This window comes from Solanum pennellii, chromosome 8, assembly GCF_001406875.1.
Source record: "Solanum pennellii chromosome 8, SPENNV200".
NCBI lineage: Eukaryota > Viridiplantae > Streptophyta > Magnoliopsida > Solanales > Solanaceae > Solanum > Solanum pennellii.
Window position 1 is genome coordinate 3,410,864 of NC_028644.1, and position 138,808 is coordinate 3,549,671.

General features: G+C 34.2%; 13 protein-coding genes, 2 long non-coding RNA genes and 2 pseudogenes across 19 annotated transcripts in view; 7 read left to right on the top strand and 10 right to left on the bottom strand.

Moving 5' to 3' along the window:
• LOC107028127 (putative late blight resistance protein homolog R1B-17) overlaps positions 1-1,291 on the top strand; it is a 6,086-nt gene extending 4,795 nt beyond the window's left edge. Inside the window, exons 2-3 of the mRNA XM_027918997.1 lie at positions 1-588; positions 928-1,291. The exon at positions 1-588 is cut by the window's left edge and continues 1,580 nt beyond it. Of these exons, the coding sequence (XP_027774798.1) occupies positions 1-583 (583 nt within the window). The 3' untranslated portion in view covers positions 584-588; positions 928-1,291. The remainder of the gene's footprint in view (positions 589-927) is intronic.
• An 851-nt stretch (positions 1,292-2,142) lies between these two features.
• On the top strand, positions 2,143-3,194 carry LOC114078263. Its single transcript, XR_003579802.1, has 2 exons — positions 2,143-2,247; positions 2,937-3,194. It is a non-coding gene; the product is annotated as an uncharacterized LOC114078263 (long non-coding RNA).
• Positions 3,195-19,765: 16,571 nt separating this feature from the next.
• Positions 19,766-21,745, bottom strand: LOC107027420 (annotated as a pseudogene).
• On the bottom strand, positions 21,688-22,554 carry LOC107028318 (putative F-box/LRR-repeat protein 23). Its single transcript, XM_027919054.1, has 2 exons — positions 22,417-22,554; positions 21,688-22,324 (listed from the first exon to the last, which is right to left on the bottom strand). The coding sequence occupies exons 1-2, from the start codon at positions 22,552-22,554 to the stop codon at positions 21,803-21,805; spliced, it is 660 nt and encodes a 219-aa protein (XP_027774855.1). The 3' UTR covers positions 21,688-21,802.
• Positions 22,555-24,502: 1,948 nt separating this feature from the next.
• On the bottom strand, positions 24,503-25,676 carry LOC107028279 (putative F-box/LRR-repeat protein 23). The gene is made up of 2 exons (XM_015229307.2): positions 25,322-25,676; positions 24,503-25,214 (listed from the first exon to the last, which is right to left on the bottom strand). The coding sequence occupies exons 1-2, from the start codon at positions 25,645-25,647 to the stop codon at positions 24,647-24,649; spliced, it is 894 nt and encodes a 297-aa protein (XP_015084793.1). The 5' UTR covers positions 25,648-25,676; the 3' UTR covers positions 24,503-24,646.
• A 9,186-nt stretch (positions 25,677-34,862) lies between these two features.
• Positions 34,863-35,971, bottom strand: LOC107027422 (putative F-box/LRR-repeat protein 23). The gene is made up of 2 exons (XM_015228591.2): positions 35,772-35,971; positions 34,863-35,634 (listed from the first exon to the last, which is right to left on the bottom strand). Exons 1-2 carry the CDS (start codon positions 35,969-35,971, stop codon positions 35,118-35,120), a joined length of 717 nt encoding a protein of 238 aa, XP_015084077.1. The 3' UTR covers positions 34,863-35,117.
• Positions 35,972-37,658: 1,687 nt separating this feature from the next.
• LOC107027423 (putative F-box/LRR-repeat protein 23) lies at positions 37,659-39,036 on the bottom strand. Its single transcript, XM_015228592.2, has 2 exons — positions 38,653-39,036; positions 37,659-38,545 (listed from the first exon to the last, which is right to left on the bottom strand). Exons 1-2 carry the CDS (start codon positions 38,976-38,978, stop codon positions 37,978-37,980), a joined length of 894 nt encoding a protein of 297 aa, XP_015084078.1. The 5' UTR covers positions 38,979-39,036; the 3' UTR covers positions 37,659-37,977.
• Positions 39,037-43,698: 4,662 nt separating this feature from the next.
• Positions 43,699-46,481, top strand: LOC107027047 (putative F-box/LRR-repeat protein 23). Its single transcript, XM_015228208.2, has 3 exons — positions 43,699-44,085; positions 44,193-44,338; positions 45,983-46,481. The coding sequence occupies exons 1-3, from the start codon at positions 43,760-43,762 to the stop codon at positions 46,363-46,365; spliced, it is 855 nt and encodes a 284-aa protein (XP_015083694.1). The 5' UTR covers positions 43,699-43,759; the 3' UTR covers positions 46,366-46,481.
• A 1,873-nt stretch (positions 46,482-48,354) lies between these two features.
• LOC107027046 (putative F-box/LRR-repeat protein 23) lies at positions 48,355-49,323 on the top strand. The gene is made up of 2 exons (XM_027919171.1): positions 48,355-48,608; positions 48,750-49,323. Exons 1-2 carry the CDS (start codon positions 48,355-48,357, stop codon positions 49,321-49,323), a joined length of 828 nt encoding a protein of 275 aa, XP_027774972.1.
• Positions 49,324-55,172: 5,849 nt separating this feature from the next.
• Positions 55,173-55,862, bottom strand: LOC114078358 (annotated as a pseudogene).
• Positions 55,863-72,371: 16,509 nt separating this feature from the next.
• LOC107027227 (putative F-box/LRR-repeat protein 9) lies at positions 72,372-76,316 on the bottom strand. Of its 3 annotated transcripts, none has more exons than XR_001457735.2 (3): positions 75,859-76,316; positions 72,936-73,898; positions 72,372-72,814 (listed from the first exon to the last, which is right to left on the bottom strand). XR_001457735.2 is itself a non-coding variant. In XM_015228408.2 (2 exons), exons 1-2 carry the CDS (start codon positions 76,203-76,205, stop codon positions 73,325-73,327), a joined length of 921 nt encoding a protein of 306 aa, XP_015083894.1. In that variant the 5' UTR covers positions 76,206-76,316; the 3' UTR covers positions 72,372-73,324. The 3 variants fall into 3 exon arrangements, 1 of the variants encoding a protein (XP_015083894.1); XR_001457736.2 differs by having other exon boundaries at positions 72,372-72,817; XM_015228408.2 differs by having other exon boundaries at positions 72,372-73,898.
• Positions 76,317-78,828: 2,512 nt separating this feature from the next.
• On the top strand, positions 78,829-80,231 carry LOC107028290 (fatty alcohol:caffeoyl-CoA acyltransferase). The gene has a single exon (XM_015229319.2). It carries the CDS (start codon positions 78,835-78,837, stop codon positions 80,182-80,184), a length of 1,350 nt encoding a protein of 449 aa, XP_015084805.2. The 5' UTR covers positions 78,829-78,834; the 3' UTR covers positions 80,185-80,231.
• Positions 80,232-81,973: 1,742 nt separating this feature from the next.
• Positions 81,974-85,225, top strand: LOC107026630 (haloacid dehalogenase-like hydrolase domain-containing protein Sgpp). Its single transcript, XM_015227671.2, has 5 exons — positions 81,974-82,315; positions 83,601-83,715; positions 83,816-83,970; positions 84,417-84,678; positions 84,787-85,225. Exons 1-5 carry the CDS (start codon positions 82,176-82,178, stop codon positions 84,943-84,945), a joined length of 831 nt encoding a protein of 276 aa, XP_015083157.1. The 5' UTR covers positions 81,974-82,175; the 3' UTR covers positions 84,946-85,225.
• Positions 85,226-87,757: 2,532 nt separating this feature from the next.
• Positions 87,758-89,251, top strand: LOC107026612 (beta-D-glucosyl crocetin beta-1,6-glucosyltransferase-like). Its single transcript, XM_015227652.2, has one exon. It carries the CDS (start codon positions 87,851-87,853, stop codon positions 89,171-89,173), a length of 1,323 nt encoding a protein of 440 aa, XP_015083138.1. The 5' UTR covers positions 87,758-87,850; the 3' UTR covers positions 89,174-89,251.
• LOC107026611 (pentatricopeptide repeat-containing protein At5g55740, chloroplastic) lies at positions 88,215-93,558 on the bottom strand. 3 transcript variants are annotated; one of them, XM_015227651.2, is made up of 4 exons: positions 90,481-93,558; positions 90,328-90,377; positions 90,000-90,189; positions 88,215-88,351 (listed from the first exon to the last, which is right to left on the bottom strand). In XM_015227651.2, the coding sequence occupies exon 1, from the start codon at positions 93,479-93,481 to the stop codon at positions 90,962-90,964; it is 2,520 nt and encodes an 839-aa protein (XP_015083137.1). In that variant the 5' UTR covers positions 93,482-93,558; the 3' UTR covers positions 88,215-88,351; positions 90,000-90,189; positions 90,328-90,377; positions 90,481-90,961. The 3 variants fall into 3 exon arrangements, with proteins under 3 accessions (XP_015083137.1, XP_027775035.1, XP_015083136.1); XM_027919234.1 differs by having other exon boundaries at positions 90,328-93,062; positions 93,193-93,307; XM_015227650.2 differs by having other exon boundaries at positions 90,328-93,558.
• A 3,356-nt stretch (positions 93,559-96,914) lies between these two features.
• LOC107028553 (NAD-dependent malic enzyme 62 kDa isoform, mitochondrial) lies at positions 96,915-120,855 on the bottom strand. Its single transcript, XM_015229658.2, has 19 exons — positions 120,421-120,855; positions 117,627-117,723; positions 117,004-117,122; positions 113,521-113,688; positions 111,942-112,070; positions 111,230-111,290; positions 110,148-110,251; positions 109,980-110,063; positions 109,190-109,296; positions 106,915-107,026; positions 105,109-105,222; positions 104,240-104,305; positions 103,263-103,335; positions 103,102-103,188; positions 102,080-102,134; positions 101,901-101,972; positions 101,732-101,794; positions 100,658-100,772; positions 96,915-97,460 (listed from the first exon to the last, which is right to left on the bottom strand). Exons 1-19 carry the CDS (start codon positions 120,598-120,600, stop codon positions 97,386-97,388), a joined length of 1,881 nt encoding a protein of 626 aa, XP_015085144.1. The 5' UTR covers positions 120,601-120,855; the 3' UTR covers positions 96,915-97,385.
• A 10,293-nt stretch (positions 120,856-131,148) lies between these two features.
• On the bottom strand, positions 131,149-135,586 carry LOC114078340. Its single transcript, XR_003579951.1, has 2 exons — positions 134,419-135,586; positions 131,149-131,517 (listed from the first exon to the last, which is right to left on the bottom strand). It is a non-coding gene; the product is annotated as an uncharacterized LOC114078340 (long non-coding RNA).
• Between the last annotated feature and the right edge of the window lie 3,222 nt (positions 135,587-138,808).

Genomic DNA, 138,808 nt, shown 5'->3' on the forward strand with positions numbered 1-138,808 from the left:
GACTCTTGGAATGTGTTGTATGACCGTGGCTGACATGACTCGAAAGTTTTGGGACAAGCTTCCAAATCTTGAAGAACTCAGGCTCCACATTAATGAATTTGGAGATAATGTTTCTGATTATTCAAACTCCGAATTGATGAATTTGGATATTATTTTCCCCTGGCGTCTCAAGTGTTTGTCCCTCAGTGAAATTTTCCTAACAGATGAATTAGTTTCAAGTATTGCAGAGTTGGAACACCTTGAAACTCTTAAATTGTCTGAGATATACTTTGCAGGGGAAAAACATTGGGATCTCAGCGATAACACATTTGTACAACTCAAGTTTTTGAAATTACATCGTGTTTTTATGACCAAATGGAGTTGCTCAGAGGAATCATTTCCTTGCCTTGAATATCTTGTTATAAAAAGTTGTCCCAAGCTTGAAGAGATCCCCAATACCTTTGCGGAAATTATGTCATTGCGATTGATAAAAGTTACTGATTGTAGCTATTTTGTTGGCAATTCAGCTGTGAAGATTAATGAAGTAAGAGAAGACTGTGGTCTGGAGCCGATCCAAGTTCATATCTTGAAGAAAGACAAATGATGATGGTAAGTGATTTCATTCATTATTGTCATGTTTTTGCATATTAAAAAACATTTCTTCCTTGCATATTAAAATCCAGGTGTGTCTGGAAAGGATAGGATGTACGCCTACTTTTCTGGGGGGATATTGATCGATAACATAACTTCAAGTTATGCCAATTTTGCTACATATTGCATCGACATACTTGTCAAGAAATAATTTAACCAACAATGTCATTTTGATGTAACGTTATGACTTTTGAGTTCTCTCTAGCTATTTCCTTTTGCGATGTACTTCATTTATTTTCCTGACATTCTTCGTCTTTTTCATATTTTTAACTGCATCTTTATATACCATCCACCTAGATGTGATCTCCATGCAACAGAATCATCCATCAGACTTCTAGTTAGAAGAGACATCAGTTGAAGCTAAACCATTGTATTGAGATGAAAGGTTCTGCTTTGTAGATGGATTGATTTGCATATCAACAAGCTGCTATTGTCTGGAGAGGATATCAATGTCTATTTAGTTTTGTGCTTTGTAACGCTACGTTCTGATATGTAATTTCGGGGACGTAGCCAGAATTCGAAGCTTATTATGGATTCTGAATTTTTATCACTGCGATCTAAACTACTAATTGTCATGTTCATTGTTGTTATTTGTTGATGGAAACTATATGTGTGTATTTATATATATGAAAGTATCTCCGGTAATTCTTATCACAATTTACTATCTCCGTCTCAATTCAAGTGTCTTAGTTTGATTGGACACAGGTATAAGAAATAGAGTGAGATTTTTTCGAATCGTATGTTCTTAAATTAAAGATGTATGTTATCTTTTCAATCTTATGTGGTCTTAAACTAGTCATGTAGATTGTTGGTATTGAAAATTTTAGTATATATAAAAAGAGATTTTTTTGGAATAGACAAAAAAAGAGAAAGTAAGACGCTTAAATTGAAACGGAGGAAATAAGTCTCAAGAATATTGAAGAATTTTATCAAGTGTTATATGGTTAAGGTTCTAAGTGCAGTATTAAACATATAACTCCAAATGTTAGACTCTCAAGGCGAGTTCGATCTCAAAACAGACACTTTTTGGACTCAAAAGGGACTCTTCCTAAAAACACAGATGAAAACAGGCACTTCACCCAAACGGGTATTATTAAATAGGTGAAGTATCCATTGTGGTTCTTGTTTTTAGGGAGGGTCTTTTAGTTTGTAACATCCAAAAAAATGTACTTTATGGGGCGAAACTCCTCCCAAGGAGATTAAGTTTAGTTGGGAAATAAGTTATTTTGAGATTAATTATTTCAAATTAGTTATTACAGGATTATTGTTTCACCTTTAATGTGAGAGAAAAATAATCTACAACATTCTCAAAATAACTAATCCAGCAAGTTATCTCATAATTTAACTTCATCGCAATGATTTGGTGTAAATGCTATAAATTTGGGTTGGATCTAATTAAAAATAATCTTTTAACATGGTTCAGTAAAAGAGTGCCACATATAATTTTGTAAAGTCAACCTTGTCAATTACTAGATCTATCTTTCTCATATACCATCAGTTTCCATTCTTCAAGTATTCAAAGTCCACAAAACTTGTATTCCAATTCTTCCTAAGAGGGAAACAATAGAGTTAACACAATCATATAGCAATTATCAATCTCTCTATTCGCACTCTAAGGTGAGATTCCTTATTAGCTTTTCTATTTTTTTTCCTTTTATCAAATTTATGTGACACTTCGTTGTTATTTTTTTGGATTAATTAGACTAATTTTTAAAATAAATTAGATTAGATCAACTCTATGCGAAAAGTAACATTAAAATGACCATAGAAAACACTTAACTCCAGAAATCAAACTCTAAGCTTGACACTTTCTTCTGGAACAAGAGCAACAATGGTTATTTTAACACTCAAAGTGCCTATTTATTGTTTCTCAAAGCAAACTACGAAACTTCAATAAACACTAATTGCAATTATACTTGGATATGGACGATAAATGCTATTAACAAAATAATTTTTTCATGTGGCTGCTCATAACCCAAAAACTTCCGACTTCCGTAGCCCTCTACAGTAGAAATATTACTAGATTCAAAAATTGTGCAACATGCCACGACATGGAGGAGGTTACTAACCATATATTTTTGAACTGTCCGGATGTTGAGCACATCTGAAAAAACTATAGCATTAGTTTCGCCTCCCAAAACCTCCAAACTATAATATTCATTAACTTTGTACCTCTAAAAGCTACATAATCATGAACAATCACCACCGGGTGCCAACCGTTATTCGAACTCCAATTATTCTTTGGAATATTTGAAAAAATAGAGTGGCAAGTATTACTTACCACTCTACATATTCGCTGATTGCAGGTCACTACTCCAACTGAAAGGATCATCCCTGGAACACATTCCGAGGGAGGCTAATGCAATAGCAGACTTACTAGCAAAACATGGAAGAGAAATGAGAGAGCGACATATGATCAACAATCAAACTTGATTTTTTTTGAAGCATCTCCTTCTCTAGTAATAGATGCATTAGAAAGCGATGTGATTGGAACTATATCGTATGGACTAGTTCCACCTTTGTATGGTTGGACATATTATTATCTAAATAAAATCCTTCTATTATTTAGCAAAAAAAAAAAAAGAAGAAGAAGAAGCAGTATAAGTAGTTGCGATTCTTCTTATATCAATATAATCCTTAAAATTTTGGTTTGGGTCAATCAAATAATTAATAAAAGATATAGTGCCTTGGTCAGAGAGAATGCACGAGTTAGACTAGAGTTCTGATCTGGGGAAATTAGTTTGAATCTCGAAAAACGAAAAATGCCACTAACATTGGGACAAGAGTGAATTTAGGTATTAGTACTTTTGATTAACAATTACAATTTTTTTCATAATGTTTCGAGTGTTGTTAATCTTATTTTAAATTTTATATGTAGTATTTTATAACTTCCATAGATGTATATTCCCTCTTTTCATAAAATATCTCGTGTTAGCAAGGTCTGAGATGTTGACCATATCTGATATGATTTCAAATCATATCTGTTATGATTTCAAATCATATCTGTTATGATTTCAAATATCTGATATGATTCTACAACATCATGGACAATATTCTAATTTAACTAAGCATAATCATACTATTGATATTGTGCAAGATATGGTATGATATTGTGCTAAAATTAAGCTTATAGCTTTGTGTATAAATAGTAGATAGTTTATCAATTGTAAAACACATAAATACATAATAGTTTTTGTTGAAGTCTTGTTGTTTTGAAGTATGACAAAGTTAAGGAGTTATAGCAGTAACATGGCAAAAAGGGGAAGAACATACATAATAGTTATCTTCCTTTATTCTAACTCTCATGGATAATATTCAAGAGTGGAATGACAATATAGATCAGTTATTGACTTCCTTGACCAGTTTAAAATTTGAATATATTGATCTTGAAAAAATTAACTCTCATCTCAAGAAAGAAAATCAAGTCCTAAAGGAACAGGTACAACAACTTGATTCCTGCACTTTGGCTCTCAAATTTGAAATTTTGAAATAAAGTGTTACTGGTAATGGAAAAGAAAAAATTAGTGGTGACCAAATCAGATGTGACCAAGATCTAATGAGATTAAACAATGAACTATCTTCTGAAATGGGAAAATCTAAAAAAATAAATCTTGACCTATGAGCTTGAGAAGGCAAACAAATGGACTCAATCCTCAACGATTGTGGCTCAACTCAGCAATAGAACACATAACACTGAAGGTGGAATAGGTTTTGTTAAAGAAGTCCCTAAGAAAATCTCTTATTTGTGTACACATTGTGGTAGTAGTGGTCACTCAAGGGGTACCTGCCCAATAGTTATAGCTCACATGGATAGGAACTTCAAAACTGCCTCAAATAGAAAAACCAACCATGTTAAATGAAAGGAATAACATCAAAGGATTAAGTTGGGACAAAAGATAAAATCTAAAAATGTTTTACCAATATGGATTAATAGATTCATCCTTTTTATCAATACAAAGGACCCAAGCTAATCTGGGTTCCTCAATCTAACCTTTGAATTTGCTAAAAAGTGAGAGCAAGAAGACAACATTCACTAAAGAACATGTTGCTCCAGATGCATGATTGAAACTAGAAGAAATTCCTCACTTGGAAAAACAAGAATGGATGAATAACATTAACTGTGAAAAAGAAAGGTTTAAAAAAAAAAAGAGAAAAAAAAGACTGAAGAAGCATGTGAAAGAAACAGGTTCAACCTAAGCAGTATCTAACAATTATGCACATTCAGATGATCAATCAATCAAAAATATGATCAGCCAAGGAAAACACTTTCAAAAGGAACAATTTGAAACTTGGGGACGATTTAGGTCACATGAGTATCCCTCAATGGCTAATGAACATTGCGCATACTGCCTCTAATTTTGAATTCTATGCTCAGTTTTGTACATTAAGTTGTATGTCTCTATACGACTTTTAAATCATGCTACTCATGCACTATAACATTGTATTTTCATCTGGCACATGAGAGATGCTTAGTAAAAGTGAATCAAAATTCAACATTATCCAGAGATCTAAGGTATGTGCACTACAATTATTCATGATGAAATATAAAGTCAATGCACTTGAACCTATTTCTTTCACTTGTCCCAAAAGATATTCATGCTCTAAATACTACCAAAACAAATATCTTCTTAAAAAGTCTTATCCCAATGTGATGGTCTATGGTTGAGATGAATTTGGTGGAGGACACGTCTACTTTGGTGTCTTATAAAATATAGATTGAGAAAATAGAGTGTGCTGGTTCTTAGAGGGAATCATTTGTATTGGGTAAAGTCTTGGAGGATTTACCTTGTGAGGGGGAATACTTTGGGGACCCTACACTTGAACAAAGTTCACTTGTTAGGCTCAACTTGGGTGCGGTGCATTTAGTGATGGGGAATCGATGGGAGACCCATCTGTCGAACCTAGTTCTTCTATTGGGAATAAGGCTGACAAACGGACCGATATTGACCGGGTCCGATTCGTTTCCTGTCCGGATCCCGTACCAGTCCGTCCGGTATCGGTTGAACCGGTAAGGAACCAATCTGCTAGTATACAGGACCGGCTACCGAATCAGTTCCTGGTTTTTTATCAAGTTGAACCGGTTCCGTACTGGTCCGATCCAGTAAGAATCGGTTCATCCGGTTTTTTAATTTTTTTTTAAGTAGCCATTATTTTCGACCGTTGGGCTGGGGCCCAAAACGGTCAAATAACACCCCACCCCTTTCTAACCGATTTACACTATAAATATACCCTGTTTTTCCATTTTAAATCACAAATTCACTACTTATACATCTTATACAATCTTATACAATCTCTCAAATCTCAATTTTAAATCTCTCATAAATTATTAATTATTATATTGTGATATTGAGTTGGAGTTTGAATTTCGGAAGCTATAATAGGCATCTCTCAAATCCAGCTTGGTTATACGTCTACTTTTACGTAGACGTTTGGTACATTCGTTCCAACTTTCAACTTTAATTTTTAATTGTCATCAAAAAAATGGCGCACTTACATAAAGAGAAGATCAAAACAAGATCAAGAGGTTTGAGAGAGTTTGGGAGTAACTTTTGAGTGTTGCCAATTTGTGAGAAAAAAGTTGTAAGATTTTAATTAAGAGTGTTGATTACAATCGAGTGTGTGTGTAAGATTCGTCTAACAAGTTTGAGAAACTTGACGGACGGTAGAAGACTTAAAACTGGGTTTTTTTTTTGTCTTGGGTAGCTAGGAATTAAAGTTTATAATTCTTAACTAGGAATTTGAGTTTATAAATCATGTAGGATTTAGAGTTTATAATTCCTTAAGTTACATAGGCTTGTAATCTTTTGTTGAGATTTGAATTTTAATAAAATGGAGTTAAATCCTATAGAGGTGTAGGTCATGATTTTTACCCTTTATGAGTTGGGGTTTTCCACGATAAAATATTGTGTCATTAATTTACTTGCATCACAAAACGTAACTGCTGTAATCTGCAAAGGAACATATAGAATATACTTGTTCCTTAGGCAAATTTGAGGGTCAGAATTCCAACAATTTTCAACTCTTTTTGGTCTCTAATTTATCAATTGTTATCATGGTATCAAGGGCCTATTTTTCTCTCTCCAGAAGCTAGTTTAATTTGCACCTTATTGTTGTTTGATTTCTATCATCGGATATCTCTTGTATTTCCAATAGAGTCATATTCTCATGACATTTTGTCAACCAAATTTGATTGAAAAAATTATCTTATGTGGGAATTTCATTTCCGCATATTTGTTCAAGGGAAAAGCTTGTTTGGAATCTTAGATGGATCAATAACTGAGCCAAATGAAGACAAGGAAAAACAAGTTTCTCATGCTAACCATGCTCGTGTAAATTTGTGCATCCTCCATTCTATACATGCAGATGTTGCACTCAGTCTGCGTCCGTTCAACTTGGCAGCAGAGATGTGAAAGCATCTCAAAAAGGTATATTCTCAACATAATCATGCTCGAGATTTTGAGTTGGAACATACTTTTTTGAAATACAAACAGGGAGATAAAGACATTCGAAGTTATTATTCGGGACTTATGACAATCTGGTCAGAACAAGACCAAAGCTTTTGAGGAAACCTTTCTTCCACGGACTTCAAGGAAGTTATGTTGGAGAGGAAGAAGACTCGAGTTGTCCAATTTCTCATGAAATTGAGGCCTGACTTTGAGTCAATTAGAGCTAATTACATTCTGAACAAAGAAACTCTTCCGGACATCGATATAGTTCTTGGAGAACTCATTCGTGAGGAGACACGCATCAATACTCTTGCATCCATGGATTTTCCCTACACAATTGACGCAACTATCTATACATCAAAAGGTACCCATAAATCATATACTCAAAGCTCATTTCAAAAGTCTGGACGCAGCTATGTATACATCAAAAGGTACCCATAAATCATATACTCAAAGCTCATTCCAAAAGTCAGGACCACAATCCTTTGAGTGCAAATAGTATGGCCATATTGCGTCACATTGCAAGAAAAGAAACATATGCAATTATTATAAGGAGCTTGACCATATAATTCTGGAGTGCAATCGACACCCAAACACTAAAATTTGAGCTTCAATAAACCATATAATAGTATTAACATAATACATTATGTTGACTTTATGTGTTATTGGAGATATATAGTAGGGAACGAAAAAAATTGTAATTTAAGCCTATAGTCATCTTAATTATTAACAAAAACTTTGGTGAACATAGAAAGAACCTTTATTTTTTAAAAATATAAAAAACTCTAGTAATAATATTCATCATTTTTAAAACTTATATTTTTAAAAAAATATTATTTAAATATATTCTTAATAAAATTTATTTGACGTTCATAATTTAGTACTCATTAATTGATAAAAATAAACGTGCAACATATCAAAAGATTAATAATTAGTGCAAGAGAAAGTAAAAAAAAAATGAAAAATTAATCATCAAAAGAAGTCAATTTGAATTAATAAAGAAATAGTAAATAAAGAAGAATTAATGGAGAAAAAAGTAAAAGTCAATCATGAAAAAAAAGAGTCAATTCGAATTAATAAAGAATAATAAATAAATAAGAAATAGAGAAGAAAAATTAACCAATGAAAAAGACAAAAAAGGAAAGAAAAAAAAAAAGAAAAGGAAGCAAAAAAGAAGTGTTTGCGTTGGCAGTGAGAATCGAACCTAGGTTGTTTTTGTGACAGACATACTCCTTCGCCATTTGAGTTGTTCGACATTTTAGTCACTGAGTGTCAATTGTAATATATATATAATTATTATGCATATATACATATATAAACAACATTTTTTTCCGAGATCATTGGGTGTCGTGGCACCCCCACCTGTCCACGTAGATCCGCCCCTGGTCATCTTATATTATATTTAGTGGTAATAATAAATATGGTATTTACAACCAACACTCTATATAAATGTCGCTAAAAACTTTAACTAATCTAAATCTAATAACATTACCTCAATTGCCGCTAAAAGAAAAATCCTTGGCACTATATGTCTCTTTTGTTGTAGTGATATTCTTCCCTCTCTAAATCTCACTTGTGAAATTAGACTTGTTATTGTTAAATTCATAAGTACTCGACCTTAGCTATCCACATCTACACTCACATAGAGAAATGATCTTGTACGCCTTGAATATTATTGAAAAGAGTAATTTGTTTATACAAAAATATTACAAATCTCATTTTGAATGAAACATAAGTTGTGATGCAAATATTTTCTCTAGTGGCTATAAAATCTTCTTCTTCTTTTTGCGAAAATGCAGCCTAAAAAAAGAAGATGACAACATCAATAAGTTAAATTGGGAACATTGCAAATAGTGAGTTTTATAGGTTGACTGATGATGAGATCATCTCTATTTTTGTTAGATGTCATGTGAAGACATTATCCATGTTAAGGTGTGTATCCAAGCCATGGAATGACCTTATTATTAATCCTTCCTTCTATTCTCACCACCTCAAACAATCAATGGAAAATGCTCCCCAACTTCTTATTGTGGATAGAAGTTTATTAAAGGAAAGGAGTATAGTAGGATTTGTTTCAGTACACACCGAAGTAGAGGATGGAGAAAGAAATGAATTATACAATGACACATTCCCTGAGCTCTATTGGTGCTGTCAGATTCTGATCTGCTATGGGTTGGTTTGCATTTTAACAGAGATTGTCGTGTCTTTTTGTGTAATCCTGCCATGCAACAACTGCGTGAATTGCCAAAATGTACACCTACTCGTGTCTTTTTACATTGTCAAAGTGGATATTTTGGGTTTGGATATCTACATTCAAAGAAGGAATACAAAGTGGTTCATTTTTTCTATAGGAATCCTCACTTTCCACAACTAAGATGTGAGGTACTTACGATAAATGATGTTGGTAATGGTAGATGGAAAGAAATTATTGAGTTTCCTTATTCATATCATGCTAACTTGAGAGTGTTGTTTGTCAATGAATGTGCGTATTGGTTGGCTGGACTACGTCTTGATGCCAAACCTGGTAGAATTTTTCCGATTGACTTTGAAAAAGACAAGTTTCTTACTGTTGGGAAGTAGGAGAACATATAAAGTAGTTTTGATGATTGATAAAGTGAAGGCATGGTTCACTACTTGGTATCGTATGTGTACTCTATAAGAGATTGCGGCAAAGAAGAAAAAGTATTGCGGCAAAGAAGAAAAAATGCAGAAATTGTGAGAAAGAAGGATACAATATGGAAAGAAATAAATAAGTAGCAATTCAAGTCAAATAAGGAAAGAAATAAAGAAGTAGCAATTCAATTCAAATAAGGAAAGAAATAAAGATGTAGCAATTCAAGTCAAATAAGGAAAGAAGTAAATATAGACAAGTTCCAGAAGAAAAAGGATTTGTAATTCCTTTCCTTGTAGAAGTTGAAGGGAATCAAATCTATAAAAGGATCAAGAAGTTGAAGAAAAAAAATATCTTTGCGTAAACACAAATCGAGAGAATTTATCAGCAAAGTCAGAACAATAGCCATTGCATTTTCACGAAATATATCATCTTGAGAGCAGTATTTAATGGAGAAAAAATGCAGGCCTTTGTCACAACAACGTAAGGACCAGGTTCACCTTCATCACAGCAACGAAAGGACCAGGTCCACGTATCTGTTCCACTCTGAACTATTGAATGTTGAAGTCTGATCAATTAAAGTCTAGGGTTATTAGTCTTTGTTGATTTGTTCTAGGTTTATTATTGAGTTGTAATAATTCCTAAATTGTGTAACAAGAAGTGGGTTTGACTTCTTAGGAGTTGAGTCTTGAGAGAATCGTAACAAGAATTGGGTTTGACTTCTTGGAAGAGAGGTTGTGAGAATTGTAAACAAGAAGTGGGTTTGACTTCTTGGGTGGTTAGAGTTAAGAAGAGTTTAGAGTCCTTGTAGACAAGAAGCGAGTTTGACTTCTTGTTGAGTGGAGAGTTTTCGATTATAGTTAATCGAAAAGGCTAGAAGTTTAGAGTTAGATTCATTGATTAACTGAGCTGTAAATCTTGAATTAATATAAAACTTCGGTGTGGTTTTTCCCTTCCTTAAGTTAGGAAGGTTTCCACGATAAATCTTTGTTTTATTGTGTTGCGACAAAATTACAAGAATCTGGTTCTTGTATCAGAGTAAGGTTTTCTTCAATTGGTATCAGAGCAGGTCTTTTCATTAAAAGACTAACATCTTGAAAAGGATCAATGGTTGCACCACCTACACCACAAGAAGGAGCTTCTCAAACTCGACCACCACTGTTTAATGGAAAGTATTATGGATGGTGGAAGAATCGCATGATGGATCACTTACTAGGAGAAAATTCAGACCTATGGAGAGTCGTATTGGACGGTTCAACCATACCCATGAAGAATGGAACTGATGGAACCACTCAAGTACCAAATGATAGGAAAGAATGGAATGTTGCGGATAAACTTGCAATTCAAAACAATGCTAAAGCAAAAAAGATCTTGATATGCGGAATAGGTCCAGATGAATACAATCGAATCTGATCATGTCAAGATGCAAAAGCAATATGGGAAACATTGCAAACTACGCATGAAGGAACAACTCAGGTAAAGAAGTCTAAAATAGATAGCTTGAACAGACAATACGAACTGTTTCGAATGACAGAAGGTGAAACAATCCAAGAGATGCACACCAGGTTCACTGCTATAATTAATGAAATCTACTCACTAGGTGAAATAATTCCCAATGGGAAGGCAGTCTATAAAACTTTTGAGTGTTCTTCCAAAATCTTGGGAAAGCAAAGTAGAAGCCATTACAGAAGCAAGTCATCTAAATAAGTTAGCTATGCTTTACACTACAATAAGTAGGAACTTTGCTTTACACTACAATAAGTAGGAACTTTAGCCACATATCCTATATTAGAAATGCTCAAATTTAATATAGGATAACAACATGTACACCTCAATCTCAAACAAGCAGGAGACAACTATAAGAATCCTCAAGCAGTGGTTATAATAAGATATTCTCTGTTGACAAGTTAGTTAAGGGGTGTACATTTACAAAAGATCAGTATGATCATATTATCAAAGGCTACCAACAAAAGACAGATCCTACTACTACTGACTGCAGTGCTATACATGCTGCTCACACTGCATGTAAAGCACTCTTCGTGTCTAATAGTAAAATATGGATTGTAGATACAGGTGCTACCAATCACATGGTCTCTAACTTGGATATGTTTATTTAAGGGTCAGTAATAAAGCTAGAGGTCGCTAAGCTTGTATACTTACCTAATGGAGACACTACTCAAGTAACTCATGTGGCATATTCATCATATTGATGTGTTCAATGCTTTTCTATAGGGTGATCTAGAAGATGAGACTTTGTTAGTCAAGCGAAGAAGGTGTGTAGACTAACAAACTCATTATATGGGCTTAAGCAAGCTCCAAGACAATGTTATCATAAGCTAACTGAAGCTCTTACTAATCTCCAGTTTAAGCAAAGTCAGTATGATTACTCTTTGTTCATTCAAAACTCAGAAGCTGGAGTGTGTATTGTACTTGCATATGTAGATGATATGCTAATCAATCTTCAGTTGATAGAAAAAACAAAACAGTCACTTCAAAGGACTTTCAATATGAAGGACTTAGGTGATCTAAAATACTTTCTAGGTATTGAGTTCACTAGGTCTCAAAAGGTATGCTGATGAATCAAAGGAAATATGCTCTTGAACTTAAAACATAAGTTGGTATGTCAGCAGCCAAACCTGCAGGAACTCCTATGGATGTCAATGTCAAACTAACTTCAAGGCAATATGATGAGCAAGTAGAAGATAAAAGGTCTTTGAGGATCCTTTGATAGACCAGGCAGCATATCGGAAGTTGATAGGAAAGTTGTTGTATCTCAACATAACCAGACCAAATAAATCATTTAGCAGTCAAACACTAAGTCAGTTTCTACAGCACCCTAAGAATTCACACATGGAAGCTGCATTAAGGGTAGTCAAATACTTAAAAGGGAGCCTCTAAAGGGTCAATTATTAGCCAGTTCTTCTAATGAAACAATGACAACATTTTCTGATGCAGGCTGGGCTTCTTGTCCACTCACCAGAAGGTTTGTTACATGTTACATGGTCAAGATAGGTGATTCTTTGGTGTCTTGGAAATCCAAGAAGCAGAACACAATCTCCAGAAGTTCACCAAAAGCTCTCTATTGTTTCAGAGTTAGTGTGGTTACTTGGAATGATGAAAGAAGTGGGAGTTGAAGTTCAATTGCCAGTGCATGTCTACAGTGATAGCAAGGTTGCTATACAAATTGTTGTAAACCCAGTCTACCATGAAAGGACAAAACATATAAAGATTGACTGTCACTTTATAAGGGAAAGGATACAACAAGGTCTGATCAAAGTTGATTACATTCCTACACAAGAACAGCCTGCAGATGTGTTGACAAAAGGACTGTCCAAATTACAACATGAATATCTGTTATCCAAGCTAGGAGTGTTGAACAACTCTGTCCCTCCTAGCTTGGAGGGGGAGTAATGAGATACTCTCTGTTGACAAGTTAGTTAAAAGTAGTTAATGACAGTTAGGGGTAGAAGTGTCTTTGTAATGAGTTTGTTATAACAAACTCACATGCAGTTAGTTATAGTTCAGATTCTTATCCATTCAAAGTATGATCTATATATACTAGCTTCAGTATTCTAATACACAGTTTTTTGCATAATCAATGAGAGTCTCTCTTTTCTTCCTTCTGAAATAACTCCTTGTGAGTTCATGTGTTCTAGGTGTCTTTCAATTACATTCAGGTTACAAAGGAAACCTTGTCCATCAGTGCAGCTAGATTACATGAACTAGCACTGATAGATCACCAAAGGGATACAATGCATCTCTTCTTAATGAAAACACAAATAATTTACTAGCTATATTACTTGGAAGTTGGAAGAAAGTTAGAGCAATTTTAAGTGAAACGATCCTAGTTAAGTGTGTTTACACACACTTGAATTTCATAAAATTGGATACATCCAAAATTGACTAGAGATTATAAAGAACAAAGAGTAGACAATACAAATAGGTACAAGGTTTCAATTCTCAAACAATCATGTCTAATTAGTAGTTGCTCTATATTTGTCAAACAAATACTTGCCAAAAAACCAATGCAACCACCACGTATATTCTGAAACAAAAGTCATTTTGTTATCTTCCCCATTACCAGCAATAAAGTCAACAAAGATGCAACAGCAGTGGTCTAAAATATTAATCTTTTACATTAAGTCAAATTCGTTGATCATGGCAACATCACTATAATTTACCAGTTTTCATCTTCACTATCATCTGTACTATCGTAGTTATCAGAAGACCCATAATTGAAATACAACCAAACTTCAAAATCAAATTCATAATCTTGAGAGGAAGCATGAGGTTGCTTTAGACCTACAATATGTTGTCTGCATCTTATTCCTAAATCCCTCTAAAGATCAATATAACATTGAATTTTCAACGATGCATTTCGATTTCTTAAACAGAAGATTTGGAATTTTTTTTTGAAAATTTTATATTAGAAGTTTATATGTACATATGTATTTCTCCTCCTTCTCATAATGATCCACTAATAGAAAAATCAAATTTAATTTTTCCATGTGCATGTATTTCAAGTTATATACAAATTATGTTTTCTTTTAGAATTATCTAATTTTCTTTTAAATGTAGTGAGAATTTTGCTATCTTATCAAAATTCTATATTAAAATCAAAGGATCACCAATGTATTATAGTGGTACTTTTTTAACTCTTTGGTTATGCTGCCTCCAAAAAATCCTTTATTTAAATTGCTTCTTCCACTCTGCCCCAAAAAAAAAATATCGTAAATGTGTTGTTCAATTTTATCTCATTTTACATTTATATTCTTCAATAATAAATTGTCATGTACGATGTCACGTATGATGAAAATTGTCACAGAGGACGCATGCGATTATCTGTACAGTTTTATACAAATTTAAGTATAACACACCCAAAATTAAAGGACATAAATATGAAATAAAATCAAGTTAAATGTAATATTTATGAATTAATAAGAAAGCACCCAAAAATTGCTATAGAACTAGATAGAGTGAACCATATAGACAAGTATTTGATCATACCTAAGGTGGGTGAGATTGTAACACAACATATGAATAGAACTTCTTCATCTTCCTTCAAAATCTCTTTCCATTAGTTATTCTGTCGATTTTCTTGAAATAGTTTTCATCTTCCTCGAAGCAATTCCTGGATTAACTACTTCCAATACAACATTTACCTATAAATTGTGTATCATCGTTTTAAGAGGCGGGGTGTGAAGCGAGGCATTTACAACAGTACAGGGCGGGACTTAAGTCCCGAGACACAAGGCCTAAGTCCTACAGATTTAGGGTGCGTAGTCTCATATATATTCAATTTTATAGTGTTAATTATCTATGATTTTTATTTGAGATAAGCATTAATAATCAATAATGAAGAAAAAAAGTTATAATTACTATTTGAATATCATTACACCAATGATAAAAATATGATTTAAAATAAAAAAGAATTTAGAAAAAAAGAACAAATTAAATACGCTCGGGCATACGTTTTTACGCAAGGACTTGCCTTTTTATATTAGGGACTTACACCTCAAATTTTAGGACTTACGCCTTATGAATCTACGTCTTTAATTACGCCCCTGAGCGCATTTGGTACATTCCGCCCCGAGACTCACCCTGGAACTCGCCCTAAAAACGTTTTTGAAAACACTATTGTGTATCAAGAATAATCTCTTAACTACGACTCAAACTTAGATTACATTCGTGTGTTATAATAGTGAATAAAAAAATATCTTTTTAATATCTAAAACATTGCAAGAATCACCATTCTGCCAATTCATGTTGAAAACTAACGTGGGAGTCGGTAAATCTACTATAAATGTAATTTTTTTCCACATATTCAGATTCTCTGATTTTGTCCCTTTTAATAAAATATTTCTAATTTGTTGTTTCTCAAACTAAACATCCTCTTTCATTCTTAAAAATAGGGGGAAAGAGAGTAAGCTACATTTTTGGCACATGTCTCAACTCAAGGTGTTGATTTTTCTCAGAAATTGACATTTTCTCTTAGTTTATATATATGAATACTTTTCTGATTTTCTCTTCCTCATCACTCAATTACCCTAAGAATCCAATATTGTAATTGAAAAGTTACTCCAACCAAAATTAAGAGGTAACTCACTCTTTCAATACATATTTGAAGTATTTTTGTAGTATTTCGATTTTTGACTTGATTCCCGAGAGAAATGTTTTTGCTATTTTAGTTTGAGTGTGTTTGTTGAATCATGTTATTACTTTTGATTTAATTCTTGTAAAGTTGTGTTTTGAGAATAGTTTTGGGTAATAATATTAAGATTTTTGTTTTAAAGAATATATATTTGTGTTAGTTACTATTAATGGAGAAAATGAAATGAAAGATACCTAGACATTATTTATCCATAATCTAAAAAGAAACTTTCACATATAGCCACTCAAAAATAGTCTAATTACTCTTCATAGTTATAGTTTGAAAATTACAATTCGTAGCTACATGTTAAAGAAAGGAGAGAGGCGAGCGAGACTGGAAGAAAGAGGGCAAAGAGTGGGAGAGAGGTGAATTGTATGTGTATATTGGTTAAATTATTGAATATTACACATATGTATTTGTATGAGGGATTGAGAGAGGGAGGAAAGAAGCGAACGAGATTGGGAAAGGGAGGAGAGAGGCGAGTGAGGGAGGGAAGAAAGTGGGAGAGAGGTAAACTGTATAAGTATATAGTTAGATAAATATTATACATATGCACTTGTATATATGGAAAGCGAGATTGGGAGAGAGAGGCGAGAGAGATTGGGAGAGAGAGGAGAAAGGCGAGCGATGGAGGCAAAGAGTGGGAGTGAAGTGAATTGTATATGTATATCGGTTAGATAATTGTATATTATGCATATGTATTTGTATATTCTGGCGAATTATACATATCCAAACTCGAAGTCAACCCACATAATTAATGTATAATGTTAGTCGCGAGTGGTAATTATACAAACTATAGTTATGATGCATACTTAAGTAGTATAAGTTTGCTTAACCGCATAATTTTCCCAACTCTAAAGCACATCATCATTTGGGTCTATATGTAATGAAACATCGATCAACGCTAAAGCATGAACTACGTACAAAGCATTACTATAAACAACAAAATATTCAAATTTAAATTTCGGGACAAGACTTTTTTGGAATTCTTAAAGATAAGAAACTAGCATTCATAGAGTATTTCTAAAACTAACCGATTTATGTGGCATTTTATGTTACGAGCTAACGGAGCAAAACATTGTATGTGTTAGTAAGAACAACTTTGGGCCTAATGAACCATACATGTATTAGCTAAGGCCAAAGTAAGAAAGCCCAACAATAAATTTAACCCTACGCCCTAATATTGTCTATATAAACACCATTACGGGTATTGGAAAACATACTTTAAACTGCCTAGAGAACGGCTAGGGTTAGGGAAATTCGCTACATATATTGATAGTTGAATAATTAAGTCGTGGAACTACGGCATCCATCCCCGTGTGAGAGTTTCTGAATTAGTAATTTGAGTCGTGGTTACTGCAGATGATCTGCTTCCGAAAAGAGAAAACTTGTAAGTCTCTAATCTAGTGAATTATGATAGTATGTTTTTTTTAACATTAAAATGGTATTGGCGAGGTTTGAACCCATAGTATGTTTTATATTCGTAATGGAATCAGAGTTGGTGTATAATTTTGATTTCTCTACTAAATTCCCTCTTGATGACATTACACCTTATCATTAAAGGAATGGTATCCAAACATATGCCTCAAATTTAATTAGTTTCTTCCCATCTTGTTGTCATATTATTCTTACAATCATGTTCTTTGAGCTAAGGGTCTATCAGAAGCAACACGTATACCCCAGAAAGTTGTTGGGGGTGAGATATCTATATATACTATAACAAATAAAGATTTGGCAACAATAATCTAATTGATGCTATATTATATTTAGTGGTAATAATAGATATGCATTTATAACAAACACTCTATAAATGTCGCTAAAAATTTTAACTACTCTGAATGTAATAACATTAACTCAATTGCCGCTAAAAGAAAAATCCTAGGCACTATATGTCTTTTTTGTTGTAGCGATATTCTTCCCTCTCTAAATCTCACTTGTGAAATTAGACTTGTTATTGTTAAATTCATATGTACTCAACCTTAGTTGTCCACATCTACACTCACATAAAGAAATGATCTTGTACGCCTTGAATATTATTGAAAAGAGTAATTTGTTTATACAAAAATATTACAAATCTCATTTTGTATGAAACATAAGTTGTGATGCAAATATTTTCTCTAGTGGCTATAACTTCTTCTTCTTCTTTTTGCGAAAATGCATCCTAAAAATAGAAGATGACAACATCAATAAGTTGCAATTGGAACATTGCAAATAGTGAGTTTGATAGGTTGACTGATGATGAGATCATCTCTATTTTTGTTAGATGTCCTGTGAAGACATTATCCATGTTAAGGTGTGTATCCAAGCCATGGAATGACCTTATTATTAATCCTTCCTTCTATTCTCACCACCTCAAACAATCAATGGAAAATGCTCCCCAACTTCTTATTGTGGATAGAAGTTTATTAAAGGAAAGGAGTATAGTACGATTTGTTTCAGTACACACCAAAGTAGAGGATGGAGAAAGAAATGAATTATACAATGACACATTCCCTGAGCTCTATTGGTGCTGTCAGATTCTGATCTGCTATGGGTTGGTTTGCATTTTAACAGGAGATTGTCGTGTTTTTTTGTGTAATCCTGCCATGCAACAACTGCGTGAATTGCCAAAATGTACACCTACTCGTGTCTTTTTACATTGTCAAAGTGGAGATTTGGGGTTTGGATATCTACATTCAAAGAAGGAATACAAAGTGGTTCATTTTTTCTATAGGAATCCTCACTTTCCACAACTAAGATGTGAGGTACTTATGATAAATGATGTTGGTAATGGTAGATGGAAAGAAATTGTTGAGTTTCCTTATTCATATCATGCGAACTTGAGAGTGTTGTTTGTCAATGAATGTGCGTATTGGTTGGCTGGACTATGTCTTGATGCCAAACCTGGTAGAATTTTTTCGATTGACTTTGAAAATGACAAGTTCCTTACTATATCTCATCCATCATCATTTAAGACTTTTTCTAGCCTGAAAATGTTGGATCTAAATGGGATGTTTTGCCTCGCAGACCAAGATCACTTTTACGAGAATTTTATGCTAGACCTATGGATACTCAAGGATAAAATCAATTGTATTTGGGTGAAGGAGTATAGCATCGATTTGGTTAACTTTAGGTGTGGGAAACGTATGTCTATCTTTGATTCATGGAATGAAGAAATAATTTTGATATTTGGGGATGAGGTCGTCTTCTACAACTTCAAAAGAAACAACTTTAGAAGAGTGAAAAATATTCCAACACTAGATGATTTTGGAGTTTACCATGAAAGCTTGTTCGCTTTGGGAAGCAATAGATCTTCTCCTCTTTAAGTATTTTTATCCTTTCTATGTTAAGGACTCTTTGTGTTGGAAGATATTAAACATTATCTTATTTTATGTGAAGCATCCTTAGTAAACTTTGTAATGATATTTTTGATGATCGAAAAATGATCTACACCATATCCCTTTCCCCTTTTTCTGCATAATGTAGAAAGCAAGAATACTTCTTGTTACCCTCAAAGGGATCATGGGAGAACGTTCTACTCGGATCAATGATTTCCCTGTTTTTTTTCTTCCTATCTTTTCACTTTCCTGGTTAGTTGTCCTCACAACCTCTGGATTGGAAGATGTATTTTCAACTAATTAGTGCATTTTATACCTATATATATAAAAAGTTATTCTGTCTTTGTTGCAACTTATCAGTACTAGTACTTGTCTCTTTTTCTCTTCTGCATCAAAGAAACACCAAATTATAAATATGTGTGTTCTTGAAGATCATTTTCTGGTACAATTGATTTTTGTTTTGACTTCTTCATTCAATTTCTTTTAATTTTTCCACTAGGCTAGGATTTCAAACTTAGTTTCACGAACAGAAATGGAAAAAATGTTACTTCTCATTTTAATGATGCAATAATAGTGGGCTTTTACCACAAGTAAATTTCTTTTCTGTAAGTTACCAGTAGTTATTTTCACTATCAATATAAACATGACCAATATCCATAAGATAGTTTTCGTATTTGTATGCATTAGAGGACCAGCAATCATTACTAATAACATATTTTAGAATCAAATTCACAATCATGAGTGGAAGCACGAGATTGCTTTAGATCTACAATCTGTTGCCTGCATCTTATTCTTAAATCCACTTCAAGATCAACATTAGAGCGACACAAGTCGAGGGATACAATGTGTGCACAGCCATCAAGAATGACTTGAAGTCCTACATTTGTTAAGGGATTCAAAGGGTAAATTATTTCTTAATTTTTCAAACTAGACAAATATTGCTGATAACTATTTTTAGTATAGTCAAAAAATGAACAGGAGGAAGTATAAAAAAAACAAAAGACATTGTCTTCTTCCACATCCTCAGCAATAAACACAAAAAGGAAAGAACGATGAAAGAATTCTGCAACTAGAATGCTTGGATTTTACAACAAGTAAATTTCAGTTTGACCATGAAATTTACTCATTGCGTCATATGTTAGCAGAGTCATCAATGTCAAAGTAATCATCTTCATCACCACAGTCATCATAGTTTCCGCAGCCTAAGATGTTATTGAGGCCAAATGTTTTAACTATATAGGAGAACTCTAGGTGATGATAATTATTAGAGAGCCAGTACTGATAAACTTCAGAATGAAATTCATAATCATGAGGTTGCCTTAGATCTACAATCTGTTCTCTGCATCTTCTACCTAAATCCCCTTCAAGATCAATACTATTACAGCAGCGCAAGTCAAGTGATAAAAGGTGTGGACAGCCACCGAATTCGCGAGAAGCGCAAGGTGCCGTAGTTCAGGCATACTTCTACCAATAGCTAGAGCTTGATCATCATCATGAGATGGTGAAAATGCAAGTTTATCACATCCACCGACATTTAATGTAAATGACTTGGCAATGGGCAATGACGACCAACACTTTCTAAATCCTCTTTGGTAATAATGGAAAGTTCTTGGCTATTACAACAAAACCTCTAGCAAGGTCACCAAAACATTTGACAAGTTGAAGATGTCTGAGCTGATTTGATCTGTTGAAAAGAGTAACCAAGTTTATTATATTAAGAATAAAGAATTATTAACATTTTTCATGAGATAACAAGAAAATAGTTTCTCAACTCAAACCACATTTGTACAGCCAATTTTAAAAGAAAAGAGTACCTCTCAGCAACATAGTTGAGCAAGTCTTTGCTACCAAACTTGTGGATGCTAATTTTGAGTAACTGGCCCTGGCTACGATACACCCCAATCCGACATATCTTCTCAAGCACCCCAGGCATTGTGTTTCAAGTCAACAACATGTCACATAGCAGGGTCATGACACGCCTTCCACCAGGCGCTACAAACCCTCTGTGCACTCTCCACTATCTCTATCGTTACCAGCCGCTGCAAAATGTCAACCGTGATTTCTGCCGGAAGCTCAGTACACAGCGGCAATGGCAGTTGTGCAATTGATGATGACGCTTTCAATTTTTATGAACGTTCGACATTGTGCTTTACTAATGAAAAATTGTGCTTAGGATTTTGAGTTTTATAGAGAGCATAAAAGGGAACTGGAGAAGTGGAATCAGACACAAACTCTTCATACTCATAAACTCTTCATAGAAAAATAAAATCATGCTTATGTCACTAATAACTCCAATTACTATTCTTTTTTAACAATTACTTGTATCAATTGAATAGCAAAAATTGACCAAGAAATGGGTTGGACTCAACATGAATTGCGTATGTATAATAGATTTATGTAATGCAACAAGCCATAATCACAAATATAATGTCTTATATAACAAAAGCTAAGATCGATTTATCACAGCATCACAAAAACAAATGCAACCACCACTTTTGTTCTGAAACAAACACAAAAAGAAAGGAAGATGAAAAACCACTGCTACTAAAATCCCTTTGTCTTCTTCCACATTCCCATCAAACTGCCACATTAGTTTCTCAAGATATATAGTCTCTGAAGCGGAGGAAGTTATCATAATTAGGAGACCCTAGTCCCTAAATGTAGAGTCATCATTAGAGAAACAGTAATGTGAAAATTCAGAATAAAACTCATAATCTTGACAGGAAGCACAAGGTTGCTTAACATCTACAATCTGTTCTCTGCATCTTTTACCTAAATCTCCTTCAAGATCAATATTATAACAGCAGCGCAAGTCAAGTGATACAAGGTGTGGACAGCCATCAAGAATAGCTTCAAGTCCAACATTTGTCAACGTATTTGCAATAAGTGCAAGGTGCCGCAATTCAGGCATACTTTTGGAAATGGCTAGAGCTTGACCATCATCTGCAGATATTAAATTTACAGGAGTATCATATTCACTGGCATTCAATGTGAATGAGTTAAGCAGAGGACAATAACGACCAACACTTTCTATATCCTCTTCGCTAATAAAGGTCAAGTGAATGTGCAACTCCTCAAACAACGGCAAGTTCTTGGCGGCTACAGCCAAACCTCCAGCAATGTTAAAACACTTGACAAGTTTAAGATATCTGAGCTGACTTGATCTGTTGGGAAAGGTTTATAAATTGATTAATTTAATTATAACAAGTAAGATTTTTTAAATTTTAGCATTAGAGAAAACATTAACATTAGTAAGCAAACATCCAAAATTCTCTGTCTACGATCCTTAGCAATAGAGTACCTCTTAGCAATGTAATTGAGCAACTCTCTGCTACCAAAATTTTGGATGCTAATTATGAGTAATTTGCCCTGGCTACGATCCACTGCTATGCGATACATCCTATCCAGCAACATATCCAGCACCAGAGGATTCATACTTCAAGTCAATAATACGCCACATAGCGGGATCATGGCACACCTTCCACCATGTACTACAAACCCTCTGTACACTCTCCAGTATCTCTATCGTTCCCACACGCCGCAGAATGCCCATTGTGATTTCGGCTGGAAGCTCAACCCACGGTGGCGAGGGTGAAGGTGGTGCAGTTGAAGATGCATTCAACATTTTACTTTACTGCAGAAAAAATCTCTTGTGATTTGATTTTATAGACAGCAAAAAAGGAAGCTGAAGAAGTGAAAGCGTCACATGAACTCTTCAAATTCCATTAGGTTGGTTATATTAATTTACTCTTTATTTTTCCCGCCAATATAATTAAGTAAAAGATGATTCATCGATTTTATAAAATGGACAATATTAATGAAGATTTCAAAATAGTATAGTGAAACAATTATTGTCGGACGAATTGAATATTTATTATGCATTTTAAAAATAAGGTACAATTTCCTTTGAGGTACTCATTCATTTTTTTTTAATGAGGATTGGGAAGGTGAAAAGACTCGTTAATAAAAACTTAAGAAACTTTGCTCCTCTGTCCAACTTAATGGAAAACTGATACAGAAAATGAATGAATAATTAAGAACAAAGAGAGTAAATAAGAAAATGTGAAAACTAAGAGATGGAATTAATAGTTGATAAACTCAAGGAATATAGCTTCTGCCTATCTCTTTCTTTCATTTATTGAATTATTTCTTTGATGGAATTAATAGTTGATATAAGGTTTTCTTCTTTTTTGTAGTTATTGAAACATGACTCATTTCGATACACTAGATCTGGTGGTTATTTTTTTAGTATTTGTCGACTAAATTAATTGAGTGATGCACACCAAAGTTACCAGAAGAATCAGAGTAAAATTATCACCTCTAGTAAGAGAAGTTGTATTGGCAATTCTTTTTAACTTTGAAAATCAAAATTCTGTTAAATTGAACAAATGTATACTTCAAATCGATATTTTTTTCAAAGATTTAAAGCTTGTGCACTCTACGGGTATAGTAACCGAAATGGGTAACAATCACATAGGGCCATACGGAAATCAACACTAATGCAAGCAGCAGCTGTGCAAATCAAGAGAAAAACCAACATAACCTTTGTTGAGATTTGCGTAAATAAATACAAGCTATGAAGTAACAACAACATAGAGTTTTACGTGGAAACCTTATTTATTTAAGGGAGAAAAAAACTACCAGTTGCCACACAAGATTCTCAATTGTTTAGTGAATAGAGACTGGAAATATACATTAGGAGATTAACCTTTTAATTTCACACGCAAGAGTTCAATGATACATGTAGCGACCTTCTCCTCAATCAGATCATACTTTCTTAAAGATTAAAACAGAGTTCTTTGATATGTAACACTACTGCGAATGAGCCATACTTACTTTACATCTTCAAACATCTCCACCACTTGCATCCTTCGCAAATTCCCTTGACACTTTGATTTGTTGGTACCTTTTAAGAAGGGACATAAAACTCTTGTACCTGCTATATTTCTATTATCATACTTCTTCAAACACCAAGACTTTGGGTGGTGAATACAAAAGGTAATATCTCATGAAAGTATAATCTGTCAAAAGAATCTACAATCTGCATTTTGCTATACAACTAAAAAAATTGTCTTATGATTTGACAACTCAAAATCCTGCAACAACCTATCAAATCCGGAAGCACAGATTAAACAACACTTGATTTCCATAAAATTGATTACATCCAAAATCAATAAGAGATTATAAAGAAAAATGAGTAGACAATACAGAGAGGTACAAGGTTTTAATTCTCAAGAAATCATGTAAAATTAGTAGTCGCTCTATATTTGTCTAAATAATCCTTTCACAAGTATCATTTAAACTTTACTTGGAGTAGTAAATACACCACATGTTCTACCAAGCAAATTCTAGCAAAGAAACCAATGCAACCACCAGATATGTTCTGAAACAAAATACATTTAGTCATCTCCAATGTCATTGTAAAGAGAAAAAATGGAAGAAAGATGAAATAATGGTGGGTAAATTTCTTTCTTCATGACATTTCTGTAAGTTACCAGTTTTCATTTTCACTATCAATGTAACGACCAATATTGCTAAGATAGTCTTGGTATTCGTATTCATCATCGGACCAGCATCCATAGTAATAATGTATTTTTGAATCAAATTCATAATCTTGAGTGGAATCATGAGGTTGCTTTAGATCAACAATTTGTTGCCTGCATCTTCTTCCTAAATCCCCCTCAAGATCAACATTAGAGTGACGCAAGTCAAGCGATACAAGGTGTGGACAGCCATCAAGAATGGCTTGAAGTCCTACATTTGTCAATGGATTCAAAAGTAGAGCAAGGTGTCGCAATTCAGGCATACTTGTAGCAACAGCTAGCGCTTGACCATCATCTGTAGACAGTGAATATCCAATTGTAGAGCATCTACTGGCATTCAATGTAAATGACTTAAGCAGAGGGCAATAACGCCCAACACTTTCTATATCCTCTGCAGTAATAAAGGTCAAGTGAGCGTGCAACTCCTCCAATAACGGGAAATTCTTGGCAGCTGAAACCAAACCTCCAGCAACGTTACCACAGTTGACAAGTCGGAGATGTCTGCGCTGACTTGATCTGTAGGAAATATTTAACTAATTGACAACTCCTATTTCAGGAAAAAGACAGACATTGCACCACAAATATAACATTAAATTTGATTTTTAAACATGAAAGAGAAGTACCTGTCAGCAATGTAATTGAGCAGGTCTTTGCTACCAATGCTAATTTTGAGTAACTGGCCCTGGCTACGATCCACAGCAATCCGACATATCTTATTCAACACACCACGCATGTGACTATTAGGGTCATATTTCAAGTCAATAACACGCCACATAGCGGGATCATGGCAAACCTTCCACCACGTACTACAAACCCTCTGAGCACTCTCCAGTATCTCTGTCGTTCCCAAACGCTGCAGAATGTCCATTGTAATTTCCACCGGAAGCTCAGCCCACGGCGCCGATTGCAGCACTGGTTCAATTGAGGATGCTTTATGAACAGTCGGCATTTTGCTATACAACTATAAAAAATTCTTTGATTTGTTTAGGTTTTTACGAGAAGTGAAAGAAGCGTCACAAAAAATCTTCAAATTCCATCTAGGTTTTTTATTAGGGAATTATGTCAGTTTTTTTGCCAAAATTGTCCTTAAATTATATTCCATATTTAAATTATTTCCTTAAAGTATTATTCTTAACAGAAAACATTTCTCAAGTATTTAAAAATAAACAATTTTAATCCTTCTATTTGAATTTATTAGAAAATCAACACATCTCACAAAAATCAAGTCATCTCTTTATAATTATTATTTTTTGAAATGTCAAAACTACTATTTTTGAACTTTTTTGGTAATTGAAACATTTAATTTCACAGTTTTTCAATTGAATATGCTAGAAGCGACGTTTATTGATGAATTACATTTCTACTAATGTAAAATGAAACTTAAATGCGAGACATGATCAATATTTTGATCACTTCAATATCATATTGGCCTAAAAATTTATTGATTTAAATACAAATTTACTTTGAAAAAGGTAAAGATAATTAAGCATCAACTTATTTCATTTACTAAATAAGAAAAAAGACACATGTATGCTTGGCCCTTCCAAACATCTTTTGTTATAGTATGTAATGGTAAGTAAGAACGTCTAAGATTTTTAATATTTATTTCAGGAACTTCTTATAATAGGTAATGAAATTATACAAAAAATAAAAGTTTATAATCAAGTGAACTGCTTATATTTTTTGTTTGATCCCATAATTTTTTGGTAATATCTAACATATGGATGAAAACTGTCAACTTCCAAATACTTAAGAGGATATTTTTTTTGCCGAAAAAGACATTTTAAGGATGTGCTTCAAATTTGGGTATAATTAAGATTGTAATTAGCCAAGAACTCGAATTATGTTATATGTCTTTATATGTCCTCTTTCTCGTCTCTCTCCTCTCGTATACAATTACAATTATTCATATGCACATATAATTACATTAAAGATATACAAATACAATTCGCCTCTTTCTACTCTATGTTCTCTCTTGTTCGCCTCTCTCCTTCCTCTCTCAATCTAGCTCGCCAAATATGCAAATTATCTGACGTATAAACCTATACAATTCAACAATTATACAAATACAACCTTTGTCCACTCTCTGTCCTCTTTCGCTCGCCTCCCTCCTCCCTCCTCCCTCTAACATGTAACTACTTATTGTAATTGGCAAACCATATTTATGGAGCCTAATTAAGTTATTTTTAGTGTCTATTTGATAAATTTCCCCTGATCTAATTTCCACAAAAAACATAGGCTTGGCCTTTTTTGATCTCATATAAAATATAAAAATAGGAGAAATTACAGAAATACAACCCTTTGTTTCGCTTATTTCCATCATCCCCTATTACTTTTGAAAATTTCCAAAATTTCTTATATTTTTTAATGTATTCGAGACAGTATTTAATGTATCTGAGCTACGTATTATGTATCTAAGCTAATTTTTAATGTTCCGAACTACATATTAATGTATTCGACACAATATTTGATGTATATCCGAACTTCATTATTGTATCCGAATTTTTTAATTTTTAAGGAATCAATATAATTAGAAACTTATTAGGAATAGTTTGTAATTTCATAGTAAAAGTATGAGATTTATGTAATTTACCCTATAAAATAATAATATTATTGATTAGTGCATACAGAATTGATGAGACATTTTTGGAAAAATAAATAGGGATATTACATTTAAAAAACTCTATAAATCGAGATAAATAAAGAATTAAAATATTTTTAAAAACATATAATTTTTTAATGGGCAACTTTCACACATAGTAAACATAAAATTCATATTTGTATGTTATAACAAAGTTTGCATAATTGCATTCCATAGCAAACATATAGATGTATAATTCGCTATACATATACAATTGAAGCGAATTGTATAAAATGAAATGTATGAAACGAGAAAAAGAAAGAGACTCGGCAGAAAATTGTATAAAAAGACGAATTGTATAATTATAAGTGTATAGAACGATTATATACAATTTGATTTTGTACAAAATAAAAAAGAGAGAAAGGCAAAAGAGACTTGGACAGAGAATATACAATTCAATCGAATTGAATAAAACGAGAAAGAGAGAAATTGTATACAATTTTAATTTGTATAAAACGAGAAAAGAGAATGGCAAAAGAAACTGGGCAGGGGAGTATTTTTATTGTATAATTATAAGTGTATAGGACAAAAATATATGTATTTTGTATGTGTATATACAATTTTCTCTCGCTTTATACAAACAGAAACGCAGAGGCGAGGGTGGCGAGCGAAATTAGGGAGAGTGGCGAGCGAGATCTGGGAGAGGGAGAGAGGGGATCAAAAATATATGTATTTATACAATTTTTCTACTTTATACAAATAGAAACAGATTTTATACACTTGTGTTTTATACACCTGAGCTAGTCGTTTCTCATTCACGCGTGGAGAAGATGAAGAAGGAAAGGGGCGGGTCGGATTAAAAGAGTGTGGGCCGGGTAAATTGTTTGAAGTTTGGGGTTGAGGTGCTGGGGTGGAAAAATTTTCGGGAATTGAGAAAGGGTCCAAATTCATCTTAAAATTCCAGCAAAAGGGATGGAAGCTGGGTTTAATTGTGAATAAAATTTGGGCTGGGGATATTCAAAGTGCTAGAAAATCGTGACATTTCTATAAGTGACCAGTTTTCATTTTCACTATCAATGTAAACATGACCAATATCCCTAAGATAGTCTTTGTATTCGTATTCATAAGAGGATCAGCATTCATAGTAATAATATATTTTAGAATCATATTCATAATCTTGAGTGGAATCATGAAGCTGCTCAAGCCTGAAATTGTGCTAGATAAGTTTGACATTGAATCAGCTGATTAAACTTGAGTGATGCACAGCCATATTACATAAACTTTTCAGTAGAAAAAGCCGCATAAAAATGTCAGCCTTCCTATTTCAGATGTCAAAATTCTGTTAAATTGTTCAACTTTTACTTCAAATCAGTATTTGTTTTCAAAAATCTTATTTCCTCACACACTTGGAAAGAGGAATTCTATCCATTAAACAAAACCAAAATTCCTTCACAAATATTCCGGTCAACTTGTGGCTTATGCACGTCTCAACTATTTTGTGGCAACGAGGCACCGAAAAAAAACAGAGTATAAGTTATCTATAAGTCACCTCAAATGCTTAAGGAAGCGGATTATTTTGGCCATTATGATTGCAATTTGTGCTATATTTCTATTATCATACTTCTTCAAACACCAAGACTTTGGGTGGTGAATACAAAAGGTAATCCGTCACAAGAATCTACAATCTGCATTTTGCTATACAACTAAAAAAATTGTCTTATGATTTGACAACTCAAATTCCTGCAACAACCTATCCAATCCGGAAGCACAGATTAAACAACACTCGATTTCCATAAAATTGATTACATCCAAAATTAATAAGAGATTATAAAGAAAAATGAGTAGACAATACAGAGAGGTACAAGGTTTTAATTCTCAAGAAATCATGTAAAATTAGTAGTCGCTCTATATTTGTCTAAATATAGGGAAAAGGGTCTGATATACCCCTCAACTTTGTCATTTAGAGCTGATATACCCCTCGTTATAAAAGTAGCTCATATATGCCCTTACCGTTATACAAACGGCTCACATATACCCCTGCCGTTACAAAATGACTCACATATACCCTTCATTTAAAGGAAGTTAAAAAATTAGTTTTAAATTTATATTTGTTACTTCTAATTTTTTTTAAAAAATTATTTAGGGGATATATGATTCTTCTATCAAAGTTCAAGGTATATTTTAATTTTTTTCATACAAAAATTATTTTTTTACTTCTTTTATTATAATAATTTGAGTTTCTTATTCTTATTTTGTTTTTTTCTTTCATTCCTTAGTTTAAATAAAAAAATTTAAACTATTTTTTTGTGTGTATTGTAATTTAATTTCGTATTCGAAGAAAAAATTTGGTGATCTACAATAAGTTTTACAAGAATATTAGTGAAACATAAATAAATTTGATTATCAAAATAATAATTATAAGTTAGTCATTGAAACAAAAAGAAAGTAAAAAAAATATGTTGACGAGAATTAAATTACTCATATGGGATTATACTTTTTATAAAAAAATAATAAAAATTTAGATTAAAATTATTTTTTTTTTCATTTCCGTTAGAGGAAAAGGGTATATGTGAGCCATTTGTTTACAAGTAGGGGTATATATGAGCCACTTTTATAACGAGGGGTATATCAGCTCTAAATGACAAAGTTGAGGGGTATATCAGACCCTTTTCCCATAATCCTTTCACAAATATCATTTAAACTTTAGTAGGAGTAGTAAATACACCAAGCAAATTCTAGCAAAGAAACCAATGCAATCACCAGATATGTTCTGAAACAAAATACATTTAGTCATCTCCAATGTCAATGAAAAGACAAAAAATGGAAGAAAGATGAAATAATGGTGGGTAAATTTCTTTCATCATGACATTTCTGTAAGTTACCAGTTTTCATGTACACAGTTTTCATTTACACTATCAATGTAACCATGACCAATATTGTTAAGATAGTCTTGGAATATGTATTCATCATAGGACCAGCATCCATAATAATAATGTATTTTTGAATCAAATTCATAATCTTGAGTGGAATCATGAGGTTGCTTTAGATCAACAATTTGTTGCCTGCATCTTCTTCCTAAATCCCCTTCAAGATTAATGTTGGAATGTGTGCGACCACTACCAGTCAACGGACCAGGTCCCTTGACACAACAAGAACAGTGCGGAAGATTAAACAATATAAAGAACACAACACAAGCAGTTTACGTGGAAACCTCCTTGCTCAAGGGAGTAAAACCACGACCTGTTGCACAGGATTTACAATCGTCTTCACTAATCTTCTCAAGCAAAAGCGAAACCCGGTTACAAACAATGTGAGAAAAAGTTATTAATCTCACGATCAAGTAATCTACCTATTACTTGAAGAGCCTAAGCGGATACAACACCGCCCACTAAACCACCTAACTCTAGATGACTTAGAATTTGACTAAGCAACAAACCAATGTTGCCCACTAAATCAGTCAGCCTTAACTGATTTAGACTTTTATTAACCCAAAATAAATATCTGAATCCTTTATAGATTAGGAACAGATTTACAATGTAAGTACATAGACACAAAGCTCTAAATACAACAAAGATTCTTCTTTACTCTATCAGGTCCTTCTGTTGAGTTGAGCAATGTTCTTCCTTGAAGATGGCCTTCTGTTCAAGCTTGTGAATTTTCAGAGAAAATCCAAGTTTAATTTGCCAAGTCTTGAATTTGTGTTTGTTGGAAAGAGATAATATGAATTTCCACAAATTCGTTGAAGTCATCCGATTGGCTGAAGGCCTGCTGTTGGAAAAGTTGTGCACCTACCGCATCAGAGATGACAGCTTTTCTGACAGTTGTCTTGTCGTCCTTTTCACGTCACAGTCTTGCTGGTACCAGGTCCCTTGCTTGCAGGAACCAGGTCCCTTGCAAACTTCTATATGAGTTCTTGAAAAGGCTTGCTGGCTGACTTCCTTCTTTGGATGAATGAATATAATATGGTGTTTGTCATGCTAAAAGTATCAAACATAAAGAGTTATTATCCGTTGGACAAACACCCTCCTCCATTCTGATTGGTGTAGTACACTGACGCCTTACCAACCTCTGACGTGACAGCTTTACAGCTGTAACCAATTATGTATCTGATGGAGGAAACTCTGTCTGGTACCAGGTCCCTGCATTTGCGAGATACTGAAACATACAATCTCGTCCGCTCTTCTTATTGGTGTAGGATACTGCACTTTTCACCTACCACCTGACATGACAGCTTTTATGACTGTACCCCATTTGTATCTGAACGAGAGCACTCTGCCAGGAACCAGGTCCCTGCATTTGTGAGGATCATCAAAACACCTAGAATATAACATTTTCCCCCTTTTTGATGATAGCACACAAATATACCTCACACTGAGTTTATCATTCATCTTATTGTCAGCAGTTCCAATAACAAGGATTTGGTTCCTTGTTAGATCGATAAGTTTGTTAAATCATCAAAACTTCATATCAAGTTCGAGCTATCATCTTAACTCAGCTTCGAACTAACATTTTCCCCCTTTTTGATGATAACATACTTATTCACCAGTTCCCCCTATCAAAAAGAATTCTTAGGGTAACTTGAGTTTCATCATCTCGAAGTTTGTCAACTCATCAAAATATCAACATAGCATTTTCCTCCTTTTTGATGATGACATACTTATTCATCAGTTCCCCCTATCAAAAAGAATTCTTGGGGTAACTGCAGTTTAATCATCCCTAAAGTTTGTCAAATCATCAAAACATCAACATATCATCTTCCCCCTTTTTGATGATGACAAACATCTTCTTCCCCCTATCGACAGGACCAGGTCCTCGTCAGGTAGCAAGCATTTATTCCCCCTATCAGCATGACCATATCTCTTCAAGTAGCTACCATTGATTCCTCCTATCGATGTGACCATGTCTTCTTCAAGCAGTTATAACACTATTGATCTCATACCTTACCTTAACAACTTTCCCCCTTTTGACATCATAAAAAGGGGTTAAAACAGTAAACCAAGTTGACAGAAATATAGTTCTTGCAAATACATGGCCACTTGGGCAACACAGAGCATGAGCAAAAAGGCATAAAGTAATGAGATAAGTCAGTAGAAACAAGACATTTAACATCCATAAACAAAAGATCAGTCATCAAAGCATTGCATGTATGATTATAGATGAAAACCAGAACAATGCCCAAGAGATAAATGAGGACTGACATAGAGAGGTAGGAAGAGAAGGGATGATTTAGAGGCAAGGGATTGAAAGAATAGAATTAGTAGAGCATATCCCTAGCATAAGATTTCAAGAATCTTCTCTTAGCGTACAACATGATGTGCAACCCAACCTGTATGTTTAACCTTCAGGGCTGCCAATTTTTTTTTGTTGGCACCTGGTCCCTCTGATAGTGTTGTTTCAGAAGCTGGACTTTTAAACAACCCATTTCAGTATTCCAGTTAACACGAGCAACTGTCATAGCTTCCAACACCAGCCTGAGTTTTTCATAACAGAAAGATTGGTAACACAAACAACTCAAGGCCTCCGAGATGAATTGATCAACAATTGAGGAACCAAAAAGATTTTCTTTCCTTTTTTTTTTTTTTTACACCTTCCTCTTCAGAAAACTTTGAGTTCTCAGAATATCAACTTCTCCCTTTTTGAGCATCATCTTTTCCACTTCTTCATTTTTCATGGAGGACCAGATCCCTCTTCACACNTCACACTTAAAATATTTTCATCAAAAAATTCTCCAGCAAGAATCAAGGGGTTAACAATTTGAAGTGTGTTTGAAAAGAAGAGAAAAGAAAATTTCGAAGCACCTAGATATTGGAAGGCTACTCGATTTTTCTGGGGAAATAGAAAGAAATATGGAATATAAAGAAAGAGAAAATAAGGTATCATTTTGGCACTCACAAGATGAGACAACATTCAAATTCCTGAAGGACAGACATGTGGCAATTTCAATGGCTCTCATGCATAATTCAAACTGCAATGTTAAGATTGCTAACCTTCGAGAAAGGACCAGGTCCCTCTCTGTAGTTTGAATGTCATTGCCTAGATCTATCCTNTTTTTTCCAAAATTGTTCTTAAATTATACTCCACATTTAAATTACATACTTAAAGTATTATTCTTAACAGAAAAAACATCTCTCAAGTATTTAAAAGTGAACAATTTTCATTCTTCTATTTGAATTTATTAGAAAATCAACACATCTAACAAAAATCAAGTCATCTCTTCATAATTATTATTTTTTGAAATGTCAAAACTACTAATTTGAACTTTTTTGGTAATTGAAACATTTGATTTCACAATTTTTCTTTTATTTTTCATGTTATTTGATATTAAAAATATTATCAATTGAAATATTTTCTTCTCAATTGAATATGCTAAAAGCGACGTTTATTGGTGAATTACACTTCTAATAATGTAGAATGAAACTTAAATGCGAGACATGATCTGATCACTTCAATATCATAGTTAAGGAATATCTATGAGATTTTGGTCATAGTCTAGGGGGATACTAATGCGTTTTCCCTTAAGAAAACAATGATTGACATAGTGAGTATATCACTTATCCCTATTAATTATGAAGAGGATGAATTAAAAACTTAAGAGTTTCAAGAAGTTCTATATTTTTCAAAATAATCAACTGAGGATAGAATAGGTAAAAAGAAATTGTCCTCACTTGATTTGTCAAAATAAACTAGTAATCAAGGACAACTAAAAAAAGTGAACAAGTGATTAGAAATAGAGTAGTGCACCCGTATTATTGGACTGAGAAAGTAATTTGTTGATTCACTGTCTCTAGGAAAAATTATCATTCATTTATTTTTTTTCTCGAGAAATGTATGGCAATATTCACTAAACACGTAAAAATAGATCAGGGTCGAGTATACCTTTCATGGAAAAGACTATTTTATTATTGTTAATTATATTTTTACTTTGCACTTGCATTAAAAAAATGATGTAACTTTACATTTATACCCTTATTAAATTTTTTTTAGAACTAACGTTTTCAATCAATGAATATGAATTAATTTATTTTGATTAATTAATTTAACCAACGAACATGAATCATTTACCTAACTTTTCTAAATTGGTCAAATGTATGTTTTCAATGCTAATAACTCACAAGGATAAAAAAGGACTATATGCTAATTTATGCATTGATTTTATGAAATGAAAAGTATTATGAAGTAACTATATATAGAAAAGGATGAAATATAAAATGGAACAGAGGGAGTATTTTGTTTTAATTCCCCTAGAAAAGACTATTAACACTCTCTCTGTCCTTAATTACTTATTCTCCTCCTAAATTTAATACTAACTTCCTAAATAGATTGATTTTTTTCTAAATAAATTTCTTACTCTTTGAAATACTAATCAATCTTCCTATAAAATTCTCAATCAATATATTTTTTTTCTTTCAAAATACATGAAGGAATCAATATTCTTTCAACTCCAATTACTATTCCTTTTTGACAATTACTTGTATCAATTGAATAGTAAAAATTGACCAAAAAAATGGGATGGACTCAAATGAATTGCGTATGTATAATAGATTTATGTAATGCAACAAGCCATAATTAAAAGTTGTTTGACATAGAAATCAAACTACCACATTCCTCACAAATATAATGTCTTATATAACAAAAGCTAAGATCGATTTATCACAGCATCACAAAAACAAATGCAACCACCACTTTTGTTCTGAAACAAACACAAAAAAGAAAGGAAGATGAAAAACCACTGCTACTAAAATCCCTTTGTCTTCTTCCACATTCCCATCAAACTGCCACATTAGTTTCTCAAGATATATAGTCTCTGAAGCGGAGGAAGTTATCATAATTAGGAGACCCTAGTCCCTAAATGTAGAGTCATCATTAGAGAAACAGTAATGTGAAAATTCAGAATAAAACTCATAATCTTGACAGGAAGCACAAGGTTGCTTACGATCTACAATCTGTTCTCTGCATCTTTTACCTAAATCTCCTTCAAGATCAATATTATAACAGCAGCGCAAGTCAAGTGATAAAAGGTGTGGACAGCCATCAAGAATAGCTTCAAGTCCAACATTTGTCAGCGTATTTGCAATAAGTGCAAGGTGCCGCAATTCAGGCATACTTTTGGCAATGTCTAGAGCTTGACCATCATCTGCAGATATTAAATTTACAGGAGTATCATATTCACTGGCATTCAATGTGAATGAGTTAAGCAGAGGACAATAACGACCAACACTTTCTATATCCTCTTCGCTAATAAAGGTCAAGTGAATGTGCAACTCCTCCAACAACGGCAAGTTCTTGGCGGCTACAGCCAAACCTCCAGCAATGTTAAAACACTTGACAAGTTTTAGATATCTGAGCTGACTTGATCTGTTGGGAAAGGTTTATAAATTGATTAATTTAATTATAACAAGTAAGATTTTTTAAATTTTAGCATTAGAGAAAACATTAACATTAGTAAGCAAACATCCAAAATTCTCTGTCTACGATCCTTAGCAATAGAGTACCTCTTAGCAATGTAATTGAGCAACTCTCTGCTACCAAAATTTTGGATGCTAATTATGAGTAATTTGCCCTGGCTACGATCCACTGCTATGCGATACATCCTATCCAGCAACATATACAGCACCAGAGACATTCTACTAAAATGAGATTCATACTTCAAGTCAATAACACGCCACATAGCGGGACCATGGCACACCTTCATTAAGCATTCTACTAAGTTGTTGATTTTTGTGATTATATTGTTTTTTAAATAATAATTTAATTATTTTTTGAAAAACTTCATTTATTGCTTATACATAACAACTTAACGTGTTATATGTCTAATTATTCATAAATACCGAGAATAATAATAGAAGAACTTATTTATATTTTCAAAAGAATAATTTTAAGGGTAAAATGAGGAAAAATACTTATTTTATCTAAATAATAACTCTATTCACCACTAAATTAAACTACAAATCTAACTCAAGTCGATCTAGACTTTGAGAACCCAATATAATTAAGTAAAAGATTATTTATCGATTTTATAAGATAATCAATAATGATGAAGATTTCAAAATAGTATAGTGAAACAATTATTGTCGGACGAATTGAATATTTATTATGCATTTTAAAAATAAGGTACAATTTCCTTTGGGGTACCCATTTCTTTTCTTTTTTTTAATGAAGATTGGGAAGGTGAAAAGACTCGTTAATTAAAACTTAAGAAACTTTGCTCCTCTGTCCAATTTAATGGAAAACTGATACAGAAAATGAATGAATAATTAAGAACAAAGGAAGTAAATAAGAACGAAAAGAATAAATACAGAAAATGTGAAAACTAAGAGATGGAATTAATAGTTGATAAACCCAAGGAATATAGCTTCTGCCTATCTCTTTCTTTCATGTAATGAATTATTTCTTTGATGGAATTAATAGTTGATATAAGGTTTACTTCTTTTTTGTAGTTGTTGAAACATGACTCTTTTCGATACACTAGATCTGGTGGTTATTTTTTTAGTATTTGTCGATTAAATTAATTGAGTGATGCACAACAAAGTTACCAGAAGAATCAGAGTAAAAATTTCACTTAAGTAAGAGAAGTTGTATTGGTAGTTCTTTTTAACTTTGAAAATCAAAATTCTATTAAATTGAATAAATGTATACTTCAAATCGATATTTTTTTCAAAGATTTAAAGCTTGTGCACTCTACGGGTATAGTAACCGAATGGGTAACAATCACATAGGGCCATACGGAAATCAACACTAATGCAAGCAGCAGCTGTGCAAATCAAGAGAAAAACCAACATAACCTTTGTTGAGATTTGCATAAATAAATACAAGCTATGAAGTAACAACAACATAGAGTTTTACGTGGAAACCTTATTTATTTAAGGGAGAAAAAAACTACCAGTTGCCACACAAGATTCTCAATTGTTTAGTGAATAGAGACTGGAAATATACATTAGGAGATTAACCTTTTAATTTCACACGCAAGAGTTCAATGATACATGTAGCGACCTTCTCCTCAATCAGATCATACTTTCTTAAAGATTAAAACAGAGTTCTTTGATATGTAACACTACTGCGAATGAGCCATACTTACTTTACATCTTCAAACATCTCCACCACTTGCATCCTTCGCAAATTCCCTTGACACTTTGATTTGTTGGTACCTTTTAAGAAGGGACATAAAACTCATGTACCTGCTATATTTCTATTATCATACTTCTTCAAACACCAAGACTTTGGGTGGTGAATACAAAAGGTAATCCGTCACAAGAATCTACAATCTGCATTTTGCTATACAACTAAAAAAATTGTCTTATGATTTGACAACTCAAATTCCTGCAACAACCTATCCAATCTGGAAGCACAGATTAAACAACACTTGATTTCCATAAAATTGATTACATCCAAAATTAATAAGAGATTATAAAGAAAAATGAGTAGACAATACAGAGAGGTACAAGGTTTTAATTCTCAAGAAATCATGTAAAATTAGTAGTCGCTCTATATTTGTCTAAATAATCCTTTCAAAAGTATCATTTAAACTTTAGTAGGAGTACTAATTACATCACATGTTCTACCAAGCAAATTCTAGCAAAGAAACCAATGCAATCACCAGATATGTTCTGAAACAATCTCCAATGTCATTGTAAAGACAAAAAATGAAAGAAAGATGAAATAATGGTGGGAAAATTTCTTTCTTCATGACATTTCTGTAAGTTACCCGTTTTCATTTTCACTATCAATGTAACGACCAATATTGCTAAGATAGTCTTGGTATTCGTATTCATCATAGGACCAGCATCCATAGTAATAATGTATTTTTGAATCAAATTCATAATCTTGAGTGGAATCATGAGGTTGCTTTAGATCAACAATTTGTTGCCTGCATCTTCTTCCTAAATCCCCTTCAAGATCAACATTAGAGTGACGCAAGTCAAGCGATACAAGGTGTGGACAGCCATCAAGAATGGCTTGAAGTCCTACATTTGTCAATGGATTCAAAAGTAGAGCAAGGTGTCGCAATTCAGGCATACTTGTAGCAATAGCTAGCGCTTGACCATCATCTGTAGACAGTGAATATCCAATTGTAGAGCATCTACTGGCATTCAATGTAAATGACTTAAGCAGAGGGCAATAACGACCAACACTTTCTATATCCTCTGCAGTAATAAAGGTCAAGTGAGCGTGCAACTCCTCCAACAAAGGGAAATTCTTGGCAGCTGAAACCAAACCTCCAGCAACGTTACCACAGTTGACAAGTCGGAGATGTCTGCGCTGACTTGATCTGTAGGAAATATTTAACTAATTCACAACTCCTATTTCAGGAAAAAGACAGACATTGCACCACAAATATAACATTAAATTTGATTTTTAAACATGAAAGAGAAGTACCTGTCAGCAATGTAATTGAGCAGGTCTTTGCTACCAATGCTAATTTTGAGTAACTGGCCCTGGCTACGATCCACAGCAATCCGACATATCTTATTCAACACACCACGCATGTCACTATTAGGGTCATATTTCAAGTCAATAACACGCCACATAGCGGGATCATGGCAAACCTTCCACCACGTACTACAAACCCTCTGCGCACTATCCACTATCTCTATCGTTCCCAAACGCTGCAGAATGTCCATAGTAATTTCCACCGGAAGCTCAGCCCACGGCGCCGATTGCAGCGGTGGTTCAATTGTGGATGATTTATGAACAATCGGCATTTTGCTATACAACTAAAAAAAATTCTTTGATTTGTTTAGGTTTTTACCAGAAGTGAAAGAAGCGTCACAAAAAATCTTCAAATTCCATCTAGGTTTTTTATTAGGGAATTATGTCAGTTTTTTCCCAAAATTGTCCTTAAATTATACTCCACAGTTAAATTACATACTAAAGTATTATTCTTAACAAAAAACATCTCTCAAGTATTTAAAAGTGAACAATTTTTCATCCTTCTATTTGAATTTATTAGAAAATCAACACATCTCATAAAAATCAAGTCATCTCTTTATAATTATTATTTTTTGGAATGTCAAAACTACTATTTTTGAACTTTTTTGGTAATTGAAACATTTAATTTCACAGTTTTTCTTTTATTTTTCATGTTATTTGATATTAAAAATATTATCAGTTGAAATATGTTTCTTCTCAATAGAGCTGTCAATATGGGCTAGCCCACCCCATCCAGGCTAACCTATACAGGCTTTGACATTTTACGGATCAGGCCGGGCTAGCCCATTTTTGGTGTGGGCCAGAAAACGGCCGGCCCAATCCACAAGTACGCGGGCTACAGGCTTGCCGGGCCAGCCCACTTTTTAAAAAAATATATTTTTTTAAATAATTATTAATTAAGTTATAAATTATAATTTTAAAATATTATCATAAATATCGACAAAACAAAATTATTTGATGCTAATGTTACTACTTGTTAATCAAATCCAAAAATAAAATCAGGGATAATTTCTTTTATTTTTCATGTTATTTGATATTAAAAATATTATCAGTTGAAATATGTATCTTCTCAATTGAATATGCTAGAAGCGACGTTTATTGGTGAATTACATTTCTACTAATGTAAAATGAAACGTAAATGCGAGACATGATCAATATTTTGATCACTTCAATATCATATTGGCCTAAAAATTTATTGATTTAAATACAAATTTACTTTGAAAAAGGTAAAGATAATTAAGCATCAACTTCTTTCATTTACTAAATAAGAAAAAAGACACATGTATGCTTGGCCCTTCCAAACATCTTTTGTTATAGTATGTAATGGTAAGTAACAATGTCTAAGATTTTTAATATTTATTTCAGGAACTTCTTATAATAGGTAATGAAATTATACAAAAAATAAAAGTTTATAATCAAGTGAACTGCTTATATTTTTTGTTTGATCCCATAATTTTTTGGTAATATCTAACATATGGATGAAAACTGTCAACTTCCAAATACTTAAGAGGATATTTTTTTTTTGCCGAAAAAGACATTTTAAGGATGTACTTCAAATTTGGGTATAATTAAGATTGTAATTAGCCAAGAACTCGAATTATGTTATATGTCTTTTATATGTCCTCTTTCTCGTCTCTCTCCTCTCTTATACAATTACAATTATACATATGCACATATAATTACATTAAAGATATACAAATACAACTCGCCTCTTTCTACTTTATGTTCTCTCTTGTTCGCCTCTCTCCTTCCTCTCTCAATCTAGCTCGCCAGATATGCAAATTATCTGACGTATAAACCTATACAATTCAACAATTATACAAATACAACCTTTGTCCACTCTCTGTCCTCTTTCGCTCGCCTCCCTCCTCCCTCCTCCCTCTAACATGTAACTACTGATTGTAATTGGCAAACCATATTAATAGAGCCTGATTAAGTTATTTTTAGTATCTATTTGCTAAATTTCCCCTGATCTAATTTCAACAAAAAAACATAGGCTTGGCCTTTTTTGATCTCATATAAAATATAAAATAGGAGAAATTACAGAAATACAACCCTTTGTTTCGCTTATTTCCATCATCCCCTATTACTTTTGAAAATTTCCAAAATTTCTTATTTTTTTAAATGTATTCGAGACAGTATTTAATGTATCTGAGCTACGTATTATGTATCTAAGCTAATTTTTAATATTCCGAACTACATATTAATGTATTCGACACAATATTTGATGTATATCCGAACTTCAATTATTGTATCCGAATTTTTTAATTTTTAAGGAATCAATATAATTAGAAACTTATTAGGAATAGTTTGTAATTTCATAGTAAAAGTATGAGATTTATGTAATTTACCCTATAAAATAATAATATTATTGATTAGTGCATACAGAATTGATGAGACATTTTTGGAAAAATAAATAGGGATATTACATTTAAAAAACTCTGTAAATCGAGATAAATAAAGAATTAAAATATTTTTAAAAACATATAATTTTTTATGGGCAACTTTCACACATAGTAAACATAAAATTCATATTTGTATGTTATAACAAAGTTTGCATAATTGCATTCCATAGCAAACATATAAATGTATAATTCGTTATACATATACGATTGAAGCGAATTGTATAAAATGAAGTGTATGAAACGAGAAAAAGAAAGAAACTCGGCAGAAAATTGTATAAAAAGATGAATTGTATAATTATAAGTGTATAGAACAATTATATACAATTTGATTTTGTATAAAATGAGAAAGAGAAAAAGGCAAAAGAGACTTGGACAGAGAGTATACAATTCAATCAAATTGTATAAAACGAGAAAGATAGAAATTATATACAATTTTAATTTGTATAAAACGAGAAAAGAGAACGGCAAAAGAAACTGGGCAGGGGAGTATTTTTATTGTATAATTATAAGTGTATAGGACAAAAATATATGTATTTTGTATGTGTATATACAATTTTCTCTCGCTTTATACAAACAGAAACGCAGAGGCGAGGGTGGCGAGCGAAATTAGGGAGAGTGGCGAGTGAGATCTGGGAGAGGGAGAGAGGGGATCAAAAATATATGTATTTATACAATTTTTCTACTTTATACAAATAGAAACAGATTTTATACACTTGTGTTTGTACACCTGAGCTAGTCGTTTCTCATTCACGCGTGGAGAAGATGAAGAAGGAAAGGGGCGGGTCGGATTAAAAGAGTGTGGGCCGGGTAAATTGTTTGAAGTTTGGGGTTGAGGTGCTGGGGTGGAAAAATTTTCGGGAATTGAGAAAGGGTCCAAATTCATCTTAAAATTCCAGCAAAAGGGATGGAAGCTGGGTTTAATTGTGAATAAAATTTGGGCTGGGGATATTCAAAGTGCTAGAAAATGGGCCCGATTTTGGTCCCTTTTAAAATGGACTTAAAAGGAAGGATTTATATATTTAGACAAGGCCAAATGGGTTACAAATTTGACCAAATCGCTTACTAAATTGAAGCTAAAACTTGTGAGTTGGGTTTAAATTTAAACAAGACAAACTAAATAATCGATGGACGAGCCTCTTGATTTTTTAAGAAGATAAAATAATTATCTTAATACTAACAAATTGGACAAACTCAATTTAATAAAGCATTAGGTGAAACTACATCCTTTTGAAGTGATTTTTGAATATTCATAAAATAACTAATTACATATAAAATTATCTAAAATAAAATATATTACTTAAACTATAACGAGACGAACAAATGAATTAACTATAAACTAGGGATCAAAACCACAAACTACTAAACTAGTTTAAAGGCATTAAGTAGAATTAAAATCTTTTGATACTATTCTGGATATTTTGTAAGATAAATTAAGCGTATTAAATATATATATATATATAGGTATGTGTATATCACTTTAAAGATTATAAAACGGCTAACACAACTTTAACAAATGACTAAAAGAAAGCTTTGAATTTTAAAACTTCAATTATTTCAATTCGCTTGGAAATCAAGAGGTTCGAGAATTAATTATCATTGAGGAGAGTCAAAATTGGGTGTCAACATCACTTGCCCTATTAATTATGAAGCAGATGAATTAAAAACTTAATAAAGTAGTCTTTTCCATGAAAGGTATACTCGACTCTTGTCTATTTTTACGTGTTTAGTGAATATTGTGATACATTTCTCGAGAAATAATAAATGAATGATAATTTTTCCTAGAGACAGTGAATCAACAAATTACTTTCTCAGTCCAATAATACGGGTGCACTACTCCTCTGTTTCTAGTCACTTGTTCACTTTTTTTAGTTGTCCTTGATAACTAGTTTATTTTGACAAATCAAAAGAGGACACTTTCTTTTTACCTATTCTATCCTCAGTTGATTATTTTGAAAAATATAGAACTTCTTGAAACTCTTAAGTTTTTAATTCATCCGCTTCATAATTAATAGGGATAAGTGATATACTCACTATGTCAATCATTGTTTTCTTAAGTAAAAATGCACCAGTATCCCCCCTAGACTATGACCAAAATCTCATAGATATTCCTTAACTATGATATTGAAATGATCGGATCATGTCTCGCATTTAAGTTTCATTCTACATTATTAGAAGTGTAATTCACCAACAAACATCGCATTTAGCATATTCAATTGAGAAGAAACATATTTCAGCTAATGATATTTTTAATATCAAAAAACATAAAAAATAAAAGAAAAAACTGTGAAACTAAAAGATTCAATTACCAAAAAAAGTTCACAATAATAGTTTTGGCATTTCTAATAATAATAATTATGAAGAGATGACTTGATTTTTGTGGAATCTGTTGGTATTCTGATAAACTCAAGTAGAAGGATGAAAATTGTTCAGTTTTTTAAATAGTTGAGGGATGTTTTCTGTTAAGAATAATATTTTAAGGATGTAATTTAAATGTGGAGTATAATTTAAGGACAATTTTGGCAAAAAACTAACATAATTCCCTAATAAAAAACCTAGATGGAATATGAAGATTTTTTTGTGACGCTTCTTTCACTTCTCGTAAAAACCTAAACAAATCAAAGATTTTTTTTTTTTAGTTGTATAGCAAAATGCCGATTGTTCATAAAGCATCCACAATTGAACCACCGCTGCAATCGGCGCCGTGGGCTGAGCTTCCGGTGGAAATTACTATGGACATTCTGCAGCGTTTGGGAATGATAGAGATAGTGGAGAGTGCGCAGAGGGTTTGTAGTACGTGGTGGAAGGTTTGCCATGATCCCGCTATGTGGCGTGTTATTAACTTGAAATATGACCCTAATAGTGACATGCGTGGTGTGTTGAATAAGATATGTCGGATTGCTGTGGATCGTAGCCAGGGCCAGTTACTCAAAATTAGCATTGGTAGCAAAGACCTGCTCAATTACATTGCTGATAGGTACTTCTCTTTCATGTTTAAAAATCAAATTTAATGTTATATTTGTGGTGCAATATCTGTCTTTTTCCTGAAATAGGAGTTGTCAATTAGTTAAATATTTCCTACAGATCAAGTCAGCTCAGACATCTCCGACTTGTCAACTGTGGTAACGTTGCTGGAGGTTTGGTTTCAGCTGCCAAGAATTTCCCGTTATTGGAGGAGTTGCACGCTCACTTGACCTTTATTACTGCAGAGGATATAGAAAGTGTTGGGCGTAAAATAAATAAGGTTTCCACGTAAAACTCTATGTTGTTGTTACTTCATAGCTTGTATTTATTTATGCAAATCTCAACAAAGGTTATGTTGGTTTTTCTCTTGATTTGCACAGCTGCTGCTTGCATTAGTGTTGATTTCCGTATGGCCCTATGTGATTGTTACCCATTCGGTTACTATACCCGTAGAGTGCACAAGCTTTAAATCTTTGAAAAAAATATCGATTTGAAGTATACATTTATTCAATTTAATAGAATTTTGATTTTCAAAGTTAAAAAGAACTACCAATACAACTTCTCTTACTTAAGTGAAATTTTTACTCTGATTCTTCTGGTAACTTTGTTGTGCATCACTCAATTAATTTAATCGACAAATACTAAAAAAATAACCACCAGATCTAGTGTATCGAAAAGAGTCATGTTTCAACAACTACAAAAAAGAAGTAAACCTTATATCAACTATTAATTCCATCAAAGAAATAATTCATTACATGAAAGAAAGAGATAGGCAGAAGCTATATTCCTTGGGTTTATCAACTATTAATTCCATCTCTTAGTTTTCACATTTTCTGTATTTATTCTTTTCGTTCTTATTTACTTCCTTTGTTCTTAATTATTCATTCATTTTCTGTATCAGTTTTCCATTAAATTGGACAGAGGAGCAAAGTTTCTTAAGTTTTAATTAACGAGTCTTTTCACCTTCCCAATCTTCATTAAAAAAAAGAAAAGAAATGGGTACCCCAAAGGAAATTGTACCTTATTTTTAAAATGCATAATAAATATTCAATTCGTCCGACAATAATTGTTTCACTATACTATTTTGAAATCTTCATCATTATTGATTATCTTATAAAATCGATAAATAATCTTTTACTTAATTATATTGGGTTCTCAAAGTCTAGATCGACTTGAGTTAGATTTGTAGTTTAATTTAGTGGTGAATAGAGTTATTATTTAGATAAAATAAGTATTTTTCCTCATTTTACCCTTAAAATTATTCTTTTGAAAATATAAATAAGTTCTTCTATTATTATTCTCGGTATTTATGAATAATTAGACATATAACACGTTAAGTTGTTATGTATAAGCAATAAATGAAGTTTTTCAAAAAATAATTAAATTATTATTTAAAAAACAATATAATCACAAAAATCAACAACTTAGTAGAATGCTTAATGAAGGTGTGCCATGGTCCCGCTATGTGGCGTGTTATTGACTTGAAGTATGAATCTCATTTTAGTAGAATGTCTCTGGTGCTGTATATGTTGCTGGATAGGATGTATCGCATAGCAGTGGATCGTAGCCAGGGCAAATTACTCATAATTAGCATCCAAAATTTTGGTAGCAGAGAGTTGCTCAATTACATTGCTAAGAGGTACTCTATTGCTAAGGATCGTAGACAGAGAATTTTGGATGTTTGCTTACTAATGTTAATGTTTTCTCTAATGCTAAAATTTAAAAAATCTTACTTGTTATAATTAAATTAATCAATTTATAAACCTTTCCCAACAGATCAAGTCAGCTCAGATATCTAAAACTTGTCAAGTGTTTTAACATTGCTGGAGGTTTGGCTGTAGCCGCCAAGAACTTGCCGTTGTTGGAGGAGTTGCACATTCACTTGACCTTTATTAGCGAAGAGGATATAGAAAGTGTTGGTCGTTATTGTCCTCTGCTTAACTCATTCACATTGAATGCCAGTGAATATGATACTCCTGTAAATTTAATATCTGCAGATGATGGTCAAGCTCTAGACATTGCCAAAAGTATGCCTGAATTGCGGCACCTTGCACTTATTGCAAATACGCTGACAAATGTTGGACTTGAAGCTATTCTTGATGGCTGTCCACACCTTTTATCACTTGACTTGCGCTGCTGTTATAATATTGATCTTGAAGGAGATTTAGGTAAAAGATGCAGAGAACAGATTGTAGATCGTAAGCAACCTTGTGCTTCCTGTCAAGATTATGAGTTTTATTCTGAATTTTCACATTACTGTTTCTCTAATGATGACTCTACATTTAGGGACTAGGGTCTCCTAATTATGATAACTTCCTCCGCTTCAGAGACTATATATCTTGAGAAACTAATGTGGCAGTTTGATGGGAATGTGGAAGAAGACAAAGGGATTTTAGTAGCAGTGGTTTTTCATCTTCCTTTCTTTTTGTGTTTGTTTCAGAACAAAAGTGGTGGTTGCATTTGTTTTTGTGATGCTGTGATAAATCGATCTTAGCTTTTGTTATATAAGACATTATATTTGTGAGGAATGTGGTAGTTTGATTTCTATGTCAAACAACTTTTAATTATGGCTTGTTGCATTACATAAATCTATTATACATACGCAATTCATTTGAGTCCATCCCATTTTTTTGGTCAATTTTTACTATTCAATTGATACAAGTAATTGTCAAAAAGGAATAGTAATTGGAGTTGAAAGAATATTGATTCCTTCATGTATTTTGAAAGAAAAAAAATATATTGATTGAGAATTTTATAGGAAGATTGATTAGTATTTCAAAGAGTAAGAAATTTATTTAGAAAAAAATCAATCTATTTAGGAAGTTAGTATTAAATTTAGGAGGAGAATAAGTAATTAAGGACAGAGAGAGTGTTAATAGTCTTTTCTAGGGGAATTAAAACAAAATACTCCCTCTGTTCCATTTTATATTTCATCCTTTTCTATATATAGTTACTTCATAATACTTTTCATTTCATAAAATCAATGCATAAATTAGCATATAGTCCTTTTTTATCCTTGTGAGTTATTAGCATTGAAAACATACATTTGACCAATTTAGAAAAGTTAGGTAAATGATTCATGTTCGTTGGTTAAATTAATTAATCAAAATAAATTAATTCATATTCATTGATTGAAAACGTTAGTTCTAAAAAAAATTTAATAAGGGTATAAATGTAAAGTTACATCATTTTTTTAATGCAAGTGCAAAGTAAAAATATAATTAACAATAATAAAATAGTCTTTTCCATGAAAGGTATACTCGACCCTGATCTATTTTTACGTGTTTAGTGAATATTGCCATACATTTCTCGAGAAAAAAAATAAATGAATGATAATTTTTCCTAGAGACAGTGAATCAACAAATTACTTTCTCAGTCCAATAATACGGGTGCACTACTCTATTTCTAATCACTTGTTCACTTTTTTTAGTTGTCCTTGATTACTAGTTTATTTTGACAAATCAAGTGAGGACAATTTCTTTTTACCTATTCTATCCTCAGTTGATTATTTTGAAAAATATAGAACTTCTTGAAACTCTTAAGTTTTTAATTCATCCTCTTCATAATTAATAGGGATAAGTGATATACTCACTATGTCAATCATTGTTTTCTTAAGGGAAAACGCATTAGTATCCCCCTAGACTATGACCAAAATCTCATAGATATTCCTTAACTATGATATTGAAGTGATCAGATCATGTCTCGCATTTAAGTTTCATTCTACATTATTAGAAGTGTAATTCACCAATAAACGTCGCTTTTAGCATATTCAATTGAGAAGAAAATATTTCAATTGATAATATTTTTAATATCAAATAACATGAAAAATAAAAGAAAAATTGTGAAATCAAATGTTTCAATTACCAAAAAAGTTCAAATTAGTAGTTTTGACATTTCAAAAAATAATAATTATGAAGAGATGACTTGATTTTTGTTAGATGTGTTGATTTTCTAATAAATTCAAATAGAAGAATGAAAATTGTTCACTTTTAAATACTTGAGAGATGTTTTTTCTGTTAAGAATAATACTTTAAGTATGTAATTTAAATGTGGAGTATAATTTAAGAACAATTTTGGAAAAAAACTGACATAATTCCCTAATAAAAAACCTAGATGGAATTTGAAGATTTTTTGTGACGCTTGTTTCACTTCTCTTAAAAACCTAAACAAATCAAAGAATTTTTTTTAGTTGTATAGCAAAATGCCGATTGTTCATAAAGCATCCTCAATTGAACCAGTGCTGCAATCGGCGTCGTGGGCTGGGCTTCCGGTGGAAATCACAATGGACATTCTGCAGCGTCTGGGAACGATAGAGATAGTGGAGAGTACGCAGAGGGTTTGTAGTACGTGGTGGAAGGTTTGCCATGATCCCGCTATGTGGCGTGTTATTGACTTGAAATATGACCCTCCCTGTGTCAAGCATTGTGTGCTGAAGAAAATATGTCGGATTGCGGTGGATCGTAGCCAGGGCCAGTTACTCAAAATTAGCATCCACAAGTTTGGTAACAAAGACTTGCTCTATTACATTGCTGAGAGGTAATTTTCTTTCATGTTTAAATCAAATATTTTCCTTGTAATTACTCAATTACATAGGAGTTCTCAAAATGTAATCAATTTTTTAAATGTTTCCTACAGATCAAGTCAGCTCAGACATCTCCGCCTTGTCAAATGTAATAGTGTTGCTGGAAGTTTGTCGTCAGCCGCTAAGAACTTGCCGTTGTTGGAGGAGTTGCACATCCACTTGACCTTAATTACTGAAGAAGATATAGAAAGTGTTGGTCGTTATTGCCCTCTACTTAAGTCATTTACATTGAATGCCCGTGTATGTTTTAACTTTGGATATTCACGACTTCCAGATGATGGTCAAGCCTTAGCTATTGCTACAAGTATGCCTGAATTGCGGTGCCTTGCACTAATTTTGAATCCCTTGACAAGTGTAGGACTTGAAGCTATTCTTGATGGCTGTCCACACCTTGTATCACTTGACTTGCGCCGCTGTAATAATATTGATCTTGTAGGGGATATAGGAAGAAGATGCAGAGAACAGATTGCAAATCTAAAGCAACCTCATGATTATGAATTTGATTCTGAAGTTTCACGTCATTACTTGTCCTCTTATGATAACTACAAATCTAGGATGATATATAGTTGTCTTGATTCTGATACATTCACCGGCTACAGGAACTTCCTCAGCTACAGACACTATCATGAGTCCAGTGATGATGATGATTACTTTGATATTCCGTATTAACATTACTTTGATGTCATGGCCAAACCATTGCTGACTTGACTCCAGAGCTCAACATTCATTTCCAAGATATTTTTAATCAGGTACAAACGCTTTTAATAATATTGCCCCTGTTGGGAATAAATCCAAAACAGAAATAATATTTGCGGTAATAAAGGCAACAAATGCGGAACACAACAATACGGTTAATCAACGAGAATAAAAGAGAAATAATGACACCAAAATTTTACGTGGAAACCCTCCTAAATAAGGGAAAAACCACGACCCAAGAGGAGCAACGAATATCACTATAGTAAGGATTTTACACTTGTATATCTGAGTAAAACTCCAAAGACCACTACACATTCAAAAGAAATAACACTCTTTTGATTTTTCCACCTCACTACAATACCGCTCACACTCTCTATTTTTCCTCACAGATTATTTTCTTCTGTGATGCCTCACTCTTCTTTTCTCTCCTTTGTAATTCTTTTTTGTTTTGGTGTGTTTTGAAATGAGCAAGAGCTCTCTATTTATAGGAAAATCTACTCCTAATGATGTCACCAATGACATCACAAGAAACACAAGATTTCAACATTTTCACCTATGTAGAAATCTTGCTAAGATTTTAGTTGAAAAAAGAAATGGTGAGCTTTGAATTTTGTTGCAACATTTGTTGACTTTAACAATAATCAACAAACAAAATTCAACCATTTTTGCTATGTTTATCTACAATGGGTATGGACTCCACAAATCTCCCCCTCCAGACCCATTCACCCTGAAGGAGGTAGCTCTAGGTTTCTAGCTTGAGTACATGCCGACAAGTTCTTTGCATAGCTCAAACTTGTCCCTTGATACCACCTTGGTCAGCATATCTGAAGGGTTTTCACTAGTAGGGATCTTCATGACCTGCATAGATCCGTCCTCTATCTTTTCACGAATCCAGTGATATCTCACGTCAATATGCTTTGTCCTTGCATGGTACATGGTGTTCTTGCTCAGGTCTATTGCACTCTGACTGTCACAATAGACGACATACTCAATCTGATGCAATCCAAGTTCTTGAAGAAATCGTTTCAGCCATACCATCTCTTTGCCAGCTTCAGTAGCTGCAATATATTCTGCCTCAGTTGTAGAGAGTGCGACACACTTCTGCAACTTTGATTGCCATGATATAGCTCCCCCTGAAAATGTAAACAAATATCCAGTAGTGGATTTTCTATTATCGAGGTCACCTGCCATATCAGCATCAGTATAGCCCTTCAAGATTGGATCAGATCCTTTAAAACACAAGCAATCTCTTGTGGTACCTCTTAGATACCTGAGTATCCACTTAACTGCCTCCCAGTGTTCTTTTCCAGGATTTTCAAGGAATCTGCTAACAACACCAACTGCATGAGCAATATCAGGTCTTGTACACACCATCGCATACATCAAACTCCCCACTGCTGAAGAATAAGGAACTTTAGCCATTCCCTCTTTCTCCTCTTTTGTTGTAGGACACATCTGTTTGCTCAACTTCAGATGACTCGCAAGAGGCGTGCTAACAGGTTTAGCACTCTTCATGTTGAAGCGTTCTAGTACACGTTCAATGTACTTCTCTTGAGATAGCCACAACTTTCTTTTTGTTCGTTCTCGAACAATCTTCATCCCTAGAATTTGTTGTGCTGGGCCCAAGTCTTTCATGTCAAATGACTTGGACAAATCTTTCTTCAACTTTGCAATCAGCTCTTTGTCTTGTCCTACAATTAACATGTCATCCACATATAACAACAAAATAATAAAATTGTTGTCAGAAAATCTTTTGAAGTATACACATGGATCAGAATAGGTCTTTGTGTACGTTTGACTTTTCATGAAAGAGTCAAACTTTTTGTACCATTGCCTTGGGGCCTGTTTCAACCCATAAAGACTCTTATTCAATTTGCACACCATGTGTTTCTTTCCAGATACTTCAAATCCCTCTGGTTGCTCCATATAAATCTCTTCTTCCAAATCTCCGTGAAGAAATGCAGTTTTCACGTCCAATTGCTCCACTTCAAGATCTAGACTAGCTGCTATGCTCAAAATAGTTCGAATAGAAGTCATTTTGACAACAGGTGAAAAAATTTCATCAAAATCAATACCTTTCTTTTGTTCGAAGCCTTTTACAACCAATCGAGCTTTGTACCTCACCAACTTGCCATTTCCATCTTTCTTGAGTTTAAAGACCCACTTGCACTTAAGTGGTCTTTTTCCTTTTGGAAGTTCAACTAGCTGGTATGTGCCATTTTTCTGTAGAGATCCCATCTCTTCGTGCATGGCTTTCATCCATTGGCTCTTTTCTGGATGAGACAACACCTCCTTAAGACTTTCTGGCTCACCTTCATCATTGATAAGGACATACTCTGAGGAAGGGTATTTGGTTGATTCTACCCTTTGTCTTTCTGATCTCCTCAGAGGTTGAGATTGTTCTTCTTCTGGGTACTCCATTTGCTCGGTATTATCACCAAGTTGCTCCCCCTGCTCAACAATCTCATCAGGTTGCTCTTCATGCTCAGCAACTTCATCAATCATACTTTCTGCACTTATGGGATGGTTAGAAGAAGAAGGAATGGTAACAAGATTAGGAACTATACCATTCTTTTTCTTGGCCTTCTCGGATAGATCATCAGCAGTTCCAACTTCACTTTCTCGAAAGATTACATCTCTACTTCTGATGACCTTCTTCTTTACAAGATCCCATAGTCTGTACCCGAACTCTTCATCTCCATATCCGATGAATATGCAAGGAACTGATTTATCATCTAGCTTGGTTCTTTGCTCCTTCGGTACATGTGCAAAAGCTTTGCAACCGAACACCTTTAGGTGCGAGTAAGACAACTCTTTGTTGGTCCAAACTCTCTCCGGAATGTCAAACTCCAACGGAACTGATGGACTACGATTGATAAGATAACACGCTGTCCGAACTGCTTCACCCCAGAATGTCTTGGGTAATTTAGCCATTCTGAGCATGCTTCTCACCTTCTCAATAATGGTGCGATTCATTCTCTCAGCTACACCATTGTGTTGTGGGGTTCCAGGAACTGTCTTTTCATGTCTGATTCCATGGTTTGAACAATACTCTTCAAATTCTCTTGAAGTGTACTCACCTCCATTGTCGGTTCGGAGACGTTTTAGCTTTCGACCTGTCTCTCTTTCTATCAGAGCATGAAACTTTTGAAATACTTGAAACACCTGATCTTTGGTTCTCAAGATATAAACCCACAATTTTCGAGAAGCGTCATCAATAAAGGTAACAAAGTATTTATTACCTCCTATCGATTCTATCTCCATTGGACCACAAACATCAGAATATACCAAATCAAGTATATTCGACTTTCTTTCAGATGATGTCTTAAATGAGACTCTATGTTGTTTACCAAATAAGCAGTAGTTACACGATTTTATCGTTGTACCTTTGGCAAAAGAGATGAGTGACTTTTTGGAAAGAATTTGCAATCCTTTCTCGCTCATATGACCCATTCTTTTATGCCATAAATCTGCAGAATTTTCTTCGTGAGCCGCATTTAATTCACCTTGGCATATTTCTGCATTTGTCCTGTATAACGTGCCACGAGCAACTCCTTTTGCAATCACCAATGCCCCTTTGGTGAGTCTCCATTTTTTATTTGCAAAGTAGTTCTCATATCCATCTTGGTCCAAAGCAATTCCCGAGATCAAGTTCATCCGCAAATCAGGTACGTGGCGCACATCTTTCAACACTAATGTGCATCCAACATTTGTTTTTAAGCAAATGTCTCCGATCCCCGCAATCTTTGAGTAACTTGTGTTACCCATTTTCACATTGCCATAATCACCGGCTACATATCTGCAAAAAAGATCTCTTACCGGTGTGGCATGATAAGATGCTGCTGTGTCGACCACCCATTCCGACTCTATACCTGCCAAGTGCATGCATTCTTCTTCCTCATTTATGAGGAGAACAACATCGTCATTATTTTGCACCATGGCAGCTGTGTTGTCATCATTCTTCTGGCCGCTGCTTTCCCCTTTGCCCCTTTTTAGATTTGGACAATCTCTTTTGAAGTGTCCTGGTTGATCGCAATTGTAGCAATTTCTGGCCTTCGATTTTGATCGGACCTTGGACTTTCCACGAGCTCCGGATCTACCATAGTTACTTGAGCTCCTTTGGTAACTTCTGCCTCTACTTTCCGTGATGAGAGCCTGTCCGTGATTTTCAGGCCTTTTTCTCATCTTCTCATTAAGCAAAAGGGCTGATGTGACATCCTTCAACTCAATAGAGTCCTTACCATGTAAAATGGTTGTTGCTAAAGTATCGTAGGAAGATGGCAACGAGTTTAGGAGCACTATGGCTTTATCTTCATCCTCGATCTTTACTCCGAGGTTTGCTAGCTGCGTGATTAGTCCATTAAGTACATTTAAATGAGACAAAAAATTTGTACCTTCACCCATATGTAGCGCATATAACTGCTTCTTTAGGTACAATTTATTTGTCAGCGTTTTGGACATGTATAGATTTTCTAACTTTGTCCAAATGCCACATGCACTCTCTTCATCGATGATGTTATTAACTACATCATCTGTTAAGTGCAATCTGATTGCACTAGCAGCCTTTTCATCCATTTCTTCCCAATCCTCAAGTTTCATGGATTCGGGCTTTTTGGATTTGCCGCCTAGTGCCTTGTGCAAACCCTGTTGGATGAGCAAGTCTTTCATCCTTCTCTGCCACGTTGAGAAACCGCTATCACCGTTGAATTTTGCTACCTCGTACTTTACTCCAGACATTTTTTTTATTGAGTATAGTACAATAAGCTGCAAAAAATATTTCTGTAAATGAGCAGAACCTGTGCTCTGATACCAAGTGTTGGGAATAAATCCGTAACAGAAATAATATTTGCGGTAATAAAGGCAACAAATGCGGAACACAACAATACGGTTAATCAACGAGAATAAAAGAGAAATAATGACACCAAGATTTTACGTGGAAACCCTCCTAAATAAGGGAAAAACCACGACCCGAGAGGAGCAACGAATATCACTATAGTAAGGATTTTACACTTGTATGTCTGAGTAAAACTCCAAAGACCACTACACATTCAAAAGAAATAACACTCTTTTGATTTTTCCACCTCACTACAATACCGCTCACACTCTCTATTTTTCCTCACAGATTATTTTCTTCTGTGATGCCTCACTCTTCTTTTCTCTCCTTTGTAATTCCTTTTTTTTTTTTGGTGTGTTTTGAAATGAGCAAGAGCTCTCTATTTATAGGAAAATCTACTCCTAATGATGTCACCAATGACATCACAAGAAACACAAGATTTCAACATTTTCACCTATGTAGAAATCTTGCTAAGATTTTAGTTGAAAAAAGAAATGGTGAGCTTTGAATTTTGTTGCAACATTTGTTGACTTTAACAATAATCAACAAACAAAATTCAACCATTTTTGCTATGTTTATCTACAATGGGTATGGACTCCACAGCCCCAGTCTGTCATTATTTGCAATTATCTTTCTCTATAGAAAGTAGAAAAATAAAAAAAGTTCAGTATACATAAATGTGTGTTACATCCTCCATTCATCTCTAAAGAGCTTGTCCAATTTTTTGGGTCATACTGAGGTTTTATATGCTCTTTTACATTTTATTTATTCATGAACAAATGAGACTTTAGATCTTTTTGATTTGAAGTAAACGTTTGTTCAATTTAGCAACATTTTGATATTCAAAGTTAAAAGGACTTAACTAAATTGATATTTTGTGTGACAGATTTTTCTGAAATAGGAAGACTTAACATTTTTCCAGTGATTCTTTTCCAGTAACATTGGTTAATATAATCAGCAAAGACTAAAAATATAACCACCAGATCTATTAAAAAGCAAAAGTAATCATCAGACACGTTATTCATCTAGTGTATCTCCTGTGGCTAAGAGAATAACTTAAAGGATACTTCACATCTTTAATCTGTCGAGAAAGTCTGTTGCTCAAGACTTGGTCGAGCCCTAACATGTTCGCAGGTCAAGAAGAGGACAAGGATCAAGAATAGCTCGAAGGCCTTAATCAAGAAAATTTGTTGATAGGTCACTGAAAAGTTATAAGTGCCTGTGATGCTCTCTCTTTCTCTCTTCCGCACTAAATTAAACAAATTCTTAGCAATCTCAAACGACATAAAAGCATCAATAGCAGCATATTCAATTTGTCAATTCCTCTGCATCCCATTTACACAAATATCACATTCAATGGCTTCTCCATCACTTTCCCAAGCACCTCTTTCGCCATTCTCTTCAATCTCATCTTCTCATACACTTCCTCCCCGTAAATTGATAATGCCAATCGATTGTATTCTACATAAACAACTTATGATCGCGAAGCAATTTCTCCACGTCTCCTTTAACCCCCACTATAGTAACACCGTCCTACACAAAGCTGGAGAAGAGTAACAGGGTGATTTTCCTCTGCCTTGAAAAAGGGCAGCCACTCGATATCAAGCCGAACTAGAAGTTTATGGAGTCCCCGGCGATGGAGATGCACAGTTTCCAGAATCTAATCATTAAGAGTCATGAGGATACTTCACATCTAATGGCGGATTTAGGATTTTTGTTGAGGGGTTCGGATTATAAAGACGTAAACACGTAAAAATTACAAGATAAAAAACATAGAGAGACGAGAGGAAACTATTAATTTTAATCCGCTAAATTTAACTTATATTGTCATGTTGTGTTTAGATTCTTTCTACTTTTACCATGCTCTATCGAGCTTTGTTAAAAAAAATTAGTGTCTTCGTTTTAATTTGTAGTATTCTACTTTTTTGAACTTTTTTTTTTTGAATTTTGATTTAGTTCCCGTTCAATCATATGTTACTTTAAAAATCATCAAGACTCTTTAGAAAAGTGAAAAGATCGAGTGATTGATATTATAGTGCATATTCAGAAGATAAATAAATGTCATTGTTGGTTTTTTAATTCATTTAGGTTAATCATTATTCTTTTTAACCAATCTAATAAGTTTTGTTTAGTTTTCATCTCTTTAGAATCAACTTGAAAATAGTAAGAAAGAGATACTATGAAATTAAAGAATAAAATTCAATTAAATAAATTTTAGGGATAATGCACAAGTATCCGAAATCTCAGAGACACACTTATACTATACTAATGTCCTATTACCCCTGAACTTATTTTATTAATAATTTTCTACCTCTTTTCAGCCTACGTGGCACTATCTTGTGGGCTCAACGCTGATTGACTTTTTTTTAAATCTAGTGCCACGTAGGCCGAGAAGGAGGAGAAAATTACTTATAAAATAATTCAGGAGGGTAATAGAACATTAGTATGGTATAAGTGTGTCTCTGAAATTTCGGGCGTAGGTTGAGGGGGTACTTGTGCATTTTCCCTAAATTTTACTAAAAGAATATCCAATACTCCTAAAATTTTCCCTTCAATTAATCTAAATTTATGTTATTTTATATAATATATTCTAATTAAGTTTTGAATTTTATAACAAATCATCATTTTCTTAAAGAGTTTCTTTGAGTTGTACATGAGAATATAGATATGTAAAAATAAAACGAGTAATATAAATAAGAAGAATAAAAGACGAAAATCTAAAAAAAAAATGTGGCTAATAAATTTAAATAAAGACAAATTGAAAAAAAGAAATAATATAAAAAGTAAAATAATAAAAAACAACATAATACATTTTTTATTGGGTATTCTAAGTCCAAAACCTGAGCCTATATGAGCCTTTTAAAAGCAAAAATAAAAAGTTTGAAAAAAAATTGTACTAGTGAGAATCAAACTTGATACCTTAGATGGTTCTGCAGCACGTTTGGAACAAAATAAAAATATCTTCATTTTGAAATTCAGGTTAAAAATGAACATCCTAACTAATGAACAAGACTCAAGTTTAATTAGTAAAACAAATTATTTTTATATTTACACGCTTAAAGCTAAAACTTTATCTTATGTGTATGGTGTAATTTTTCGATGAAGGAGTTCGGATGAACCTCCTGAGCTGCACGTAGGTCCGCCCCTATTCACATCGTTAATCTATCAAGAAAGTTTATTGCTCAAGACTTGGTCAAACCTAACATGTTCTTCAGTTGTCATATTGTTCCCAATAAGGTGATGCAAAGGCACACAATTATCTACAGCAATATAACCATGCAATATATTGAATCTATACAACATTGATTATCATATGCTTTAAGAATATACATTTATCAGAAGTAGTTTGGTCCTCTTGTGAAACTCAAACCCAAACTGTTAGTGCATCGAAATATGGGATTCGATTCCATAATTATGTCGAAATGGAGAAATTCAATCCTATTTTTATGTCAGAACGTGACAATCTACTCCATCAACACACCACAATAACAACACAATCATAATACAAGTATACTCTCAAGTCATACAATCAAAGAGTGATTCATGACATATAATTATTCATCTATCTAATTGACAACAAGTGTGTATCAAAAATGCAACATTCACATTCCTACATTCATTATAATGAAGCAAAAACAAGAATACATCACACAATCATAGAATTACAATCATCACCTACCTCGAAACAAGCTTGAAATCCTAAGAAACTTGATTCTTCCCTTTCCGGATTCGTTCTGCTTGTTCTTGGTCTACAAACAATCAATATAATACGAGAATCAATAAACAATCACTAATTATCCGGATTACTAAGAATACTATGGACCCTAGATCAAATCCATGATCTCAATTATCCAATTAGGGTTGTTTCCAGAATAGAATCTATAACAAAATCTTTCCCCACCAATATCAATCCATTCCATTACGTTCTATGGATCGAAAATGAATTCGGAGAGTTAAAAACTTATCTCTAGCCTCAAGAATGGTGAAAAACTAGTAGGAGTTGTCTGGGTACGTTCCTTAGCTTTAAAAATTAAAAAAGTGTTGAATAAGGTCGGTTAGGAATTTATTAACGACATTAAGTCACGTCTGGTCCGCTACAACGACCACCATCCCGCCACAGCGGCATAGCCAAAATGGCAAAAACACCCGCCAAGGTGTCATTCTTGAAACCAATGAGCTATTTCAACGGTTCCGAAATCACCATTTCACTACACACCCCTAACCCCCGACGCTCAGAAAATATCCTTTACGGTAAGATCAATTTCGTAAGTTCTACTCGGCCAAATTCAATTTTGTAAAGTCGTGCAGGTTCTTTAACGAGTTATCTAACTACTCCTGCAACCAAAATCATAAATAAATCACCCGATTGCTACCAGATTTTCCTATACTTTAATGACTCCAATTTTATCGAAATCTGAATTAGTGAAAAATTTCAAGTTACTACCAAAAAATTTCCAACCCATAAATTCTCCCCGATGGGTTTTCTATAACGATGGAACCCATTTCCTGGTTCAAAAATGTCGAATCTCGTCTGAATCACCATTTGTCAGGACTCTTTGGCGTAAGTTCCTTCTCATAGAGATATTGGAGAGTGTACAGAGGGTATGTAGTACGTGGTGGAAGGTGTGCCACGCTATGTGGCGTGTTATTGACTTGAAATATGACCCTAATAGTGACATGCGTGGTGTGTTGAATAAAATACAATAATTACATGTTGTGCTTAAGGAAAATACAAAAAATATAACAAGTCATGTCATTGTTACTAAAATATACTCTCTTTGTCCCTAATTACTTTTTTATTTTTGAATTGAAACAACTATAAGAATAATAAATTTATCATTTTATCTCTATTAATTATGAAGTTGATGCATTAAAAATTTAAAATTTTCAAAAATTTTATCTTTTTCCAAAATAATTAATTGAGGATATAATATGTAAAACCAAAAAAATGATATTTTCTTAATTTTCAAAATAGACAAGTAATTAGAGATAACTAAAAAAGAGAAATGAAGAATTAATTAGAGACAGAGAGTAATACATTATCTCTAATAATAATTAATGAATAGTATATACATTATTAAAAAGGGACGATGAAAATGAATCTGATTTAATAAACCTTTATTTGATTTACTAGATATTTTTGAGACTTGGTGAGTTTTGTCATGTTGACAGGGAAATGAAAGATAATTTGAGAAAACCAAAATATTACTCTCCCGTCCTTAATTATTTGTTCATTTTTTAATTGATATGCCTATTAAGAAAACAATAATTGATAGTGAGTTATTCCCTCCGTCCATAAATGTTTGTCATATTGCGCTTATCGAAAGTCAATTTGACTAATTTTCAAAAGTAAATTAGATCACATTAATTCGATATTCTAAACAAAAAATTAGATATTCTAAAACTATATGAAAAGTACTATAAATTACAATTTTTTGTACATTAATATGATGAAAAAATGCATCTTAAAATGTTAGTCAAAGTTTTTATAGTTTGACTCTAAAAATAAAAATCATGACAAGCAACACCGAACAAAGGGAGTGATATTTTAACCATATTAAGTATGAAGTAGGTGAATTAATACTTAAAATTTTTAAAAAGTTCTATCATTTTCAAAACAATTCATTGAGGGTATAATAAGTAATTTTTATTCTTTCTTGATTTATCAAAATGGATAACTAATCATGGACAACTAAAGAAAATACGAACAAGTGATTATGGACAACTAAAAAAGAAAATATAATCAAGTAATTAGCGACAACTAAAAAAGAAATGTGGTAATTATGAACAAAGAGTATATGAAAGATTCAAATTGATGTTCAAAAGGGGAGTGATTAAGCAACTGGGACAATTTTAGAATAAATTTGTGATGATATATTATGTGATTTGATGAACTTTGTTTATTTGGTAAGATTGTACAAATCATTGAGATAATTTTGATAATTTTATTGTAGAAATCCATGTAGAAATCTCACATCTAGGATATGAGAAATCAAGGATTGTATTTATCAATTGATAGTATTGACGTATTGATCAATTGATAGTATTGATGAATAATAATGTTAAGTACATACTCTTTATATTGGAAAAAATTGTAAAGTGTTAAGTTAACTATACTTAGAGTCCTACTATAATACATATTATTATTATAATACTAATATTACAATTATAAATAATATAAATACTAATTGTACTATAATTGTAATAGTAATTCTAGTCGTAATATAATCCTAATCATACTATAATTTTAAATGAAATATAATTCTAATTAACATAGGTAGTCTAATCGTAGTGTGACTCCAATTCTTCAGCAGTGCTGTAAACTCGTCAGTCAGCTTCCTTGGACCTGTTCTAACCCTCAGCGTCCTTCTTTATCAACACTTGCCGCAGACACATCAATCAGTTGCGTTGAACCTGTTCCAATCGACAGCTTCCTTCTTCTTCAACATTTATATCTTATAAGGTTCTCATGTTAATGAAAAAAAAAACAATATAAAAATTCTAAATTGCATATCCAAAGAAACCTTTAACATTATCTCATAATTTCATATCATGATTTTTATCACATGGTCAAACACGTCGAGCCCTAAAGATAAAAGATCATGGTCCAATAGCAAAAACACTAATATCCTATCCCGTTTAAAAAAATAATGATTTTTTTTTCTTTTTAGTCTTTTTAAAAAAAGAATTGATTTTTTTACAATATTTTAATTTTAGCTTTGCACGTGACATGTTTGAGACATTTATTTCAATCACATTTATCTCTTATTAATTATATTATTAATTAATCATTATAATTTCAAATCGGTTATATTTTCATAAAATTCTCATAATTTTGTAGCTTCTTATTTACAAAAACTCATTTACAAGTTTATTCTTTTTATTTTACAGTTTTTCTTTTGAGTTGTAGAAGTTTGGATTTCCTTTGTGACAAGAATGGAGGAAAATGATGTGTTAATTTTTCCAAGGAAGCCATGATTTAAAGGTGTATTTGTAACCTCTTTTTCTTGTTAACATCATGTTTATACTATCATTTTTTTCTTTTTCTTGATTTATTTATTGTGATTTCCACCTTTTTAAAGACTTTGTGTATTCTATTAGAATACTTCAATACGAATCAAGAATCAAGAATTTCGAATACTTAAAGAAATAATGAAATATTCAATTTCATAGTGTAAGTTTGATAATAACAATTAGGTTAAGTAGGTGCAATTAGTCCAGGGCTTAGGTGATCTATTTATCTTTTTTATTCTTTATTTGAGTTTTGCTTTTCATATTTTAATTTATTGTTGCAATTAAAAAAAGACAATGTAAAAAGCGTGAAGGCAATGAAGAGGTGTAAAGGAAAAGAAGATTAGGAAAAATAAACATTCACATTTGTTCATTTTGTTAATCAATATTCTTTATTCACAATGTGATATAGACTTCATTTTATCTTTCCTATAATACATTCTCAATTTTAAGTATTTAAATTAATTTGATATTACTTCTAATCTAATAAATTAGCCTACTAAATTGTTATGAGTTTATCCATTTTTTGGCTTACCTTTATATGTTACATTAATGAAATGACACACCCTTTCATATTGTATTTTAATGGACGATAAATGAATTTCTACATGCTCCATTATTCACCTTATTCCTTTATTCAAATACTAAAGCATATTCTTTATGCTCCTAATTATTTGTCCACTTTTAAATTGTGACATATCTAGTAAGAAATAATAATTGATATATATATAGTAAATTTAGCATTTTGCCCATATTAATTGTAAAAATTGATTTTAATACATATATCTTAACGTATGTGCGAAGGGCGGTGATGTTCCTAGCGACAAATAAAATTGATTAGAAAAAGTAAAAATTAAAGGAATAAAATCAGCTCAGACATCTCCAACATGTCAATTCTAATTATGTTGTCGTCTTAAATATGTCATGTGGAAAGTTAAAGTTAAAGTGTTGCCAACAAAGGAAAGGAGTCATTCTTTTTTAAACAGACTAAAAAGGAAATAAAGTCATTCTTTTATAAACAGAGAGAGTATTTAACAACTTATTTGACACGATTGTTTTAGATATTTCTTTTTATGTGAAGTGCTAGAAATTTTCAGATGAGTACTGCTCTGTTTTTGCGTTATATGTGCAAATGCTGCCCCTGTTTTCGTCTCTGTTTAGGACCAACTGGAATGTGTGCTCAATTTGAAAATCGAAATTAATGGAAAATAGAAACATACAAGGAAATCATCCAATCCTGAGGTTGTGAGGACAACTCGCCAAGAAAGTGAAAAGATAGGAGGCAAAAAAAAACAGGGAAATCATTGATCCGAGTAGAACGTTATCCCATGATCCCTTCGACGGTAACAAGATTGTTATGCGGAATTCGAGATAATACGAGAAAATATAAACGCTAAAAACAAGACAACAGATTACTATACTCCTTCACCCAAATACAATTGATTTTATCCTTGAGTATCCACAAGTCTAGAATAAAATTCTCGTAAAAGTGATCTTGGTCTGCGAGGCAAAACATCCCATTTAGATCCAACATTTTCAGGCTAGAAAAAGTCTTAAATGATGATGGATGAGATATAGTAAGGAACTTGTCATTTTCAAAGTCAATCGAAAAAATTCTACCAGGTTTGGCATCAAGACATAGTCCAGCCAACCAATACGCACATTCATTGACAAACAACACTCTCAAGTTCGCATGATATGAATAAGGAAACTCAACAATTTCTTTCCATCTACCATTACCAACATCATTTATCGTAAGTACCTCACATCTTAGTTGTGGAAAGTGAGGATTCCTATAGAAAAAATGAACCACTTTGTATTCCTTCTTTGAATGTAGATATCCAAACCCCAAATCTCCACTTTGACAATGTAAAGGGACACGAGTAGGTGTACATGTTGGCAATTCACGCAGTTGTTGCATGGCAGGATTACACAAAAAAACACGACAATCTCCTGTTAAAATGCAAACCAACCCATAGCAGATCAGAATCTGACAGCACCAATAGAGTTCAGGGAATGTGTCATTGTATAATTCATTTCTTTCTCCATACTCTACTTCGGTGTGTACTGAAACAAATCGTACTATACTCCTTTCCTTTAATAAACTTCTATCCACAATAAGAAGTTGTGGAGCATTTTCCATTGATTGTTTGAGGTGGTGAGAATAGAAGGAAGGATTAATAATAAGGTTATTCCATGGCTTGGATACACACCTTAACATGGATAATGTCTTCACAGGACATCTAACAAAAATAGAGATGATCTCATCATCAGTTAACCTATCAGACTCACTATTTGCAATGCTCCCATTGCAACTTATTGATGTTGTCATCTTCTATTTTTAGGCTGCATTTTTGCAAAAAGAAGAAGAAGAAGTTATAGCCACTAGAGAAAATATTTGCATCACAAGTAATGTTTCATACAAAATGAGATTTGTAATATTTTTGTATAAACAAATTACTCTTTTCAATAATATTCAAGGCGTACAAGATCATTTCTTTATGTGAGTGTACATGTGGACAACTAAGGTTGAGTACATATGAATTTAACAATAACAAGTCTAATTTCACAAGTGAGATTTAGAGAGGGAAGAATATCACTACAACAAAAAAGACATATAGTGCCAAGGATTTTTCTTTTAGCGGCAATTGAGTTAATGTTATTACATTCAGAGCAGTTAAAGTTTTTAGCGACATTTATAGAGTGTTTGTTATAAATGCATATCTATTATTACCACTAAATATAATATAGCATCAATTAGATTATTGTTGCCAAATCTTTATTTGTTATAGTATATATAGATATCTCACCCCCAACAACTTTCTGGGGTATACGTGTTGCTTCTGATAGATCCTTAGCTCAAAGAACATAATTGTAAGAATAATATGACAACAAGATGGGAAGAAACAAATTAAATTTGAGGCATATGTTTGGATATCATTCCTTTAATGAAAAGGTGTAATGTCATCAAGAGGGAATTAAGCAGAGAAACCAAAATTATATACCAACTCTGATACCGTTATGAATATAAAACATACTATGATAATTCGCTAGATCAGAGACTTACAATTTTTCTCCTTTCGGAAGCAGATCATCTGCAGTAACCACGACTCAAAATACTAATCCAGAAACTCTCACACAGGGATGGATGCCGTAGTTTCACGACTTAATTATCCTCAAATATCAATGTATGTAGAGAAATTCCCTAACCCTAGCCGTTCTCTAGGCAGTTTAAAGTAGGTTTTCCAACACCCGTAATGGTGTTTATATAGACAATATTAGGGCGTAGGGTTAAACTTATTAGTGGGCTTCCTTACTTAGGCCTTAGCTAACACATGTATGGTTCATTAGGCCCAAAGTTGTTGTTACTAACACGTACAATGCTTTGCTCCGTTAGCTTGTAACATAAAATAAACCACATATATCTTCAGATCTTTAAGCATTTCAAAGAAGCCTTGTCTCTAAATTTAAATTTGAGAATATGTTGTTGTTTATAGTAATGCTTTATACGTAGTTCATGCTTTAGCGTTGTTCGATGTTTCATTACATATAGACCCAAATGATGATGTGCTTTAGATTTGGGAAAATTTTGCTTTTAAACAAACTTGTATTACTTAATTATGCATCATAACTATAGTTTGTTATAATTACCACTCGTGACTAACATTATACATTAATTATGTGGGTTGTCTTCGAGTTTGGATATGTATAATTTGCCAGAATATACAAATCCATATGTATAACATACAATTATCTAACCGATATACATATACAATTCACCTCTCTTCCACTTTTTGCCCTCCATCATCACCTTTCTCTTCCCTCTCCCAATTTCGCCCGGCTCTCTCTCCCTATCTCGCTTGTTATATATACAAGTGCATATGTATAATATTTATCTAACTATATACATATATAATTTGCCTCTCTCCCACTCTCTTCCCTCTCTCGCTCGCCTGTCTCCTGCCTTTCCCTATCTCGTTCACTTCTTTCCTCCCTCTCTCAATCTCTCTTGCCATATATACAAATACATATGTGTAATATTCAATTATTTAACCAATATGCATATATAATTCACCTCTCTCTCACTCTTTGCCCTCTGCCGCTCCCCTCTCTCCTCTCTCTTCCAGTCTCGCTCGCCTCTCTCCTCTCTTTAACATGTAGCTACAAATTGTGATTATCAAATTATAACTATGAAGAGTAATTAGACTATTTTTGAGTGGAAATATGTGAAAGTTTCTTTTTAGATTATGGATAAATAACGTCTAGGTATCCTTCATTTCATTTTCTCCATAACTAGTAACTAAATCAAATATATATTCTTTAAAACAAAATCTTAATATTATTACCCAAAACTATTCTCAAAACATAACATTGCAAGAATTAAATCAAAAGTAATAACATGATTCAACAAACACACTCAAACTAAAATAGCGAAAATATTTCTCTCGAGAAGCAAGTCAAAAATCAAAATACTACAAAAATACTACAATTATGTATTGTGTAAGAGTCAGTTTACCTTTTAATTTTGGTTGGAGTAACTTTTCAATAACAATATTGGAGTCTTAGCCTAATTGAGTGATGAGAAAAAGAAAATCAGAAAAGTATTCATATATAAACTAAGAGAAAATGTCAATTTCTGTTAAAAATCAACACCTTGAGTTGAGATATGTGCCAAAAATGTAACTTTCTCTCTTTCCCCCTATTTTTATTTTTAAGAATGAAAGAGGATGTTTAGTATGAGAAACAACGAATTAGAAATATTTTATTAAAAGGGACAAAATCAGAGAATCTGAATATATGTGGAAAAAATTTACATTTTTAGTACATTTACCGACTCCCACTTCAGTTTTCAACATGAATTGACAGAATGGTGATTCTCGCAATATTTTAGATATTAAAAAGATATTTATTTATTCACCATTATAACACAGGAATGTAGTCTAAGTTTGAGTCATAGTTAAGAGATTATTCTTGATATACAATAGTGTTCAAAAACGTTTTCAAAGACCATGTGATTGGTAGCACCTGTATCTACAATCCACACTTTATTATTAGACACGAAGATTTCTTTACCTGCAGTGTGAGCAGCATGTATAGCACTGCAATCAGTAGTAGTAGGATCTGTCTTTTGCTGGTAGCCTTTGAGAATTAGATCATACTGATCATTTGTAAATGTACGCCCCTTAACTAAGTTGTCAACAGAGAATATCTCATTATAACCACTGCTTGTGGATTCTTATAGTTGTCTCCTCCTTGTTTGAGATTGAGGTGTACATGATGTTATCCTATATTAACTTTGAGCATTTTTAATATAGGATATGTGGCTAAAGTTCCTACTTATTCGTGTAAAGCAAAAGAGGGAGGATTATAATAATGGTGTATTAGGTTAATGCCATGACTCGCTGTGGTATCCACTACATCATTTCCTTCACAGTTTATGTGTTTAAGTATTTCCATGTTGTACAACGTTCTCTTCAATGACGATCCAAAATAATTTGTGAAATAGAAATCATATCCTGTCTTAAGTAAACTACCTGAGAACCTGTTTCTATATGTAGTGGAGACAGGTTAGATTCTTTTGTGATTTGTAAATTGAGTAAGAGTGCAGTGAGTTCAGATTCAAGTATGGTGGAACAAATAAGTTGAAACTTGAACCCATTTGGCTTGGCATGGGATACCAGCTGCTCCGGCATAACTTTAATAGGATCAAATGCTCCATCTGTATTAAGCTTGATGAATCCACTTAATGTATTGGATATGAGAGGGCAAGGTGATATGGTGGCTTGGGAAGAAATAATGTGAAACTGTATCTTCTTTTATATGAAATAATTAATGAGGCCGGAACTTCAATATCTTGATAGGTGAAAGAGTCCTGAAAATGACTGCAGTTCCTCTTATGATTATGAATTTGATGTTCAAATTTGTAATAATTCGTCTTTTGATGGTGATATACTGTCTATGATAACAGTCCATTTAGTAGCAACTGTCTCCATGAAAGTATTGTTGAAAATTACATATGTTGATTGCGTTGTGGCAATCATTGCATTTCGTAGTTTGCAAGTTATTGATCGCCTAAGCATCCTTTTGGAGCAGTAACAGGAGAAGTGACTAGTGTTGTACACAAATTGCAATCAGAATGGCCAAAATAATCCACTTCGTTTAGCATTTGAGGTGACCTTATAGATAACTTATGCTCTGTTTTTTTTTTCGGTGCCTCGTTGCCACAAAATAGTTGAGATGCGCATAAGCCACAAGTTGACCGGAATATTTGTGAAGGATTTTTGGTTTTGTTTGATGGATCGAATTCCTCTTTTTGAGTGTGCGAGGAAATAAGATTTTTTTGAAAACAAATACTGATTTGAAGGAAAAGTTGCACAATTTAGCAGAATTTTGACATGTGAAATGGGAAGGCTGACATTTTTATGCCGATTTTTCTACTGAAAAATTTATGCAACCATGGTTGTGCATCACTCAAGTTTAATCAGCTGATTCAATGTCAAACTTTTCTAGCACAATTGCAGGCTTGAACAACCTCATGATTCCACTCAAGATTATGAATTTGATTCTAAAATACATTATTACTACGAATACGAAGACTATCTTAGGGATATTGGTCATGTTTCCATTGATAGTGTAAATGAAAACTGGTAACTTGCAGAAATGTCATGATGAAAGAAATTTACCCACCATTATTTCATCTTTCTTTCATTTTTTGTCTTTTCATTGACATTGGAGATGACTGAATGGATTTTGTTTCAGAACATATCTAGTGATTGCATTGGTTTCTTTGCAAGAATTTGTTTGGTAGAACCATGTGGTATATTTACTACTCCTAGTAAAGTTTAAATGATACTTGTGAAAGGATTGTTTAGACAAATACAGAGCGACTACTAATTTGACATGATTGTTTGAGAATTGAAACCTTGTACCTCTCTGTATTGTCTACTCTTTTTTCTTTATAATCTCTTGTCAATTTTGGATGTTATCAATTTAATTTGAGTTGTCATTGCATCTTCCTATTAAATATAAATTTTGGATGCACGTTTGTTTCTTGTGATAGATTATACCTTCAAGAGATATGACCTTTTGTATGATAATGATAGCAGGTGGAAAAGTTTCTAGAAAATTGAGCTTTTGTTACCTAAAATGTACTCTTCAGAATAATCTACTTGGTTTAGGTGACATAGCTAATCAGATTTTAATAGGTTAGGACCTATAATTATACATGACTTGGGTACATGAGTTTTATGTCCCTTTTTATGAATTTTCAGATGAGAACTGCTCTTGTTTTGCATGAAATGTGTAGTTTTTCGTATGGCCCTGTTTTGCTTCTGTTTCGGACCAAATGAAATGCGCTTGAAAGAATTTGGTGGCATACAAGGAAATTTTAAATTCACAAATCAAGCTATATGTGAATGTTGTCCATTTTGGTTATTATATGTGAAGAGTGCATTAGGCCTTAAATCTTCTGAAAATATATTGATTTGAATTTTAGCAGAATTTTGATCTTCAAAGTTAAAAGGACTGTGAATACAACGTCTCTTACTAAATTGAAATATTACACATGTATTTGTATATATGGCAAGAGAGATTGAGAGAGAGAGAGAGAGAGAGGGGAAAGAAGTGAATGATATTGGGAAAGGGAGGAGAGATGCGAGCGAGAGAGGGAAGAGAGTGAGAGAGAGGTAAATTGTATATGTATATATCTAGATAAATATTATACATATGCACTTGTATAGATGACAAGCGAGATGAGAGAGGCGAGCGAAATTGGGAGAGGGAGGAGAAAGGTGAGCGATGGAGGGAAAAGAGTGGAAGAGAGGTGAACTGTATATGTATATCAGTTAGATAATTGCATGTTATACATATGTATTTGTATATTCTGGCGAATTATACATATCCAAACTCGAAGTCAACTCACATAATTATTGTATAATGTTAGTCGCGAGTAGTAATTATAACAAACTATAGCTATGATGGATGCATAATTGAATAGTATAAGTTTACTTGAAAGCAAAATTTTCCAAATCTAAAGCACATCATCATTTGGGTCTATATGTAATGAAACATCGAACAACGCTAAAGCATGAACTACGTACAAAGCATTAATATAAACAACAAAATATTCTCAAATTCAAATTTCGAGACAAGACTTTTTTGGAATGCTTAAAGATCTGAAACTAGCATTCATCAAGTATTTCTAAAATTAACTGAGTTATGTGGCTTATTTTATGTTACGAGCTAACGGAGCAAAGCATTGTACGTGTTAGTAACAACAACTTTGGGCCTAATGAACCATACATGTGTTAGCTAAGGCCTAAGTAAGGAAGCCCACTAATAAGTGTAACCCTACGCCCTAATATTGTCTATATAAACACCATTACCGGTGTTGGAAAACATACTTTAAACTGCCTAAAAACGGCTAGGGTTAGGGAATTTCTCTACATACATTGATATTTGAGGATAATTAAGTCGTGAAACTACGACATCCATCCCTGTGTGAGTTTCTGGATTAGTGTTTTGAGTCGTGGTTACTGCAGATGATCTGCTTCCGAAAGGAGAAAACTTGTAAGTCTCTGATCTAGCGAATTATCATGGTATGTTTTATATTCATAATGGTATCAGAGTTGGTATATAATTTTGGTTTCTCTGCTTAATTCCCTCTTGATGACATTACACCTTTTCATTAAAGGAATGATATCCAAACATATGCCTCAAATTTAATTTGTTTCTTCCCATCTTGTTGTCATATTATTCTTACAATCATGTTCTTTGAGCTAAGGGTCTATCAGAAGCAACACGTATACCCCAGAAAGTTGTTGGGGGTGAGATATCTATATATACTATAACAAATAAAGATTTGGCAACAATAATCTAATTGATGCTATATCATATTTAGTGGTAATAATAGATATGCATTTATAACCAACACTCTATAAATGTCGCTAAAAACTTTAACTAGTCTGAATGTAATAACATTAACTCAATTGCCGCTAAAAGAAAAATCCTTGGCACTATATGTCTTTTTTGTTGTAGTGATATTCTTCCCTCTCTAAATCTCACTTGTGAAATTAGACTTGTTATTGTTAAATTCATATGTACTCAACCTTAGTTGTCCACATGTACACTCACATAAAGAAATGATCTTGTACGCCTTGAATATTATTGAAAAGAGTAATTTGTTTATACAAAAATATTACAAATCTCATTTTGTATGAAACATAAGTTGTGATGCAAATATTTTCTCTAGTGGCTATAACTTCTTCTTCTTCTTTTTGCGAAAATGCAGCCTAAGAATAGAAGATGACAACATCAATAAGTTGCAATGGGAACATTGCAAATAATGAGTTTGATAGGTTGACTGATGATGAGATCATCTCTATTTTTGTTAGATGTCCTGTGAAGACATTATCCATGTTAAGTATGTGTATCCAAGCCATGGAATGACCTTATTATTAATCCTTCCTTCTATTCTCACCACCTCAAACAATCAATGGAAAATGCTTCCCAACTTCTTATTGTGGATTGCAGTTTATTAAAGGAAAGAAGTATAGTACGATTTGTTTCAGTACACACTGAAGTAGAGGATGGAGAAAGAAATGAATTATACAATGACACATTCCCTGAGCTCTATTGGTGCTGTCAGATTCTGATCTGCTATGGGTTGATTTGCATTTTAACAGGAGATTGTCGTGTTTTTTTGTGTAATCCTGTCATGCAACAACTGCGTGAATTGCCAAAATGTACACCTATTCGTGTCTTTTTACATTGTCAAAGTGGATATTTTGGGTTTGGATATCTACATTCAAAGAAGGAAAACAAAGTGGTTCATTTTTTCTATAGGAATCCTCACTTTCCACAACTAAGATGTGAGGTACTTACGATAAATGATGTTGGTAATGGTAGATGGAAAGAAATTGTTGAGTTTCCTTATTCATATCATACGAACTTGACAGTGTTGTTTGTCAATGAATGTGCGTATTGGTTGGCTGGACTATGTCTTGATGCCAAACCTGGTAGAATTTTTTCGATTGACTTTGAAAATGACAAGTTCCTTACTATATCTCATCCATCATCATTTAAGACTTTTTCTAGCCTGAAAATGTTGGATCTGAAAGGGATGTTTTGCCTCGCAGACCAAGATCATTTTTACGAGACTTTTATTCTAGACTTGTGGATACTCAAGGATAAAATCAATTGTATTTGGGTGAAGGAGTATAGCATCGATTTGGTCAACTTTAGGTGTGGGAAACGTATGTCTACCTTTGGTTCATGGAATGAAGAAATAATTTTGATATTTGGGGATGAGGTCGTCTTCTACAACTTCAAAAGAAACAACTTTAGAAGAGTGAAAAATATTCCAACAATAGATGATTTTGGAGTTTACCATGAAAGCTTGTTTTCTTTGGGAAGCAATAGATCTTCTCCTCTTTAAGTATTTTTATCCCTTTCATGCTAAGGACTCTGATTTCTAGCTTGTGTTGGAAGATATTAAAAACATTATCTTATTTTATATAAAGCATCCTTCGTGAGCTTTGTAATAATATTTTTGATGATCATCTTTGTTGAATGCCTTGAATCGGACCCGTTACAAACAGAAAGGACGGGGGTCTCGCTGCCCGGNTTAGATCTTCTCCTCTTTAAGTATTTTTATCCCTTTTATGCTAAGGACTCTTGTTTCTAGCTTATGTTGGAAGATATTAAAAACATTATCTTATTTTATATGAAGCATCCTTGGTGTGCTTTGTAATGATATTTTTGATGATCATCTTGTTACCCTCGAAGGGATCATGGGAGAACGTCATACTCGGATCAATGATTTCCATGTTTTTTTCCTCCTATCTTTTCACTTTCTTGGTGAGTTGTCCTCACAACCTCAGGATTGGATGATTTCCTTGTATGTTTCTATTTTCAACTAATTAGTATATCTTATACTACATATAAGGATTTATATAAGCATTCTGTCTTTGTTGCAACTTATCAGTGCTTACTTAGTTCTTCTTCTCTTCTGCATTAAAGAAACACCAAATCTAACTAATATATAATGATATAAACATCTGTGTTCTTGACGTTCACTTTCTGGTACAATTGATTTTTGTTTTTATTTCTTCATTCAATTTCTTTTAATATTTCCACTAGGCTAGGATTTCAGTCTTAGTTTTCACAATCAGACATGGAAAAACTTAACAAAACGTTATTTCTTTAAGCACAGAAATGTGTTCTTGAAGCAAACAGTTCAGCTGACAAAAACAAACCATAGTATTATATACCTTCAACTGACAAAAGTAAACTATACTGACAGCAGTTATTACTTCTTTTTCTCTCCCACTAAGCAAGATCTATCAGAAGCGAGTTACACATACAAATAAAGGGACCTACCAAAAGATACTTCAAATGCTTCGGGATTGAGATGATTCTGAGTAGCTTTATCAAGATCAGAAGCAAATTTAGCAAGCATCCAAAACTCGGAAATAGTTTCATCAGGAAGTTCCTCCCCGCTTCAAGAAACCGGAGAAGGGTCAATTAGCGCTTAGAGATCAGTGCGAAGATCAACTCCATACCCTTCCTTCAGATAGTTCACATTGGCCGAAGACGACCCTGGGGGTCAATCCACGTGGCCTGCTTGAAAAACATCAGTGTCAGGGACATCGTAAATGTATTCTCCTGCGGATCGAAAGGCAGCAGGAAGCTAGGGGAGATGTTTTAGCAGCAAATTCCCCGTACAAATAGAGGCACCTACCAAAAAGATACTTTGAAGGCTTTAGGATCAAGGATTTATTAGCCGAAAAAGACCCTAGCCAATCCACGTGGCCTGCTTAACGAACATCAGCGACAAAGACATCATAAATTGGTCCGCTGGGCATGAGCAGACTGCTTTCACACTCAAATTCCTATTGAGTGTTGTGTGTGCTTTCAAGCAACAAGACTGCTTGCTAAACGAACCCCACTCTGCCGATAAATACGCATTCTTCAACCCTGGCTCCTCTCACTGCTTGAGAGGACCTTACAGTTTCATGCTCTAAGTGATGCCACTGATAATTTGGGTTCTTGCCATTAGCGAAGTTTCATTTTGAACATGAAAACAATAAAAGATCCCAGCTTCATCGACGTAGTTGCTGCTACATAGAGTCAAAAATAATAATCATACTCATGAATGTCCCCGACGATGGAAGGATTGTAGTTGGAGAACCTAGATCGGCAGTAATCCTCAAAAGACCGATAATGCCTAATTTTACAATCAAATTCATAATCGCAAGTAGAGTCACTAGGCTTCTTTAGATCTACAACCTGTTGGCTACACCTTCTTCCTAAATCCCCTTCAAGATCGATACAACAGCAGCAGCGCAAGTCAAGTGATTCAAGGTGTGGACAGCCATCAAGAATGGCCTGAAGTCCTTCATTTGTCAAGTTATTTTCAATAAGGGCAAGATGCCGCAATCCACGCATACATCTGGCAATGGCTACAGATTTATCATTGTCTTGTGATGGTGGAGTTCTAACTTTATCAAATGGACTGGCATGCAATACAAAAGACTTGAGCAAAGGGCAAGAGCGGCCAACAATTTCTATATCATCTTTAGTAATGGAGGTGAAGTAAATATGCAACGCCTCCAAAAATGGGAAGTTCTTCGCAGCTGAAGCCAAACCCCCAGATAACCGATTATAACACTTAACAAGTCGGAGATGCCTGAGCTGGCTTGATCTGTTAAAAAGAAAAGCAAATTGATTAATTTAAGAGAACTCCTATCTCAGAGGTGGCAACAAAAAGAAATGAGCAATTACAAGAAAGAAATAACACCTCAAAGGAGTAGAACATGGGCCCAAATTTGAGAATTTCACGTTTAATTTAAATTTTATTCTAGAAAAAAATTCCAAAAGAAAAAATCACGAAAAAAGCATCTTCAATTAAAAAATTGCTTAAAAAGTAAGATAGTTACTAATAATTCTTTCTTTGACTTGATTAACTTCCTTCAACGTTCTCCAGTTTAATTTTCCATCTTAATTGTCAAATATTTTGGTAATTCTTTGCAAGGAAAAGTTTAAAATTTTGAATCTAAGAAAATCAACTCAACAACTTAACATACAACATACCAACTGTGATCAACTCAAAATTGTCTTGTAAAGCCAACAAAAGATACTGCTAGAATTATACTCACCGGAAAAAGTGTTAATGAAGCAAGGTATAATGGCAGAAACAAAATGAACATTGACGTAAGCGAATTTTGAAACGGATGGGGGGGAGAGAGATATATTTACCTATAAAAGGAAAAAAAGAAACAAAAGAAGAAAAGGAGAGTTGAGGGCTTTGAGCACTCAATGCAGAAATAAAAGAACACAAGTAAGAAGAAGAAAACACAGAGACTCGCAACACTCATGAAAAAAATGTTCCCATAGGAAATTGAACTCGTATACGATAGAAACTAAAATATCTTAAACCCTCAACCAGTCCACCCACATATCATTTATGTATTGCTGGTGCCACTTCGCGTATGTAAACTTATACCAGATATTATCAACTTACAAATTCAGAATTTTAGCCAACGCGTAGCATCCCCACCCTATAAGGTAGATCCTCCTCTAGTTATTGGTATTTAAAAGCAAAAGTTATGATTTCATCTGAACTCCTAACATAGTTACAGGCTTCCACTTCATACAGCATTATTCCATTCCTACTTTACTTCCTAAAATGGAAATGCTAAATCATTATTTCTTGATTCTCCTTCACAGTAGCAAAACAAAAAAGAAGACACCCCATTACTATCCCGTTGGATATAACAAGATCTGTGGCATAGCATCACCCAAAAGAATAAACACAATACATAATGTGAAAAATTCTGATTATTTAGCACATTAATGAGCAAAGAAAACAATGCCCTTCCAATCAATAAGTTATAGCATTATTAAGATATTATAATAGGAGGATAAACAGAAAATAGTATAAGCATAATATGTAGGAGGATAAACAGAAAATAGTATAATGCATAATATGTCTGGTGTCTTTATATGGCTAAATGGTCATCCTGGAAGTGTACTTCTAGTGTGCACAATCGAGCAGACTACGTATCCCCAATAGTATTAAAAGGATAATCAGATTTCTACCAAATGCTAACCATTTCACCGAAACGAAATTATGCAAAGATAAAGATAAACATAGTTCACTCACTCTCTTACAATTTGTTTGGGACTTACACTGTTTGTGAGTATAAACGTAGCAATTACATTTTATTATGTAAGTTTATGCATCATAATACTTTATCTATTTCTAAGCATTTCATTTTGCTCCAATTGAACAATATCAGTATTCAATAACTTGGGGTTCTTTAATGCTAGAGCTTCTCTTTCATTTCTCATCCAACTCTCAAAACTATGTGAAATCGCAATCACCTGCATAAATCAAATTCCTTAACCCTGGCACTCCTAATCCCGCCATTGGTTCTCTAAATTTCTCCCTACAGTAGCTTAGCCTAGCTTCAAATATGTAGATTCTTTTTTACATCAATTTCAGAAGTTGTTTATATATAACACTATCTGAACTAGTTCATCAACTCAAATGCATCCCAATAGCGAGCTCAATATGAAGCAATTCCTTTCAACAAAAGGTTTTGACTTTACGTTAGAGGACAAGCAATTGGATCAAATCTGAGAAAAAAAGTGATCAGTACCTCGAAGCAATGTAGCTGAGCAAGCGTTCATTACCAAAATTGTCTATGCTAATTTTGAAAGTCTGGCCTTGGCTACGACGCACAGCAAGACGGCATATCTTCTCCAACACATAGGCCAATTTGGATCTACAAACGACACGTTTCAAGTCAATAACACGCCACATAGCGGGATCATGGCACACTTTCCACCACGTACTACAAACCCTCTGCGCACTCTCCAATATCTCTATCGTCCCTAGCCGTTGGAGAATGTCTATCGTGATTTCCGCCGGAAGCTCAACCCACGGCGGCGATGGCGGTGGCGGTGCAGTAGAAGATGCTTCCAGTTTTTTCTCTGCATTCGACATTTTTTTGCTATTTTTTAGGGTTCCGATTTTGATCTTTTGGACAGAAAACTGATAAAACGAAAGAGAGTTGCGCGTGAAACTCGTCACCGCTCGAACTGATTTTTGGTCGAAATTTAGTTCGATTCAAATGTGATAAAACTCGCTTTAATCACATAATAATTATTTTTAAGATTAAAAGTTCAATTAAATTACCAATATGTTAACATGAAAATAAAAATAAATAAAAGGTAAATCTCATACTTTTATAGTAAAATTACCACTTGTCCATTATAAATTTTTAATTTAAAAAATGGAAATTGACATAAATATACCACAAATAAAAAATATATTATTGCTATTATAGCAATAATAATATATTTTTTCCATTCTATAACCTTTAATACATTTATAATACACTTTGAATTCATATTGCAAAAAATAATTTATTATTCACATATAATATAAGTTTTGTTGATGGATAAATATTTATCTCACATTTTAATACACTTTTAATTTAATGTGTCAACTTCTTATCAAACATGCATAATATATTTTATAAAATAGTTATAATACATATTATTGCATACTTAATTTATTTTTAATATATATTGTAGATTTAACATAATATTGCTATAAATGGTAATAAATTAAAAATATTGCTAAAATTAATAATTATTTAATAGAAGGTATCTATCCAAGTAATTTTCCTTAAATAAATCCCTCAAACCGATACAAAAATAAAGCGTTGATACATTAATCTGATATATGAGATACATTAATCTTTATATAAGATATATTACATTTTATACATAATACAGTAATCTAATGTACATTTTATACATGATACTAATCCGATGTGTGAGATACATTAATATGATGCACGAGATATATTAATTTGATGCGTGAAAATGAGGGATTTTAGAAATTTATAAACCTAATATGAAATAATAATAATAAAAGAACTTAAAGGTGTGATTTCTATCATTTTTCTTTTAAAAAAATGAAAGCTTAAGAAATGTATGGATATACTCGCTCCTCCTAAATCTCAAACCCAAAGACAAAGAGGCTTTTACTAGTTAAACAATTTAATAAAACATGCTATCACCTATCAAATTCATACTAGTTAATTACTAATCATAATTATAGTTTGTTATAATTGTCACTCGCAACTAACATTATACATTAATTATATGGATCGATTTTCAGTTTGTATAATTAGTCATGTTTGTATATGTATATTTCACCAGAATATATAAATATATATGTATAATATACAATTATATAACCGATATACATGTATAATTCACATCTCTCTCACTCTCTACCCTCTCTAGTTTGTTTCTTTTCTCCCTCTCCCAATCTTGCTTGCTATATATGCAAATACATATGCATAATATACAATTATTTAACCAATATACATATAAAATTCACCTCTCTCCCACTCTTTGGCCTCTCTCGCTTGTCTCTCTCTTCTTTATAACGTGTATCTACAAATTGTAATTATCAAACTATTGTTATAGAGAATAATTAGGCTATTTTTGAGTGGTTATATGTAAAAAATTTCAATTTTAAAGGGAAATTTAGACCCCTTTGAGACATAATTATTGTAGTAATTATTTGGTGGACATTAGATCCGTTCGATTTTGAATATTTTAATTCAATTTTATCAATGAAAAATCAAAACTGAATCAAAATTCTTTTGGTATGATTCAATATTCTGATACAATACACGCATAAACTAGTTACTTCAAATTTGACAATATTACAATTATATAAATAGTCAAATATAATATATTTTCTATAAGATCATAAAACCTGAAATTTACATTTTTAATTAATTGAACGTCAAATGAATCACTACAAAAAATAATACAAAAATCAAAGGAGGAAAAATCGACAGAGAGAGACGGTCCAAAAGGTCAAGGGAATACGTTTTAAATTAAAATAAAATAATAGAAACCAACGAACTTTAAGAATTTTCCAAGTTTTATTTTTCTTGCTTTGTATTAAATGATTATTAAATACTTCAAAAATAACTTTTTTTAAAAAAAAAATGTAATGATGGACCACAGAAAATCAGTCATGGCATAAAAGGAATCTTACATAATGATGAATTTAGTGATAGAAAATGATAAAATTTAAATGACGATTAGAACAAACATATAATCAAAGACGGAATAATAATTTTAATCTTATGATTTTGAATTTTATAAGGAGGAATTCAAATTTTATTAATTGGGCTCTAAATTTAATATTTATGCATATTTAATATACTTCTTAATACAAATATACTATTTGAACAAAAGTTATTAAGTTTGACTGAATCCATCCCTAAATAAAATATATATTACAATAAATAGCTAACAACTATCCCAACAAAGTTGGTTCTCTTGTGTGTATGAAATGATATTACAATAAATAATGTGAAGTTGCTATATTGAATCATGATAATAAGTTAAAAGAAACCAAAGATGGTGTCTTAAAATTGAGAGTCCAAATTAAAGTTTGAATAGTTTAACTTTCTACTTGCTCCTTACCTACTTAGTTCTTCATAGTCTTTTAACTTTCAAGTTTTCTTGGCAATAATTTTGTGATATTTTAGTGTCTCCAATCCAACCAAAGATGTGATGAATTAAAGGTAATTAATCTCATGATGACTCCCATGGTACAAGAACTTAATTTTCCTCAACTTCAAATACCTCTAACCATCAATTCAATTTCTCCAATCTTACCATCAAGTCCCATCCCTCCATCCTATGGTGACACCCTTTACCTCTCAAATCTTGATGATATGATTGGATCTCGCGTTTTCACTCCAACCATGTATTTCTATCGATCCAATGGGAAAATGGATGTGATGACGATCATCAATGTGTTGAAAGAAGCTCTTGCAAGTGTATTGGTACCATACTATCCTTTCTCAGGTAGGCTACGCGAAACAAAAGAGGGGAAGTTAGAAGTATTTTTTGGGCCTAAACAAGGTGTGCTTCTAGTTGAGGCTTGTTCAGAGATGACGATGCTAAATGTTGGTGATTTAACAGTCCCAAATCCTGCATGGAAAAACTTGGTTTACACATTTCCAAATGAAGAACAATATAAAGTGATTGATATGCCATTGCTAATAGCACAAGTAACGCGTTTTAGCTGTGGTGGATTTAGCCTTGGTTTGAGGGTTTGTCATTGTCTTTGTGATGGGGTTGGAGCAATGCAATTCCTAAGTGCTTGGGCTTCAACCGCGAGGTTGAACAAATTGACACTCAATCCCAAACCATGTTGGGATCGAGAGACACTTATCCCTAATGATCCGCCATTCATTCAATACCCACACATCGAATTCAAAAGAATAGATGATGCATTTAGTTTCACGAGGAGACTTTTTGTTCAAAAATGTTATCATGTTACTCGAGACTTCCAAGCTCATTTGAAGACCTTAGTTGGTCCTAACATCTCATGTACCACCTTTGATGCAATGGCGGCTCATGTGTGGAGGTCATGGGTCAAGGCACTCATCAATGTTAGCCCTCTCGATTACGAGTTAAGGCTAACATTTTCAGTAAATTGTAGATCTAGACTTACAAATCCACCACTCAAATCAGGTTTCTATGGGAATGCAGTATCTGTGGCATGTGCTACTAGCACTGTCTCGGGAATCGTTAATGGATCTATCTCTGATACCATATGTCTGGTACGAAATGCAAGGCTTTCTGTCTCCGAGGCATATTTGAGGTCAACTATTGATTATATCCAAGTTAATAGGCCTACAAAGCTAGAATTTGGTGGTAAACTTACTATAACCCAATGGACTAGATTTTCAATGTATGAATCTGCTGATTTTGGTTGGGGAAAGCCCATTTATGCTGGCCCAATTGATCTCACACCAACACCACAAGTTTGTGTTTTTTTGCCACAAGATAATTCTGATGGAGCTATGCTTGTTTGCATTTGTTTGCCAGAGGATGTTTCACATACATTTAATGACATTTTCTGCCTATTAGACTAATTGTATTTTTTTGGGCCAACAACTTGGCTTCATTTCCAACTATTGTTGCTTTTTTTTTAAAAAAATTCAATATTCATCATGTAGCTTTCCTAAAATTACAATAAAGAACATCTCTTTTTTACCTTTTTCTCAAAGTCAAATTCGCATATATAAATTATTTAGAGTAAATGATAAAATAACACAATTAAAGTATTTCGATTTTTTCATATTTGAACTATCAAATATGTGATTTTTCTATCTAACCTATATTGGAAATCATATGAAAAATACCTTCATCACGAATACATGGAAATCTAAAGCTTTGCTTGTGTTTTTAGTGAAGTTGTTGAAGAAATCTTGCATGGTAGGTTGCGATTTTTTCCTTCCTTGAGCAAGTAGGTTTCCACGTAAACATTTCATGTGTTTTTACTAGACGTTACATTGATTGTTTGCATTCTTTACTTAGCTGTTTTCAGTCAAGGACCTGGTCGCTTGACTCAACTATCTCTCATTGCTTCAGAGAGGCAAATCAAGTTGCAGATTGTCGAACCAAACATGTCTCCCATCATCAGGAGCGGCTCAAGCATATTAGTGGCCTAAAATAAAAATCAAATGAGTCCTTAAACTTGAATTCTTAATATCTTCTATATAATTGATTTCTTCTAGTTTTCAATTGATAATATAATCATTCTTATTTTAAATTAATTTTCATGAGATATATTACTCCAAATATGTCAAATTTCTTCTAATAATTTCTTTATTTTCATTAAAAGTTTACTTTTACTACAAATAGTATTCAATATTTGTTAAAAAATAATAACTTATAACCTATTATTATTAAAAATGAGGCCCTTTAAATTTGGGAGCCTAAGGTACATGTCTTTTTTTTAACACTATCGAGACACCCCTGATGCTATACGTCTATATATAGACAATACACTTTGCCTGGATGGTTGTAGGGTAATAACATTACCACTGAATGCCTTGAGCAGCTTCCAAGAGTGAAAGAATTCCTTTAAAATCCCCCAGTTCCTTGGAAAAAAAAAAACTCAATAGGATTAGCCATCCATCCTTGGGTAGGGATGCATACCGGTCCGTTCGATTTTGAAGCAGGGGCGTAGCCAGCAGTGTGTCAGGGGTTTATCCGAACCCACCTTCGGTAGAAAATTTTACTATTTATATATGGTTAAATTATTTTTTATGTATATGCAGTAGATGTCAAATCCCCTTTGATTAGTTTGTATGTTTACTTTTTCAAATTTTGAACCCTTTATTAAAAATCCTAGCTCTGCCAATGTTTTGAAGTTTTACCATTTTGACTTACTAGCCATTGGTTTTGTAGATATGTTAAACCATTAAGATATTTTTTATGGGCTAATCAATATTGATTGTTATCGCATTAATCATTCAGATTTCACACACACAAAAGAATCACTGAAAATTACTTCTAAACAAGGTGACAAATCAAATAAATCATGCACATAAATTGACATATTATATTTTGCTCAAAAACAAACACGTGCATAAAATTGATGAAATGAGATTAAAAATTAAAAAATTATTTCCTACTTATTTATTAGTCAAGTGATTTTTAAAAGAAAAAAATAAGAATAAAATTCTTTAAAACTAATATTTTTATTAAGAATAAAATATGTTTAAAAAAAAGAAAAATATCATATTTATTAGGAATAAAATGTGTTTAAAATGTATGTTTATGTATTAGGACTATTTTCTATAAAAAATACTTTCTGTTAAATAAATGTATGATTCGTATTATTCTAAATTAATCGAGTCAATAAATGTGAAATAATTGAAAGAGGATATTCGAACAATTGTTAGCCAAATTGAGTTGGATCCCAGGCGGAAACAACAGAACCACACACACCTCACCAGCACATTCAAAATCACAAAAAAAAAGAAAAAATTGGATTTTGGTAGAAAGTGGAAAGTTTCAGATTTTCATTTGGAATTTCAATTTCATTGTATCTGTAAAAGAAAAAAAAAGTAACTACATGAGCGCTCTAGTTTCTCTTTGCAGTGTTCCTTTGTATGTACAGAACAAACAATTTTACTCAACTATCAATTTTTCCAAGATTGCTACAGTAGTTCCTCAGATGTCATTGTCTTCATCAATTTCTAACCAACACGAAAGGTAACTCCTTTTTTTTATTTTTCTTGTTAGTATTGAATTGTATAATTACTCTGTGTAAAAGTTTAATTTTGTTAGAAATGCATATTGTAATAGTTGTATAATTACTCTGTGTAAAAGTTTAATTTGTTAGAAATGCATATTGTAATGGTTGTATAATTACTCTGTGTAAAAGTTTAATTTGTTAGAAATGCATATTGTAATGGATAGTGAGGTCAGAGGCGGAGCCATGATTTATAGTTTATGGATTCTGAATTCTAATCATTTTAAGTTAGTAAGTTCTAAATTGATAATTTGTACATGTTTAATGAATTTTTAAGACAAATAGAGGATTTGAATCAAAGCTAGTGGATTCGGCCGAATCTGTAGCTGGCACATCTCTGTGTGAGGTCACAATTCACCCAAAACGATCATTTGGGGTGAAAAAGATTTGGGGTCAGGATGTAGGTTAAATTCCTGCCAATGTCTAAGATGTTCAGTTGACTCCCTCCCCTTTTTGTGGGGTCACGACCCATACGAGTGAGTAGAAAAGGGAAGGGAAAGAGGCCTTGGTGAACATCGTAATTAGTGAACAAGTGTAAGCTTTGCTGCCACGGAGTATGGGGTACTGATGAAACTTAAACCTGTTCTGAATTACATTGAATTGTGTTACCACTTTATCTAAGAGGTTAGACTGTTCGAGATATTACATATATTTTGAATTTGAACCAAGAAATCTTTGTTGTAGACTTTAGAGGAGAGAATAGAGGCATTCGTCAGGGGAGGAAGGCCAACCGAGTGAAGCTCTTCTTTCTTTTGTTTTGGTTGTGTCGTGAAGTAAAATTGTATCGTATGTCAGTTTGAGAGGTAGGTGAGCTACTACGATTTATAGATTTTCCATATATATATAATCCTAATGAGAATAGAAACGAGTCGCTTCCTGCCTGTCTCGTAGTCATAGTGTTGTAGTTTATGTAGCCATTGGCCTTCCTACACGAATGAATCTGCCACATGCCTCCTTGTTTGGGAAAAAGCAAAGCAGATAGCGAAGAACAGACCTTTCGGAACCAATTTGCAGTATCATACTGCATATCTTTTGACAATTTCTGCAACTTGTGTCTAGCTATATTTACTGCAATATGCTGTGTCTTACCAAATTGAGTTTGTAGTACATTATCTAGCATCTATATGAAGAATTAGAACTTCTTCATCTAGCACATATATATAGAGATAGAGAGAGAGAGAGAAAAAAAGTGGATTTCTGTATGGCATTGCTTCACTTACTAATTGTCCATTTTCCTTGAAGCAGTAAATGTTTATTGCCAGTTGATGCTCCATTGAAAGCGATATTATTCGATATTGATGGAACGTTATGTGATTCGGATCCTATACACTACTATGCCTTTCGAGAAATGCTTCAAGAGGTAGTATTGCCTTCTCCTTCTGCTACAATCAGTTCCAACTCTGTACAATGAAATCAAGTAGATAGTTTTTCATTTAACTAAAAATTTTCATTTCAAACAGATAGGTTTCAATGGTGGAGCACCTATAAGTGAGGAATTCTTCGTAAAGAATATTAGCGGTATGCACAATGATGAACTCTGTCATGTACTCTTCCCAGATTGGGAGTTCGAAAGAGCTATCAAATTTATGGATGATAAGGAAGACATGTTTAGAAGGTAAGCTACTGCATCATCATCAACTAGTTCAATCAAACTGAAGTATATATGTAAAGGGTAGCCCAGTGCATAAAGCATCTCATGTTAGCAGGGTCCGCGGAAGCGTGCACCCGAAGGGTGCAATGTAGACAGCCCATCATAATGCAAGCATTAGTGGCTGCTTCCACGGCTCGAACCTGTGACCGATAGATCACATGGAGACAACTTTACAATTGCTACAAGGCTTCCCTTCAAACTGAAGTATATATATGTCATAACAAATAGCATCAGATTTCCCAGTATATGACTGATAAATAGCATGATTCAGATCAGAATCTGTTTCAATTGCATAACTTGGCGCGCTAGGCCGATATCTACGAGTTCTATTTTCTTTTACATTAAATAAGGTAGATTTGCGTGCTATAATGTTTTGAAACCAATCATAACAACATTCCTGTGATCCACAGAATTGCGTCAGAACAGCTAAAACCATTGAATGGGCTTGAGGAGGTACGCAAATGGATTGAGGACCGCGGTCTGAAACGAGCAGCTGTTACTAATGCTCCAAGACCGAACGCTGAGCTGATTATCTCAATGCTAGGCCTTTCAGATTTCTTTGAACTTCTTATCATCGGAAGTGAATGTCAACGAGCAAAACCTTTTCCAGACCCTTACTTGAAGGCTCTTCAAGAACTAGGAGTATCTCCTAAGCACGCATTTGTTTTTGAGGTTTGGAATGCACATTGAAATCTTATGGTAAACGTGCATAAACGAAAACTGTTGGAGAACAACAATATGTTTTTAACATTTTCGATGTTCCTTTTTCCACTTGAACAGGATTCTATTTCTGGAATAAAAGCTGGAGTTGCAGCTGGAATGCCGGTTGTAGGTTTAGGTCTAAGGAACCCCGAAAAATTACTTTCAGAGGCTGGGGCAACATTTGTTATCAAGGATTTCAACGATTCGAAGTTATGGACAGCTCTAGAAGAGTTGTAAACAGAAATTCATGCATGAAAGATCAAAACATGAGTCGGAAACTGCTGATGTACAAATCTATTATCTTTAGTACGATCTGGCTTCACACCTCTCGCCTATTGGAACACCAATACAATCTTGAAAGCTGAAGTAGGTTTATTATATGATCAGCATAAAGGTTATTCTTTTCCTTAAAACTAATTTGATTGAACATCTAAACAAACTTCAAAGTGGTTTGTTGTATGTCCACTAGATCTATCCATTTTTATGTGATGCTCTTTCTTTTTAAGTTTGTTCCAAACCGTCTATACTCTCGTATATTGGTACTTTTTGTATGTGTCAAAAGTCTTATTTCTTAAACACCATGCAAAATGAAATGTTATCGTATATAATGAAAAGAATAGAGTAATTTTTCTTATTCTAGTTGAGCATTTTTATAGCAAAATTATTAGGCATAATATATAAATAGACACTCAAACTTGGCCTCAACTGACAAGTAAACGCTCCAACTTTGAATATACACATCAAGACATCTCAATTCGTCTCTACTTGAAATTAAACACTCCGGCGAAATAGATTATTTAAACATCTCCAAAATTTATGGACCGTATTAGATATTCAAGAGACACAGTGGAGACGAGATGGAGACATAAATCTGAGCCAAAAAAAATAAAAATAAAAATAAAAATCGTATTCCTCTGTCATATATTTCGGTTGCAACATACTCAAATTCACTTATCATTTCATTTGATTTGGAGAGTTGCTCAACTAACTTGTTAAAAAATTATTATTATTATTATTATTATTATTATTATTATTATTATTATAGAAAAACAAAAATGATATAAAATTTTGAAACAAATCTTATTTTTTTATTCTGTGTTTGATATTTGTGTTGGGATGTCAATTATATTGAGTCTAATTTGCACTGCTTAAGGGAATTTAAAAGAAAGAAATGTTTTCCATTAAAAAGATAATTTAGATGCGAACCTAAAATTTCTAATTAAAAGTAAAAGATTTTTATTCTTTTCATCATAACACTCGGTAGTGTTGCCCTCCTAATCTAGAAATGTGTACTCGTTATGAAGACATTGTTCGTAAAATATGAAAAGATTATATTAAACAATAACTAGTTACTCAGTTGATATTAATTATTTTTTTGCACCGATGGATCTTCATAATTATGTGCAATTTGATGACTTGTAGTAGCTGGTAATTGTGTTATTAGTATTTTTTTTTTTTAAAAAATAGTGTTATAATTTTCAAATAATTTATAATCTAGTTTGTTATTAAAATGATAGTTTTGTGCCGAATTAATGGGTTTTTTTTTATATAGTTTTTAAAACTTCTTGTTATAAATCATGTTTTATGTTGTGTGTGGTTTTCTATTGTTTTAAAAAACTGAAATATATTTTTAAAAACTATGACCAAATACATGTCAAACTTCATTCAAAACCGATTTTACGAAAATATTCAGAAATCTATGACCAAATGCTAGCTTAATGCCTGCTTTTAGTCCATGGATATTCTGATTTGCAAATCCCTATTTGATGTGATTATATATTAACTAAAAATAATATTACTTTTCTTTTATGGTATTTTGATTAGATATGAAATTTATGAATATGAAAAAAGATTTTAAAATTATGGTATAAATGAATTATAACTATTTATATAATTATAAATTATATTACTGAGGATAAAATAAAAAATTTAAAGATTGATTATTTTAAAAAGTATATCATTAGTTTTTTAACTAATTAAAAAGAAAATAATATCATATATATAAAAATTTGAATAAACAGATAATACTATTAATATTTAGCTCATTTACTTAAAAGAAGTCCTAAAGAAAAAACATCAAATTAGTGTTTGTCCCGTTATTACAAGAAAACACAAATCTATTAAAACTTCTTATTTGGAAAAAGAAAAAAAGAAAAAGCTCAATCAAGTATTTTTTGTATTAAAGCTAAATTATATTAGATTAATGTAATCCTTAAAATTATAATTTAGATATTCAAAAATCATATGAAAATACTGTTATAGGTCGTAGTTCTTCTTATCTTAATATTGTAATATTTTTTAAAATAATGATCAAAGTTAACATAATTTAACTCTCTAAAAGTGAAACTTAACAAGTACTTTGAAACGGAGGGAGTAATAGAAACCGCAGTGAAAGAGGTGAAGTAACAAGCTTGGTAACTTAATTCACTAATACCTAAAAAAAATCTATGGTTATTTACAGGGCAGATTTGTTGGGCTAATTTTGATGAACGTGAATTTACGAGATCTCTTTATAGAGTTAAATATTTTATGTGCATTTTTTTAATTGGTATATTAATATTATCTACTCACACTAATGGTTGAACGGGTGCATTTAATTGAATGTTGAGTTATTTATTTAAAAATATAAAAATATCAATTCCCACTTTATATAATTTTCTCCTTTTATTTAAGTGCTACACTAAGTATTCTAAAAATCATAAATTCATCTCTTATTATTTAGGTTGATTGCTCAACCCTATAAAAACCATAAATTAGTGTTTGTTCCATTATAGTATGCTGGATCGTTAAGTCATGTCATCTACCATTCAAATGAACATAAATAGTAATGCTATATTTGCATGTGTGTAGGTCTAATACGTAAAGTTTAATAAGTACCATAAGTATATCTTTAACACGTTCCTCGTGTGCATGCTTGATTCTTTTTATCAGCTAATGGTTGAAAGGTGTGTTGTTCATATTTCCTACGTAATTGATTGTGGTGCGTTATAGTTTTAAGAACATATTTGACCCTGTATATACTACTACTATATATTCACCATGCCATTTAGCAACCCATAACAAAGATCAGCAAATACTAACAAAAGTTTATCATCATCATATATAAATATATTTGCTACAACCATAGCACACAGAGTTGTTAATGGAGGCCAAGAAAAACACCATTAGTGTACTTATGTTACCATGGCTAGCCCATGGTCACATTAATCCATACCTAGAGCTAGCCAAGAAGCTTGCAAATAGAAACTTGCACATTTACATTTGTTCCACTCCTGTATGTCTAAGCTCAATCAAGAAAAGAGTTACACAGGAGTATTCTCAGTCAATAGATTTAGTTGATTTTCATCTTCCTTCATTGCCAAATCTTCCTCCTCATTACCATACTACCAATGGACTTCCACCCCATCTCATGACAACTCTCAAAAGTACTTTTGAAATGAGCACTCCAAACTTTTCTAAGATATTACAAACTCTACAGCCAGACTTGGTCATTTATGACTTCAATCTGCCATGGGCTGCTGACTGCGCCTCCTCTGTGGACATTCCTGCTGTGCTGTTCCTCACTTTTGGTGCAGCCGTGATTGCTTTGGGCATCCACGTGTGTGATAGGCCAGAGGAAATGTTCCCCTTTACTGAATTTTACCTGCATGAACAAGAAATACTTTCATTGAAGAATACTGTCCCTGGTTGGAAGTTCCCATTCGATGAGGGACTTAGGCGATCACAGGACATTGTTCTGATAAAAACTTGCAGAGGTTTCGAAGGGAAATATATTGATTATCTTTCAAGTTTAGTCTCCAAGAAAATAGTCCCAGTTGGTACACTAGTTCAAGAATCCACCAACAAAGATGACAGTGAGGATATCATGCAATGGCTTGACAAGAAACATAGAGGTTCAGCTGTCTTTGTTTCATTTGGGAGTGAGTATTTTCTATCAAAGGAAGAAATTCATGAAGTAGCTCAAGGACTCGAGCTTAGCAAAGTGAACTTCATTTGGGTCATCAGGTTTCCACAAGGTGAAAGAACTAAAATTCGAGATGCATTACCGGAAGGGTTTCTTGAGCGGGTAGGAGAAAGAGGAATAATTTTTGAAGGATGGGCTCCTCAAGCAACAATTCTTCAACACACAAGCATTGGAGGGTTCGTGAGCCACTGTGGATGGAGTTCTTTCATGGAAAGCATGAAATGTGGTGTGCCCATAATTGCCATGCCTATGCAGGCTGACCAACCAATGAACGCTAAGCTTGTAGAGTATATTGGGATGGGAATGGAGGTAGTGAGGGAAGAAAGAGGGAAACTACAAAGTGAAGAGATTGCAAAGGTGACAAGGAAGGTGGTAGTGGAGAAAGGTGGGGAAGTGATGAGGAAGAAAGCTAAGGAACTGAGTGAATATATGAATGTAATAGGGGATGAAGAGATAGATGGTGTGGTGGAAGAGCTGTTGGCACTTTGTAAAAACAAATGATCAGCAATAAAATTTAAGAGTTATGACCATTACTCCTCAAATGTAATTTAACTGGTTGTATTTACAGATCATTTATCATCTTTTATGTTTTATCATGGTACCTTCCCGATCTTTTCAACTACCAGTGTAGGATTTTGTTAGCACACCCAATAATCTCCCATTAAATGAAGTTTCATGTGGCACATTACAATAATCCACAGTTCTCCTTGAACTAAGTTCACATGCCCATTACCAATGATTGATGGGTCAAATTTTAAGATTAACAATCTGCTACCCACATGACTGACCATTTATGGTCACCAAAGCCCGGAAAGAGCTTCTACTTGTGCGTGTTTGTCTCAAAGCTACCTTTGGTATGGTAAATTTAACATATCGAGCCCCACAGCATCACTCCACCATCTCCATAATCATATTGTCAAATCATTGGTTCTGATATTAGTTATTGGACTAAACTAGCTGAAAGATATTCTTAACATGGTGTGATATTGTCTGCTTCAGACCAATCCCATGATATTGTCTGCTTCAGGCCAATCCCATGATATTGTCTGCTTCAGGCCAATCCCACAGGTTTTCTCTGAGAAGTTTCATGCTAGTAAGAGTATATCTACACCTTATATGTAGCTTCCCCATCTTTTCAACTACCAATGTAGGATTTGTTTGCACATTCAACAACCAGGTTTATATAAATCCTTTTACTTCCTAGATGGATAAATGACTTGTTCCAGACCAGTAAGAATAAAGACCGAAATGCCACTGTTGCATTTAGTATCCCTCGAAATTACAAAATAGCAAAACTTGCAAATTAACAGATGGAAGGATCAATTACCTTATGGATCGATACATAAAGGAGCTTTCACCAACTTGATCTATGATAACACCTCACTTCTTCTTGCATCCTAGAAAAGTTTATCTTAGCGTGTTTCTCCATTTTCTAGCAAACAATGGATAGATGCTAATGCCCTCCTTCCAAGGAAGTTTGTGCATCAATTTGAAAAATGAAAATGGAAGAGAATGATCTGTACACAGAAGGCATTCGAGGATCAACACATTGAGCACTAAATTTTCAAGGTAAATTGCTAGTCATAAAAAAATGTGATGAATTGTAATCAATTTAGAGAAATTACTAGAAAAGGATGCCAAATGTATTCACTTACAGAAGCTCCATTAGCTTTAAAGTTTTCAATTTAGTCTTTAGTACCCCAACCTAGAAGAACAGAAGTACTTCCATTAGAAAACTCATGTAGGAATCATCTGTCATCTATCCAATCCATACATCAGTCTTTGTTGTGAATAAATGATGCAAGTACCTATGTTGCTTGGACTCTTCAAATGTGCCAACGGGTGTGTGTCGGATTTGCCAGAAGTAGTGTATTTTTGGAGAATCTGAGACGGGTGCGGCATCAAAAGTGAAGAGTCTGCGCAACTAAGGCAAGTACTACATTGGCTTGTTAGAAATGCCCACTGCCAAGATTATAGACTTCACTTGGCCATACCCAGGTTGTGGTTAACACACAAGAAATCTTTTTGCCCACAAAGCATACTGTTGTCTCAACTAAGACTCTGATCCATCAGGAAATTTATATGAACTGGTCCAGCATCAAAACTTCAACGTTGTCTCCTGAAGAAGAATACAGATATATCTTTTCACAAGTGATTGCATGATTGGCATTCTCTTGTATTGGGGCTTTTCTGGTCTTCAAGTCATTTTTAACCTCTCAAAATTGCGATCTTGATAGTATCTGATTAACACGAGTACAAATGTGCCCAAGGAGTCATTACTTGATATTCTCAATTGTTGAAAAAGAATCTAGGAAGCTGCATTTCCATATCCAGCAAAGCCAATATTGTACTTATTTCCTCTGTGTGTGGATGCCACTTGTCTCCTGAAACAAACATATGAAATTCTGTTCCAACCTGAATCCAACTGCATCCAGGTCTCTTCCTAAGACCCTTTTTCTTCATCAAATCCCTCAGTTTTGAGACTTCATCCCATCTTCCAGTTGTTGCATATGCATTTGAAAGTGACACATAGTGTCCTGAATTGTCCGGTTCCATCTTAATTAAACAATTAGCGATATGCTCCTCGAGTTCTGTCTCTCTGAGTTCTCTACAAGCAACGAGCAGTGATTCAAAAACATTTGCATCAGGTTTGAAAGGCATACTCTGAATGAGCTGCATAGCTTCGTCGAGATCACCACACCTAGAGAGAAGAGTGATCATACAACCATAATGTTCCACTCTCGGCTCCATATGATACAGAGAGAGCATGTCATAAAAAACGTCTAAGCCTTCTTTTACCAGTCCAGCATGACAACAAGAGGATAGCACACTGGTGAAGGTTATGCTGTCTGGTTCCACGCCTTCCTTGCACAGACGTTTGAACAATGCATGTGCTTCAATAGCACGGCCATGTAAAGCATAACCAGATATCATAGCATTATACAAGGCCAACTCCTTTTCTGGAATCAAATCGAAAATGCATTTTGCACAATTTACACTTCCACATTTAGTATACATATCAACTAATGAAGTTGCTACTGGAAGAGATAATGGAATCTTTTGCCTTAAAATGTATCCATGAATGGCTCTTCCGTCGTGCAGTGACGCCATATTTGTAGAAGCTGAGAGGGCGGCAACAATACTTGCATTATTTGGTCGATACCCTGCTTGAAGCAGTTGTTTAAAATATGCAAGTGCCTCACTGTTGTGACCATTTTGTGATAGACCACTGACAAGAGTAGTATAAGTAACCGTGTTAGGGTCTAAACCAACAGTTTTCATTTGTGTAAACATGTCTATGGCCTCATTTATCTGTCCATTTCTTAAGAATCCAAGAATTACAGAATTCCAGGATATTGTATTTTGTTGTAAACCATAAAGCTGCATCTGGTAAAATAATCTTAATGACTCACCACTCAAACCCACTTCTGCATAAGCAGCCAATAATGTATTCCACAAGACTAGATCTTTCTCCAATGTGTAGTCAAAAACCCGTCTTGCATCTGGGATTTTCTCACATTTGGAGTACATATTTATAATACCACTTGCTACAACTATGTCATTCTCAAAATTGTTTCTGATACAAAAACAATGCCCTTCTCTGCCAAGTTTCAAATCTCTTAATTCTGCTGAGGCAGATAATATTGTTGACAGTGTCACGGAGTCAAATCTAAAACCCTTTAGTCTCATCCAACGGGACAAGTTGAGAGCTTTGTCAATTTTACCAGATTGTACATAACAAGACATTAGCAAGTTCCACGTTACTACATCTTTCTCAAACAGCCTATCAAATATTAGTTCAGCATCATTAACCAAACCAACTTTAGCATAAAAGTTTATAAGTGAGCTTCCCAATATGTTATTCAAATCTAAACCACTCACTATAGATATAGCATGGCCTTGCTTACCTTCTTGTAGAGCACATAAATTGGCTGAAGCCGAAAGAAAACTCGACAGAGTTACATGAGTTGGTTCAATTTCTTCAGTTCTCATATCATAGAAGACTCCAATAGCTTCCTCATTGAATCCATTTTGCATATAACTCACGATAAGCGAATTCCATGCAACTACATTTCTTTCACACATACAATCAAACACCTTCCGTGCATCATCCAAAACCCCACATTTCCCATACATATCAATAAGACTACTAGCCACAAATACACAATCTTCATAACTCAATTTCAGGACATGCCCATGTACACATTTCCCAAATTCAACAACATTCAAAGCACCACAAGCTTTCAATACATTTGGGAGAACAAAATTGTCACCAAGAATCCCATTTTCAAGCATCTCAATGTATTTCAACAAAGCTTCTTTAGACAAATTCATCCTACAATGCAGTCCAATAATTGCAGCCCAAGAAAACACATTCTGTTTTCTCAGTCTGCAAAACAAATGATTGGAAACATCAAAAACATCACATTTTGCATAAAAAATCACAAGCTTTGTCTCAATGTACTCATTCTTGGCAAAAAAATCACCCCTTTTTAGAATCTTGGCATGAATTTGCTTACCCAATTTCTGGTTTCTCTCATAGACACAGCCTTGGAGGAGTTCACCATAGAACTCAGGTCCAACATATAAATTCCCATACTCCATTTCCTTAAGAAAGTCCACAGCTTCTTGAAGTTTACTCTCTTTGCACAGAGACCCAAGGAGCTTGAAGTAGTGAGATTTATTGAGAAATTTCTCGTTTGTGCCATCTAAATGGGTCTGTGGGGATTTCTGAAATGAACTGGGTTTAGAGGTGCCAGGGCCAGGGGTGTGAGGATTGAAGGTTGGGTTGATGGGCAGTGAAGCCATGCTTAATTGTATAGTTTTGAAGAAGAATAGTGTAATATGGATATCTGTGTGATCATTTTGGCCTTAAAAACAAGCTAGACCATTTACAAAAAGAGTACAAATTTCTTTTGTTTTTTCCAACCTTTTGAAAAACAAATATATCCTAAACTATCGTAAACAGTATGTATATATTCTTCATTATATTTTTGGGAAATGAATGTCTTTGTCGTCTAAAAACTAGAGCATATATATCATTTACTCTGACGGAAGACTAAATAGGGTCATGTGATGTAATCTTATCCATCGATTTGATATTTAATAAATGTGGGGTTTGGTTAAAATTATGACACATGTATGTCTGTTAATATAAAGAGTATATATATGTTCTAGTTTTTGGACAGCAGGGACATCAATGTCTCAAAAGTATGACGAAGGCTATCTGTATACCATTTGCGACAGTTCGGGAGTATATTTGTCCCTTTTTCCTTCTAGAAATGGATGTACGAAGAGGAAATTATTGAGCGAAATATTGTTTATTCAACAACAAAGTGAAAATTCAGATTTTTCCTTCTAGAAATGGGTGTACGAAGAGAAAATTATTGAGCGGAATATTGTTTATTCAACAACAAAGTGAAAATTCAGATAGTCATTCAATTGAGTTATTAAAATTTGTTTTCCCCTCACTTTTATCAGCTGAGATCATTTCTATTTGTATGTTTAGCTTAGAAAATTTATTATTTTCTTGTCATATTAATTGTCAAGGTTATTAAAACGATCGTCTCACGAGGTTAACAAGGCAATAAAATCAGAGTTTTTGTTTATACAGAATTCATGTATATTTGTTTTTTGGTTAGCCTAAATTCACAGGTATCCTATGTAATTCTTATTGATATCAAATATATACTAATCATTCAACAAATAATTTGATATTAAATATCTACTAATTTATTCAAATTAGTGTTTTAAAAAATTCTGTTGGGACTCGCTCTAGGGCGGGACTCTAGCAAATCACCTCGAGACTCAAGTGTGGGGCTTAGTTCGGTAAGACTTACGCCTTAAGTGTCCGACTGTATACCCTAAGCACGTTCTACGCTCGAGGCTCGCCTAAAAGATCTTACACAAATTATGTGTTTAAAATCTTTAGTTAACATTGTTGACCCTCAAAATTCTTAAATATTGAATGATACATAATAATTTTTAATCTATATAGATAAAGAAGATTTGAGAATAACTCAAATAACAAGTTTTAATATCGAATCTTTCCTATTTGGTAACATTGTGAAAGTAATTATATAATACGTAAGATTTTTTTTATAAATGCGTCACGAAATTTTACTTTTTCACTTATCATTGGTCTTCATTGTTTTGTCATATTTCTTAAAATTATTATATTCTATTTAGGTATTTGAAAGTAATTTGATTTTTATTCATAGAGGATGTTTTTATTATAATAGTAGTAAGGCTATTAATTATTTTGTTTTGAGGGTAAATCGTATAGTATGATAAAAAAAAATATTCATGAGAAATATTGATTCTTTTATTATTAAAAAATTATGATATTAAATATTTTGTACTTATTTCTACTTGTATAATCATGTTAGAACTTTATTTTCTATTAGTTTATTCAATCATATTTGTTATTTCAAAGTGTTGATTTATTTTTATAATTTTGTGTTATTATATTATTATACTATAATATAAATTAAAAATTTATAGATTCATAAGGCTTACGCCCCACGTCTCGAGGCTTATGTCTCATCCTATACTAAGTAAAATGTCTTGTATCACGTCTCTGCCTTTTAAAACACTGATTCAAACAATATAATGTATCTGATCATGGATTCATATTTAGAAAGAGAAAGAAAGTATGAGGAAGAGGAGGATAAGGATGAAGTGAGTCTAAATATTCTTGTAGACTTGTTGGAGATATAGATGGAATAATGTGATGCTTGTTTAAATTTGGTGAAATTCATCTATGATACTTTATTGATGAAAATGTGAAGAAGAAGATTTACGATCGATGAGAGATTGAGAGTAAAAAGAGGGAGATGAAGCCCCCCCGGGGGGGGGGCAATAAATTTGTTAATCCTATAATCCGAACATAATAAGATATGTAAATGACACATCTTAATCAAACTAAGGTCATATTATTCACGATCCATTTTTTTATAATTTTGTGCATTTTTTGGCTTATATGACATTCAAATATCTCTAACGCACTTGAACTGTGTGGAGTCAAGGACTGTGCCACATAAATCAAAAGGTGTACAAAATTATATAAAAAAATGAATTCAAAAGGTAATAGATTCTTAGTTTAATTAAGGCGTGTCTCTGAAATTTCGATCATAGTTTAAGAATACTTATGTCTTATCCTTATTGGTACAAAAAAGGACTAAACTTTTAACTTTAAAAACTTAAGGACTTAAAATAACATTTTAAAAATTGTGATAAAATTTTGAACACAGTCAGACGAGGAGGATGAAGGGACGAAAATTTAGGAAATTTTTTGAACTTTTTGCTTTTTCTTTAACTTCAAAATCATTCAACTTTTTCAATTGTGTTTTCTTTCTAGTCATACAAGGTAAATTTTCTTATCTTTTCAATTTCAAAATATTTAAACTAGGATTTCACAAAGAAGAAAATAATTATCATCTATCTATGATATTCTTTTGTTATTTTGCAGCGCATTTGTTCCGTCTGAAGTTGAAATTAACTCAAAAAGATTTTTAATCCATATAAAATTATTTTGTGTCAATGAATTTAGTGAATCCAATTTGGTTGTTTCAACCAACAACTTTCGTAGATGTGTGGAGAACTACTAAAACTGTTTATAGTAATAATTGGGCATACCTATCGATACAAAATCACCCAACGCATGTAGTTGGCAAATGACTAGATAAGTTATTCCCACGCACACTATTTTCTTAAAAAAAGTCATTTCAAATTTCTTTCCATATCACTAGTAACAATATCTCATGTCATGCGCTTCAAAAAATAAATATTTATATGTGAACTAGAGTAAGAAAGTACAAACTCAAAAGAATTAAATTTAAAAAAACTAGGCAGCTTGTGCATCCATACAGGAATCAAACCCACAAACTAAAGATAGCATTCGCAGCCCAAGTTGCACAATCCACTACCATTTGGCTATCATTCTTCTTTTGTTCGAAATTAATATATATGGAAAAAAATTGAAAATCCGTCTTATATATACCGTATAATATTTTGCCGAGCGACTATACACTTACATCTTACATATACCTTGTAATATTTTGCCGAATTAATTTACAATCACATCTTATATATACCGTGTAATATTTTACCGAGTGAATTTAAGATCCGACCCTTTAAGCTCCATAAATTTACAATGAAATGGCTCTTGTGCTACCAATTCGGTTACTATAACTAAAGAGAGCACTGGAGCTCAAATTTGAATCGAAAAATACAACCTCCATTGATGTACTAAAGTTTATCCCATTTTGTTTAGTAGTAATATTTTTGAGGAAACAGTGTGAATACTAGTCATCCCTTTATTGTACAAGTCAAATAGAGTACAGAGAACTATCAGAACTTCACAAACACTTCTACACAACAACACATCACAGGGCAATTTATAGTACATTTGTGCAGCAACAGCCCATAAGACTACATCGTCTGCGTTGACGAAGCTCAAAGTCAGAACTGGAAGAAGGGGATTTATTCACTTTTACAGACAACCAACTTATGGACTACTCAATAAAAGCTATAATATCAAGAAGTCATCAGCCAATCAAATGTTGATGAATGGCATATTACTGGATGTTAAATTTAACATGATCCCATGCATCATGTCACAAAATGTCCATTATCGTATTTGATCCATCACGCCCTTGCTGATGTTGCGAGAAAGATGAAAAAATGAAGCTTCGCAAGCATCTATAAATGATCAATCTTTCTTGTAAACCAGTGTTGGATAATCCGGACTCCACATATTGTTCTCCACGAACTCAGATATTTGTGCCTGCAATAGAGTTCCACCAATTAAAGTAACCAAGTTTTGAAATAATATTAATGTAGGCAATTACTACAACCAACAGAACAAACTACTCGAACGATCAAAAAAGGTTTAGGTTTTCCTAAGTGGTAGTGCAATAACACTCTGAGAAGCTACATCAGCGGGAAACCTTGAGAAATGATGGAACATGGTAATCCTAAAAAAGGAGAGCCAAACCAGTTTCAAGGTCTATCAATCTGTGGATGAAGGAGAGAGAGTGCATTAGGAGGGCTACCTAGTTATTTCAATTTCTCTCGGGAAGTAAGAAACAAAGTAACACCTACAATAATGAGCATACGGCTGGAAGAGGATATTTTTTATGATGATTATGCTAGCTGAACAGTTTTTTGTTCATTTTCTAGAATTATAAAAGATGTAAATTATATGAGAGTTGTTAAGATCCCATTATGGTATAACACTTTAGCCAGCTTCTAAATATTGAGGTGATCATCTGCCAAAGGCATTTCTGTAAATATACAGAATGACCTTTTATGAAGCAGGTAATATGTGCAATAGCTCATCGAGGTGGAGCGTACTAGTGAGTTCTAGCTTCATGCTCGAGTCCCTTTTTTGCAGATCCTTTTAATGTCCCCGTGAGTCACATCATCTGGTAACTGAAAACGCTCTACTTCAGATTTTGGTTCTTTTGTGCTTCATGCTTTTTATGCACAATAGTACAACAGGACTCATACACTTCTTATACAGTTCCCTTTAACCTTAATCGACTGTTATGTTTCTCTATTTCATTTCACACTACATATTCTTGCTTCTTCTCTAAATACTATCACAAAACCGAAAATTCAAAGTCAAGCTAAATAGTAGAAATCAATCAATTTATTAGACCTTGTTAGAAGTCCCTCATCAGTTGTGGGATGGATAATTTGTATCCTTAAATGGTCATGAGCAGTTCTCACCTCATGAGCAAGCTCTTTTGGAGTTGGGTTTGTCCGAAGACCCATTTCTTAACCATAGTATAGGAGTACAGATCCATCCCGGTCCTTGGTTTACCCCATGTTGTCTCCCATGTTATATTGTCCATGCTCTACATCTCAAAAGTCTTGGGCGTGCAGAGGATGGGGATAAGTGGAGCCAGAAGTCCCACATTGGTTGTGTAATAGATAATTGGTATCCTTATATGGTATTAGGCAATTCTCGCGCCTTGAGAACTAGCTTTTGGGATTGGATGTATGAATTCTCTATATCTTGTTATATTCAACACCATTCCAATATTAAAACTATCTTTCTTATGAGGAAAATAGGTTCTCTCACACTTACTCCTGAGTTGGATTAGAAATCTAATTGTAGATTTGGACTTGTAGGGTTATGAGTAACTCGAAAACATAAATTTATTTTGGAATTTGACCACGACACACGGGGTTGACCTTTTTGGGTTGACTTTGCTTCGACGGAGCTTTCAAATATGGAATCGACATCAAGGATTCATCTAACCTTTTAGAGTATTCAGTATTCTTTTGAATAGATCAAGCTTATTTGAGTATTCAGAGTGAGGAAAGGCGGTTTGAGAAGGTTAAGAGTTAATTCAGATCGAGGTAAGATAAGGCTTTGACCTCAATAAGGGAATTTCTCCAAATTTTATGTATACTAATGTATATGCAAGTACCAAATATGTAAAATGACAAGAGATAAGAGGGTACCGGGGTTATGATTGTTATATGGGATATAAGATATTGTTGTCTACATGCTTTACATGTTCTTTCTGTATCATCACAACTTTAAGCATTATAGAATTATGTTAATAGGCATCATGTTTTTCATGCTAATTTAACATTATGAGTTATGTACATGTTTGATGTTTAGTTGTTAGTCATGCATTGTATGATACTTTGTAATTGCATACTTGATTTCACACTTAGATGTCACTATGACACGCCCGTACGAGTTAGCATGTGAGCTGTCCGTGCGGCTTGTACAGGCAGGATCATTGTGCTGCATCACTCGGATCACTTAGGCTGCGATGCAGTGTACACTCAGGATTATTGCACTGAAAGCACCGGTGTTGAGTGGAGGACTAAAGGTCAAATATTTATCATACATCCATGATTTCCAACTCGCGTATCTGTGCATATCCTAATATGCTACATCTGTGCATATCATAATATGCTACATCTGTGCATATATTAATATGCTATACTTGCATACTTCATTATGATGTTATGTGCTTTACTTTTGTTCAGATTATAATATTATCTTGTCAAAAAAGATTATAATATTATTACAGGTTATTTAAGTGGGTATTTTTAGACCAACCTCCTTAAAACCTTGTTGGGGCAGCCGATGATATTTACGGGGTAAGAGTTGGTGTACTTGTGAATACATCTGCTGCACTTTTGAGCCGTTTCTGACCCTAGTACCATTGGAGCTCAGGAGCGTGTCCAAGAATACTTGGACACTGTTGGGGAGAGCTGTTAAGCCTATTACACAGCATCTTGGAGTTCTCCTTTATCTTGTTTCATTACTGTTTTCCTTCAGACAGTATTTGTAATTTGACACCGATGTATTATTATTCCATTAGACACTCATGACTTGTGACACCAGTCTTTGGGGGTTATTTTAGACCTTTCCACACTGCATTGTTTTTAAACTTATGTCCTTGTGCTGATTTCCTGCTTTCAAACTTAATTATGCCATTTTAGGTAACATTGGGTTGCATGATTATCGGGTTAGCCTAACAGGTAAGGTTTAGGTACCATCACGACTTAGGCAAATCGGTCCGTGACTTGTGACAATCCAATTTTAATTTTGTATGTTAAATCTCTATCTATCATTGCCATTATACCAGAACAAAATGAACTTAAGATATCCAAATGCCTGCATTTACGCACCAGAGTCTCATTTGACAATCATTCTTCATATATGCCTTCATTCTTATGGGAGCTTAACTTGCATTTTGTCTTAATTCTAGCCTATTACAAAATTCTTTATGTGTCCAGAGGGTTCAAACTTAGTTGAATCCCTTGCCAATTCCATCAACTATAACACATGCAAATAGCACATACTTCATCGATATGCTAATGGTTAGTTCATCCGTAACTGAGTTAACTAATTACATAGTCCAAAAAAGTCAATCATGCAAAGACAGCTAGGGAAACTCCTTTTATCTCCAACGTAACTGGTACATAGAAAGATCCATAAAGTAAAAGTACCTCATCAAGTTTCCGTAACTCTCGGCTGTCCATTTCACGGTATCCTTCAGCAAGATCCTCTTCTATAGCTTCTTTCACCACAGCTGCAGCTACCTCCTTTGTTATATCGCGTATCCTGTGATGAAAATAGATCATTCACTATGTTAGCAACAATGCAAATCGGAAGCATATAGAGCAATAACATCTTAGTGATGTATTTCAAAATGTAAAATGATTCTTTGAGACACAGAGAACTAGATCTAAGAAGGAGGAAGTCTGGAGTTTTGTATGACATATTTACTTATATTAAGAGGGTTTCACTGGGAATTTAGCAGATCCTCGAGCTGGTCCCAACTTGAGAAAAGTTTCTTATTGGTCTCCAACTAAAGAAATTCAGGTGCATTGTCTCTGAAATTGAATTTACTTATTTTTCTAAAATTCTATTTTTGTATCTTTTAGTGGAAAGCAACTTCTCAGTCAAACTGCGAAAATTTCTATTCCTTATCTATTTTTAGACGGCAGTAAATATGACATATGAATTGATCTGTGACTTCCCTGCAGTAAATGTTTAATTTTGCTGCTAGGAACTGATTGAGATGGAAAGAATAACAGCAGAGGCAAAACATATGAGCAGATTTTGCTCCCACGTGTCTTTTTTAAATGTAAATGACAATCCACAATTTACGTTCCAACAGTTATATAAAGGCGAGGGCATGAGACGATGTTTGTCTACCACGGGCAAGACGTAAGACCCACTGATATAAGCCCCAAGGTGTGATAATAAGTCCTGTGAATTTTGTTTTGTATTGGTTTTTAGTTGAATAAAGAAATAGGCACAGTTACTGACATTAGATATATTTTTTATAGTAAAAGTTAATCCTATTTTATTATTTCCGAGTTAAACTCAACAATATGATTTACTAGTCTCACAGTTACAATTTGTAGATCAAAGAAGCCACCCCCAGCCCCGCAAAAAACTCTTTTTTTTTCTTCTTTTTTTTTCTTTTTTTATTTTTTTTGGGGGGGGGGGGGTATGCAAGTTGTCCCCTTGTAAACCTGTAAAATAAAGTTACCTAATACTCCTAAAGCATATACCTGGATATCGAAGGGTATATAATACCCTTGAGTACCTCCTCCTCTGTCATATATGCAGCCAAACTGTAAAATCCACACTGTAGTTAGAAAATAGAAGTAGAAGCTATTCATGTGCTATGGATAAAAATAGACTTGGAAACTTCACTACAGCATCAAAAAAGGGAAGTACCACTCAGCTGCAGCCTGTAACATGCCATCTGAAACGATTCTAGATCCAGACAGAAGAGTACCAAGTCCTATTCTGAAGCATGTACGGAAGATATTGTTAGGAGGAAAGAAAGTCAATAGTAAAGAGAGTATAGAAGAGCTTAGACTAGCTATCTTAAACTTGGACATTTGGAGTCTAACCCAGGAAAAAGGAACATGTTGTTTGCTTGGTTGCAGTGTCCAACATGACCATTTCCTGCAAAATTCACATGCAGATAAAACAATTGTCAGCCCAAATATTATCGAGTTATCTTGTATGCCTACATCTATACCAAATAAGATATGAGAAAGTAGTCACTAAAAGGATGGCAAGGTGCTACACAAATTAGATACGACAAGGTAGTCAATGAAAGGATGGCACGATGCTACACAAATTAGATATGAGAAAGTAGTCACCGGAAGAATGTCATGGCGCTACCAAATTAGATATGACAAGTAGTCACTATAAATATGGCACGGTGCTACACAAACACTGACGGATATGGGATCGACACAAAACAATCCTAGAAAGTCACTTCAAATTGGCGCATGTTCCACTGAATATGGGGTTCATACATATATTATTGGCCCTACTTCTGTTAACCATTGGCCAGCATATATGGGCCAGCAGCGGACGCTCATTGATTCTCTACCAAGCATAAAGGCTCTGATACCATGTGAGAAATATATGAGAGGAATATTATTGAATTGTTTTTGCGTCTACATTATTAGATGGAATCTCAATCTATAGACACTATAATACAATCCTTTACGAAATAGGAAACTATATATTAGTCCTATTCCTAACACTATTCCTATTCTTATCCTAAGTAGGATTCTATATTCCTATTTCTATTTTAACGGGTACCAAAACCAAAAGTTACAAAAGACTGCTGGGAATATCCATACAGTCAATTCCAACATCTCCGTAACAGCTCCAAAAACTCCATATATTGTCCTTTTTTCTTATGAACAGTCAACAATCATCACATAAAATGGAACGAGGGAGTATTACAATTTACATAAAATTACTATTTTATAATTGCTATCTATGTACAATATTTGCATACAAACCAGTACTCCAAAACTACTAACCAAAAGCAGAAAAGTATGAAAACTCTATCAAGACAGAGGAACTTAAAATACTGTAGCAGATTTTAGAACCAATTTGATACTCTACATACCAAGATCCACATCCTTGAATGGGCTTCCACTTGCAAATATAATGTTCTCCCCGAGAACAGAAAATGCTTCCTCAGGGGTGCATTCAGCTATTAATGAAGAAAAACAGTGGATGAGAATGCTATCAACCTCAAAACTTTGTATGTTCTCAATTAGTATATACCATTTCTCGTTGGGTTTGACATTGGAAAAATTGCAGGCCGGGTTGAAGTTGAATGCTTAAGGGCTTCTAGTACCTGAAATATTCACATTTCACAATTTCTCAAAACCTTGTATGTTTTCGATTTGTATATACCATTCTCCTTTTCTTTCCCTTTGTAAGTAATGTTTAAAGCAGCTCCATGAATGCTTAGAAAGATATGGGAGGGAAACATTGTGCTCCAACTAAAGCTCAATGTTTTCTATGTTAAACTTTAAAGAAGTACGCTATTAATCAAAAATGAAAATGAGAATCCTTAAACTGGCCTGATTCTCTCTTTGTTAGTTTCCAAATGTCATCAAATACACAGAGAGAGAGATCGGTTTCAGCTAGAGATACATGGAATGTTTGATGATCATGAACACTTGCAAACAATTTTAAGTGAGGTACTTTTTTGTTAAGTAAATTTGGCAAACATTGTTAGATCATGATATAGATTGTAACAAAAATGCTAGTATCATGTTAAGTAAATTTGAAGAAGCAAAAGCCAGGAAAGACGGCGGAGAACAGTCCAGCATGTATCTGGTGTATTATATGGAAAGAAGGAATTAGAGAACTTTTGAAGGAAAGGAGTGTACAATACAGAAGATTCAAATGGAACGTAATTACTACTCTAGGTTTTTGGTGTAAAGACCAGGATATAGAAGAGGAGTTCCAATTAGTGGACTTCATAGGTTCTCTGTAAGTATTTCTTTTTAAGTTTTTTCCTTTCTTGTAACAGTTTTTTGGGAGGTGGCCAGCATAGCCCTTAATGCTGAGGAATACAAAAAGTTACCGTTTCAAGAAAAAGTAAATTTGGAGAAGCATGTTGCTTCTCATCAGTGGTAGAATGCTGAATCCTAAATCTCGCTAAAATTTATCATGCAAGATTTTATGTTCTCATGCAGTATATATCTATGTAGCTAAAAGAGATTCAAATTATTAATTTCTATATGCAATACCTCTTTTGAAAACAAGCCTCCACAAGCAGATAAACCAAGAAGTACATCTGGCTTCACTTTGCGTACCTGATTGGAATCAATACATTGTAAATCATACTAATAGTACATGGCAAAGAACAATGGGATATTTCACTCATGAATCAATGCATTTCTTGGTATATAAGCTTCTATCTCTATACTCTCCATCTCATACCTGACTTTCTTTCTCTTCAGCTCTGTTATGGCTTCTCACAATGGAAAAGACAAGCCTTCCAGAAAACAGTTGATTGGCAACGTGATTCAAAGCTAATTTACAACCTCATAATTACCTACATTATCTCTATTTTGTAGATTTCTCTCTATTTTGTAGAATGCTTTCACACTTAGTTTATGGAAGATTTGCATCAAGATCTATGTTCTGTTTTTCATGTTGGACAAGTTCACAGCACCATTATTCAGGCAAACTGTCAAATCTAAAGATCTAATATATCTTGGCTGGCCTTATCAGAGTTAATCCATCATCATATTATTTCTGCTCATCTGACCAATTAATTTCTATTGCCCCACAAACATAATTAGTTGCATTTGAACACAACTGCAATTTTTATTTTTATTTTGATAAGGAACACAACTGCAATTTCTTATTTTTGCCTCGGGCAACATTTCCTTGAGATTTCAAATGTTCATCTGATGGATGAAACAGCCGTTAAGTGAACATGTTCCTTTCATCTAAATTTACTTAACGTATATTCACAGTAAACAAACGAGAAATTATGAAAACTTTGAGTCCTACACTAAGATGAGACAGAGTGACAGATCATAAAAGCCCCGATTCTTCAATAAAAATGAGAAAGTCAGTTTTCACTCATGAAAGGATAAAGGTTAATTACCACTTCCGCAAGAGTTGCGCCTTCACTTAGACCTTGACGTTCAATCTCTTTGATCTTTCTGGCAAACGGGCGAGCATCAGGATCAACATTTTCACGTGCCTCAGTAATTAATCCCTAGGTACATTGTTAAACACCCATCAATAATTATGTCATAGTTAAACCCATCTAATACATTTCACTTCCCCAAATAATTTTATATCCACAGAGGAATATAGAAAAGCAAAAGAAGTCCAGACTAACATTTACAATATCATTAACTTTAACTTTATCAAAAAAAGAACATTTACAATATCATTATACTGTAGCCATTGGATCGGACTACTTCGACAATCTAAGCTAGAGAAGAGAAAGAAACACATTAAATGCATTTAAGGCACTACCAAAGTCTAAATTGAAAACTGCTCAAAGGCAACAAGCATGTCAGCACTTTTCAGGACCTTGCTTGTTGTGTTGACCTTATAATTACTGCCAAAAGAGGCTGATACTAAATATGATGTATAACCCTATAATTGCTCACTATTCGTCAAATTTCTACATGATAAGTGATATTCCACTCTGTTGCTGTATCTGTACTTTTTTTCCCCATTTTTCTACACAATACCCAAACCCCCATCAGATTTTTTACTTGTTCACAGGACTTAGCTCTCACTTAAATCTGTATGCATTGGGCTCTGGATCAGCATTGGCAAAGGTGTGCATAGAAAAGCACCAAGGATTGATAAGGTTCAAGTGCAAGGCATAATTCAAGCCTGACCATTAGTGAAGCATGACGTAAATGAAGAAACAAATGAAAATTATGTGAATGATGCAAAAAAAGTTGCAGTAAATACAAGAAACAACTAAATGAATATTTGAATCGAAAAAAATACCACTAAGTGAAATATATGAAGTAAAATAATGTAGCCAAGCCCAAAATCATTTTAAACTTCTGATTCAAACACAAATTTGAAATCTTAAATTCATAATAGAGGATAAATGTTAGTTTTCTTATATTCACTCTGTTTCAATAATCTTTCTGTTTTAGTCTGCTTTAAAAGAATGCCACATTCTATGTTTAGTAACCATTTAATTCCAACATCTCATCTGGCATGTTTAAGAACACATATACAAAGGGCATTTTGTTACATTATACACATCTTTAGTTTAAAGACCACAAGATTTAAAAGTCTAACTTACTTTCCTAAATTTCGTGCCTAGTCAAAGGAAGTAGTAAATTTATAACTTCGATTTATATAGTCAGTAACAAATTCATTCATTACATTCGCTAACAAAATATGTCCCTTTGTTGACAATATTCACTGTCTGATAAAATCATCTTTCAAAATAGAGCTTATGGGTGATAAGACGTCTCAAAGTAGCTTGGTGTCTTTACGCCTACACTGACGCACCTGCACCACCTAAACTAAGCAAAACATCCACCATGTGCTGCACATGCCTTCAAGACTTAGGCAAGAGTCTTAACACTGCAGGACAGGAGTTTGATAACAAAATACAAGCAATAGTGAAAACTATCATTTCTACCAATGGTTAGACAACATTTTCCAAAGTTAAATGCACTTACAAAGAACGAAGATTTTATGAAAACTATCATTTCTACTATTCGTAAAAAAAGATGATGATAACAGGATAAAAGGAAAGGTAAATATTCTCGAAGATAATTATGAACAGGTACTAACCCCGCAATAAGAAAAAGATAACAAGAATGTCATTGAAACAAGGAAAAAAAATAACAAAAAAATGTCATACTGATCGATTGAAGCTTAAAAGAAAGTTCTGAGTCAAAAGGGTGTACGAGGGGATGCTTACCTTGGCATCAACCACCCAGAACTGACTTCTTGCACTTTCAAAAGCAACTTCAGTATTCCCTAACATTCTTGCCATTGTCTTCCTAGCAGCATTAAGAACCCCTATTCCTGCACTGTACTACCAAAAGATTTAAAATATAGAAACCTTAAAGATTTACCATAAATGCAAAAGGCTCAAAAAGTCTCTCATGCAGATAGCAAGAAATTTAAGATTTAAAAATAAGGAAAACAAGCCACTCAAGTCTCGTTTTCCAACTTCTCTATTCACTCTGCATGATAAAAATTATGTCCCAATCAAATGGTATTTCTTGCAGCCTACTACTAGGTAAAGTTTAAGGGTGAGTATGATAAGGAGGACCGAAATTGAAGATCAAGATAAAGAAACAATTTATTAAAGATGGTCTATTCATATCATAATTAATTACTTTTAGTATATAGTGTGCGAAGTCAATCTACATAAAGTGAATCGGTCTTTAAAGAACCCCCAAACCACTGTCATCCGAGTAACGGTCCAGGTCCAACTGTCAAGGTAGTGTACGCTTTGGGCCTAAGCCCACATGGATTTGTTTTATGGGCTTTAACCCAAAAGACGCCTCAAAAGTTGATTTTGAACTCATTCTTATAAAGTTCCTAACTTTTTCAACCATTCTGATGTAGGATTCGCCTAAGGTGTAATGTGCACCTAAACATCATAGGCTTGCCCTCTGACTTGGGAAATTTGCTTTGACTACTGAACCATGCTTGTCTATCGGCGCGAATTGGATATTCGGGCCTAGTATGCCAAGTTCTTTAAGTCATAGCTCATAGAGATACACTCTCAAAAGTTACTTACTAATGTCAAAAACAGTCATATTTCCGATTCATTAAATAAGAGCTAAAATTAGGTTAGAATATAGTCCACAATAATATGTCCAAAAGGCAGGCATGGTCTTTCTGTTTATTCCTTAAGAAGTAAAATGGACTCAAGTAAAATTGGAGGCAGTGCAAACCCATGAATGCTAGCACTTCCAATGATTCTGACATCACATAGCAGGATGATATAGGTCTCAACCTGGATTTCCACCTAAAGGGTATATCTAGCAGTATATAATTTGGATCAACTTATAAACTCTAGAAAAGGAAGAAAGGATGAGATGTTTCAAATGTTCTAACTAGTATCTTGGCTGCATAAAGAGCTCTTCAAAACAGATTTACACCTGGAGAACAAGGCACCTTAAGAAAGCTCTAAGAAAACAAAAGGAGGAAAAGCTCAGTGCACCAAATGTCTCAGATAGTATTCTACTCGTTTATTAGAGTGTTCCAAATTAATTAAATGAATCTGGTCGCCGGACAATTTTCATTTCATGAGCTGGTTATTTTTTATTTATTTTTATGAAGATCATTTCAGAGCATGTTATTGTGGCTATGTTAGGCCCAATGTCTACTTTCTATAACATGGTATCAGAGCAGACTCATCCCTATTAGTTGACACAATATTGAACTGCAAGTTCTGCTGTCCACATTCCAAATGATCTGCCCTAGGTGTACAAGAAGGTGTTAAGTTTTCCACTTGGTTGAGGGAATGATGGTGGCCTCCTTATATGGTCTTGGTTAATCCTCACAACATGAGCTAGCTTTAGGGCTCATTTGGTTGGGGAACAAGTTATCCCACGATTGTTATCTCATCCTCAATGTGGAACAAAAATAACACTACAATCCCGGAATAACTAATCCCAGGACAAGTTATCCAACGATTTTATCCCAACCAAACATGGGATAAACCCATCCTAAAATTAATTCCGGGATTAGTCACCCCTTATCCCTCATACTAAACGAGCCCTTAGGGCTGAATTGAACCAAAGGTCCATTTTCTTTAACATAGTCAAACTCTCCATCCTCCCCACTTCCCGATGTATGTGTTAGTGTGTGTCCCCCGCCCCTCAAATAACTCATATGAAATGGAGAGCAGCAATAATTCAACTCAACATGAGACCATATTCCTTTTAAGTATCACACCGGACATCTTCTACCATAACTAACCATTCAACCAGTAATGCAAAGACTGAATAACCAAATCCACTATACTTAATCGAACACTATTTCTAGGATTGAGGGCAATAAGATATGAACAACAGGATAGGAGTGACTTGGAACATAGAAAGAATAGTACATTAATGCAATACAGAAAGAATGAAGCATATGAACAATGAAACAGTTCTTGTATAATGGCATACTAATAACTCAAGTAAGAAATTATATGGTGCAGTGAGAGGAAAAGAACAGTTTACTAGTCTAACCTTCCAGCACCCGCCACCACAATCTTCATTTTTGGGAAATCAATCATTGGCCTTCCCTGTGCTCTTACTGCTCCCAGAAGACCAGCAATAGCAACTCCTGCAGTTCCCTGAGTAAAAAACAAAATTGTACCACACTTGTAACACAAAACTTGGTTAAACAATGAGAGCACATAAACTTTAAGGAACTCCAGTAAGGAATTCTATCTGATCTGAAGATAAGAGCAGACGTGTATAAGAATGATATTACGGCTCTACATTTCAAGAGGAAATAAGAACAATGACTTGAGAAAATCAGGATACTGGAAGCAAAAATGTCTCATTGAGAGTAAGAAACACCCATCACAAACAAAAAGGCCAATAATGTATCAAAGGATGGATACAATTTGTCATCTCAAGTCCTACAGTTCCTCCGTTTTCTGGCATCCAAGAACAAGCAAATGCTCTGGAAGAATGGTCATGTAAAGCAAACATGAATATCATAATTATTGAGTAAACTCTGCACTCTCTCTAAGAAACACGAGATGAGACACGTGGGGTGAATGCACATAATATTTTCTTTTCTTCCCACAAGGTTTGCAGATACATAACAAGTAGATGCCTTGAATATTTTATAGATGTTTGTAGCAGCTTAATCTTTTGCTTCATTCGATTTATGAGTAAATCAATATCCCTAATCCTAAGAATGTCAGTTAGTAAGGTCAACAACTTTTATTGTTCACCCCCATTTACAATTGTAATCACATTTTTCCAAACCCAAAATACTTTGGCAATGACTGATAAAGTTATTTACCTGGACATCATCATTAAACATTCTGTAGTTGTTTCTATAACGCTGCAACAGCTTAAAGGCCCACTTGCTTTGAAAATCTTCAAACTGTTAATTTAAGGGCAATACAGACATAGCATGAAATTAGTTAGGAGAATGAAGAAAAGAGCTCAAATGAACCATGGGATGTACCTGCACAATCACATGGGGCCAACGAGTAAAAACAGCCTCCATAAATTCATCAATTACTTCAATATACTCCTCTCCGTCAAGCCGATGCTCTTGCAGTCCCAAATCTATGAGCATGAAAAAGGAACATCCTCAACTTCAGTAAAAATGAGAGAGATAGCCTGAATGAATAGGCATTACTGGTAGCAAGCTAAATATGACCGAGTGACAATAGATATCAAAAAACGATCTAACACATTCGAGATTCCGAAAGGTAGTGAGCAATAATAGCAATCATAATTATCAGGGATAACAATAGTTGCAATAAGAAATTTCAATAATCTACTGTATAATATAGATAAACTTAAAGAGCATGAAAACAGGATATTTGAATAAGTACTCAACAACAACAACAGCATACCAGTATAATCCCACCGGTAGGGTTCGGTGAGGATAGAGTATACACTGGCTTTACCCCTACCTCATGGAGGTAGAGAAGCAAGTTCCAAAAAAACCTCAGCTCAAATAACACATATCAAAGACAATAGAAAAGAAAAATACAGAATCAAAGGGGACATAGTAAATAATAAGGAAAGCATAGCATTCGTAGAGAAGGAATAACAACAGCCAAATAACGCGATAATCAAAGGACAAGGAACTACAAGAATAATGCTACTACTACTGGTAAGGAAGGAGAAACGGAACTAAGGAGGATATATCAGAAGCAAGTACATCTATACGATGACCAAAATTTTTAGCTTGGTTAGATCAGAACAAATGCTAAGCATCTGCAAGGCAAAGTTCATATGCACTTGTATTTTGGAAGTTCATTTCATAATACATGGATTAGTGTAACTCCAAATGCCAGGTACACAACATAAAATCCCATTTAACCGCACACTTCAATGAGTAGTATGATCATGCCTTCCTTTAAAATATTAAAAGCAACTGTGTTAATATGTACCAATTCATTCAGGTAAACAAAGACGCATAAACAGGGATATATTCCAGAAACTAATAAGAACATAATTGTATTTATTTGATCATTGGAGAACTATATGTGAATTAACATGAACCGTGAATCATGATAAAGAACAAGTACTCACATAAAGGGTCTTTCAAGAGATTCTCGTTGTCAGTTCCAACATCAATCATTACAGGCAATACCTATTGAAAACAGAAAAAGGAATCATTAAATTTAAAAAGAATACTAAAGACGAGAGTTTAGTACAAAAACATGTTTGTATGAGAAACTAAATATGGCAAGAGAAACTATATCAGAAGGAATTACAGACATCTGATGCCTCACATCAGCAATCTCAGAAATAAGTGGATCCACTAAAAAGTAGCTTCTACAATAAGAGAACTATTAAAGACTGCTACTATTCACTAGATACAACACAATACTTCTATTTTAAAAGAATACAAGAACCATAATAGAAAGTTATAAAGTGCTTGACATAGTAACTTCATTTTCATTCATTTCCTAAAGCAAACAAAGATATAAATGCTTCAAGAGTCACTGACAATTGCATCAACCCTTTTTAACAAACAAAACTTCTCAAATAAAGAGAAATAAAATCTCTTGGCATACCAATACTTTTATTTCCTCTTTCCATCACTTCCCATAAGTAATTTTTTTCCCTTTTTCCCGTGTCCTTTTATTTGTTTTAGTGCTAACTACATGAAAGCAACCTTATTCATCTAGCAATATGAAGAGGCAACATGGACCAAAATTGATTTGTTTTAGTGCTTACTACATGAAAGCAAGCTTATTCATCAAGCAATATGAAATGGCAACATGAAGCAAGATTATACTCTTTGAGGGTTGATCCCAGCAGCAGCCACGTACAAATCCAGCTTCCCAATTGCAATACCAATTCCCTGAACTCCGAGATCTCCAAGACCCAATATTCTACTTCCATCAGTTACAACAATCATGTCAACCTACATTGCAACTCCAGCTATGAAATGCACTTTCATTGTTGAGTGTTGATATATAAAATAACTTATCAGAAGAAAAAGAAGAAAGGCAGTTACGTACTAACATAATGGAATAGTAGTAGAATTATTTATGCTAGTGAACAAGATCAAAGTCAAAAGATAGTTACTATAAAATAACTATCAGAAGAAAAATAAAAGCAGTTACGCTCTAACATAATGGAGAAGCAGTAGAATCATCCATGCTAGTGAACAAGATGAAAGTCAAAAGGAAGAGTTAACTATCTCACAAGACCAATTACAACTCTAAGCTAGTGTTTGGCCATAAATTTCCAAATATTCTTGGCAAATATTATTTGGATGAAATTTCACCATGTGTTTGACCATAGTATTTGGGAAATATATTTCACCTTTTTAGAAAAATATGATTTATACCCACAAGTTTTAAAAACTATCAAAACTAACCATAAGTTTGTATTACAAGTCAATTAGATCTTCGTTGCAACAATAACAAATAGTGTCCATAATGCTAGAGCAATGTGGTAGTCTGGAGTGAGCGAAACAAGCATCATTCCATACATCATGAAGTAGATAAAACACATGACTTTGTTGCCCTGAGCCGATTGTTCATCACTTTCATCAACAACCACATCATTTGATATTCACTGAATATTTCATAACTATTTTAGTGTTTACGTAAAAAATATGTTATGAGGGTATTCTTATAAAAGATAAAAGTTTGGGGTAAAATTTCAATTTCCAAAAGATTCCAAATAATGATAGCCCAAATATTAGAAAAAACTAGTATTTGAGAATTTGGGATATTCGCGAAAAATATTTGCCAAATAATAGCAAGTTGTATGGACAAACACTATCTCCCAATTTTTTTTCCAAATAATATTTGGGAAATCTATGGCCAAATGGGCCCTAAGTGAGAATTTATCCTCATCTTTTTTTCCCTTTTTGAGGGATGGGTGGGGCTGTAAAGGATAAGTCAATTGATAGTATTGCAATGAAACTGTATATATGTTCATTTTTCTTGATAAGAGCCACAAGATCTTCATTTTTCTCCATTTGTGTTGGCGGTAGGCTGTTTCGATGAAAAACTTCTATTTGACATATAATGTGTACCTAATATTATGCAAAAGCAAATTGATGTGCTGCATAGTGTTATGATCTACTCAATTTGACATGTTCTGTTCATCTAAAAATCAACTATTGAGTAATTGCAGAGCACCAGCACGATTACTTCACTGTTTTCTTCAGCCCTTTTATAAGCGGAACTTCAAAACAATATGCATCTGTGTGTATCGAGGAAGATATTGAAGTACAAATGATCTGTACAAGGTAACTAAGAGAAGTTCACATCAATTTAGTAGGAAAGATCACAATATTCAAATGTCTTCCCAGTGTAACAAGTGAAGCTTGATATATAGATTGGTTCACATATACAAACCTGATCAGCTGGCCAGTTGTAAACCATTGACATCATTTCCCCACGATCTTCGGCACTGAAGTACATGCCCCTCGGACGTCTGAACAATCCACTGTACTTCTGGCAAACAAGACCAACTGTAGGAGTATATACAATGGGTGCATATTCCTCAATATTCTCCATTAGAACCTGCCACAGTAAGGAAAAACTCTCATCCATAGTTCCTCATACACAACTTTTTGATAACAAACCAATATAAGTTAACTTAATGTTGCTTCACCTAATAAATTGAATTAAACGTGATATATCAAATTTTGCTCATTAATTAATCATCTTTTATAATGGACATTAAGAATATGCCTAACCCTCACCTTTTGAAAACACAACGGAGCATAGTTGCAAAACTTCTTTTTTTATGAATAGATGCAAACTTACTAGGTATGATAAGTTAAGTTTCCCTTGTGCCTTCCTCCTTTTTGTCTTTCATATTAAAGCATGTTCACAACTTCGATTTTTTAGGAGAAAAATTGTCGGCAAAGAAACGTCTGCACCATGAACAAAATAAGTTTTTTGGTTCTGAAAGTTTCAATGTCGTATTGGGGAGAAGTGATTAGACAGGACATGGCGCAGCACCGGCTTTCCGAGGACATGACCTTAGATAGGAAGTTATGGAGGTCACGGGGTCACGGATTAGGGTAGAAGGTCATTTCCTAGCAGGATAAAGTGGTGCACGGTATCTTTTTCCCGATATTTATTTTTTTACCAGAAGTAATAGCATTTGTCTCATAGTTGGCCTATCTCACAGCTTTTGTTACTCCTCGTTTTTGTTATGCTTCATTTATCACATAAGTTGGTTATGGTTGTTGCCCCTCTTTGGTATGTTAAGTTATGTTTTCCTTGTTAGTTTTATGTCCACATTACTTCTATATTTTTCTATTAGCTGCTTCAGTGATCGTTACTCTTACAAGGCGTCTTCTGTGAACAGCCTAGTCGTAAGGTTTGCGTCCACTCTACCCTCTCTAAACCCCCTTTTTGGGAATTGGGACTATACTGGGAGGTTGTTGTTGTTGGTTCTGGGAACTTCAATGTCATGCCAAAAGTTCTATTACACTTTTTTTTATGACAACTTCTATTACACTTTTTTAGAACACCAAATATGTACTTAGATTACTTCTTCTTGCTTAATTATGTTTTCCATATTCTTTCACAACAATTCTCATATGACTTATATCATATGTACTACTTGCCGCATGGTACAACGTGCAACACGTGTGTCCAAATAAGTATGAGATTGAGGTAGGATGAAAGTTATTTTTCGTCTGTTTGTGATGTGCGTACATTACACATGTATGCAACCCACCAATATTGCCTTTAACCTACCCATAAATCACAAACCCTGCTCTCACTTTGACACCCTCCTTCTTCTCTCTCATTCTTTGGGTTTACAACGTGCCTTATCGTAATTCCTAAAGTACTCTTCTTTGCGATTTCATGTTATTTTCTTCTTTTTCTTGATATCACAAGTTCCTTCCTTTTGGGGAAATAAAAATTGGTTTTGGTCTAATTTTGTTACAGGTTCTTATGCTAATTATTTCTGATGAATATTGGAAAATGGGTATTTTCCCTCTCTATCACTTATATTCTCTTGATAAATTATTTTTCTTCTTCTAAAATGGCGTTGGCGAGGCACAAGGCCTTAGAGAACACAACAATCTTTATGCTAACCATTTCTAATAAATTGCCACCAAAGCACAGGGGGGTTCCTTTTTAATTCGATGCACCCTTTTTTGTTGGTGATCACAATTTTGTTAGATGTGATGTTCTTTTCGGTGATTAATAAGCTTTTCCCTTTTTTTGGCAAATTCTTTTTTTCATTTCTATTACATGTCAGAGATTTTATTTGATTTTTACTCATGCATGTTGAAAATAGACATCTTGATGTATGATTTTTAATAGTTTGCTAAAATTGTTTTCCCTCATCGATATTGATAAACACTGTGTAGTGACAAAATGTTTGATGATGTGCCTAACCTGAAAAAGAATTAGAGATTAACATGACTAATTAGATTTAGTGGGGGAGAGAAATAAAATTAACCATCTTCCATTATTCCAATTCCTAATAAATTCTTTCCCGATCAAAAGCAAACTCATTTACCCATCATTTCCTCCCCATCCTATTATTTTCTTAACTTTTTTTCTATACAAAGAACTTTAATGTTGCTTTTAGTTTCTATTTTCTATGAGCTCTTATATGAGCATTAAAAATTTATTGAAATCCGAACACCAGAGCTCGCCAGACTTGGAGTAGCAGTGGAACTCGCAAGAGAAAGAGGCAAAAAAAGGAGGAGAGAGAGGAGGTGTGTTCGATTTTAATTTTTCTAATGAAAGGACAGAGAAGCCCCATTTTAAATGAGATGGTTAGGGTATTTTAGGTAAATGAAAAATGGGTGCATTGCTATATATATATATATAAAGAGAGATAGAGAAAAAAAATATAAAGGCTTCTATACAAAAGAGACAGAGACATATCCTACATAACCCATTAGAGGCCATATCTGAACAAAACCGAAGATCTTTGATGGCTTATGTAATTGGAAATGGTCCTGCTTGGTATCAGACGCTTCGGGATTTTAAAAAATCATAAACAGATCTTAAAAAAGGACACATGGGAGCTGAAAGACGAGAAATTCTTAAGAGCAAGTATTTTGTATTTCTTCGGCAACAGTCAATTCCAGGGTGAGGGAAAGAATGCCACACGTAGCTTGTATCTTGTAGCTGGCTGCTTTCTTTTTCTTTAGGGGGCGAGGTTTGCTATGCACTGGAATGGTAGTTACTAAAAAGAAGGTGGGTATTGTCACAGTGCAAGAGACATGTCCGACTGAGATTTGCAAACCGAGGCACTTTAAGGGTCGTTTAGTTCACATACTAGATATGCGGGTCTTACGTAGGGATTGTGTATGCAGGAAATAATAATGAAGGAATTATTAAAAGGTGAATAATAAGACAGAGGTTGTTATGTGGTGAAAAGTAAGTATCCCATGAAATTAGTTGAGGTGCACGCAAGTGGCCCAAACACCACGGTTATTAAAAAAAAAAAATAATGATAATAATACATGAACAGTGATAAAGGGATTACTTATTTTAAGGGTACTTCTGTCTTAAAATACTTTTATCTCCACAATGCTAATAAATGTACTTTTATTTCATACTGGCACATAAAATAATACATAGATTCCCGCATAATTCAATGTTCTTATCATGTAATACCGCCAATTAAGTGTCGCATTAGTTATGAGGGAATGATTTTTACTATGACCAACCAAAGACTGCATTAAATATGTGTGGATTACTTTTGAAATTCCTCCAACCAAGCATTTTAAATTTTATACAGAAATTTATATTGGAATTATTTTTCCTAATCCCTCCAACAAAAGACCCCTAAATGTTATCATAGAGCGCCACAAGACAACGTAGTGCTGTTAAAAGACATGTTCAATCACTCACCTTGTAGTACAAAGTCTCATTTCTATCGTGCAAGCGATTAAGTATGCGCCACTTGGCCAAAACATATGGGTCAGATGGACCATCTCTAGCTTGTACTTCAAGCCTCTTCAAGTCAGCCACTGTTACATGCCGAAAAAGGTTTAAAATTGGCAATGTAAGTAAATGAACTAACAAAAATGCACTTTTTTTTTTTTTTTGGGGGGGGGGGGGGGGGAGGGGGTGCCTACTCTAAATTTGTTGCTATAAGGATTCAAATTTCAGGAAAGAATTGTTGAGCTTTAACAATTCAATTTTTGAAAATTTAAAAAAAAAACTGTAAATGGATCCATTACTTGAAATTGAGAAGGGGAGAAAGTATATTCCGCTAATAAAAGTGAGAAACTATCAAGGCATATTACAAGAAACAAAAAGACGGAAATATCCACTGTTAAAATCCACATAATCCTAAAAATCTCCAATTGTGAAGAAAACTACAAATTTCATCTCAAACTCAAAAAAATGAATACTAAAAGGTTGCGAGAAAGTTTCTATTCATTACAACACTCAGATTCTTAAGTGTCATAGATTTTGACTTTGAAGATAGCCCAAATTTGATAGCAATTAAATTGTGGATAGGGACTTACTGAACCGTGCAATTTGTTGTTCAAAAGACATCACGTTTGGAGGCAGTAGGCCACGAATGTGAAGACGATCACGTTCTGTAAATGAGAATGCTGTTCCCTAAAATTCATACATATATGAATCTTGACTTCAGTATTTTCCAGTGTTCACATGAAGCTCACAATATGAAATAGTTTAATGCAAAAAAATGCTTATCGCACAATGCTTACCAGCACGAGTGATCAGGATAGGCTGCATTATCCACATTTCTATGCACAATTTTGCCAGTTAATACTCCAATTCAAGCACTTAAAGACAGAAGATGAATTGTTTAAAATGAAACATACTGATGAAGGGCGTAATGCTACAGTCTCCTTATATCTTCTTCAACAATCAACCTCTCAAGAGCTAGCTTTCCAGATTTAGTTAGGCACAAGGCCTATTTCTTCACATTATTCAATCAAAAACTACGAAACTAGGAACGCATTTTGGTGGTACTGAAGACAAAAACAAAGATGTTTTCATAATATGGACTATTCGTTGAGGATTGGATATCACGCTCATCAATTACAGACAGCTAAACGTCATACCTTTTTGAGGTAGTGCACCATAACTCGCCTTTAGTTTAATCTTTGTGAGTAGACTGTAACTTAAGATGTAAAGCTTTTATATCTCATTCTTTTCGTATCATTGTCTATTTTAGGACCTTATGACGAAACAAATACCCCAGACCCCACTTGTGGAATTATACTTGTGGGATTATACTGAGTATGTTTTTGTGGTCGACGAAGCAAATTATTAGTACAAGACATTATCTAATGGTCTCTACATCCTTGAAGATTGGTGGTCTCGATATGTTGCATGTTCTAAAGTCATGTCTCCATTTGAAGCAGATAGTCGGTTGGAACATCCTTTTTTGATGAAGGTCGGTTGGAACATCCATCTGTCTACTTTTAAGAAGCTTCGACCTATTGTTTCATAGTATCTCTTCATTGGAATGTGAGTTGTGTCAGTGCAAAATATCACCATAGCTCGATAGGTCCTAGAGTTAATAAACGAAGAGAGTCTGTTTTGGCTTAGCTCATTTTGATATGACCATGTCATGTTGTGTCCAAACTCTAAAATTGGGTTTAAGTATTTTCTAACCTTTGTGGGTGATTTTTTATCAAATGACTTGGGGTTACTTTATGAAAAAATTATCTCAAGTATATTCCCAATTTTTGTGCTTTTTGTGTTGAAGTTAAATCCCAATTTAATACTATTGTGCACATACTAAAGAGTGAGAGTATATGTCAGAATCATTTAAGTTCGACATGAGACAACACGTGATACTCCACCAATCATCTCGTGTTGATACACCCTCTCAAATCGGAAATGTTTGAACCTAAAATAGCCTTTGCATGAGACAACTGGCACTTCCACTCCAAACAAAGGTTCCTTAATACTTTTGGGTCGATGCAGTCTTTATGACTTGTTTAATTGATCTCATGCCATCTACCAAGCTTACTCATGGTGAGGAGCATGGCAACTGCCCAGTGAGTTGAGCAAACTTAATAACATTATAAAGAACTTCAGGACATTAATTATGGCTACCCAAACAATACATATGGTATTAGAGACAAGACTCATCGATTCATGTTGTTGTGCAATTCAATGTTGGATCCCCGTGTTTATGTTATCCACGCTTCAGTTGTCCGGTCCTTGGGCGTGCAGGGGAAAAGGAAGGATGGGAAGTTAAGTCTCACATGGTTAGGCAATGGACAGTTGTCTCCTTATATCATCTTAAACAATCCACCCTCAAGAGCTAGCTTTCGGGATTGAGTTAAACACAAGGTCCATTTTTTCACATACATTAATCAAAAACTACGAAACCAGGAATGGATTTTGTTGGCGGAAGTTTTCACAATATGGACTACTCCCTGAGAATTGGATATCACTCTCAACAAATACAGATAGCTAAAGTTTATACCTTGCTGGAAATTGGAATAGTGTACTTTTAGTTCAATAGTCGAAAGGCAGTAATCTACAACAACTGCCCCCTGCCCTGACGTGAATTCACCGGCCTCCTTTAATCTATTATATATTTATTGAGGGTTCGAATAGATTGCACAAACAAACACCAGGGCAGCACAAATTATCTTACTATTGGTTCCTGTTTCATCACTTTCATATTGATTTCAGGATTTAATTATTCTTATAATTAACCCAAAGTAGACCTCACGTTCCTAAATTTTCATTCACTAGTGCATAGAGGAATTCCACTCTGTAGTGCACAACTATAATTAACAATTAGCAAGAGTCCAAGGGAATAACTGAGTGATCGAGGCATAGCACTGGAAGTCCCAATTTGAGTCCCAACTACAACATTCGGTGTGTGCTCATCTAATCCAACCTTGGTGAGCAAAATTGCTCAGTATATGTGTTTCTATGTTAAAGCAAGTTGCCCATAGATTAGTTTAGCTGCACATAAACTGCTCCCTCATAAAATGAGAATGAATAATAGCAATTCTGCCGATCATAGAACTCCAATATCAAATAAATTTGCTTAACAAAAGAGATCACAAATTTCCAATAACAAAAAAATTCTTTCTTTTCTAAATTGAGGGGTTCGGAGGTGAAATGGGACCTCACATAGCAACCAACTGAGAGCTACTAAAATTACCCAGTAACCCAAAAAAAAACTAACAAAGCAAAAGAACATATTTTACTGATCTATCCACAATTCATTTTTACACAACCAAATACTGAGAATATCAATTAAGTACACAACGATTTGGTGAATTCACGTTCAAAAAAAAAACATGATAATTGAATTACCTTGTTAAACCATGGATCGTGAAGAATATCAAGACTACGCTTATGAACAATGGTAGGACGATGACCTTCCGTTGTAGTAAAATTTCTTGAAGAATATGAATTCACAGCAGCAGCAACTCTTTGATGTAAACGCCTCAGAATAGTTGAGGAAAGTCGCATTTGATTGGAAAAATTCGCCATTTTTCTGGATCGAAGAGAAACAGTGAAGAATGGAGATCAAGCGAAAGTGGAACTTGTTAATAAACCTATAAATAAATAATCACGACATTCGATGTAGAGTTTTCACAGTGTTCAGTGGCCGGAAAAGCTTAAACGAGTGGTAATTGATTAATTCCTTGCATTTTTGTGACTAATTTTGTCGGCAGAATTCCATTGACAAAAGAATGTAAAAGTCGAGCGTGTTTAGACCCGGCTCATTTATGACACTATTACATGTTCAGTGTCGTATTGTATTAATCAGATGTCTCATGTTATGATTTTTATCGACACATAAAATTATGATGTTAAATTGCAAAAGAGATTATATATGCCTTTTTATTATATATTAATATATTTATTTACATTAATTATTTTTGGGATTTCCTGTTCGATGCTCGAGTTGGAGAGGGGAGTTTAGAAAATTTTGAACCTTTCAAATATCATTCTTACTAGAAAGGATTTTAGTCGAGCGAAATATTGAAGGCAAATAAATTTTTGATACTATTTGAACTTTTCCTAGTCTATTATCTCCTTTTTTTTATTTGAATTCCTACATTTTTTTTTTTGATTTGTAAGTCTAAGATGACCTTCTCTATCTCGAGACAGTTATGACAACTATAGAGCTTGCTTTGACCTACAAGAGGAGCGGAGTTATCATTGTGCATTTAGTTAAATATTCATTCATGGCATGGTGGCTATTTCTATTAGTTAAATCGAAAAACACAATTCATAGGTAATTTTGGTAATTCGTGCAATAGATTATAGATATCAAGTTGAGCTTATCACATCTCTTCATCCATAGATGGATGGACCGTCCAAATGAATTATTATATAAAAAGATAATTACACAAGAAGGCCTTTCGTTCAATTTAATTACAAAAAATATAGATATTCCTTTTTGAAACCTATGTCATTGTCGTTGTCGTTCTTATGCTTTGTGCTTCTCCTTCTCATTCTTCTTCTTATTTTTTATTCTGTTTTTGCCTCCTTATCTTCTTTTTATTCTCCTTCTTTATTTTTTTTTTAAATATATATACTACAAATGTGAATTATTTTAAGCAAATTAATATCAAAAGACTCTAAACAACGATAGAAAATCATACTTAAAATTCAGGACTATTTAGAGGTGACTTTAAATTGATCGTAATTGTATAGTCAGTGTATACTTCAAATATAATCAGTGAATACTTCATATAAGTTATTTTTAGCTTTTTGAGTGTATTGCAGTGTATAGTTTATGTATAGGTAAGCTATATTTTTTAGTCAGTGTATACTTACTTCTATGACTTTGAGTAAACTATATTGTATTGTAAGTGTATTGTCACGGGCTTAGAGTATTCGCTAAGACTTCTTGGGGCCCTCGACGACTTACTCACTAATCTTTCAAGATCTTGTAAGTTCAAGGTTAAGACTCGGAACGCTAAGAGAATGCTTTGAAAGACTTAGAAAGAACAAGAAAGAGAGCTTTGAAGAAGGCTTTTGTATTACTTTGGAAAATTGCTTTACAACTTGCTCGATGCCTTTGCAAATGAGGCGCACCTCTATTTATACTACTTCCTAGGACTAAAGTGCAATTAATATTTACTTTACAAGTCCCTAAAATATTTATACTTTGGTCCCCTTTCTAGAGAATTCTACACTATTTTGGGACCTTCCCTAGCCTTCTTGAGTCTTCCAAAAGGTTCTAGAGTTCTCCGCACAACTCTAGAATGCTCTGCCCCTATCCAGACGCGGAATCAGGCTGGAATTGTGGCGGGACCTCACATGATCCCCAACCTGATGATGCGACGATCGCGGCGCATTGCTGCAGAAACTCCTGGACTTTGTCTTTGAATTGCCACAAGTCTTCATATTTCTCCCATGTGGCCTCCTCTGGAGTTTGTCCCTTCCAATGCAGAAGGAACATGGCGCTGGCTTGTTGTCCTCGCTTCCGTTTGGCTTGATAATCTATGAAAGCCTCAATCTCTCGGTCATGCGAGGCGGTGACAGTAATGGGTGCCCGTTGTGATTGGTTCCGGCTAGGATCCTCCTTGTCCTCATGGTACGGCTTGAGGACGCTCGCATGAAACACCGGATGGATCTTAAAGTGTGGAGGTAACTCCAACTTGTACGAAATCTTGCCCACCTTGGCGACGATCTTGAACGGACCCTCATATTTGCGCACTAAGTTTTGATGGACGATCGGCTCTGGCTAGGATCCTTCTTGTCCTCATGGTACGGCTTGAGGACACTCGCATGAAACACCGGATGGATCTTATAGTGTAGAGGTAACTCCAACTTGTACGAAATCTTTCCCACCTTGGCAACGATCTTGAACGGACCCTCATATTTGCGCACTAATTATTGATGGACGCCCCTTAGTGCCTTGAATTGTCTCGGATTGAATTTTATCAGGACCATGTCGCCTTCTTTGTAATCTAGGGGGATGACGCTTTCGGTCGGCGAACTTTTTAAGCTTCTTGGCTTCCTTGTCCAAGTAGGACTTGGCAATGTCAAGATGCTCCTCCCATCCTTTGGCAAGATGGTAGGCACCCAAACTCTTACCCTCAAAAGCAGCCGGCAACGAATGCGGAGTTAAGGGTTGTTGGCCTGTCGCCAACTCAAATGGTGTGCGCCCGGTGGACTCACTCCTCTGCAAATTATATGAAAATTGTCCCATGTCTAGGAGTCTGGTCCAATCCTTTTGATGCGCCGCCTGATAGACCCAGTACATAGACCCTTCAGCCGGTGGTGAGTAAAAGGCCATCTTCTACCCAAAAGCATCTGGTTTTGCCTTGGGACGCCAATTCCATCAGCTTCTTGGCCTCTGGATCGTGTTGCATACCATACTTTATTGCCTCTTGAATGTCACAGTGAGCTGTAGTGATGGCAGCAAGCTCGGCCTTCCTGCTTAGTGCGTCGGCCACGACATTGCCTCTTCTTGGCTTGTACTCCAATACGTAGTCGAACTCGACCAGAAAATCTTGACATCTAGCTTGCTTCGAGGTGATCTTCTTTTGTGATTGGAAGTAGCTAGTGGCCACGTTGTCGGTCTTGACCAGGAATTTGGAGCCTAGTAAGTAGTGTCTCCACGTGCGTAGACAATGCACAATGGCGGTCATTTCTTTCTCTTGCACCGTGTACCGTCGTTCGGCCTCGTTTAGTTTGCGGCTCTTGAATGCTATTGGGTGTCTATCTTGCATTAAGACTCCCCCAATGGCAAAGTCTGAGGCATCCATATGTATTTCGAAGGTCTTGGACAAGTCGCGCAGCGTCAAGACCAGCTCTTTCGTCACTGCGGCCTTGAGACTTCGAAAGCTCTTTGGCACTCCTCGCTCCAAACCCACGTTTATTTTTCTTTAACAACTCGATCAGCGGATCAGCTTTAGCAGAGTAGCCATCGATGAACCTGCGATAGTAGTTCGCAAGTCCAAGGAAGGATCGCAGCTCGGTCACCTTCGTGGGCGCCTCCCACTCCTGGATCGCCCGAATCTTTGCCTGGTCCATCCGTAGTTCGCCCTGATTGATAAAATGGCCTAAGAAGTGCACCTCATGCTGGGCGAACTCGCACTTATCCCGCTTGACATAGAGTTGGTTCTCCCGTAAGACTTGGAAGACTTTTCTCAAATGTTTCATGTGCTCCTCCAATGTGTTGATATAGATGACTATGTCATCCAAGTACACTACCACGAACTGATCCAAGTAGGGATGAAATATCTTGTTCATCAGCGTGCAAAAGGTGGCGGGTGCATTGGTTAAGCTGAAAGGCATTACCAACCATTCGTATGCTCGATATCTATTCATGCACGCTGTCTTCGGCTCATCCCCCTCCGCGATGCGCACTTGGTAGTAGCCTTTTCGAAGATCCATCTTGGTAAAGTACTTGTCCTCCCCAAGTCGATCAAACAAGTCTGCAATTAGCGGGATAGGATATTTGTTCTTAATCGTGACCTTATTGAGCTCCCGATAATCGATGCATAAGCGCAACAACCCGTCTTTCTTCTTCTGGAATAGCATTGGCGCGCCATAAGGTGCCTTGGATGGACGGATTTGATCGACCTCGAGGAGCTCCTTCACCTGCTTCCTTAGATCCTCTAACTCGGGTGGAGCCATACAGTAAGGTGCATGTGCGGTGGCTTGGCTCCTACCTCCAACTCTATATTGTGATCTACCTCGCCTCGGAGGTAGAGTCTTCGACAGCTCATCCGGTATCACGTCCTTGTTTTCTTCAAGGACTTTCTCTATGATCAGTGGCAAGGACTCCATAGTACCATTGTCTTCTCCCGAACTTGCAATGGTGGCTGGGAACGTCGGTTCTCCTTTATTTAGGCCTTTCACAATCTGCATGGCCGATAAGTGGGCATGTCCTTCCTTCTTCGGCACCTTGACTAGAGGTACTATGCATGACCCTTCCCGCTCCATGACCATGAGTCGTTAGAGGTAGGGGTCGATCATCGTGTGGCAGCATTGGAAGAACTCTTGCCCAAGGATGATATCAAATATATCTAGAGGAGCAACGGAAAAGTTCATCTTTCCTTGCTACTTCCCCAACGTGATGCTTACTCCTTGGGCGACCCCACACAGGGGAATCAGTGGGGCGTTGACAGTCTTGAAGGGGTGTTGCTTGGCACATAGTTCAGCCCTAACCTCTCTGCTGCCGTCTTGGTCATGATATTTGCTTCAGCTTCAGATTCTACCATGACACGAGCTGGTCGTCTATTTATAGAGATGTCTACATGCTGCGTGCTGAAGTCTCTTGGCTTCTCGGTTTGCTTGGCTATCGCACCGCATAATCTAACCATGCCCAACTGCATCATGCCCGCGTCCTGCACTTGCTCTTGTGCGTCCTTCTCCTTCCGTTCACGTAGGATGGCACCAAGGTTTTTCATCTCGGGGCACCTGGCATAGTTGTGCGGTCAACCGCATATGTAGCATCCATCTCTTTTGTTGGTCTGAGTCCGCTTCTTCGTGTAATTCTGGCGCCGAACCGCTTGTTGTTCGGCTTGTGGGGGTCGTGTTGCTTGGGGTGTGCCTGTTGCTCCTTGCCTCGACCACGATCTCCCCCACCTTTGGCATAACTACTTCTTGTATACTTGCCCTTCGCCTTGTCATGTCATTCATGCTTGATGTCCGTCAAGGACTCGACTTGTGTGATGGCTTCGTCTATGGTCTTGACCTGCCGCTCCAACTCCGTATTGGCCCAATTTGTAGTCCGTCCATGAAGTGGAACAACATATCCTCGTCGGTGAGGTTGGGAATTTGAAGCGTTAGAGTTGTGAACTCCTTCACGTACGCCCAAATGCTTCCTGTTTGCTTCAATTCTCGGAACTTACGCTTAACCTCGTACACGACGTTGTTAGGGAAGAAGGCTTTCTTGAATTCTTCGCGAAATTGCTCCCACGTGTTGATGGTGCACGTCCCCTTCCCGATCTCGGCCTCTTTGCGCCTCCACCATAGCATAGCCATCTCGGACAAGTACAACACGGCAGTGTTAATCTTATTCTCGTTGCTTCTCACCCGACTACACTTGAAGTAATCCTCCAAGTGCCATAGAAAGTTTTCCACCTCTTGAGCGTCATGGACGCCCTTGAATATAGGTGGCTTGGGAGCCTCGACCCTAGCCTCATGCAGACCCTCCAACTTCCACGCCTTCCTTGAGTGTTTTCACTTCGCCTTCAGCGTCTCAATCGTGCTAAACGCGTCCAAAAGCCGACATTCCAAGGAAGTGATGGCCTCTTTCATATTGAACTCAGCCCGCTGGCGACCCTCCAACTCCTTACAGATGTTCTCAGTCTCCTCAAGGGTGAAATCCTCAAGGGTCTTGAACTTACCGTGTGCCACGTTCATGCGCTGGCCTAATATCTCTACAGCCTGCCTTGCCACTTCCACCCTTGCGACCCATTCTTCTCCAACGGTGACATTTATGGTGTCTTCGCCTATTTCTTCGTCACTTGTTGCGTAGTCGATGGTGGATGAGATGTTAGTGCCTCGCTTGGTGTGGGATCGGGCAGCACCTCCTCATTACCCTTTTTATGTTTTTTCCCCTTTCGGTTCTTCTTTCCACCATCCATACGGACGTTGGTGGTGCTAGTGCCGTTTACATCTCCTTCGGTAGCCATTCCCTTAGTATCAAACCTCGCTCTGATACCACGTTGTCACGGACTTAGAGTATTTTTTAAGACTCCGTGCGGCCTTCGACGACTTACTCACTAATCTTTCAAGATCTTGTAACTTCAAGAAAGCCTTTAAGACTCGGAACGCTAAGAGAATTCTTTGAAAGACTTAGAAAAAACAAGAAAGAGAGCTTTGAATAAGGCTTTTGTATTGCTTTGGAAGATTGCTACAACTTGCTTGATGCCTTTGCAAATGAGGGGCACCTCTATTTATACTACTTCCTAGAGACCAAAGTGCAATTAATATTTACTTTACAAGCCCCTAAAATATTTACACTTTGTTCCCTTTTCTAGAGAATTCTACACTACTTTGGGACCTTTCCTAGCCTTCTTGAGTCTTCCAAAAGGTTCTAGAGTTCTCCGCACAACTCTAGAACGTTTTTCCCCTATCCGGACGCGGAATTAAGCTGGAATTGTGGCGGGACGTCACAATATGCTTTTTATGACTTTTGAGAATTTTTTATATAGTTATATTTTTCTAAACTAATTATTTTCTTGAAGGTGTTGACACCCAATTTTGACCCCCCATGATTGGAATTAAACTTCGAGTTTCTTAAATTCCAAACGACTTGAAATAATTAACTTTATAAAATTCAAAATATTTAAAGATATTTGAAATAGTTTTTTAACATATTTATAATTTTTAAGTAATATAAATATATATTATATATAATTTTGTATATAATTAGCATATTTTATAAACATTTTGAATATCTCAAAAAGTTTAAATTTTTAGTAAGTATCTTATTGAATTAGTTTAGTTTAATATACTTCTTTAAATAATTTAGTTTATAATTAGGCTAATTATTTCATTTCATTAAGTTTAAGAAGCTCGTCAATTAATTTTGTTTAAATTCGTCTTGATTAAGATTTGACCGAATTTAGCTAATTAAGCTCAATTTTGGTTATATTCTTATATTCAATCTTCTATAACCTTAACCCATTGGCCAAATCTTCTAAACCCATTTGGGACAAAACCATTTTTTGGCCATTATTTGGCAGCTATCAACATTTCCAACTCAATTCCTCCCATTCCAACAATTTTCGGCCCAAATCCAGTTCAACTCCAATCCATTTCAACACTTCCTGCGGCCCAATACTTCAATTAGCCCAACCTCAGTTCATTTATCACAAGAGCATACCAAAATCAGTACCCAAAAACGTACAACACGCAATAAATGTCCCCATAGTAGGAATTTCGGAGACCAAAGAGTACCCATAATGTTTTTTGGAAATTCTTGGTTTCATAGTTTAAATTTTTTAAACGTTTTAATGGCTTTTCGAGTTGAAGAGGTGGAATCGTCTTCATTAAAATTCGTTGTTCGATTCGCTGCCCAGAACCAGGTAATTTTTTTTTCTTAGCTATGCTTGTGTTTAATTCCCAGCTTGTTTTCCATTTATGTGTTCTTTGCTTTGTTTAGACTTTGCTTTGATATTTTAATAGCCAATAATGTTTCTTATGTTCAGACTGTTTTATTGTTATAGTCATAAATCTTCCTAGCTTCTTTGGCATGATACTGTAGCTCTGTTCATGTTTCTTCATAGTTGTTGATATTTGTTCAATCTTAGATATGCTAATAACATGTTTTGGTATGATTTTGAGTACGTTCCAGTAATTGTCATTTTCCTCAGTGAGTCCTCTTTTTTTTGGTTTTAAAAAAAATGTATATTTATTTAGCTTAAAACTAATCTTGTTCTTGAATTATTGCATTTGTAAGCTTGAATCTCTTGAACTTGTGGGCTGCTTAAGTTTTTTTTTTTTAATATCCATTTAAGCTTCAGTTTCTTATTACACATTTATGTTTGATTTTCTTCTCATCCAAGTTAGGTAGCTGATGATTTGTTGTTTCAAGGTGAAATCTTGTTGGTGGTATGAACTTTAGATGCCTCTGTCCAAATGATGAATGTTAAATAAGCTTGAGTCTGTTTATGTGTTGGGATTAGCTGTTGATTCTCACTTGTATAGATCAAGGTGCGACAGTATTTTTATCTTTAAATTAGTTTGATTAATAAGCATGAAGGTTGTTAGCATGTTCTTGCCTCTTTATTGGCTTTTATATGATTCAAATCCTCTTACTAATTCATAGGAGGACTGATTTATAAATTTTTAATCGCTTTCAATGAAGCTGAGCTTGCTTTGTATCTGAGTTTGACTATTCTGTTTAAGTAGTTATTGTAGTTAATTTTGATGAGTGAATCGTGAACTGGCGTCGTTAGTTTGGTTTCAAGAGATCTTAAACCTTTAAACGTTGCTTTACAGCTTCTTTAGATTGTTTTTATTGAAATTTCAGTCAGACACCTCCAAATTTTAATTTTGTTTACCTTCTTTCCTCGAGTTAATGGTTGATAGGTTTCTTCAACATGTTTAAATATGGCAGTCTCTAATGTTTTGAATTTGATTCATACTAATTCCAGTTTGCTCCCCCAAACAGTGATAGATAATTACATTTGATTGTTTAAAAGAATTTCAGCAGTGGCAAACATGTCATTAAGAGTCTTAAGCTTAAGTCGATATCATCCTAATGTTGTTGTTAATCTTTTTTCCTTTCTTTTCTTGGCATGAACTCTCTCGTTTGAGTCCAATTGGACTCCCCTCTCTTGCATATTCCTCTTCTTGAGTCAACCTCTTTTGGAGTCATGAAATAGAAGTCATGTTATTGGGTTAAACTCCCAAGAAGGTAGCAGCAACAGGGGCTCAAAAGAGCTGGAATGAGAAACAAATATTTGGGTTAAAACGCGTAACTACAAGCAGCTGCAGTAGCCTTGTAAAGGTTGAAAATTGATGATTTTGGACTATCAAAAGTTCACTAAGTGCAGCAGATTTGCAGCAACCTCAAAGGGCTAGAAGAGTAGCGTTTCTTAGACTTACAAAGCCTGAGAATAGCACAGCAGGAACATAAAACATTTTGGGTCAAAAGGTCTAAAATCAAAGCGGCAAAAGACATTTTCAGCCTTGAAGTGACTATTTATAGGCTGAAAGTTTCTTAGTTATCTTATTTATTGTTTATGTTTATTTACTTGTTATTTTTGTGCTCGTTGATTTTTCTTTTAATTAACTTAGATGAATCCTTTGGAGGTTTTCGAGTGGTTCTTCTATTTTGTTATTTGTTTACTTTAAATTTTCGAAACTTATTTTTAAGTTTGGACAATTTAAGCGTATTAGAATAACTTGAGAACCTTTCATTTCTTTCATAGTTATTGAAAAGCTTTGAATCCAATTTATAAGTTTTAACTAACTATTTAGTTCAAATTTTTAAATAGGATAAAATTGTCAGGTTCCTTAAAATAAATAAGTTGTATTTTAAAAATAACTTAAGACTTTGTATGAATGACATAAGGATTTTCTATATCTTTTCATAGTTGTTAAACAAGCTCGTAGTTGTTAAACAAGGTCCCTTAATTCATGTTGGTGAGTTTGAATTGATTGTATTGTTCAAAACTTGACTATGGATAAAAGTTTCAAGTTAGATTTATTCTTGATATTTTTTGAAGTATCAAAAGGTTTTCATTCAAGTTTTCAACAAGATTTTTAAAAGAAATTTAAGTTCTCTTTAAAAATTAGCCAATTTTTTTAAATCCGTCGGTCAACCGTGTCTTAGCGGATTCTCGAAGATGCCTAAACCCTTTTTTAGAGAATTAATTGAACTCTTATCAGGCTCTGGTTTATTTAAATGTTTTTTTTAAAAAATTTCCTTTTTTTTAATGCTTTTCTTAATTTTTTCCTAAAAAGTTAAGTGGCAACTCCCAAAATTATTATTTTTCCAAAAAACTTAACAAAATTGCCAAAGTTGTGAGATCGGCTTTAAAACCTTAGTTTTCGAAATCAAGTCGTAACAAAAGATAATTGAAATGAGTTATTATATTTGATAGAGTTTTCCTACATTGTTAACAATCTACAAATGATATCTTATGATGCTTTATATTGTAGATGCATTTACCAAATGGATAATTTAAAATAAGCAAAACAATGTTATTAGGTCTGGGTTAGGTCTAACATGCCTTGGAAAATATCAAGTTGATACAAGACGTGCTTAAAATATTCAACGTAGATAACAATATTTTGTAGATAATAGAGTTTATGACACGAAGTTAGTTAAACACGACTAAATTCTCTTAAAAGTTTTTTTCATGAGGGGTGTGACTCATTTCAAAGAGAAAGAAAAGTTGAGTCCAAATTTATATTGGCTCAATTTGAGATTTTAGAAAAGTTTGGAGTAGTTACATATAGACTTAATTTTTTATACAAGTGTAGAAGCAATAGAGAGTATCAAACAACACACTACTGAGTAAGCAAACTGCTAAACTCAAACTAAAACAATATAGGATACGGTATTTTTAACACTCCAATTGAACCTCCACAATTATAACCTACATAAAATCAGCTCAATCTGATAGTTCACCTTTTATATAACACATAGCACAATAATAACACTTCACTGGTTACGAATCATCAACACAAGTATCATCTTTACCTATTACAAGTTCCACAATAGGAACTCACAAGATCACATATGGTAATGAATGTGCAATGCAATAAAATAAAATGTTAAATATAGTGATGCATGTTTATCCTAACGATAAACATCCACCGAATATCAAGTTGAAACTCATGAGAGACGCACATAGTCCATGTATCCACCAGAACCATTTTCCCTCAGTATAAACTCAATTGCCGGAACCATTTCCCTTCAACATAGTTATCATTCACCATAACTATTTTCCTCGACATCATGAAAATTATTTTCCCCTGCATAATCATCACAATAGATTTCATTATAGTGCTTCTAGAACCAGTGCAAATAGACAAAATAACAAATAATGAGAAGATGATAATTTTCATATCGATAACAAAATCTATGACAACACGATCATAATACCTCATCAACAATGGATCAACACAATCACTCAATTTATTCTCAATACATCACATAACAAAGTATCATCAAGCTACATTTTCATTACACGTTTCCATCATTTGAATCATTAAATATGAACAAGTCAGACACATCTTCGATTCTCATTTCTCATCAACACAAACACAAGGAAATGTGAGATCATACATGCTTAACAAAGATAAAAAAGTTCACTTGCCTCAAAGGTTCAAACACAAAATCAGTCATCCGCTACTTGACTATTTATCGTCAAATCATGGTCTGCTGAGATGGAATTCACATAAGAGGAATTGAATTCAGTTCCTATTTGGATTAAGCTACCTAGATTGGACTTTAAGTACTGGAGTCCATTTAGGCTTAAGCAAGATTGGGAGTTTGGTTGGGGAAACCTTTGATGGCGGATCAAAACACGGAGAAGAAACAAGGCCTTAATTTTTCTAGAATTTTAGAGGAGGTCGAGAGGGGTCAAAACTTCCTGACTCAATGCGCTTCAAGAACGTAAGTGATAGAACAAAAGGTGGTGTACGACTGGAAAACAACTCATTCTAGTTTCTGTGATAAATACGAACACTCCAATGTTGAATGTAGGAGGGAGAATCATGCCAAGATAGGGGAAGCTAAGAAGAATGAGAAGCAAGAAATCCTACCAATACGAGTAAATGACAGGCAGAGAGTACACGAGGGAAAACAAGCTGATCGAAAAAGTAAGGAACCAATAAAGTAAGTGCTACATGAAGGACTTCAACAGGTGGAGACAGGCAGATCATCTTTTGCTGATTGGGTAACACCATTTAAGATAGGAAAGAGTCACAACCAACACCAATTCCAAGTTGCGAGTAATAACTCTTTTCAGATTCTGAGCAAATCAATTGAGGTGAATGAATTAGCTCCAAAAGCTGGGCAGAATGTGGGTGGTCAAACCATGTCCCCACTAGGGAAATGGTTAATATGTTATGTTGGAATGTGAGAGGGCTTAATGCCCCAAATAAGCAGAAGGAAGTGTTACTCCTCTGCAATAAGGAAAAGGCAGGACTGGTAGATCTAGTAGAAATGAAGGTGAAAAGCAGAAACATGGATAAGGTGGTGAGTAAAATGTTTGGAGGCTAGCAATACCTAAGTGATTTAGAATCACATTATAATGGAAGAGTATTGCTGGTCCGGAGACCAGATTACTACAAAGTGGATTTCATGGAGGGATCAACTTAAATGTTAACGAGTAAGGTCTGCTACATTCATATGCAACTAACATTTAGGGTGTCAGTTGTATATGCATATAATTCTAGAGATGAAAGAAGAGAAATAATAGACCAAAGCTCTACTTGTGTCGAGCCATGGTTATTGATTGGTGATTTTAACGTTGTACTACATTTTGATGATTGATTGGGAGGTAATCCTGTTACATGGCCTGAAGTTGCTGATTTTCAAGACTGCATTGAAGTAAGTGAGTTGATGAAGCTACCACATCAAGGATAGAAGTATACATGAATGATAGAAGTAAAGGAGGCAGAATATATTCAAAAATAGACTGGATGTTTATTAATTCAGCTTGGTTGAACACTATGCCGTCATGTAGAGCATCGTATCTACCTGAAGGTATAAGTGACCATTGCCCTGTGAAATATATCTGCAGAATCAGATTATTAAAACAAGGAGAGTTTTTCAATATTGTAATGTTTGGTCTCATCACCCACTGTTCAAAGATATAGTCCAAGGTATTTGGAAAACTCATGTAGAGGGGTGCAAGATGTGGAAAGTTGTAAGAAAAATAAAGTTACTGAAACCGTGTCTAAAGAAATTGAACACTCAGTATTTCAGGAACATAGTTAATGAAGCAAGTGAAGATAGAGACGCACTAAAAGTTGTTCAGGAGAAACTTCAGACTGAGCCATTTGAATACAACATTACGGGAGGTGGAAAAGGTCAAATATGAAAAGTATAGGCGTACGTCTTATATGTCAGAGTCGTTTCTCCAACAATAAAGCAAGCAACGTGGCTGAAATATAGAGATGATTGTACCATGTACTTCTCTGTTATGATAAAACATAAAAGACTCCAACTAGTAGTAACACAAGTAAAGGATGATCAAGGTGAATGGTATTATGATCAGCATGATACTGCAACCATATTTTTGAGTTTCTATAAGGAATTACTTGGAAAGGAATTTGCTATGAAGAAGACTGTTTACACAGAATTCCTTAGCAATGACCCTCTTCTCACTATAGAACAACAATTAACATTAATGCAAGATTTCACAAGTAGGGATGTGAGGGAAATTATGTTCCAGATAGATTGCAATAAAAGCACAGGACCAGATGGTTACGGGAGTGGGTTTTTCAGATCAACTTGGGACGTAATTAGACAGTATATTACAGAAGCAATTCTAGAGTTCTTTGGTAATGGTAAGCTTTTGAAACAAGTTAATGCTACTAATATAGCCTTAATTCCTAAGGTTCATACACCAAAATTTGCTAGCTAATATAGACCTTATCATGTTGTAATGTGTTGTACAAGTGTATCACAAAAATGATTTTTACGAGGCTTAAGGTGGCTGTAAATTATAGTGGCAGATATAACCAATCAGCATTTGTTCAAGGAAGGTTTGTATTACATAATGTCTTAATATGTCATGATATATTAAGACGTTATAATCGGAATACTTCTCCTAGATGTTTGATGAAAATTGATTTGAGGAAAGAATATGATATGATCAATTGGGAATTTGTACATAAAGCTTTGAAAGGTTATGGATCTCCAACCAGATTTGTAGACCGTGTTATGCCCGCATCACAACTCTTATGTACACAGTTAAAGTGAATGAAGAAGGACATAGATATTTTGCTGGAAGAAGTGGGTTACGGCAGAGGGATCATATGTCGCCTCGTTTGTTTGTGATTCTGATGGAATATTTGTCCAGGACGTTGAAGTGTATAAGTCAGCTGCCTGATTTCCAATTTCATCCAATCTGCAAGGAATTCAAGCTGACACACTTGGTATTCGCAGATGATTTGATGATATTTTGTAAAAGAGATGTTCCACCAGTTAATAGAATCATAGAGGCATTGCAACACTTCAGCACTGTTACTGCTTTAGTTACAAATATGGATAAGTCACATATATTCATGGCAGGGGTGGATGAGTACACTAGGAATCAATTGTTGTGGTTTGCACAGGGCTCTTTTCCCATAAGGTACCTAGGGCTACCATTATCTTCAAAAAAATGGAGCAAAATGGATTGTCACCAATTGACTAAGAAGATTACTAATATAATCACAATTGTATACTCTAAGCAATTGTCATATGCAGGGAGATTGCAAGTGATTATCTCAGTTTTGTTCTCTATTCATAGTTTTTGGGGATTCATCTTTATACTTCCTTAAAGCGTGATTAAAGAAGTTGAATGCCATAAAAAAAGATGCATTATGGGTCCGATGGGTACATGGGGTGCGTATGAAAGGGAACAAAGTTGAATGCCATAAAAAAAGACATGGTGGAGTCGTATGCACAAGGCGTGCTTGTCCTGACAGCGAATGGAAAATATTCAACAGGAGCAAGCTACAATTCATAAGTTAGGGGTCTAAAGAAGATGAGAATTGCAGAATTCATCTGGAACAAAATCTCTCAACCAAGGCATCGATTCATAATTTGGTTAGCTGTGCAGTGCAGATTGTTGACTAAAGACATACTACGAAAGATGAATATATTAGTGGATAACACATCAACTATTCATCTCGATCGCGACCTTAAGCCTTGGGATTGTGATGGATAAACCGATCAACTCATAATTGACTATCGCGATAAAGAGTCTCGTGATCGCGACTATCAAAACTTGTCAGCTACGCGATTGCGACCACCACCCACGCGATCGTAATGCACAATAAACAGAAACCTCCGCGATGGCGGTCAAGAGCCACAATGTAATGACCCAAAAAGTTATCTTTAGATAATTTTGTAAAAAGATTATAGTTTTATATAGTTGTACTGAGTCAATTATGGTGAAGTTGATTTGAAAATTATTCTATAATTATGGTTATTTAATTGATAGGTATACATTAAGTAATTTATTTATTTAGTTGGTGGTAAATGGGCAATGCCATTATTTATTTAATACCTACACTACTTAACCCATATTAAAATAAATTAATAAGTTTTAATCACTTTTAGTAAATAATTAACTAAGAAAGGAAAGGAAAAATTACCTGGAAGCACCGCTGATGAGAACAATTGTCCAGGTAATAGTCTTAACTGTGTTTTGCTGCAATTGATTGTCTATATTCTAATTAATTAGAATTATATTATTAGTAATATTAGGATGTTGGCATTATGAACGTGAGAGGAAAAAAATGCCAATTGTTGCATGATGTGATTCGGCAGAAAGGGGGTAAATATTGTTGTTGTTTTTTTTACTTAATGACATGGACATCATTGGGTAATGTCGAGTGATTGCTAATGAGTTTGGTAATTGGGTTTAAGTTCTATTTGTAATTTCATAGTAAGTTACATGTTATACTCTTGATTTTGGGTATGAAATTTTCTTATGATTATCACATTATGTTATTTACAGATATTGAGACAAAACCTTAGACTTGAGATTTTGAAAATATGAGAGTTGACGTGTTAGCAAGATAAGGAAATTGATTATAAATTTGAGTGAGTTTTTTGGGTTTAGACTAAACACATAGTAATATGGGTGATATTAGTAATGAAATCTTATTGTGATTATTTATTTGAATAGATTGTAATTATTTGGAACTCCAATTAAAAGGAAAGGCTCAAGTCCCAAAGTGATTTTTCGACTATTTGAGGCAAGTGGATTTTTTCTAAACCCTTGTTTAGTGTATGAAATTTGTATATTTCCTTGTAATATGTGTTTGAGAGTAATGAAAATTGGTGATGGATTGACTTATCCATGTTGAATAATTATAATGATGGAAAAGGGTAATGAAAAGGAAACGTGATAAATTGTTGGTGTATGATGTTTGAGAATGATTTGAAATCTTATTGCTTATTTGTTGATATTGAATTCTGCCTTATTATGAAAATGATCATCTCATCAATATTGGGGTGAACATGTTATTGCATTGGTTTTAAGGCATGGTTGTGATAAGTGTTATATGATAAGATGATTACCATTTTGAGGACATATCGCACGCCGTGATGAATATTATATTTCGAGGGGCGTATCGGGTGCCATGATAGATATTATATTTCGAGGGACGTATCGCGCGCCGCGATGGATACTATATATCGAGAGTCATATCGCACGCCACGATTGATGCATGGACAGATATGTCCCCTGTAGGTCCAGGACTGAAAGACAACGAATGTGTATCACTAGGTCAAACATGCATCACTATACTTGACATTGCATTCCACTGCATTGCACATATTTATCATTAGTGAACTTTGTATTGTATTTTGTTTATCTTGTGAGTGTCTCTTGTTGGGTTATGGGTCTTTTTCCCTTCCTATGTGGATAAATAAAAGCCCAATTTGGACCAACACATTTTTGCCCATAGGCCCATTCTTATGAGGCAAATATAAGCCTATTTAGGTCTTATTTTCATATACACAGAGAGTTTTTCAGCAGCCAAAAAGAGAGAAAGAGAGCAGTTTTCGCAGTCAAAATTCAGCCCTAACAGCCAACTTCAAATTGCGATTCCCGCTTCGTTTCTTGTCCGATTGAGCTGATTCTTGGACAGCATATTATCTTCATCTCAATCTTTGATTAGGAACTGACAGAGTTGGATTTGGTGGCCTGCAGCTTCAGTTTTTCTGTCGTGAACAGTAGCTGCGAAATTGGTGATTTTGCTCCTTTAATCTCTAGATTTGGTGCACTCTTATTTTGTTGTTGCTCGTTGTTTGGCACTTGTTTTGTGGCCAATTTTGGAGAACAATATTGTAACTCTTGGTGATTATAGTGGAGCTTTTGGTCCCGTGATTTTTTACTCTTCACATCGAAGGGTTTTCCACGTAAATCTTGGTGTCTTGTGTGATTGGTTTACTATTGCCTTGTTATATTTGTTTGGTTGAATTACTTGCTGCCTTACTATCATATTGCTTGTGGTTGTTTGTCTTCTCTTGGTTCAAATCGAAAAGGGAAAGTATAGACTTGGGTATTCTTCCGCTGTTATCCTGTCAGGCATTCTTTGTTAGTGCCTTGTCTTTCCCAACAAAGTGGTATCAGAGCATTGGTTATTGTTGATTGTCGTTTTGAATGATGGAGGCAAATATGAGCAAAATGGTGTGTTTAAATGGTAGTAACTATCATATTTGGAAAGGCAAGATGAAAGATCTTCTATTTGTCAAGAAGATGCATTTACCTGTGTTTGCTTCTAATAAGCCTCAGTCTTTGAATGATGAAGAATGGGAATTTGAGCATCTGCAGGTTTGTGGCTATATTAGACAATGGGTTGAAGATAATGTTAGAAATCATATTGTGAATGAGACACATGCCAAAAGTTTGTGGGACAAGCTCGAGACACTTTATGCTTCGAAGACTGGCAACAACAAGTTGTTCCTATTGAAACAATTAATGAATATCAGGTATAAAGAGGGCACTCCTATTTCTGATCATATTAATGATTTTCAGGGTGTTCTTGACCAGCTGTCCGGAATGGGTGTAAAGTTTGATGATGAGATACAGGGACTTTGGCTTCTTAATACTCTGCCAGACTCTTGGGAAACTCTTCGAGTTTCTTTGACTAATTCTGCTCCCAGTGGTGTTGTAACCATGGAATATACTAAGAGTGGTGTCTTGAATGAAGAAATGAGAAGAAGATCTCAAGCCTCATCTTCTTCAGCTTCACACTCCGATGTTTTGGTTACTGAAGATAGGGGGAGAAACAAGTCCAGAGGTCAGAATGATAGAGGTAAAAGTAGAAGCAAGTCAAAGTCTAAATACAAGAATATTACATGTGACTATTGCCACAAGAATGGGCATATCATGAAATATTGTTACAAGCACAAGAGAGATATGAGACAACAAAAGAGAGAAGGCGATAATTAAAATCGTGTTGCTGTTGTTGCTAATGATGATCTTCTTGTTTCTTGTGATGCAAATGCCATTAATCTTGTTCGTGATGAGTCTAGCTGGTTTGTGGATTCTGGTGCTACTTCTCATGTCACGCCAAAGAAGGAATTATTTTC

Bases quoted from the DNA above. Each gene is read 5' to 3' on its own strand.
- LOC107028318 (XM_027919054.1), bottom strand. From the start codon at position 22,554: ATGTATCGCATAGCAGTGGATCGTAGCCAGGGCAAATTACTCATAATT. The intron at 22,325-22,416 runs GTTTGCTTACTA...TAAACCTTTCCC, and splicing joins GTAGACAGAGAATTTTGGAT to AACAGATCAAGTCAGCTCAG.
- LOC107028279 (XM_015229307.2), bottom strand. From the start codon at position 25,647: ATGCCGACTGTTCATAAAGCATCCTCAATTGAACCAGTGCTGCAATCG. The intron at 25,215-25,321 runs GTACTTCTCTTT...TATTTCCTACAG, and splicing joins CTCAATTACATTGCTGACAG to ATCAAGTCAGCGCAGACATC.
- LOC107027422 (XM_015228591.2), bottom strand. From the start codon at position 35,971: ATGAAGGTGTGCCATGGTCCCGCTATGTGGCGTGTTATTGACTTGAAG. The intron at 35,635-35,771 runs GTACTCTATTGC...CTTTCCCAACAG, and splicing joins CTCAATTACATTGCTAAGAG to ATCAAGTCAGCTCAGATATC.
- LOC107027423 (XM_015228592.2), bottom strand. From the start codon at position 38,978: ATGCCGATTGTTCATAAATCATCCACAATTGAACCACCGCTGCAATCG. The intron at 38,546-38,652 runs GTACTTCTCTTT...TATTTCCTACAG, and splicing joins CTCAATTACATTGCTGACAG to ATCAAGTCAGCGCAGACATC.
- LOC107027047 (XM_015228208.2), top strand. From the start codon at position 43,760: ATGCCGATTGTTCATAAAGCATCCACAATTGAACCACCGCTGCAATCG. The intron at 44,086-44,192 runs GTACTTCTCTTT...TATTTCCTACAG, and splicing joins CTCAATTACATTGCTGATAG to ATCAAGTCAGCTCAGACATC. The intron at 44,339-45,982 runs GTAAAATAAATA...AAGAGGATATAG, and splicing joins GGATATAGAAAGTGTTGGGC to AAAGTGTTGGTCGTTATTGT.
- LOC107027046 (XM_027919171.1), top strand. From the start codon at position 48,355: ATGGACATTCTGCAGCGTCTGGGAACGATAGAGATAGTGGAGAGTACG. The intron at 48,609-48,749 runs GTAATTTTCTTT...CAAATGTAATAG, and splicing joins CTCTATTACATTGCTGAGAG to TGTTGCTGGAAGTTTGTCGT.
- LOC107027227 (XM_015228408.2), bottom strand. From the start codon at position 76,205: ATGTCGAATGCAGAGAAAAAACTGGAAGCATCTTCTACTGCACCGCCA. The intron at 73,899-75,858 runs GTACTGATCACT...TCTTTTTAACAG, and splicing joins CTCAGCTACATTGCTTCGAG to ATCAAGCCAGCTCAGGCATC.
- LOC107028290 (XM_015229319.2), top strand. From the start codon at position 78,835: ATGATGACTCCCATGGTACAAGAACTTAATTTTCCTCAACTTCAAATA.
- LOC107026630 (XM_015227671.2), top strand. From the start codon at position 82,176: ATGAGCGCTCTAGTTTCTCTTTGCAGTGTTCCTTTGTATGTACAGAAC. The intron at 83,716-83,815 runs GTAGTATTGCCT...CATTTCAAACAG, and splicing joins TTCGAGAAATGCTTCAAGAG to ATAGGTTTCAATGGTGGAGC. The intron at 83,971-84,416 runs GTAAGCTACTGC...TGTGATCCACAG, and splicing joins AAGGAAGACATGTTTAGAAG to AATTGCGTCAGAACAGCTAA.
- LOC107026612 (XM_015227652.2), top strand. From the start codon at position 87,851: ATGGAGGCCAAGAAAAACACCATTAGTGTACTTATGTTACCATGGCTA.
- LOC107026611 (XM_015227651.2), bottom strand. From the start codon at position 93,481: ATGGCTTCACTGCCCATCAACCCAACCTTCAATCCTCACACCCCTGGC.
- LOC107028553 (XM_015229658.2), bottom strand. From the start codon at position 120,600: ATGGCGAATTTTTCCAATCAAATGCGACTTTCCTCAACTATTCTGAGG. The intron at 112,071-113,520 runs GTTTGTATATGT...GTTGCAATGTAG, and splicing joins ACAACTGGCCAGCTGATCAG to GTTGACATGATTGTTGTAAC. The intron at 102,135-103,101 runs GTATGTAGAGTA...TGAATTTTGCAG, and splicing joins ATTCAAGGATGTGGATCTTG to GAAATGGTCATGTTGGACAC.